The sequence below is a fragment of the Haemorhous mexicanus genome, chromosome 3 (assembly GCF_027477595.1).
Source record: "Haemorhous mexicanus isolate bHaeMex1 chromosome 3, bHaeMex1.pri, whole genome shotgun sequence".
Classification (NCBI taxonomy): domain Eukaryota; kingdom Metazoa; phylum Chordata; class Aves; order Passeriformes; family Fringillidae; genus Haemorhous; species Haemorhous mexicanus.
This window is the reverse complement of record NC_082343.1, coordinates 86729723-86851618: the sequence shown is the minus strand read 5'-3', so window position 1 is coordinate 86851618 and position 121896 is coordinate 86729723. Positions and strand designations below refer to the sequence as shown.

At 37.7% G+C, this 121896-nt stretch overlaps 1 protein-coding gene across 1 annotated transcript; it reads right to left on the bottom strand.

Annotated features, from left to right (window-relative positions):
• Window positions 1-263: 263 nt before the first annotated feature.
• Window positions 264-56430, bottom strand: IMPG1 (interphotoreceptor matrix proteoglycan 1). The gene is made up of 19 exons (XM_059843392.1): window positions 56364-56430; window positions 42630-42863; window positions 37862-38028; window positions 37632-37660; window positions 35196-35263; window positions 34092-34177; window positions 32886-33032; window positions 31560-31618; window positions 29826-29846; window positions 28152-28405; window positions 26657-26733; window positions 25345-25837; window positions 9507-10072; window positions 8511-8730; window positions 5050-5260; window positions 3169-3345; window positions 2891-3069; window positions 2500-2583; window positions 264-351 (listed from the first exon to the last, which is right to left on the bottom strand). The coding sequence occupies exons 1-18, from the start codon at window positions 56428-56430 to the stop codon at window positions 2552-2554; spliced, it is 3087 nt and encodes a 1028-aa protein (XP_059699375.1). The 3' UTR covers window positions 264-351; window positions 2500-2551.
• Between the last annotated feature and the right edge of the window lie 65466 nt (window positions 56431-121896).

Below are 121896 nucleotides of genomic sequence, written 5' to 3'. Positions count from 1 at the left end.
AAGCTCCATTAACATTTTTACCAAAATGGTTGTAACATACAATATTGAAAAATGTCACATTTCAGCAAAATCTGTTTCTAGCACTCAGCTCTTAAATAAAACAGTTAAGATGTGTAAGCACCAGAAGCTTAATGCATGCATGTTAAAAGTGGGAACTTCCTACCAGGCATCTTAGACATGCTCAAAAGCTGCTCAGCTTGGTCATTTGTTTTCCTTCAGTAAAACTATTTTTTTTTAATGTGCACTGCATTTTAGAGCCAAAATACTGTATCTTTAGGAATCCTTTATTTTTTTTTTCATACTCATCCTGAAGTCCAGTCTTGAATAATGCAGACCTTCTTTCTTGAATACCTATAAGACAAAGTCCTATAAGACATTTGAAAAGCATTGTTGAATTTGAAGGTGTACTATTAATCCAATAGCTAATAGGCAAGGTCCCACTAAAATCTGATAATTGTAGTTCATCATAAGAATCGAGCTTCGAGAAAAGACTTCAGGGAGACCTTCTAGTGGCCTGCAGTACCTAAAGGGGGCCCGAGAAGGAGGGAGAGAGACTTTTTGCAAGGGCAGGGACTAGAGGGAATGGCTTTAATGTGAAAGAGATTTACATTAGATGTAAGGAAGGAATTCTTAACTGTGAGGGTGGTGAGGCACTGGAAGAGATTGCCCAAAGAAGTAGTGGATGCACCATCCCTGGAGATGTTAAAGGTTGTTAGTTCCTGAAGGGTAAAACTCCACCCAATTAAAATTCCCTCTGAAAAGTAAGTTTTGCAATAATTTTCCATACAGTGATTGGAGAACTGAACTGGAGACATTTTTCATATTTGGGAAGAATTTGAAGGTTATTTTAGTTTTTACTGGAACTTTACACCTATTTTCATAGATGCCTTTATAAATACAGAGCTGTACTTACTCTAGATAATATGTCCTAAAAAGCTGTCACTGCTGTCATTACATATTGCAAACCAGAATTTAAATACTGAATTCTCAATTTGGCTACAAGCTCTAGATAGCCACATCCTGAAAATTTAGTTCAAGTGCTATATTCTATTTAAAAAATTTTAGCCCTGAAGGAGTTTTCTAGAGTGTGAAATCAAAGAGCTCCTCTTAGTTTCAGCTAATGAAAGGTGTTCTACTTTCATTTTCTTCTGCCATTGACTTTTTTTCAAATCATTAAAAACATGTTGAATCTAAGGGTGATGTAAACATTCACTGTGAACTTAGGTAGCAGTGAAAAATAGCCACCCAGTTTTTTGAAAACCCATTTCAATTTTGTGGTTGCTGGATTTCTCACTAAATGAATTTACTTAACTAGGTTCTGAGAAGAGCTTTGTCAATGTACTTTTGGCAATTCAAATATGGTCTAGATGACACAGACCGGGTTTTCTTTCACAGATGTGCCATTTTATTACTTTAATAAAATATTAATTCTTTTCCATGTAGAAATTTTAAGTAGTTTAGCTATTATGAAAGCTTATTGGTCTACAATTGCCCACAGGCACATTTCTTTTAAGGTGGGTGTAAAATACTAATTGCAAACATCTGTGCTTGTGCTTTTATGGCCAGTGAAGCGAGTTCATTCTTGAGTTTTCCAAACTTCTATTCCCTGCTGCTTTGTCCATCTCTACCTTTGACCATCTCTATCTTTGCATTCCAGTTACCCCATTTTCAGCTCAATCTGTAAATGTACTTGAAGAGACCAGATCTGGGAATGATGAAGATCAGTGACAATAAATATTTTCTTTATGGTATCTTTGCTTGTTCCTTTATTTGCATAACAACAAACATGTTAGGAGCCCAAGATTCATGTAGTTGATATCCTGTCTTCCAAAATGTCCAGCTAGTGCCAAGGGCACTCCTGTACTGGTATTCCCCACAAGAACAATGGGTGCTAACAGCTACAGCAAAATCTTTTTATTCCTAATCGGGCTGTAATTCAGAAAAATGAAAAATGGCAAAGTAAAAACTTTATTTTGTACCTATCAAGAGGACATACTCTGATACATCAGAAACAGTCTGCCAGTTTCAGAGGAAGTTTTGACTCAGCTTTTCTCCTTTCTGTCTTTTTCTCCCCCCCAAGGATACAAGGGGTTTCAAGTAGCAAAACTTAAAATAATACTCGAGATATGAGCAGTATTCTGCTCAAATTAGAATTCCTACATGTCAAACTCTATGTAGCTTAACCAGACAGAGTGGTCTGAGATTTTAAGTGAGCTAGTGCTGCTATTTAAACCTCTCCTTTGGATTGCATTTTGTGTTAATTTGTCATTTCAGGTATTTCTTCTTCTTTCACATGATCCAGTGACTGCCACATTACCACATGGTTGTACAAAATATAACTTTGTTGCATAAAAACATTTAAGAAAAAAATGTAGTTGTCATATCAAACATCAAAAAATCTGAGCTTTTCTTTGTATGCAATTACTACAAAGAGGCTCTCTGGTGACATTAACAATGGGACACAACAGATTTTTAAGGTTCTTGAAAATAGTCACAAACCTTGGTTTTGTCTGGCTGATGCTGGAAACGAAGAATTCCAGAGACTAACTTGTCAGTCTTGGTTTTGTAAACTCATCTGGTGACCTACAAGAGTAAAAAAAACAGACCATTAATTATTTCTCTAAATGTCTAAAAGCACTCAGCTAGGATAGACTGCCAGAGCCATGCAAGAGAGCTGTAAGAAAAGCAGTTCTACAGTCCTGTTATGAAAACTACTCTGCAGTAAGTGTGGAAAGCAATGAATGCATTAGTACTTTCAGTTCTGAAATTGCCAAGCAAGAGTGTAGCTTCAAGTTTGATTTAGTTGTGGAGTTAATACATGAAGGTGGACCTGTTATTTCAGGGGGGGCTGTTTGCTGGGGGATGAGAAAGGGATTTCCATGCAGTTTACCTCCAGGCTGAATTGTGTTTTCAAGTTCATGCAATGCTTCGTGATTAAGGATCTCTGAGGAACTGAGACAAGCACTTACACTGCAAGCCGAGTGACAAAATCTAGATAGGGATTCATCATGTTCAAAAGCAGGATTAATCCTTACAGCATTTTCTGGATTGCTGCTGAGAGCAGGACGTCTACAATGCAGAACATTTTTGTTTAGGTAAGATTTTAAATTGCAAAAGAAACAAAAGGAATATTTTGAAATGTGAAGGAAAAGATTGTGAGCAGCTTACTGCAAATTAGAGTTTCTTTTGCATTTTCTTCTTATCTTAATAATTAAAATGATGAAAAGAAAACCAAGGCTTCCTAAGCCAAGAATGAGAGGTTTAAAAATGAAGGGTTGTGTGGGTTCTGGAACAAATTTTGCACAGCGCTGTCCTTGGTAAAGCTGGTGTCTACGTACAGGGCATCTAAAATAAGGAAAGGAAGAGAAAAAATGTACAGAACTTCAAGGCAAAAAATAATGAGTATCCTAAACAAAAAGAAAGGAAAATCTGCAATGTAATGTGAACTCATTATTTCCACTACAAATAATTATGTGTCTGCATGAAAATAATGTGATTGATGATAGAGAAAGATAATATTTTTACATTTGAGAGTGAGTTTTAAATAAAAAGACACTGACATATACCTTGCTGACCTACAAATTTCGAGGAAATAATGCATTTTAAATATTTCTGACAAATTTCTGACCCCACCGGTAACATTTGTAGTTTAGAACTTTAGAAGTTCAAGTATGTTTTAAGGTAATGTCTGAACACAACTTTGAAGCTCATATTCTGTTTACTGGTGATTTCACTCTGGGGAGCAAGGTCTGAAATAAAAGTTCTACTACAAATAGCAGGACTCTACTCCTCTTTTAAGACAAGGGGAAAGTGAATTTGCAGGAGCATGAAGGCTAGTTGTAGGCCATAATCTTCTCTCTGACAGTACAAGTTTGCACAAGCTGTCAGTCCGACACTGGTGGGAATTCGTGACTTGCTCTAATTCACAAAAAAAATTCATGTATTACTTTTAGTACTTTTATCATTCCTCATGGTGGTTTGGTTATACCCGTACAGTCAGGGTTTTTCTGGATGGGGAAAGGGCTATTTTCCTTAGTGCATCAGTCTTGGAGGAGTAGGTCAGACCCCTTGCTACCTCAGCGAAGTCTTGAAGAGGACCTTTCTAGGTCACAGGCTGATTTCCAGTACTAAATGCTGCAGCTGCTGTACTGTGACTCTGAAAGTCAGGCAGTAACTGTGGTGAATTCAATATAATTCCTGTGATGCCCATTGAAGAAAATTAATTTTGGTAGTTGGGTTGTTACAGTGAATAATTTGAATAATTTCTCCAGTTAATTTTTGACGTTAATCCTAAGTAAGGTAAAAGATGTATTGTTAATCTAGTCAAAGTATTGAGAGAAAATAAACAAATGCAAGAATTGTAACTTGATTCTTGGTTCTGTACATGGCTGGTCAGCTACTGTGTTCCAGTCTAGTATACAGTTTCACATAATGCTCTGAATTGTTGAGTCTTACAACAAGAAGAAACTTGATACTTTGAAAAAGAGAGTAAATATGTTCAAGTACTGTGTAGTTCTCAGTATTGACTTAAAATAATTCCATTTAAAAATCCTTAAGAAATATATTTGCAGTAAGGAAGAGCTGCTAATCTTCAAGTCTTTCCCAGAAATCCCTGAAAGAAGCTTCAGCCTTCATGTGCTTTATTGGGTAGACTGGAATCACAGTCTGTATGAATAAAGATTTCCTTCTTAATATATCTTACAAAAAATGTAACTTCTTAAAGTGCTACAATGTAATCAGTAGCAAAACTGTGAATGTGTTATTTCATTTTTCCAAAATGTGTTTGGAAATCTGAAATGAATGCATGCCTTTGTGTGTGTCATCACTGCCAATGATGCTGAACTTCTAATAAATTTCTGAAGCATCTTTAAAAAGAACTAGATCATAATGTTCTGTGTACACTAACAGGCAGAAATTGATTTATCCATGGTGAGTCTATTTATACTTCAGAAGGGTATTTACAGCGTGACTTACAGCATCCGAACGAAGAGCTTTTGGCTTATTAGCATGGTTTATGGGGCTGTTAACAGAATTCATCAATCTCTTTACCTGCAGACAGCTCCCCTTCCTGGCACCAGCTCACACTTGCCGCCGTTGACGCAGAGGTGGGGCTGCAGCTCGCACAGGCTCCGGCAGGGCAGCCCGTCCTGGCTGGCATAGCCAGGCTTGCAAAGGCAGTCGGCCTCCCTTGTCCACTCGTTCAGCACGCACTCGGAAAACTTGTCACAAGCCATGAATTTGCATGGGTCCGCCTGATCAGCTGCAAAGGATGGGTAAATCATTAACTGGAGCGTTATCCCAAAGGGCCTTGGCAGGGCTTGTGGCAGCCAGAGAAAACAGCTCGTGTTTACTGGCCTGCCACTTGGCTGGGCTGATAGGAGGGTGTTGTCCAGCATGGAGGGACACACAGGACACAGCCAGTTCATGTTGACATCTGCACTGATTTACCCCATCTCTGTTAAGCAGTGAGTTTGTTTTCATCTCACTGACAAGGATTTTCACATTTGGATGATTTTACCCTGGTTTTGCTGTGCATACTCACATACATGCATACTCATGGATCCTGTACTACAGCCTTAAGTGAGAGAAACAATTTCAACTCTAATGATGTGTTCTTAAACACATAATTTAGGACATGACAGAGGAATGGAATTTAATTATTGAACATTGCACAATACTAAGACCTGCAATGTACAAATACAATCATATTCCAAAGAATATGCTTACAGGCTTTGTAGTGTTGGGTTTTTTGTGTGTGGGTGGGTTTTTTTTTTTGTTTATTTGGGATTTTTTTGTTTGTGCTGTTGTTGCTGTTGTTGTTGTTATTTTGGAGTTTGTTTGTTTGTTGGGAGTTTCTGTTTTGGTTTTTTTGGTGTAAGTTTTTTTGTGTGGTGGTATGTTAACATTGGGAAAGCCTGCTTAGTTTTATGTTTTGTTTTTTAAATATTAGTAAGGGATGCCTCTGTGAGATTATGGGAAAAGGACTCTGCTGATGTTCATGGGAAGGCCCAAATCAGAAACAGCTCTTACACAAGTCTGCTTCTCCTTTCCCATTCTCTGCCAACCCAAATTGTACTGATGGGGTGATGAGGAGGAGGGCTGCATCCACCTGTCCTGTCTCATGGAGTCTGTTTCCTGGGTACCATGGGGCAAAAAACCTTAGAAGGCAAAAGGTGAGAAGCAGATCAGGGGACACAAATCCCATTCCTGTCATCAAACAGCCCCAGTGAAATGTATGAATCCAGAAAGGAAAACAAACAAACAAAAAAAAGGTGGACAAAACTAGGAAGAGAGAGCAGAGAAGGAAATGGGAGCAGGAATACAGGTATGAGCTGGGCTCTGTGGCCCTTTATAATGATGTAGTTTAAAGGGAAGGTTTGTACTGGATATTGCAGCTTGTAACTGGGATGAGTTTGCTTCTGCAGCCATTCATGCTCTGTACACCAGATGCTCACTAATACTAATTTAAATGAAAAATGAAGATTGCATTTGTTATAGGAGTACTGGAAATCTCAGACACACACTGGGATATGCTTCAGGGGTAGAAATGAATCCATCAGAGCTGGTCACTTATAATCCCTTGACAATTTTATGGCTAATTCCTGGTTTTTATTTTTGACTAGTGGGTTTTAGTGTGCACCATTTCCCTTTGCTATATTCAGTGTGCATGTTGGCTTGATATGTGCTTTGCTCCTGGATTGGGAATGTCAGCACAGGTAAACTCCAACAACAAGCAGGGCTTGGCTCGAGCATTTGGGTGGGCTGAGCTCTTGTGATAATATTTCATCTTCCTTATGCACACACGTTCATATTTTGTTATATTTTCTGTTTCCACAGAAATTAATTATTAATGATTTTTTAAAAAATCAATTATAAAAAATAATTATTAGTTATTAATTATTAAGTACTAATGAAATATTTTGTGCAGGTATTTTGAAAAGTCCTTCTTTACAGTACTATTTATGACCAGTGCAGTCAGCCCTTTGCAGCTGCTGACTCTTGGTACAGATTTTGGACTGTCAGTTCCCATCCATGTTTCACTTTGGTAGAACATCGTTACCACTAGATGGCTCTCAGTTTCACATAAAGAGGAATTTGCTTCTATTACCTTAACTTGATACACAGGTTGGGGTTTATTTTTTTGGTATGTTTTCTGAAATTAAAACGCATCTGGCTTTGACACACCTGTACTGGAATATACTGGCTTTGTAAACACAATTTCTTCTATTTTGACTCTATAGGCTACTTTATAAACTATATATACTACTATATATTACTTCATAAGCTTATAAGCCTCGAAAAAACAGCTCTTTCCACAACCTCTCTGTAATGAATTCTCTGTTTTCTTGATATAATGTTGAAATACCGTATCAATAAAGCATATCAGATGAAGATGAAAGACTAAAATTTTTTTCTGAATTTTCATTTTAGGATCTTTCTTATTTTAATTTTTATTTAATGAAAATTAATTACTAAAGCAGGGAACATATGGCAGCCCAAAGTCCACTGTTTATAATTAATTAATTTGATACTTTATTCATCGAATATCAGTTTATCATGGTTTATTTGATGGGTAGAATACTGTGATTTTGTTAGCTTTCTTTACCACTAGCTACCTATGCTTTTAGTGGCCACAAAGACATATGTATAATGAAAACTGGTTAGAAACTGAATTGTAAATGGATTTTTGTTCCAGAATTGTCATAGATCTGATAAAAAAGACAGCTTGAGGGATCTGCATACCTTTGCTATTGTACTTCTCCATGACAATGAAATTAAATTCAACTCTGAAATAATTACCAGAGCCTGAAAACAGATTCAGGCTTCAAATTTATAAAATAGTGTAGTTTTTGAAAACACTAAGTTTTTGGTGTAAGAATAGTATCCAGATAGGTAGTTATTGACTCCCTACTGTTTAGCAAAGACTACAAACTTATTTGAAAGATAAAAAAAAGTTACTTGAAAGATAAAATAGAGGGATTCTAGAATTACAAATCTTTGGAGTACTACATATAGTCATGCCCAATTAGTGAGTGTCTGTAGAATCCAATTGTTCCTACACACTGTCTCCTTTTGTTTTGAATGCTGTATCCCTTTAAAAAAAGATCTAATGATGCTCTAAACCATGATTTGCTTACAACACTGCAATAACAATCAGAAATTGTTTCCATACTCCAGTGCAAGACCTGCATGTCAAACCTGCCAACTGCACATGAGCATTTCTTATACCTGTCTTCACCCAGTACTTATTCTCGAGATCACTCTGTCTCTGAAAGGCAGCTGGTGAACATGCACAGCCCAACAGCTCCACCCAGCTTTTCATTACAGTAAGAAAATACATCTGCAGAGAATTTGCAACATCCTTTTATATCTTATTACCCCCTATCACTGGGAGGATATTGCTAATGTGGTTCTTTTCAACACAGTCACACTTCTGAAGCTGTAACAGTCTGAAAAAAGATTGTCTGGTTAGTTTTGATTTAGCACATACATTAGTAATGCAATCTTACCTGGCTCAATATCCAGGGAATAGCTGTCAATCTCCAAATTGAGATGCTGGGCTGCAGCATCACAGAAATCTTCCAAAACACAGTGTACTGCTTCTGTGATATTGTATGGCACTGTCTTGGCAAATTTCATTTTGCTGTTCACGATCACACTTCCGTTCCTGAAGTTGAGAATTTCCAAGTGCTTAAAACCTGTAAGGTTGGACTGAAGGTATGGAAGTAACTGCAAAACAGAAATTTGCCTTTATTTTAACTTACTGTCAGTGTCTACCTGCTATTCATTTCTCTTTTAGTCATTTTTCATTATCAAGTACACACATCACTGATTTATTTCCCTGAGTTTAATACAATTGTTAAGCTCCATGAACAAATTAACTTTTCTGTTTAGCAGTATCTTCTGGATTTCTGCTCTTTTCTCAATAATGTATTGAGATGGATGGGCAGCAATTTCCCCTGTAATGAAATGCATAGCAGCTGGGAAGTTTATTCATCTGGAAGAGAAAAAAATTACCTCACTCAAAAGCCAACTTTAATTATATTCAAACATTCAATCCAGGCAGGTTAGGGCACAGTATAATAGGCATGTTAAAGCTGAGCTGACCTGTGCCCTATTGTACCAGCAGAGAAAATCCATATCTAATCACAGTCCATGCTATGATATATTTTTAAAAGCCTATTTTTAAATGCAGCAAGCAGACACAAGTCTCAGATATAATCAGCACTGCTGTACTGTTGACGTGGATCTAAGAAAAAGCCAAATAAATTACATGTTAGGCATATATCGGGGTTCTCTTGATCAAGCAAAATCTTTCATCACTGACTTTATAAACTCTGTCTTGAGGCTCTAAGAGCATTCCAGGCTTATGGATCCCTTAAGATACAGCTTATCAGACTGAACTGTAGTGGGGTTTAGCATTGTTAAAATACTGTGCATTTCAGTGTGTGCCTTTAAACTGCACCCAGCTCCCACACATGCTGTTCAAGTTGATTTTCACCCACCAACTGCATGAACTGTTGTTCCAGTGCCTTGTACTCTGTGGAGCTCCTGTTGAAGAGGTCATCAGAGAAGTGCATGTTGGTTACCCTCAGGCTGAAGAAAACCACGAGCTCTTTGCCTTTGGCCGCAGTGGTCATGGAGCTGGTGGTGACATACTTGAGCACGGGCGCTGGGGTGGTCTCTGCAGGCTCCGTGGTCAGCACTGGGATGTAGCCACTGCCCTGCTCGCCCTCGTCCAGCGCGGCCGTGCTCGCCGCGCCCACCCGGTCCAGCTCGGCGGCGATGTCCTGCACGCCCATCCTGGTGCCAGCCGCGGGAGCGCCCTCGGGGGCGCCCACTGAGGAACCCGGTAACTCAAGGGACTGCTCGATGATCTCAGAGGGGCTGTAGGAAGGGCTGGTGGCTGCAGGCAGCGGTGCTATTGGTGGCAGCACATCGGTAATGACAGCTCCAGGCTGCACGGTAGAGACGTCACTTGGAGCAGTAAAGAAAGGCAACCCTTCATAAGTGCTGGCTGCAGCAAAAATGTCATCACCTGATGATTCTGGTTCTTCCATGATCTTAACTGCTGCAGGAAAACACAATAAAACCAAGTTAGCTATGCTGAAAAGCAGCATAAAAAGCATCAAGCACGGAAAAAAATGTATATGGTATTTCCACTCAAACATTTTTAACAATAAGTTTAACTTTATCTAAATATGAAAAGGTTAACACCATCACCAAGAAGGTCTACTGGAACAAGATACCTTATACACGTGTTTGAGTGATGGGTTTTTGCAGGTTCTATGTTTAATAGTTACTCTTGGCAGGTCTTTCCTGAACCTTTAAAGCACATTCTTGTTCTGAAGGAACATAATCACACTGTCAGTTTGTATTGTCTGAAAGGGGAGATTGGAGCTTTGAGCTCTCTGCTTGGAACACTTGTATGCCAGAGTCATTCTGCTTCCCTCTGTGAAAAGTTAAAGCTATTATTTGCCAGTAATCATAAAATGTGATTACAAAAACAATACAGCCCTTCTAGATGCAAACTGTGCCAATTTATCCAAAAGCCAACAGCAGCAATGAAAAAATATTCAAACCTTAAGAAGCCATCTACTGCACTTGAAGCAGATTTTTTTTGATATTCCTGTTGGGGCTTGGCATGGATCTAGGATATGTGAGAACTGTAGTTGAAATCCAAACCTAAAGTGCCACGAATGTGACTCTGAATTCGGCTTGCAGCTACCTGGCCACAATGACTTCACAATAAATTATGTCCTCCACCAAGCCACCTGCCCAGACTGGTGCCTTTGTCCTTTTCCAGTGCTATACCATTCTTCATGTGGAACTTTTAGCAGCCTCCTCCAGGCATAAACACTTATCAGCAGTAAGGAAAGAAATTTTTCTCCCACTGATCAACTCTTCCTTTCCCACATCCTAATTTCCTCCCAGTGGCCAATGAAAATATGAAAGGAGAGCAAAGTTTTGCATTGGGAATATCCTTCCCTGAATGAGGAGGCAATTGTCCTGCCACCTCATTTCAATAAAAGCTCCAGATCCTCTTTTGCCATGTCCTCTTGTTTCTTGTATGATTAAGGATACGGACAGATTAGAAAAGCAAAGCCTAGTGATGTTCTCTGTTTACAAAGCTCTTGCTATTGCTTGTTATGCTGATAAGGAGTGAGTGTCACTTATCAGTTAAGAGATCTCAGAACAGCTTCACTAGCATTAGTGCCTGAGGCAGGATGATCTACTGATGGGATGAGCCTGCAGTTCCACAGACATCTCTCTCAGCACTAGAGCACACACTCCAGCACACACCATTGTGATGGCATTTGTTAGGCAGATTATATTTTAGGAAGAGAACTACAGGAGAAAGATGTACTGAAGTGGCTTTGAAATTGCAGCAAATTTGAAGCAGAAATACACAGCCATACATATATTGCATGCCTGGCATTCAGCTGTGTATATATATACATATGGTCTATACATAGACTATAAAGGTCTTCTGGCATCCTCTTATTACAAGCAAAGTAACTTAAAAGGCCTTGAGGGCATACCAAGATGATCTCTGAGCATCTATCACCTGTTTTCATAAGCTGCCAGTTCTTAGCAATCACTGTGTCTCGAGCTGAAAGAGACAGACAGCAAGTGAGTGACCCCACAGTTTGTGTTGGTTCCTGTCAGTAAATGGGCTCACATCAAGGGCTGCTGGGCACCTACTGTGGCACAGCACCAGTCCCAAACCCAGGGATCACTGGCCTGTTCTTTGTCTAACAGGTGTTGCGTTAGTGCTGCAAGACTTGCCTACACAAGTGGCATGTTGAAATCAGCTGTACAATGACTTGCAGCTGGTTTTACCAAGATTTTCCTCTATCTACACAAGGCTTCAATAAAATTAAATCCTAAGAAGTTAGGAACTATGGATGAAACAGAGAGGACCTAGACATTTCATAGAATCAAAGAATGGTTTGGGTTGGAAAGGAACCCAGAAATATCTAGTCCAGCCCCCCTGCCATGGGGAGGTACACCTTCCACTACACCAACTTGCTCAAGGCTACATCCCACCTGATCTTGAACTTCCGGGGATGCAGCATTCACAACTTGCCTGGGTAACTTGTTCCAGTGGCTCAACACCCTCACAGTATAGAATTTCTTCCTAATATCTAACCTAAATCTACACTCTTTCTCCCATTCTCCCTTGTCCTGTCTCTACATGGCTTTGTAAAAGATCCCTGTCCAACTTTCTTGTACACCTCCTTTAGGTAGTGGAATGAGTAAGGCTCTCCCCAGAACTTTCTTTTCTCTAGGCTCAACAAGCCCAGCTCTGTCATCCTGTCTCCATAGGAGAGGGGCTCCTGCCCTTTGACCATCTTCATGGCCCTCCTCTGGACTCCATGGTCTTTTTTGTGCTGGGGGAGCCAGAGCTGAACAGAGTACTCCAGGTGGGTTGTGACAAGAGTGGAATTCAGAACTGAATTACCTCCCTTGACCTGCTAGTCAGTGAAATGAAAATCAAAATCCCAACCCTTTGCATTTAAAATGTTGGGTTTATATATAACATCAATATATATTGATTTGCAGACTAGATGTAAAGAAAACACCTTTTTTATTATGAGATTGGTGAAACACTGGAACATGCTGCCCAGAGAGGTGGTGGATGCTGCATCCCTGGAAATGTTGAAGGTCAGATTGCATGGGACTCTGAGCAACCTAATCCAGCTGAAGATGGTCCTGTTTATTGTAAAGGGGTTGAACTAGATGGCCTTTAAAGGTCCCTCCCAATCAAACTGATTCTATGAATCTGTGAATCCATATGCACATAAAAATATGTATAAAATTTTGTAACAGAACACAAAATACACTTGCATTGTTCAACACAAGGGAATTATTTGTGAAAACTTCACCAATTTGCTTTTTAGATGAGATTTTCACATCAGAAGACAATTATGTTATGAAACCTCTACAAGTACAAACACAGAAGATTTAGACACTCAGTCTCAGCATATTTCAGCATAAAGTTTAGTCTACAGAACTATCATTCAGGTGTAGGGAATCCACAGAGTGCACAAAATAAGTCAATGAAATCAAGTATACTCCCAGAGTAACCACACTGAAGGTTAAACAATACAATGGAATTAAAAGCTGATGTCTGCAATAAAAACTGCAACTCAAATTTCAGCCACCTTTTATCCTCCCACAAAGTTGTTCACTGAACCCCCCCAGACTTTTTTTTTTGTACTGCATAGCCAAGGCAGGACAGTATTGTACCAAGAGTGTTATTACAAAAATTAAACATCTGTTGGCAAAGACATGAAAACACTAAATTAAGAGGCAAGTTCCTGTGCCCATGCTATATTAAGTCTTTGTAAAAGGAGTTGTCCATGTAGACATTTATTCCCTGCTGAGGAAATGAAATACATAGATTTGACTTATGAGAAAAAAAATCAACTGCCATTTCAACAACTTTATTTTAGGTATCTGATTAGTTGGTCCTCATATCTTTTTAAATGAGGGAAACCCTTCTAATTGACCATGAATAAGGAGCAATTGTTAGGGAAAGGTCAAATTGTCATGAGACATTTTCCTAGTGGGTTTGCATTAATGAGCAGGCCCAGGATGTTATACTTTAGGAGGTCCTGGCTTTTCCTTTCATTCATGAGCGTAATAAGCAATGTCATATTTTCCAGATCCACTGGTGAGAATTCTGTACATGTTCTGTATATGAAAGCTACAGTGCTACAATGTCTATGCATAGTTTGGCATATTTGCTGGCTGAAAGGAATAACCAAAGAAGAGAAAAGTGTGCAGTTAAGAGATTGGTTCATAATACAGAGTAAGAATCACCTTGTGTGCAAGCTCTGCTGATGCCAATACCAGATGGATACAGAAGGTAGCTGCATTCAAATTTACATATTTTGTTGGTGCCTGAAATGTCACTAAATCCCTGGACACAGGACTCCTGTGTAGAGACAAAGTGCTGAATTCATGTTTGAGACCTTTAATTTTTAAGTAGGGCCCAAGTCAAATGAGGATTAAGAGAAGAGGATCGTTAACCTAATGTGTCACAGCATCTCCCAACACATGATTACTGATTACATTCATCTTTCTAACTGCAAAGCCAAGCCAAAAGAGCTCTAATGATCTCAGACTGTCATTCTGTCTGTCTGGACCCTCCAGAAGCGAGGTTCAGTGTCCATTAAAGCCATAGAATTCTTTCCCCACTGACTCCAGAGAACCTGAGTTGTGGTGTGGGAATGCATACCACCTCTCCTCCATCCTCCAGTCCTAAAAACTCTTTTCTCTATTAACCTTTTTCCTTAGCATCCACACTGGAGCTCTTGACTAGTCTAACTTTTCATGGGACAGCCTGAGAGCACAGCTCTAGCTCTGCTCTCCATTACTGTGGTGTTCTGTGTAACTCATGGAAGCCTTCATCTTATTTTGAAAATTTGCACACCTTACAGCTTCATTATCAATGTTCTCAGCACCAAAGATAAATGTGTTATGACATTGCCCTCATCTCACTGGCATCTTTACCATGAATTCTTTTTGGGATGTCAACAGTATTATTTACTTCTGCAACGACTGAAGAAATAAAAAGCAAAGAACTATTCTCTTGTTCCATTGCATAAAGATTAAGAGCAAACCATTAAGAAAAAAGCCAAGACCTGACTGCTTTTATTGCTCTGCAACTTTTCCCTCACAGTAGCCAAGTCTGCCCGAGAGCAGCAGAATGATACAGCTCACTGAAGTCTCACTGTCCATAAACATTTCACTGGTGCAAGTCAGCCAGTCTTACTCAACTTACACTGAATTTTCAGTACAGCTAAAGAATTCTCTTTATGTAAGGCCTGAGGGTCAGTATTTTGATTGCTCCATCTGTCCTTGGGAATGGAAACTCCCCTAGACTTTATGGAAGTTTGTCTGTTGCAGAAGGGAGACACATCTGCCTTTAATAATTTCATATTTGGTCTCTGTAAAAGTACGAGCCCTCTGAAATACCAGTTTCTCGTGGGATTAAAAATTCATTCTTTCTTTGATTATCATTTTGACGTGCATTGGCCATAGCATGGCTGAAAATAGTAATTCAACTTGCTGTTTTATAAATATATTTATATAAATAATTAGCTGTTTTATAAAGGACTTCTGTTACTTCAATCAAAAGTTTTCTGAAAAAGACTTTCTGTAAAGCTTTGCAACAATGAAATCAATACAATTAATATTTTTTAAAACATTTTTTGACTTCAAGTTAATAAGTTAAGTACAACAGGTGAAGATACAACAGTTAACTATTAACTGAGCAATCTTACTTTATAGACCTGTGTCAAATTCACATGCTGAGAAACCTGATGTTGAACCTTAACGACTGTCTTTGGCATTCTCATGTTTCAGCAGTTTTAGAGGATTAAGCATTTCAGAAATACAGATATAATTTAAACAATACAGGAATAGCTGGTGTTTAAAGCATACCCAAAATTCTGAGTAGAATATAGGAATATTATACAGAAAGGTGAGGTGCATAATCAGATACCTCGTATGGACAGCAGGTCAGTGGTAGGTTATTTCCATAACATGACAAGTCACTTTCACCATTTACAGAACCTTTTACCTCTTCTGCTACTGAGATTGCCAGATAAAATTACATGCTAGTGCTCAAGCACTCTGAAAGTCAGTTTTTTGAGTAAAGTCTTTGCTGAAAATTATACAACCAAGAATAAAATGCTCTTGTGAAGTAAGGGGATTTGTAAGTACATTTACATAAAAACATGTCAAAAATGCCTGGGATACCATGGCTGTTTTGTATTGTAAAATATTTTGTATTGAAGTTCTGCACTATTTGCTACCAGAGTAATATCATATTAAAATATATATTAAACAAGAAAGGTACCATGCTAATCTTGGAAGCAAACTCCAGCAGCAGTGAATTTGCCAAGAGAAATGCACTTCTACAAAGGAATAGAATCCAAACCAAATAAGAAAAAACTTGATTCAAACAGTAGCTTCAGGAGGATTTAACATATCTTGTTCCTATTGTTGAATGTTCTCAAATTTGAAAAATTTCTTTCGTGAATTTAAAATATCTAGGAGATCAATGTGAAAACAGCCTGGGTCTTACAAACACCTGGAAATATAAAGAGACATTCATCTAAACATTGCTGCATGACACTGTAACAGTTCTAGAGCATCCCAAATGGAGAACCTGGAAAAATCTTTTTGATTTACTTTATTTAGGAATGTTTGGAAACAAAATCTGGCAAGTTACAATGCTTATCCTTCAGAACTTAAAGTGCTCTCCAAATTTCTGCCCATTTTCTCTATTTTTCTCAACTGTGCAACAGGAAAAATTCAGAGCAAATTTCTGTAGAGGATGGCACCATCAGACAGTTTTGTGGTATCAAAGTTTATTAGCTTACAAAACGGTAAAAACAAAAAAACCAAAATAGAAGTTGCACGATACAATTCAAGTAATGTGTTGACCAAGGACCTAAAACAGAAAAGAAAAAAATGAAATTAGAAAGTTAAAACCAGTGATTCTATTAAAATTTCATCGTCAGATGAGCACCTGACAAGAAAAGTGAAAACACTGAACATACTTTTTCCCATCCTTTTACTATGTAGTCACTTGTATGAGATAACAGTTCATGGAATGAAAGAGAATGAGGAGTGTTTTGGTCTTCTAAACTGTGCTTTGGATGTATGTAGTCTGATTTTTCTCAAAGTTTTGAATTGGATAATGTAACTCTGTGAGAGAGAGACAGAAGGAGATATTTAAGAGGGAAGATCCTTCTGGCTTTATGTTTCACTGTAGGAATACATTTCAGTCTTACTGATATTGGAAAGGACTTTGGGCCAGATGCCTTAGTGCAGATTTGGCTTGTTAAATGTGCCCATCATGCTTGGATTGTGGACCTGAGCAGCCCAGACCAGGCAGGGCACTCTTGTCAGGGGGCAGACAGGATGCTGAATGTTAAACCCACAGTGCAGTACAATTTTCCTTACAGCCATTGGCCCCAGGTGCAGAAGTCTTATGCCATGAGCTAGTCTTTAGAAAAACAACAGTTAAATTAATATTTGGGATTGTTCTCACATAAAATGACTGGATTAAGGTACGTGAGTTTCATTTAACTTTTCCGACTGTTGTTGAGTGGCAGTGACAATACAAAGATCAAACATTGTTACTCTAATTGCTCATAGAATTTACAAGTACATTGGGAAACTAAAAAAAGGAAAAAAATAACTAGTGAGATGTCCATAAAATACTCCATTCACTCCCCCTGAAAGAACTACTAAGTATTACTAACACTAACCTTCTTGGCATAGTTTTTAAAGGAATTGTTAATAAGAGGGCAAAACCTCCTTTTAACCAGCAGGGGAAAAAAGGAGAAATCATTATTTTTTGTAACTGTAGCTGATGCTGACTCCATTCTCTTCTCCCCTGCCTTGTATCACCATTAAAATCAACTGCCCTGATGCTTTCAGGCATGCATTCTCCTCAAGCCACACTACTTTTTGTTTTATTATTATTCAAGCTTTGCAGTATCATGTAGGCATATTGTGAGGTTCTTCAAGATTTATTCACCGTAATTTTGATTTTTATTGTTTCACTTTGAAGTGTCAGTGTCTGATTCTGAAATGGTGAAGAAGATACTGGGATAGCTAGGTGTAGGTATAGATGGTATGGAATAGGGATGAGAATGGATCTCTGAGCTTATTTTAATTATTTAAGACAAGTTTAACCAGGGCTTCAGCCACTGCTCTAGGCTACATATACATTTAAGAGAAAGGACTTAAATGTGTTAAAATATTTTCCCAACTTTATTTCTATCAATCTCTAGAAAGATAAATTAAAACTATGGCAATTGTTATGGGAAGATGGACCTTAGGAACTGAAATCCTCAGCTATGAAGATGCCATTCATGAATAATACTTTGTTTTTTCAGTCAGCCCCAGCAGGCTTTTCTGTGCCAGCAATTCCCTGCTCCAACTCTGCTTGAAAGCCCATTATTCCAAACTGCATGGCAATAAAGATGGTTATTAAGGAATGTTTGACCCTGTATAAAATTTTGGCTGTAAAACTCTGTTATTGGCACCACTATTCTACAAATATTGTATACTACAACAATTTAGTTTTAAAAAGTCTACCAACTGGGGAAGAATGAAAGAGAAGGCCAAACATGCAAATACAGTAAAATGAAGAAGAAATTAAATATTTTGCATCCAGGCTTGGTTTAATCATGTTCTTACTGATGCATGTAATGATCTTACTGTTGTACAGAATGAAAGTGAAATTTCTGTGTTCTAATTTACACCTGGATGTCACTGCTTGAAATTGAGTTCAGTTTTTTCCTCCACAAAACTTCATAGAAAGTTTAATTTAGCAAGAAATGTTAAGGACTTTTGGGAGAAAAATTGCATGTTATCTTCAATCTAAAGTCAGAAATCACTTACATTTGCAATTAAAACAAAAAAGTCTATGACACTCCTGACAGGAGTTTAAGTTGTAAATATTCATAAACACAAATCACATTAAATTTAATACAAGCATTATTGCAAATATGCCTCCATTTAAGATTTTTATGTATTTTTGTTTGTTAGTTTTAAACACTATAGTGTTTAAACACTAGCAGCTTAAATTGATACTAGCATCAGTGCTATCTATGTAAGGCATCTCAAGGTGGCTGAGAAGATCAAAGCTGGAAGGCCAAGCCCTGTCTATAGACAGAGATACAAAATTCCATTGAGATATGGAGCAGATGATGGAGCAGAAAGTATTCAGAGCACCCAAGTTACAACTTGTTTATAACAGTCCAATGCATGTGGCATGAGTTTTTCTCTAACAAGGAACAGACTAAAAAATTTCCAGCCTGAGGTCAAGTGGATTCTCCTATGCTGGAGAATATTGAATTCTCCAAAGAGAGGAGGTTAATAATTTAGAAAGTCAAAGTTTTAGTACCATTTGATCATAACACTTTTTTTTTTAAAACCCAGCATTTCTAACAAGACCAAGGATTTTTAATAAGCGAGGGAAATGCATTATTTAGGGCATGTTAGTCTCAGCAGTGCCACTTTGCCTAATATTTGTTCCAAATGGACTACATGACATGAAAACATCATTAGTTTCATTCATTTATGACATGACAAATATTAAACTGCCAGCACAGAAATCTCTATTATTTGTTTTAAAATATCCTTCTGATTATATTGCTGCAAAGACCAGGGGTTTTAAATTAATTTTATTCAGGACAATAACATATTTAAAATACACATTTTAAATTATTTGTGATACTGGCCCTTCAAATTCTGAACTTATTTCTGCCTTTTATATTCACCTTTATTCAACAATTAGACTTATTGCAGTCATGTTTAAAAACTGTAAACTGCCTCAAGTTTTTAGCCCGTTAGTGCTAAAGAAAATTAATTTTCTGGAACAAAGTGGAATTAAACCACATGCAGCAACACATATAAATCCCTCCTGGAGGGAGAGCTCCTTCATGCACTGTAACAAAGAGGAAGAATTATGGGTGGCTTGTAGGCTTGACTACAAAGTGTGACTGAACAAGTGGTGGAGCACCGAGGTCTATCTTCCTGCTATTTTCATAGGTGCACAACAGGGTGTCACATTTTTTCATTACTATACATTAGTACACATTTTTTCATTATACAAGAAGATTTGCATCTGGATAAGCAAATTTTCTTAGCAGCAATATAAATTGTTTTCAGTACTTCACACAGTCATTTCAATGAGTCATTGGAATTACCAATTGAGTTTAAAGAAAGTTATCACTTGTTTTGGTTCATTTGTGTTGTGTATTTGGGAGGTCATGCATTAGAAATAATATTTGAAGGAAGACAAGCTTAGCCTTAAAGTAAAACAGAAGTGGTTGGATAGCTTAATAATTTGAACAAGTCATGTGTTAAATTAGAAAAATAGAGAGTGCTCACTTTCTCTCAAACTTTTTCACTTGGATTAGTCATTTCATTTCAGCTTTTCTAAGTATGTTTTGAAAACGTGATGTAGATTTTGTTCTATTCCAATTTTTCCTGCTGTTCCCAGCACAGAGACAGCGGGGCAGAATTCTGTCATTAATTCTGACCAGATGCTAATACCTTATTTTAATATGTTTAGGATTCCTCAGGAATACTCTGAGTAGGCAGTTCTAACTGATCAAAACATTTCCTTCAATCCAACATATCCTAATATGGGCCTGCTTCTGTTCACCCTCATCTTCAATTTATAGACAACTTTCAGACTGCTGAATATTGTATAAGGTGCTTGAGAAAATGACATTGCTAGACCTACCTGTTAACTTCTCCAAATGTCAGACAACCTTCACAAAAAACACTCCTTGCACATCTGAAGCAGCAAGAGACAAGTAGAAGGGCACAGAGAGAAGCTGATGGGGAAAAATGTCAAGAAAATCCTGTCAGTTTATGATCCAAGAAAACATAAGGAAAATATAAAAAATATTCAAGGGAACAGAAGAGCTCTTACCCTCTATGTCCGCTGATGTGAAAAAAATGGTGAGCATTCCTGGCACAACGAATGGCTGAATTCCAGTCCTGGGAACTTCCAAAGAGGTTCTTGCAAGAAACAACGGGGTTTTCTTTTCTGTGACAATGCTGGTTGTGCCAAATAGAAAATTGTGCTAAGCAAAGACAGTGCTCAGGCTGAGGTTGAACCAGAGGCAGAAAAAATCCACAAACATGCAAAACCCTGAGATTTTTTCCTAGACATTACTTGGAAATAAGACTGAGTGAAGAGTGTGCCACCTAATTAACTGTTGGGTAGCAGGATAATATTAATGGCGACAACTCACAGCAGGTTTGTGTGAGCGTGAGATTAATTATGGCAATAATTAATGAGGCTTTTATCAGTTACCCATACAGAGATGTGACCATCATGTACTCCTTATCAGCGGTTTCTTACAGAAAAAACCCTGCAACAAACCCTGCAGAGTCTTTGTCTCTCAGAGTTCTTCTTGAAAGCCTGAGGATGACCCAGGCTCCTCAAACTGAGATGCAGAACATCTGAGTAGCTGAAGGATTTTACTGTAGCTTTGTTTTGCTTTGCAATAACTTCTCCAGAAATAATGCCTCCTCCATGACGGCCAGGATTTGGGGATAAACATTTACCCAGACTGTACAATTCGTTAGTGGCTACAATTAAAACAAATTCAAATTACATTTCTTACTGTTTAGGAAGTCAAATATTATTGTTTGCTTCACTGCTGAAATTTTCTTGGTTTTTGAAATAATATCTGTCTAATGTATTACACAAATTGCTTCCCTTTTGAATTGTCATACTGTTTTAGACAGTCACAAGAGGACTGCAAAGAGAAGAAATTTAACCATACAGAAGAAACGTTAATGACTTTTAGCTGCAGAAGGAGGCAAATATGAAGAAGAAAGAAGAATGACAGAGAAAAGTGATCAAGTATCATCTCAGACAGTAGGGGGAAAAAAAGCTTTTTTTTTTTGCACTGGTTCTAAATGAAAAATAGACAAGGTGCTACAGCAAAGAAAAACCTTTCTGAGGTGTCAGATGTTGACACATGTGACATCTGATGCAGGCATTTCAGAACTTTTCAATAAGTGCTCTGGAGAACTGTGTCACAGGCTTTCTTCTAATTCTATAGTGATACCTCAGAACAGCAGGGTTACTTTAAGGACAGCTTGGCATCTTCCTGCTGTTTCTGGACTAGTGCAAGGGGTGGAGCAGCTGCCATCCCCATGTGGCCAGCACTGTGCTCTAATCCCCACTGGCCTGCTGTCAGCTGCCCATGGACAACCTCACTGTACAGAGCTGCTCCTCCACAGCCCTGTCTGAAAGGGGCCCCACACCTGCTCCTGGCTCATCCCTCCCACTGTCAGGCTGCCCACACCTGACAAATCTCATTCTTCCATGGCTTCAAAGGACACCTTTCATGGACACTTCCTCTCTCACCTGTTTCTGCTCACCTTTCTCTCGGTGTTGTATGCAGAACTTTGCCTGTATTTATGTGTGTGAAGCTGAGGATGATTATCTTTTTGGGAGCTGTGAAAGAAATTTTTTTATTACTTGCTTTATTACTTCTTTATTACAGGCAGGCACAGGTAAAGTAGTTGGTGTAGGAATGTAGACAGTCAATATTAAGGAGTCTGTAGTGATGTCCAGCCTGCAGTGCACACATGTGACACCCAGTGCCATAAAGCCCATCTCTGAAACAGAGCTAATACCTAAAAGGACCTCAGACTATGTTATTTTTGGTAGCCAGTTTTTCTTTTCATGGTAAAGAAGAGTGAATTTAGATTTTTAAACATAAGATGAAGAAAATGTGCTCCATCTTCTGGACAGTAGGGTGGGGAAATGGCTGAAGACTAATACAGTAGAATTTCAGACAACTAAACAGTTGACTCTAATTCTCTCCCCAACCTTATACAGCACTGTCTGAGTAGTTCCTGCCATTTCACACCAAAAACAGTTTAAAAACTTCTTTTCTTCATTAATGTTACTAAGAAAAGCAGCTATGAAATGCAGCCAGGAACAAAGTGTGAAGTATTCTGTACCAGGTAGGTTTTGTTTGCCATATTAAAATTAATAGTACTAACACTGCTGACTTTAATAAAATCTGAATTTCCAGATTGAATTCCATCAGTTCCCATGAAATGCACAATATATCAGGAAATAAAAGACTGCAGGAAATACCGTACACATAGGAAAGTTTTAAAGAGTAAAGAGAATGCATTTTAAAAACTCAATAAACAGGTTTTCAACAGATCTCCTGACTGTTAGGCATGCAGTATACTTTGTATGTACTATAAGCTTTTAAGAAAATATAACAGCTACAGCTTTGAGTCACTGCTAACACAGCATCCCTACTTTTTAGACAGGGAACAATTATTTTTTTCTTCTGCTACTCAGCTGCAGAAATAATGATGGAATTCTTATACTCTGTTGGTTGTTTCAGACATAACTTTTGTTCAACAAGGTGAAACAAGATAGGATGCCTTATTTTGGGGTAGGCTTTTTTTACAGCTGTAGATTTTGTTCTGTTTTGCAGCTTGACAGGTTCGAACCTAAATATGTAGCAAAAATTTATTTAAGGGCTCAGTGAGTTAAAGATCCTCAGCTTCTTCCCTTCAGTCATTTGGAGCTCATAGGCAAGAGATGTTTAAGAAATTGGGAAATACATATGTGACTTTATGCAGTTTTTATGACATCAAGTTCCTAATGCAATGAGTGAATAGAATGAAAAATGCATGACTTTCCTTTCCCTGGAAATGTAGCACTTTTCCACAGTTATAATGAACGTTATTTGAAGGTATGCTATGCTTTTATCAGTAGCACTACAAGACTTCTCAGCATGCATTTGAAAATAGTTGCGTGTAAGACTTTTCATCATAAACATTATTTTCAGGAAGAGTTGACAGCTGATTCTTGTAAGAAGTGATTTTTCTAAACTTTAATTCACTCTGCTAATCATAAAGTATTTGTTTTTCTCTCACTTCCAAAATCTGTTTGTAAAGGCAAGATTATAGAATGGGATGTTTATATTCAGCGCATTAACTACCATGCAACAACATGACCATGAAATGTGCTGTGCTCTTCCCAGTCAGGAGATGATAGTTGTGTGCTCCCAGGTGGGGTTGTGCGCTCCCAAGTGGCACCTTTTACATCCTCTACTCTCTAAAACACTGATGCAGTGATTTGCTTGATCCAGACAAACAATTCTGCAGGCTGTGCGATGAATGGACATTCCCCACTCCCACAATTCTGCCAGGCAGGTCTGTTGTCAAGGATTGTGAAGGATGTTATCACCATGCAGGGTGTGTTTCCAGTCAGCTCTGCCTGGCCTATTTGCCTTACAGGAAGAGGCCAGGCAGCAGGGATGAAGGTCCCTTCCTGCTGGCTTTGGACATGCTGGATAAGGAAGAACATCTTGAAAGGAAGAGGAAGGTTCCCTCTTCTCACTTCAAAAGACTTCTGGAGTACAGGAGGGACATGAAAGGCCAAGGCCTGGGCAATGAGGGAGCTGGTTGAGCTGGGACACAGTAGAACCTCACCTCCTATGGGAACAGGGAACTTTCCTGCAGCAGGGAGCAAACTTCCAGGCTTTGAGCGTGACGTTCTTAGACATCCAGAAACACCGAGAGTGCCGAGTGTCGTTGTGCGAGCTAATGCATGTTGTTGGAACTTTGCCCTGAATTTGCCTTTTGTTCATTTTCCTCTGCAGATTTTTATTATTGCTTAGAGACTATGTGGGGACATCAAAGAATCCTGCTGACTCCCATGATGTGCTTACCTGCCCTTTGCTTTCCTTTTGAGAGAGTCAGTCAAAAATTTGAGACAAAGCACATATGAATATTCATCCAAGAACTGATTCCTCCCTTGTGCCTGTAATGACCTCTTGCATCCTACACAGGAAGCACAGGCTTTGAAGTGTAAATAAAATTTAAGTTTACTGATCTAACACTGAGATGGTAAGGCCAGGCCAGGGAGCAGGAGTGGAGAGGGAGCAGGCAAGAGCTGGGACAGATGGAGGAAAACTCCTCCAAATCATGGCTATTCCTGCTTTGCCAGTGGAGGCTCCTGCCCTGCATAATTCAGTTACCAGCACACAGCTTTTATGGCTTTGTAGCTGCTGGTGGAGGTGATGGAAGCAGTAAGCTTACAGATATGTTGCTGTTCTGGGTACAAACCTAATTCACCTGTGCCCTTAAGCTGACCCCACTATATTTGTCTGAAGTTCATTTAGTCTGCAGGGTCAGCTGTGGGAAATGTGTCTATGATGTATTTTTCATTTGAACGGCTGCATTATCCAGACTTTTCTCCACATATGTATATGTATTTTTTCTATTATTATGTGTTTTTCCTCACATAGAGAGATGCCTCCATGACTACTGCATGGATAAAATGGAATAAACAAATAGAGGAAACAGATATTTAAATTTTTTTTTGACATCAATCAGACCTGTAGATATGAAAGCTTTTCTGAGCCATGGTACTCTCTGCTTGGAAGACATTATGTCATGTTACTCTCTCCACTATCATCCACAACTGTCAGTAGAGCCCCAAGTAAATTACTTTCCATGTTCAAAGTATCAAATTTTTTATGTTAATCTAGAACTTCCTTATTTTTTTTTTCCTAACTTGTCAAGTGTTCCTCTTCCTTTGGCATCTGTTTGGTTTGACAACCTTGAATTAAGGTGCATTAGGATTTTGTTGAAGAGACCATCAGAAATGTGCATTTTTCACCTTTGGTTGTGAAGGAGAATTTTCTGTTACAACGGAAAGGAATGCTTACTGCTCTGACATGTAACTGCATGTGTCACAACAGCTGCACCTCTCCCACTCTCTCTTGCACAAAAATCTCTTACCTTGTCCAGACAGGCTGTCTTGGTCGACTTCCTTGAAAGGAGGCTCTGCTATGTCAGTCAGTTCTTGCTTCTCTTCAGCTTCCCTGTCCAGCTCTCCGGTGGGCAGCAGATGGGGTGTGGTGAAACTCCCCAGCTCCTCTGGAGACTCATAGCCACCCGTGAGCGAGTCCTTGCCAGCAGAGTCATCTGCTGGGGGAGGCAAAGAGGAATCCTCTGGTTCTGGAGGACTGCTGGTGCTGCCCAGAGCACTGAAAGGCACTGTGAAACTCGGGTGGTCGGTAGCAACAACTTGGGTGTATGGATATCTGTCCTGAAATGGTTCTCTGGAGGGTTTGGTAGGAAAATCAGGTTCAGATGTAATAAAATTATTAAATTCTTCAGGGATGCTGATTTCTTCACTTAGAGAAGGGCTTTCGGTTGTAAATTCATCAACAAATACATCTCCTCTTTGATCCACTGTTGCTGGACTGGGATAACCTAGTGGGAGCTCCTCCTAAAACAGTTTTTAAAAAGCACCTTTCATTATTATGTTTGAGTTTCATTGCTAAAAAGGAAATAATCTTCAGCCACATGAGCTAGCAAATAGCTAAGTCGACATGGAATCATATTATGGGTGGGGTTGGAAGGGGCCTTGGAGCTCATCTAGACACAACCCCCCCTGCCATGGTAAGTGACATCTTCCATTAGGTCACGCTGCTCAATGCCACATCCAACCTGTCCGGGAACACTTCCAGGGATGAGGCACCCTTAACCTCCACAGGCACCTTGTACCAGTGTCTCACCATCCTTACAGTAAAAAATATCTACTGCATATCTAACTTAAATTTCCCATCTTTCAGTTTGAGCCCATTTTCCTTGTCCTGTTAGAGTCCCTCTCCAGCTTCCCTGCAGGTCCCCTTCAGACACAGGAAGGCTGCTACGAAGTCGAAGCATGTGTAAAATGTTTGGCATGTGCATGTGATCCTGATCACAGTTCCTGTGAGTTAAAAAGTGGTCGAAGAAAGATGACCTTAACTAGCTCTGCAAACTGCTCTCCCTCTGTCATTAAGATGTACTACTGAACTGATGAGACACTGCTTACTTTGTGATTAAATCTGGAAAATGTAATCAAGCAGTAATATTCACCTGTAAATGCTCTAAACAGTATCCCTGTTGCAGTAAAACAACACAACATTCATCCTTACAGAATGTACAAAAGGCACATATGTTATTCTAGCATAAGAAACTTTTTGTATGTTTATGTACCTCTTACACTGTTTAATTTCTTTTCCCATGGAGAAATAAATAAACACGAAAAATGTTATTAACCTACCAAGTCAGGGCCTGCCAGAGGAATTGTGACCACGCCTTGGATATCATTGTCTAAATCACTAGGTGGTATAATAGTTTCTGCAAGGAAAATAAAAATTTGAAAGAGACAGAGAGAGAGAGACAGCACAGAATACTTCAGCACCAGCACACTGAAAAATGATCAAAACATGTAAACTCCATGAAAAAAGTACTAAAATGTTCTCCATCAAAAAATTGCTTTTAAAAATCCATGTTAAGACAAAAAAACTCATCAATTCCCATTCAAAAAGGCAATTATGAAGAAAACCAAACTTTATATGCACTATTCTTCATATGCTTTATTTAGCATTAATGGGATTGGTCTGCAGAGAGCTGAACCATGGAGGAATGCTTAAAATCACCTGAAGTGTGAACCCCTCAGTTAAATGCACATGGACTACAATGACTCATTATAGTGTGTTCATTAAGCCTCAAATCATTCCAGCTTTACCCTGAGCCCACACTGTTGTTAATGTTGTTGTTTTGGCTTTAGTGCTCAAGTTGCTCCTTTCCCCTCCCAGAGGAGATCTTAAAAGTACTTGCATCAAACTGTTTTTCTAAAATTGGTTATTAGAATTAGCTACTGGTAGAAAGTTGATTAAAATGTTTATTATTGAAGTGTACTATATAATTTTTTCTTGGGGCCTTTCCTCTACATTAAGATATGACACTTTACTCTTACAGAAAGTATTAGTTCAACTGAATAACTTTTTTTTTTGGTAGGAAAATGCAGCTGTTTGCAAATGAAACACTGTAGCTAAAATTGAGTATGGGTTTTGAGGTTGTTTCAGTAAATATGCATATGAAAAAATATTTCAAATTATTTTCTCCCTTTTTAACACATCTCTCAAAAAGTAGTTTGCTAGCTTTGCAAAAATCATTGATGAACTAGAAAGGGATATTTATTAGCTGGATTACTGAACAGGGTGCCAACCTTCAGCTTCTGCTGGAGGTTTTCACACCCAGCTTGTCTTCTACACACCCTTTGTGTTTCAGAGCGTGAGTGAAACACATCTTTACTGATTTTATCTTGGGATCAAATGCTGCTTAAGGTGTCAATCTCTCTGATGCTGCTGAGAGGTTAGATGGCCTGCTTACAACCAAGACAGAGCTTTCAGAAAGCTAATCTGATGTTAGAGGCAGATCTCATTTTTTCTTGTTAAAGAAAGAAGAGTGTCCATACTGGAAGTTAAAATGATACAGTGAATACTCTTAGTATTTATTTTATTTTTCTCCTCTTAATGATCTTAGCATGCAAAAAACCAAAAAAGTAAGAAAAATAATCTTCTAATATGGTTGCAAGTTAGGCTGTATAAAGACACATTTTACTATAAGACTTATTTCAACATCAAGGAGAATGAACTATGTCAGACGAAAATAATCTGTTAGAGAAGCAAAGGACACCTTACTGAAATTGCATCAGTTTGGGAAGGCAAGATTCAGGTTCACGCCTGGCACCTGCCACCTGCTTTACTGACCATCAGTAAACTGAAGTGTTCCAAGGTCCACTGGCAGGGACTGGTCTTCATGGAGTGCAGTGGCAACCAGCTGCTGAAGGTCTGTTACTGTCAGTTTGGTTGCTGATATTTCCCCCTCTTCAACTGGAGATATTGGTATTTTTTCACTTTCAACCTTATTAGATCCAATAGTTGAGATGTCATCTGCTGTGCCTTTGGTTTCTGAGCCATCTCTCTCAAAGTTCACCACGTATCGTGCTACTGTGCTGCTGGACCTGCAAGGGGGAAAGGTGACAATGACCAGAGCAGCAAAAGGAGTCACTGGCTGAGAAATTATTTTCCACACAAACAAATCTGCAGCCATAGCATATTCTGTTAGAGTAAGGCAAATTTACTTTCTAATTAGGCTGTCACCTTCAAATTACTTTTCCTTCACCTAACTCCTTTTTTTTCCCCATGCATAACTTTTAATAAAAATTCCCACATTGAAGATAATTGCAAAAATCTTCTAACATAATCTGATTTAATCTGGCTACTCAGAAATCTGTAGATATGGTAATACAGTCTGAAGTCCTTGACTACTGATTCAAACAGCTATAAAGGCACGCCGGGGTTATTAGAACCCATAATCACACATTAATTATTCAGGAACCTATGAAAAGGGATTAGATAGTTCATAAAACTGCAGATAAGCAAAAATCTTATCACAAGAGACAATTTTTTCCTCTTTTTCAAAGAACAGCCAGCTAATGTGGCAAGCAAATCACTTTTTCACAGTGGGAGTTAGCTTTTCCCAGTCCAAATGGGTGTGTAGGTCTTCTCCCTAGAAATTCGTGTTTAACAGAAGTCTCAAATATTCACCACTTTTAACACATCATTTTTTAATATATGTTAAATTCACCTAATTAAATGGAAAATAGTGAGCACACTGAAAACATTTCTATTCCACTATGTTATTTTTTTTACAATGTCAAATAACAATAAAGAGAAGAATTTCATTTTATCTAGTGTGTGCAATATATTTGCATTTATATGACATTGCAAGAATTCAGCAAACTCATTAGAAAATTCTTCCTTTTAAAGCATGAGCAAAAGAGAAATTCTGGGAAACTGCTAGACAAATTATTCCCCAGTAGCACTTTTAAGCAGCAACAACAATACACTCTGTAGCTGTTTGTATTACCAGTGAAAATCTCCCTGCATTTTATCAAGATAGTAACTGGTCTCTTTGCTATTCTATCTGGCTTGATAATGGAGATAACAAATCATATTCTACATACTTATTGGAAATATTGTGTACATGGGAATACAGCTAGGAAACAGCAGATCAAAAATGAAAATTTGAATATAAAGTTTTCTACTTATTTTTCACTTTCAGTATACAGCTGGTATAAATTTTTAGCCATATAAATGTGAATTTTCTTAGGTTATTTTCTTAGGTCAAAACATTTTCTTTTCTTCAGAGACATCCTGACAAAATTTGTTTATGTGAAACATTCAGATTAAAGGTGTCCCTGACACTTTATATCACAGATTTTGTACTTAGGCAGATTTTGTACTTAGGACACAACCAATTCACTTTGTCACATCAAGATAAAGACATTTACTGTTTTATCTACGTACATAATACAATTATTAATAATCATAATTACTATAATTAGTCCATAAAACAATTATGAATGACAGAAAGATTACCCATCTTTCTCCTTCTTCTGTCTTCATTTCACCGCAGAATAAAGAATGTGAGAAAGGATTGCAAAAGAAAGAAAAACAAGGATTTACGTTTACTGGTAAATTGTTGTCACACACATCACAACCATCTTTTGACAATTTATCTTATCTTCTATGTGTCATCTACAGTTTTTATCTCTGTGTGAAAATGAGAGTCAGTTCACTTTTCCCCTTCCAAACAATGGGAAACACTGTGGTTTGCGCGGGGAAACAGGAATTTTACTTTACCATGGCAGTCTGAAATATCAGCTTTCCTATTTCCATTGTCAAATGGTGCAGTTTGAGCCCTGTCACTGCTAATCTCTGTGGTGGCAATGGGCACCTGTGGCAGTACTTGCTATGATCACAGTTACCACCCATGATGCTGACTCAGACTGTAGTCCAGGGGTAAATGGAACCATTAATTACCTCTATAAGACATGCCTATGTTGACCTTCTACATATAAAGCTCAGTTATTTTCCCTGGGGAATTCTCCAGAATACCTGTGATGTTGTCTTTCTTCATTGCCTTGTGGGAAATGCTGCTAAAATATGTAGTACTACGGCCAAGGGAGAATGGACAGTAACACCCATCTTTGCTGATCTGTAACTCCTAAAGCTAACTAAATTACTGGATAATAGGAATCAATCCAATTTTTCCACACTGATGAATGTTCCTTCATACCAGCTAAGCCCAAGATATGACACCAAAATGGATCCCAGACCTCCTGGAATCACAACTAAATGAGGTTGGGTACTGCAAGTTGTAACTATGAGATGCTACTACAGATTTTCTCTGCTTGTACTGCAGTAGGCAGCTTTTTGTTTTATTAATTTCAATATAAAAATACAAGGAACTAATTTTCAGACTATTTTGCTCATCTGTCTCCTTTTCCCAGGCAATTTTTGCAGAGAGAAATGCTAGGAAGAAGGATGTTCTTGTCTAAAATTGCATTGCAATATGAGTGTTCTTCAACATGTATTAAATATTGCTAGAAGTACTGAGTGTTCCTGATGCTGTGCCATAAAACCGCATAAATTTGTCTTTTTTCCCTGCTCTTTCTTTCCTTTTTGCAGTTTTTTACTATTATTATTTGTTTTTTGTTTGATTCTTTATGCAATGTCCTCCCCCTCCCCTATAGATTCTCGATTCTCTGAAAAAAGTAAACAAGAGTCTGTGTTAGTAGTAAACACACAAGGAAGCTAAAACTAAAAGAAATGGCAAGACAGAGCACAAAGTTACTGAAAAAGTGAAACTTTTTAAATTGTTTGAAAGGCCTGAGAAAGAACTACTGAAAAAGTTTTGTATGTGTGAACATGTACCCTCCTGCAACCCTCTTTTGCTGACGCACCTTCACTGCAAGGTATGAAGGGCAACAAAAAATTGTCACCTAACTAATCATGCTACTAACTCTCTTTATCTTGTAATTTTAAAAACTCCTTAATACAGGGTTGTTAACAAACAATTCAAAGAATTTATTGTGTCCTTCAAGCTTCAGGGGAATCAAAGCTACTTCTGCTACTTCAAAACCTCCTAGTCTCACTTGGGATGTGTCTGCACTTCCTGTCATATTGTCCCTGTGATATTCCCATAAAATTGCTTTCTGTTTACAGCAATACACAGCCCACTGTTCTACAGGTCTCTTCCTTTTTGAGGACAAGAAGGAAGAGGAGAACCCTAGGAGCCAACCAAAGTGAGAGCCCCATTTCCTTACTTACTTGAATCCTAACACACGGATTTCTTTGAATCCTGGAAGTTTCTCAAATATTTTTTTCATCTATAGAAAACCATTAAAAAAAAAAAAAAATCAGCATAAGATCAACGACTAAAAGGCAATCACAAGATGACTACCTAGACAATTATTTTTCATATTTCAGAAAGAGCTTTAGGAAACAGTCTCGACTGTGCTCTTTTGGGTATCATAATTGCTCAGCTTAAACACAATATTTACTTTGCATACACTTGTTGTATTACCTGCTAATATTGCTTTTCTTAGTAATGTAATTATGCAAACAAGTGATAATCTGTTTCACAACACAGCAAGTAAAACAACATTATTCAAATGGTTTTCTCATTTTCAGTAGTTTTGGTTCCTGAATAATTTTGTGATTCAAGTCACCTGTAAATTGTTAATTATTTAGAAATATTAAGCAACTGCAGATGGGTTTAGATTATCTGACAAATAATTTAGAAATGAAACAGTTTTAAGTGTCTTGTACAAACAGAATAGCAATACATTTTTAATTCTAATGTTAAAAATAGTACAATTACATGGTTTTGAATAGAAGAGGCATTACATGTGTACTACACAATGTCTGCAGGCATTTCTGTCTGAGGGTGATACTGAAAATCTTCTGAGAAACCATTTTTTGCCAGCTCTGCATCCTTTGCTGTTTTTTCTATGCATATTTGGAACTGAACCAGCAAAGTGAAATGGCTTCCACTAAGGAATGCTCATGAAACTGATGAGAGGCTTTAGTTAATTTTACTAAGAAAACCTTTTGGGAGACTCCAGTCATTAACAGCTATCAGTTAAACTGATAGCTGAACATTCAGTTAATATTATTAACTGCATGAAAATATGACAGATGTTCCAATTCTTACATAAACCATGGTAATGCACAAAGAGCGTGTGTCCTTTGAAGAATGGTTCAGACAACAGTAGCTAATTACTTTTAATGTTTATATTATGTTTCTCATTAGGTTTATTGTAGAAATTAAATTATGACAAAGTGCTGCCCATGAATTCCTGATTAAGTCTGAACAAAATTCCTAAAGTTATTCTGTTTATCCATTATCTGAGGCTTCTACTGATGTCAAAGATGTTGGCTTGTTAGCTTGCTGGCTGAATAGATGGCTTAAATGTGGGACTAAGCTGATGCTACACATGAAGGAAATGTGAAGGTCTGGAGAAAAAAGGAATGACCTGTTTAAAGTGAGGGCAGTACATACTAATTCTATTTCGTGGTGAAGATAATTTCATAGTATGAACCTCAGCCAAGGTACAAAGTCAACGATTTTTTGCATTCACTAAGCGTCCCTACCTGTAGCTGAAATTTGGCAGCTAGTTGTTGGTACTCTGGGGAGTTGGGGTCACTAAGTTCAGCTGTGTACTCCTGATCAGTGAGAGTCACACTGAATTCCACCATTTGCTCCACAGGCAGTTCAGGGACTGCATTTGTTCCCAGCTCCTGGAAAAGAAAAGGCAAGGACAAAAAGGGAAGAAATAAAACTAAGAAATATTTTTCCCCCTCCACAGTTCAGTATTTACTAGGTAGAAACATTCCCCTTTAAGCTCATCCCCAAAATAACTTTCTGAAATACATTCCAGAAAAGGTGAAAGTTCCTAGGTGTATCTGTGGGCTTATTTCTTCTGTCTTTGCAAACAAGTTTCTATTACTTAAGAGGTAACTTGAGAGTTGCCTCTGATATGCATAAATGAAGAAGAGAATCAAGCCTTTCTTGCACAGAAACTGTTACCAAGTTTTAGTTCCATCATCTAAAAGTCACACAGTTGTTTCGTGTTCAGAGGCTTGCATTTGTTTTTTTTGCTGATAATGAAATGGAATAATTCCTACCCATGATATACCTTTCTTATGCAGTTGACTTTGCTGCAATTAAAAGTTGTTGTATTTTGCATGCTGTTTCCCAACAGTATTTGCAGCTTTCCCCTCCACTGTGAGGCCAAACATCTATGCTGAGACCACAGCAGCCAGGACAGGGAAAACAACAGCCCTTCCCAGTACCACTCCCCTCTCTCATCCCCTCTCTCAGAGGTGTCTCTTCCTGCAGAGGGGCAGTCCCCAGTGCCCTGCTGCATGGCTGCTCTGAGGACACAGCAGTGGAGAACCCTCTGACAGCTGGCTGAGCAGGAAAAGGCAAGGAAGCCCCAGTCTTATCTCCTGTGTCATGGCAAGCCCAGCAAGTATCCTTTTTTGGGCATTATTTAATGATGAGCAATGTTACAAAATGGTGCAAAATAAGCAACAGGCCCATCCTTAAAAGAATGAAAACTGCCCCAAAAGCTGGTTGCCATGCTTTTGTACTTTCTGCTATATACCTAAAAACCATCATGTCCTACTCCAGTATATAACAGACGGTAATAAACCACTTCAGTCCTGCTAGCTGGAACAGGGAGGGGAGCACTCGTTTTAAAGCACTCTTTATAAGGTTTCTTCCTCTTTCCTGTTAGCTGAGCTCAAAAGGAAAAGGTGAGTGAAAAAGCGGGTAGGAACACAGGCTGCCCTCACCTTCACAGGTGTCTTTGTGTCATTGAAAATTTCATTGAGCAATGTGCCATTAGGTGCATAGGGAGAGAGGGGTGTGCCAGGAGAGCCTGCAGGGGAGAAAGAAAGAAAAGTCAGGAAAGAGCGGTTTGCACATCAAAAGCCTTCCCCTTTGTGTGCTGGTCAGGGGTCAGCTCACTGGAGCAGCTTTCCCTCAGGAAAAGCCTCTGCCAGTTGAAGGTGGCCATGACTTATGTGTGGGTAAGGCTGCTGCATTTTGTACAATAGACAACCTTTCCTCCAGGTCAAACATTAGTAGTGTGGCATGTGTGTGACTGAAGGCAAAAATGGCACTGACTGTGATCAATGAAATTGTATGAGTTAATAATATTTGGTCCTTTCCTGTCATGCCACATGTATCACCAAGTGTCTAGGCTTAATTTTGCCAATTGAGATCTTTGTCCCCATGACAGCCACTTTTCTTTAGGGCTCAATTTAAGGTAACAAGAGATGTTGACAGAGTTTTCCACCTGGAGGCCAAATTACCATGCTGGAAGTCCTTCCCAATAAGATTCTGTTATATTTCATAAGGATATATATTCAGGATGATTTCTCCTTGAACAAAAATGATCATATTTACAGATTTTTATTACTGCATGAATTAACATTACTTTATTAACATGCTAATATTATTTTAAAGAATTGAAGTACACAACAGCCCTAATTGTAATAAACTGATGAAATTATTGTCTTGGTGCCACTCTTTCTTCCTTGTCAGTCTTTATTTGCCTTATTTGCCTTGCTTGCTTATTTTGGTTAACAAAATGCAGCAGTTGACAATCTACATGGTATTTTTAACAGAAGAAAAATTAACACTGTATTATCCAGTTTGAAACTAGGTAAACACATACATTTGAAGACAAACTTTGAATGCAACATTTGAGCAGCAAACATTGTAAAGAGATAAAAAAAATTCCTCTCAAAAATTATTTTGCTTAAACATTTTCACTCCACTGAACTGTTGTAGAAGCATTCTACAACATTCATTAAATTATAGCCTTCTAAGAATAATTTGCCTTAGCAATTTTATTTAATAGGCAGACACAGAACAAGCAGATTTGATTTTACCTGTAGAAATGGAGGGAATGTCTTCCACCTTTTTGCCTCCTGTTTTCTCTGCTGGTATTTCATCTTTCCTATCAATCAAATAGAAATGAGTGATTCAATTATCTGCATATTGTACTGGCAATGACAAAAGTGTAAAAAACCAAAAACATTTAGAAATTATCCCTATATTAAGCATAGTTTAAATGAGAGAAGTTATCTCTAATAGAACAGTTTGTGACCTGATCAAACAGGCAGTGGAACAGCATAAGGACTACCAATCCTGTCATAAATCTCTCATGAGATTTCGTGACAGATTTTATCAGTGCCACCAGAGGGAGGGGATCACAGAGATTAAATCAGTGCACTGGGTCTGTTTTTCTTACTCTTGGAAATCATTGAAGGGTTGACCACTCTCTAAAATGGAAGCAACGCTTCTTGTACGTCACCTAAATCAGCCTTTGTCTTCTTTGCTATTTTTCATCCTATCAAGGTAGTTCAGTGAGGGCTTTGGGATTCTTCTAATTTTAGAGCCAATGGACATTTCTAGGTGTGTTTCATGTGGTGTGGTGTGAGAAAATAATGTGCGGGCTTATTTTTCAGTTGTCAGTCTGCATTATAATACCATTAGGATGCTTCCAAATAAATATAGCATCAAATCAGATTCCTGAATCCAGATTATTTTGAGGTGTAGGAATGTTAGTGTTTGCTTCTGGATGTAATATTCATAGGTTAATGCCTACCATGGTCCCCAAGGAGGACAGCTAAAAACTCAAGTAAGAATATGGTGGGTATGATGTATCACAGGATTTGGTTTTGTTGATAATTATTTTCTGGTTTAAGTTTTACAGTCATGTGGTGATGAATACATTTTTAATAGCTACTGTTAGCTTGCTTGAAAAACAGCAATAATAGCCATCTCCAAGTACATTTTAAAATAAATAGATGTATTAAAGATTCTTTTACTTGTAATAGAAATTGTTCTTTAGCCTTAAAACCAAATTGTTAATAATTTGTAGCTTTTGGGAAAATTAAGGTTCTTAGATAGGAATCTTCTAAAGGATATTTTGACATTTTGCTCTCCTGAAACTGGGGAGTAAAGTATAATTCCTCAAATTTTCTACAGTGCACACAAATGGAGTATTTGTGAAAACTGGTATGAGTGGAAGAAATAAGGGCACTGCAAATGTTTAGTGTGGTGTTAACTGAGACAGCATAAAGCTTCCAGCATAGACAGAAAAGGTGTCCTGAGCTACGGGAACATCAAAGATGTTTAATAACATAAATAAAGAACATGAATGAATGACAACTGGTTTACCAGGTCCTCTGGATATCTTGTGTGATGAGAGCTAAAGTATTATTTGTAATCTTTTCACAATGTTAACTAGTTATGTGTTGTATCTATTCATGGAGACTGATTACATGGCATCTACAGAAGATACAAAATATTTTCTGGGTCACACAGCAGTAAAGATGAAGTAAAACCATGCCTAATCATTGCTGTCTGTATTTCCAGCTAAAAACCAAGAAATTTCATGGAATTAAATTCACCTTCAGTATTGTGTCTAGGGAAAACAGTACTGTTCACAGAGAACCTAAGAAGTCTGAGATCAGTCACTTCACTTAATGCCTTGCTGCTGCTGCTTGCACTAGGATGAATGAAAAGGCCTCCCTTTGGATTCCAGGAGAGTTCAATTAGGCCCTACATTATTAAAAATATGTCAGATCTCCCATGTCAGAATGAATTAAGATACATAAGACCTCTGTGATCAGGAGACAGTGTAACCTATGAATGGAAAAGATTATTTGCCTGAAAATCTCTTGAAAATCAGAGAAAACTTGCAGGAAAAAAACATCAATCAGAAGTTGTGGACAATGATTTGTCTGGCTGCACTGTAGTATTTATATACAAAGAACCAGAGTTCAGTAGGGTAGCTTTAATCCTGCCACTCTCCAACTTCTGAGCATTGCCAGGAGCATACTTTTTCCAAAGAGTTTGCAGAATAAAGTATCACATCAATTAACACTGTCATGATGTATAAAAATACAGGAGAAACCTAAAGTGAAGGCACAGAGTTTTCATGTTATTGTTTAAAGTAGCCTCTCAGCTAAACTTTTATTAAGCTGACTTTCCTTTTGAGAATTACAGCAATTTTTTCACACTGCCAATCAACACTAGCCTAATGCAAAGCCTCTGTCAGGGTTTCATGCTCATATGAGTCTGAGTAAACATTCAGGGGTGTCTTGAAATGAACAGGTAACTCAGCCATTTGGCCACACCCATTATTTGTGATTCAATTACCGTGTCCTCTGATATATCCAGTATACACATCTCTCACAGCACACACCAAATACGCCACAGGGCTATCTGAATATCTGCTCACATCCACACACAGCTACACAAATCTTTACGAGGGAGGCAGTAACATCAAGTGGCAAGGTTCTACTTGTGCTACTTACCTTTCCTGGAAGGTTCTATGTTTTACTCGCTGCAAAAAGATTAAGAAAAACAGCATTTTACTAGTGGGTGTATCCAACCATTGAGCCTGTTAGCTCTTTTGTTTACTATACTTTTATGTTTTCCTTCTAAGACATGCCCCCTCCTTTTCCTGAACAATACTTTGCCCTTGAATAAGCAGGTGGGGAGGGGCTTGGAAGTCTCATTCTAAACAGATGTCAGTAATCCTTACCCGTTGAATTATTTCCAGGTGCTCTTGGGAATTGCTGAAGTTTTTCCCGATGTCGAATATGCAAAAGGTTTCTCTCTGGCAGGCAGTAACCCAGTTCTGATATTCAGAAGTATCAGGAATCCGATCCAGAAAAATACGAAAGGCTTCCCACACAGCTTCCTGGCAGACTGAGTAAGAAGAAAGGGGCTGGGGATAGATGCTTTGCACCAAATACTAAACTTGAAAGCCTTTTAACAGTGATTTGGCATTTACACATTATCACTCAAGATGAAGGAACACACTTCTTCAAAATATTGTTTAAAGATTCTTTTAGAGAAGGAGATTTTCAAACTTATCAGCAGAAACATTTTAAGCAAAACTTGCTGGTAATTTAAAAGCTGTTGCCTTTAGCCCTTTACTTTGCAAAGCTCATAACTGTGACACGGGACATTTGTTTTCAGTACTTGATACCTACTTTGGCTTAGAGTGAGTTCATTATCTGCATTATCTAAAATATGGGTGTCTCTGAAATTAGTGCAGTAAGTTTACTCTAAACTTGCTGTAGGGATGTACTCACCTAGCTGTGTTAGGGCCCCTCAATAATACCTCAGGAACGACCTGCCCTCCCAGTAGAGCAGCTGCATGTGGAGCAGATGTGGTCAGGTTATTAAAAAGGAACAGGCTATCTTTTGAAGAGATTTATTTATTATGAGCTAGCAATTAAAGCTACTTTCTATCTCCTTTTTCTTGCAACTCTCTGGTATTTGTTTTTCTGAGCAGTTAGTGCTGAATAAAGATATACCATCTGATGATAGGTAATCCAGTTACCAGATAAATGTGACACATGACCAGTTGAGGAGGCATTGTAGTGTGTTCTCCCAGTTTGCCCCACATAAGGGGCTGTCCTCATGGTGACCTAAGCTCTGATGTGTATCTTCAGAGTTGGTATAAGGTCACAGGAGGCTGAGGTATCCCACAGCAACTGTCTGAGCTCCTACATCTGAGCTGTTTTGTGTTGTGTGCTCATCCCTGGAAGCACGGAATACATATATATGGATAAAAGGATAAAATTGTCTACATTTTCTTGCAGAAAAATTCTCTAGATGACTGGTATGATCCACAGTGCTTTTTCACTTACAAATGTGCCATGGGACTTGAAGGGGGGGAGGCCATCTCCTAGGCTTTAGGCACATAAAAGAACATGAAAGTAAATATCTAAAACAAAATGAAGGTCAGATTGACCCACAGCAGGGTACAGGCTCTCAGGCTCCAGCATGGCTACCAGATTGCCTTTACAGGAAAGATTGTACTGTGGTTACAGATTCAAGGATGGTTCTTGTATCACCACTTTTTCAAGCGTAGCTCTTTTTTGTTCACATTTATAATTTTCGTCAGATAAATTATCATGCTCAGCTGGGAGGGCAGAAGTCTTTACCAGAAGTTCTGGTCTTTCCTTGAAGGAAAATTTTTTTGAGGTTTTGATGAAAGACATTGTAATGGAAAGTACACAATTGTTCAAGGGAGCAGAAACACCTTGTTATGAATGAGTGTACAAATGATTCAGTTGCAGAGTGTGTTTGGTTGCTTGTTTTTTGGGAAGTACTCCAGTTTCAGTTGATGAACTGGATGACACCGACTTAGAAAATTTTGTGAGTGTAGGACACTGCTGGGGAAAAGCAGTATTTAAGTTTGTCGTGGTTTGAGGGGAAATGAGTTTTTTTGAGATGGTGTAGTCACACTAATCAATGTCTAGATTTTAATATTATCTGTTTTCTGTGTGTTTTTCTCTGTAGCTTTAAGGTAATAAAGTTTTTTTTCCTTTCAATCGTAAGTTAGAACCTGCTCTGCTCTGTCTCTGATCACATCTCACAGTAGATACCAAGAAAAGAAGTATTCTCATAGAAGCACTGGCATTTTGCCAGGCTCAGACCATGACATTTTTTGGTTCCCTGACCAGGAATCGATTTTTGGGCGAGTGATAAGGTAAACTGTGAGATGTGATAAAGAAGAATAAGAGCAAAGCATGTATTAGGTTAAGATAGATTAGTAGAGGTTTTATTGTTTAAGTAGAAGTTTGTTTATTGTAATTTTGATAATATTTTTAGAAATATGTGTTCTCAGAGGCGAAAGGTAGAATGTCGTGGTTTGAGGGGAAATGAGTTTTTTTGAGATGGTGTAGTCACGCCAATCGGTGTCCAGATTTTAATATTAGCACCTGGTTTGTCCACTGAGGGCATGGATACGCCTCTGAGAACACAGGGGGTTAAAAGCTGTGAACTCCCACTGGAAGTTCCTTTTGAGTTCCAGTCTGGGACAAGAGCAGACCTTCCTCTGCCCAGCTCCGAGCTGGGTAGGGGTGGGGGAGGGGAGCCATGCGGCCGGAGGGAGGTAGGCCAGGCCTGGGCTGAAGGGTGGAGGAGCATTGCACTGTGAAGGCTTCGGGCAGCCATCCCCCATTCCACCCCCACCCCAGAGGAAGAGAGAGAGAGCAGACTGTGCTTGTGATAGCGCGGCTGGAGTGAAGGAGAAGGGGGGGGGGGTGCCCAGCAGGGCAGCCAGCCGTGGGAGTTCATGAACCAAACCAGCAGAACCTGGGACTTTTAACCCTTCTTGGGACGATGGAAACCTTGCAAATGCTGATTCCTCCTGGAGCTGGTGAGATTGAGAGAAGTTGAGAAGAATTCTAGGTGAGAGGAGATGATGGAGTGGCTTTTGGCTGGACTTTTCTTAGATAGCTATGGACAGAACCCTTGAGTTCCTGTGACACAGAGACTGCATCCTAGGGGGAGGCAAGGGCTCAGAGCCAAGAGAGTGCAGTGACATGAAAGTGTGTGAACAAAGACGACAAGTGAGAAAGGTGGTGGTAGCGCCCTCCGTCTTCGAAGAAGAAGAAGAGGAAGATAATCTCTGTTCAAGAGACCCCTCAGCCCCAGGGGGTGAAACATAGGGGGGACAAATGTCCCAAAAAGAGAGAGACTGTGCTCTTTTTTGGAAATGGACAAAGCATCCTTAAAAGGAAAAACCCTAGAAGCAGCTCTGGTCCATGTGCAGTGGTGAGAGCACTGGACATAGAAGAAAAAAGTCACGATGGCAAAATGTTCTCCGGGCGGTGCCACACGTGACATGGAAAAATGAGAAGTTTCGACTGTTTCCTGGGTGAAGTCTGTGGTGCAAGAGGGACTCCTCTCTTCTCAAAGAATTGAGAATTAATTATCCAAAGAGTGGTAACAGAATTAAGAAATTTAGTGGGTGGAGGAGGAAGAAATTTAGAAAGTTTTCATCCTGTGTTCTGTGTGTTTTTCCCTGTAGCTTTAAGTTAATAAAGTTTTTTTTCCTTTCAATCCTAAGTTAGAACCTGCTCTGCTCTGTCTCTGATCACATCTCACAGTAGATACCAAGAAAAGAAGTATTCTCATAGAAGCACTGGCATTTTGCCAGGCTCAGACCATGACAAAGTTTAAACCTTCTTGCACTACAAGATTTATAGAGTCCAGTATCCCAGCTGATGTGCTGCTCTCCAAAGAGCTGATAGTACTGCCATATTCAGTTTTTAAATGAAAGGGTCATAGTTATAGTTTTTTGAGTTCAGGTTAATGATACCTGTCTGTTTCAGGACAGCTTGTTTTCAGCCCAATCTGAGATGCAACCAAGGAGTTTCAGGGACTTTGAGGATTAATTTTGATTTAAGAAATGCTTTTTGGATCAGTCTCTGTGACACATTTCAGATCTCTAATGCCCATTGGATGCTACAATGGATATAAAATATTTTCGTATGTATAGGAATAGTTACAGACATTAGTGTAGTTCTCCCATGCTGCCTACAGCAAGTGGCTGCTGGAGTAAAATTTTTGAAGCTTTACCTCCAAATCTCATTTCAGAGGGAACAAGTTGGTTCCCCAAAGGAGAGCTGAGGAGCAGCCAGGTTACCCAGATGAATGTGAATGGATGGTGTCTGATAAAGAGGAAAAAAATAGATAGGGAAAGGTGATTTAGGGAGTAGATGTTGCCTTAGATACTTGTATCCCAGAAATGCTGACTGGGTTTTAGAATTAGCTTTGGACCATCCAGCTGAGCTGCAAACATGCATTTTTCAAATACAAAATAGAACAGCTACAGGATAAAAGACTGGGAGGGATAGATGAAAGAAGAGAGAAAAGTGGCAAAGACAGAAAATATGATAACTTGATAGGCTTTCTGTAGTCAAGGGAAGCAAAAAAAAAAAAGAGCTGGGAAGAAACTGACCTAGTTGAGCAAGTCTTATTTTTAAAACATCTCAAATATTTCTTCTTCCCTGAGCTTTTTTCGTGACTTGCTAGCAATTATCTCAGTGTTTATTGTATACCAACACTGCCATAGACTTAGTATAACTACAGATCCACCAACATGATTGTGCAATGACCATTTAATGATTCCAATACTTGTCCTAAACTGGTGCTATTGATTTTGCATAGCAATGATGGTACCTGCTCTTTCGAGAAAGGGGGTGCTTCTTTCAACACTAATGCAGGCACAATTTGTTCTTCATGCTCAGCCATGTTAGAACTCTGTGCAATTAGTCTGAGTTCATTAGTCCTTTGAGTGCATTATTTTATTTTCTTCTGGTAGCTGTCTATCTTGGACCCTGCTGATGCACATGTTACATCTGATTATCTACGTAAAAATAAAGCATAAAGTCAATAGCACATACACTGCCTAAAGGTGAAGAACAAGATTCTGGAAAATTACTGTGTTTCCTCAGTTAAAGGAAAGACTTTGAAGGAGGAAGTACATACTACAATAATCATCTTACCTCTTAATCTATAGTAAGCTTGGTGACTGGCTAAAATCTGCTTCACTGATTCTTGTGGGCAAACTTTCACACCAGTTGAGAAAAAGGATGACCTCTTTGTTCGGTGTTTTGCCATGTCAAATATCCGCCTGATGGTTGATATCCTGGACCGCTTTGTTGTTCTTTCTGTTTTGTCTGACCCCGAGGTGACTGCAAGATGTTTGGCTTCAGCACGGTTTATTTTATCAGGAATTTCTGTAAAAAAAACCAAAACAAGAACATACATAAACATGTATTCTAAGCAAGTTCATGTCTTGAAAATGGACATGGACTTGAGAATTCTTTTTGCCACATTATAGTGGAGTCCATGCACTGATTGAATAATTGTGCTGAGGTGAAGCAGCCTCTGACCACTCAGGGGAAATGCAGCTTAAGTGACTTGGTAACTAATTTCCTTGTATTTCAACACGTGACCCCAGGACACACAGGGTAAAAGTTTCAGAAGCTCTAAATCCTGTTTTCAAAAGTGACTTTGGATTAGATCCACAAAAGACACTTAAGTGCTTGAACTTTGTGCTACAGCATCTCATTTGTGAGCATATCGCCCTGCAGGGAAATTTACAGTACAGTGATAAGTAATGTCTACACTGCAGATAAGTAAAATGAGAAACAGTTGTACCTTAAGTCTTTAAAATCTTATCTTTCCTTGGGGCTTCAAGGAACATCTCCCTTCAAATCAGGTTCATAACCTTGAAGCTATACCAAGAACTAGACTCTGAAACTTGCACAAGTTGAACAGGAGTTTTATTGCCTTTGGGAAAAGAAAGACCTGTTTCCAGTCTCTTTTTTACTCCACAGTGCACTCCTCTTTCCTTCCCTCACATAAACTGAAGTATTAACCAGAAGAGACTTTGATTGTTTCTTTGCAACTGGATGATAGGTGTTGTGAATGCTCTGGCATCATATTTCAGTAAACCTTTAAATGTTCCTGACAAAGTGGAACAGTTACAGTAGAAAAAAGTGAAATCAGTGACCAGGAATTGAAAAGCTAGGATTAAATTTTACTTATGAAGCTATTCAGTTATGAAAAATGGAAAAGCTTCCAGGATGTCAAGATAACCTCAAGCATAGGAATGTCCATTACAAAAATTCAGGACTCATCTGGTTCCACTTCCTAAGTATTTGTGTTGCAGTATTACATGAATAGCAGCTAAATTTAATATGAAAAAGTCAATGCTAAAAATAGTGTATAAACTACAGAATTAAATGAACTGAAACACAGCCTTTTGCAGGAGCATGGGACAGGAGCAATGATAACTTATAGGTTATCTTCCAAAATTTTGTATACATGTTAATAAAGATATTAAAGCAAATTTGGAATACCTTTTTTTTGCTGTAATTGGATGCAGTAATAAAATAAAGAAAAATATAAGCAGAATAGAAGACAATTTGAAAGAATTAGAAAGCTTTAGGCAAGGTATGTGTTTTCCTGAATCCAGATGAATCAAGTGAAAAAATTACTTTGAAAACTGGTTTTGAAGCTTCTAATGGAGGAATAAGGGGAAATAATAGGGTTAAAAAGGAGTAAGTTCAGTAGGAGTAGCTCTAGCAAGAAAAATAAGAGTAAAAAATTATCAGTTTGTTGGAGAAAGAAGAAGTGTCATATAACAAATCCTAATTATCCTGTTCTTAGTCAAATCAAGAGAAAATAAGTAAGGTTAAAAACACATTATCTTGACACTTTGGAATGCTGTTAATTAAATGTTTAAAGAAAAGTGGGCAGATAAATGATGAGAGAAAAATAATTGAAACACATACTTTTATGAAAAGAGCGATATATGAAATGAAGCATAGGGAACGTTCTACTATGTGTGTCAGTAGACATATATATGTATTTCAATACATGCCTCAGTTCTGATTAACTTCCAAAGGAACATCCATTGTTTACTTGTAGAAATCATGGCAGTAATATCTATACTTTGAGATAGGTGCTCTCTGAAATGGAAAAAAGTCAATTGCTTGACTGTGATGAATAACTTCTGAAAGAAAAGAAGTTATAAAACAAAGGTAATAGGTCATTGTTACTACTTTTTAATGCATGCCAGGGACAGTGACCTACAGAACTAGAACTGCCTAATTGTTGCAAGGTAATTTAAAATGATGATGCAGTCATATAATGTTTGACATAAAATTAAATGGAAGTAATTTTTCCACATTAATGTCAGGTCACGAATCATAAACTGCATAAAAGGAATTTCCTCCGTGGAAACACGTTGTTGGGTTCAACAGAATCCCCAAGTGTCAAAAACACTGAGTCAGATGAGACACAGAGTTATTTAAATGCTATATTCAAATAACTGAAATTTTCTAGAAGACAGAATCAAAAATCCACATGGAAAGTAGGCAGTTGTAAGTCTATTACCTTTCACAAGGTGTATTAACTGAGATAGAGCAGCTGCCCAGGCAGCCTCACCAACTGGGGCAGAGGATTTTGTCACTAAGCTCTTTGATAGCTTTTGTATGGAGCAGAGGCCTTTCTTGAAGGATTTGCTTCTTCTCCAGGATTTACCTCTAAGTCTTTAACTTGAATTAAGAATTATACTATTCGTAAAACTGACAAAGGAGATTCTTCTCAAATGATTGTTGTAATGATTTCAAAGTGTCTGTGTTAGGGTCCCTATTTGGGCTTTTTATTCTGAGAAGTGACCAGTTGTTTTCTGCTTTCAGTTTGCACTGTTCTGCCACCCTATTTAGAGTGGTTATAAATTTTTAAAAGTATTTTTCTTTTCATTCTTTCGCTTTAATTTTTTTCTTTTTTTTTTTTCCTTTTTCAGGATCTGTTTCTAAAGTATATCTATTGCAGTAGGTTTAATTTACTTTATATCTTGCAGTTAGTAATTTTCTCTTACTAGAAAAACTTTTATTATCATAATTCTTTGAAATAACTTTTTTACTAAAACAAAATTTGAATTGGAAAAAGCATCAGCCTTTTTCTCCATGATTGTCCAGTATGAATTTCCTAATATTTGCTGATTGTGAATGGACGAAAACTTGCCTTCTGGCATAAACATTTCCCCATAATTCTTCAGATCTGTGCTTTCCACTGTGACTGGGGAAATTCTGAACTGAGAAATTTCTACCTATGTTGGTGTGAAGCTATATCCTGTCTCTCAGGTGTGTCAGCTTCTTCCTTCCCCTCCCCCTGCCCCCTTGCCTTCTTCCTAATTGCTGTCTGTCAAGTTCCACATTCCAGTAAGGGCATCGTGTGATTGGCAGAAGTCCAAAAGATGCTTCCCAGACCTGGGGTCATTGGCCTGTCCAGGTGTCATTGTCCCCTGAGACCCTCCCCCTCCCACCTGGTTGGTGGCTCACCTATCCTCTCCCTCCCTCCCACTGTGGGTTTAAAAGGCACTGGAACCATGTGGTCGGTATTCTGTTGGAGCTGTTACCGAGATTCAGAGCTCTGCCACCCTGGAATAAACTCTGGATTTAACCCTCCGTCAGAACCCGCTCTCTTTCTCTTCACCATCGCCTGAACATTTTCCACTAGAGTAAACTGAGTTTCTACTTTGCTTGGACTCATTCTGAGTGCCTAACTGCCAGCCAGCCAAAGGTGTCTCTGAGGTGAAACATCCACAGCTGCTACCTTTGAGCACTAGGGCTGGACGAGCCCAGGCACGCTCCACCCGGCAATATTGGGATCTTTATTCCAATATACCTAAGCCTCACACATGTTTCATCTATATACTTTACTAAAATGTGCCTCCATCTGTATCTTTTTAGGTGCTTTGATTTCAGTGTCCTGGGTTGAAAAAAAATCAAAAAGACACATGTTATTGCCAATATGAAATTGAATCCATAGATGTTAGCTAATCCCTTTTCTTTTTTACTATGCAACGTAGTAATTGAATACACTGGAGTGATGCACATTTTACAGGTACATCATTTGATCATCTAAATAATCCAAATACCACTAGGTTGATTAACTTTTATTAAAATAAATAGCATCTGTAATTTTTTTCTAATAATTTTTTATACAAGCACATACAATTAAAATATTCAGTGTTTACTGCAAATATACCCTGCCCAATTTGACTTTTTATTATTTAACCCTGTTGCTTCACAGAGTTGACTGTCTCAGTTTTACTTTTAAAAGGTGTGTTTAGGTTTTTTAGTTTTCTTCTATAGTTTTAGGGCAGAAGGACAGATAACTGTAGAAGTCTGATAATGCTTTACTCTGCTTCAACTAATCTCCAAGATGCCTTAAACAAAGGTTTAACTCTCCTTTATTCTCACATGAAAGAATCTACACCATGTCCAAATTTTCCAGGTGACATACTTGGAGAAAAATACTGAGGTAGTTTTACCAGGGTTATCTACAGAATCACTGTCAGCTGTTATTAAATTCTGGAGTTCCTGACATCTAGTCCTGAATTTAGACAAATAAAAACCAAGATCAAATCATCATAAAGCAATTTTCCAAATATGATACAGCAATCTAATTCATATGGGATCTAATCAAAGTGCTTTGATATCCATACCAATCTCTCATGTGCATAGTACTGCTCTTCAGGTTTTGGTTTCAGGCAGATAAATGGTATTCATTTCACATATTAAAAAATTGAAATTCTTGAAATTAGGCCAGGCCTCTTCTCTGTGTCTCTTGAGACCTGCATTATTGAATTTATACCCTAACTAAAACAACAAGGCAGGAGGAGCACTTTTCAAAAGTTCCTATATGTGTTTAATAATCTTCATGTCAAAAAGGGAAAAGTACATCACTATTGAAGTGGATTCTAGAGAAAAAGAGTTTAAAGTTATTCAGATAATTGGTCAGCTTTGGTTGTTTTTTTAAATTTGCTTTTATAAGCATAGGAGCAAGAGGGCCCTATTCATACCTTTTTGTGTAAATGGAGTGGGTTTTTTTCTACACAGCTTCATTAATTTCTCTCTGTTGATGGTGCTAGGTTTGGAAGGCCTCAAATTTTGGAGTTGGTTGTTGGAGTTGAAAAATTGCAGATGATCTCTGGGTATGAACATTTATATACAGCATTATTTTTCAAGTAAACATTTATTTTTATTTGACCTGAGAAAATTTAGATGCCATTGAATACAAAGAGAAGAATTAAAAATGTCGTAGCTAAAGATTTGCCAGAAAGATTCAAGGTGACAAAATTGTTGAAGTCTGAATAATTCATCATAAAAATCATCAAAAAGTTTGAAAAGTGTGAAGAAGCAGATTAGTCTGAAAAATCAGTGGATCTTAGGATAGAGAAGAATGCTTGATTGATAAATGAGACATATTGCCTGCACAATAAAATAATAATTAAAAGACCAGGCTTATGTAAAGGGAGATGTCGAAATGGGGAAAGCTTATCAGGAAGGTTAATTCCAAAGATCTATAAACACGTTAAGGTTAAATTTACAGTGGGGCTGACATTTTGTTGATAATTGAGCCAGTAACAAAAGCACAGCTAGTGCTTTTCACACCTAGTCCTGAAAAGTTGATCTTGAGATTTCTGAGTGAGCTGATCAATGTAAACACCAGATGGAGCATAGAAAGCACACAGAGGTAATACCTGGACTCTTCACCTAGAGGCACTCTCCTCATGGCACCAGTGAGGATCCCACATTCTAATGACACTTGCCAGTGACAGACAGTGTGCCCATGACACATCCTCTCCTCATATTCCTTTTAAAATCTTTTTTTCTATGGCTTTTTTCCTCAGGTCTGTTGCATGGGAGAGTCTAAACGGATTTGAAGGTGCCTAGAAGAGCAGGGACACACTAAAATATGGCAAGGCTTTATCTACAAATGCTGCCTGCATCCTTTGTGCAGCAATCTCTATCTTCCCATGCAGATGTGAAAGTGGAGCATGTACTCCTGCTGATGTTCAGGGCTGCTTTGCCAGTGCTTGGTCAGATAACTGCTACTTTGACTGTGTTTGCTTTGCATTTCCAAGTGTGTTTTCACAACCAAAATGACTCACAGTTTGGAAAAGTTTAGGGTATGGATTTCCATACTAGAAAAATTAATGCTAGCATTTAATCTGTTCATGTCTTGTCTGAGAGCTCAATGCCCTTAAACCCAAGGTTATATGGCTTGCTTGAACTTATCTTCATGTCCAATATGTTATTGGACTGTTTATAATGCACACAGGGAGAGAACTTTGAAAGGAATTCCTGAGAATTGTGGCCGAGAATGCCTCCATTTCCAAAAAAGGAATGTGGACCAAGACATATATATTAAAAGTAAGTAATTTTAATTTCTCAGAATGAATATGGACAACGATGAGCTTGGTAATTCCTGTTTGTATGCTGGCTTTGTAAATTCCATCCATAAGTGTGACTAAACAGTAGCATTGCCTGTAGAATGAGGCCTGTTTCTCTAATTTTGGCAATTCTGTATCTATGGGGACAGGTCCAGGCCTCCAGTTTGGAAGATCCTGTGTCTAGCTGGCTAAAATTCACTTGTGAACTTCCTCTACAAGAACCACAAAGATGATGGCTACACACTCAGCACTGCAGAACCCTTCCTGTACCTACTAATATCTCGTATTGTGCAAGATTCAGTATCACCTTTACACGTCAGGGAGGTGCCAGGCTCTGCCTGTGCAGTGGAGACTTTATCCAAAAGAAAAAAATATGCCTGATCCCTGTATCTCTTGCTTGGGTTCAGCATGGCAAAACATCACCTTCACATATTCAGAAGTTGCACTCAAGCTGTCTGTGACACAGGAGAGGAGTTCCAGGCTTCTGCTTAAAAAGTCAGTTCTAGAAGTTTCAACCTTTTAAAGGCTGTGTTAATTTTTAAAATTAGATCTAGAAGGTCTTTCCTTCTCAAGAATCCAGGAAAATGGTGGGTTTTCATACATCCTGCTTCTTGTCAGAAACACATAATAATTCTTCTTTAAATGTCTATGAAAGGTGAAGAATCTGGTATTCTTGACATAATGCTCTAATAAGGTAAGTCTCCCATGAATCTTTGTGATACATTCCTATTGTAATCCTTATGTTAAAAATACTAAGTTTTTGATTGTAATGAAACAACCTACACCTCAGAACATGTATGGAAATAAATCTGAAGAAGAATGTGATAAATTATTCTGAAATATATGATATAAACAATGCCATTAGTAAATGTTCAAATTTTAATAAAAACTCCAAAAGTTTTTGTTTTAATGGTTTTATGTTCAAAGCTAGGAGATGGCATTAGATAATGGTTTTTTTTCAGAACCCTTCAAATTAACCTGGATTTACATTTTGGTATCAAAGATCATGCCTGTCATCAGCTGATGTGCTCTTGGACTTCAGTAAGTGTGGAAAATTTAATTTCTGCAAGTCAGTAGCACTGGGAAGCTAAAATAGAGATCAGAATTCCTCAGCTGTCGCCCTCTTCCTCTGCTCACACATATCTGTGTAGTTTTCTATGCTGAGTGGAGAAATACAGTTGAAAACCAACTTCAGGAAGAAACAAAGAATTTGGAACAATTTTTATGAAATTTATGCATGGGCCTTATAACAGACAAACAGTTTTGCCTCTCTCTAGAGCAGATGATTTAGTAACTTCTTTGAATTATACTAATTATACAATTAATGGGAAAATAATTATAGCAAATTATCTACCTATTATAGATGAGAATAGAAAGCACCACATGCAACTGGTAAGATTTTCCTGCTTTTGTGAATATAGTTGTCATATACTAATGATGAAGCCACATTCACAATAAATGCTGTCTGTTCATACCACAAATATTGAACATGCTGAAATCTTTGAGTCACCATATGATTTTGACACATTTTCTTGCAACCTGGCAAAAACATAGTAAGAAACTCATGTATTCATAGATGTAATATCTCTCATTAAAGATAGAAATGTTTACATTCTCTTTTAGACAGAAAGGTGAAAATTTTTATTCATCAGCTGTGCTCACCTCTGCTGCTGGAATTTATAAAAAATATCAAAGGCCATCTATGCTTTCATTGCCAGATTGTGAATCTTGCAACAGTCTGTTTAAAGTCCAGAACCTGGGCTAGAAACAGCATTGAAGAGTGACTGGTTTTAATGATCATGTATGAAACATGTATCTATTTAGATTTCTTTGGCCAGCTTAGAAGCATTTGACCTTAAAGGCTGTTCTATTAATTGATATGGATATGATATCACAGGATGCAAGAAAATGCCTTAAATGTTTGAGTAGTTCCTGGAGGGATGCATCCAATTGGCAGTGATAAAACACTCAACTGAGCACCTCTGCTCTTAATTTTCTGATTAGTCATTCTCAAGAGGTACAATCTTCTCAGAGAAAGTCAATGAGCCTAAGTCTTGGGGCCTCTGGCTGGTCAGAGTGACCCTGAGAAATGTTAAAAAGCCTCTTTTCCCAGCCAGGTGCTCAAAGGAGTCAGAACTCTTCAGTTCTCGGTCTCAAGGTTGTTTATTGCATCTTATCTATAAAATATTTTCTCTTGTCCAGCTGAGGTCCACTCAGCAAGACAGTCAGAGGCACTCTGCCTGCCCCAGGGCAGTGTTATGTCTTTATACTAAAAACTATGTGTGCAATGTTTACAATTACTTTCCAATACCTATCACCTATGTTAGACAGCGAGCTTCTACTCTAAACCAATCTAAAAGTGCCAACACCACAGCAGAAGATGGAGGCCAAGGAGAAGGAGAAAGGCAGGACACGCCCAGATTCCTCCATCTTGCCCCCTGAACACCCATTCTAAAAACCCCAAAAATTTATTTTTCACCTCGTGATAAACACTATCATTCTACTTAAACTGTCGTGGCTTGCAGATTTCCATCTAAGGTTGGTAATTTGCTCCACGGTTCATAATCAAAACCACAGGCATCTTGGGCTCTGTGCCAGGGTCTCTGAGTACCCTGGCAAGGGTCTTGGTAGTCCAGGACAGCCAGAGGGATGTCCTGGGTTCCAGCACCTAAGTTCAGGTTCCAGTGATGCTTTGCCATGGATGTCCACATTTCAACAGTTTTGATGGTAGGAGTCAAAGAGTTGCAGTGCAGAATGGGTTTATTGAGGTAACTGTATTCACAGATGATAATTAGGATGTCTGGTGCATGAAAAGGTGCCAGAAGCCCCAGTGTCATCTCTTCACTTCAGCTTGTGTAATTGGACCTGGTTGATTTTCCTCACAGTTTGGGGTCACTCATTCTGCAGTACAATCTACAGTCTCTGGCTAATTGACTCTACCTCATTTTGACAGAGCATGACTTGCACTTAACCTTACTTAGTTATGTGTCAAGCTGCATAGACCAAGTTTGGTTTGGAGGACACCTAATCCAATTCTTGATCTAAGTGTGACAACTTACTCATCTAGTTTTGAGGGAGAAGAGGAAAGGGAAAAGAACTTGAATAGAAATGTCTTCATTTTGTGCCATCACCATGAGATCACAAAATTAAAGAGGAGAGCATTGCTATTTCCTGCCTGAAACTGCTGAGGTTTCTATGATCTGTGCTGAGTCATATGTATGAAAGGTATACCTTCAACATAGCCACTAAAACCAGTATTTCAGGTAAAAGGAGTACCAATATTGTCAGTATAAATTTGTGTAAAGTCTGAGGGGGGTATTGAAACATTTGAGTGGCCAAGAAGGAGGTAATTTTGGCTCTGCACAGAAGCAGCACTTTAGAAGCCAGTAGAACCTCGCCAATGGAAAGACAGGCATGGTGGCCTAAGTGCAATTAATTGTCTAGCTGTGAGCCTGAGTCCTACTGATTTGCAGATGTCTGTGTAACCAGAATCAGCCCAGCAATCTTTGCTGCTGTCCTGCTCTGTAACTGCAATGCCTCTTACAAGCCAGGACTTCAGTTTGTGTGTCACACCTCAGGCCCTCAGGCTTTTGTGAAATGAGAATGATAGTGTTACTGTCAGAGCAGGTGAGGGTGAAACTGCTGGTGTGCTTGCCTACAGTGATAAGGCATGCTACAATTATGTAAGGGGATATAAACACACCTACGCTGTGGCAGGTGTCAGGTGATTGCTAATCTTATGTTTTTCAGACAGGTTACTGTTCTGAAGTCACTGTCTAGTAAATAGCAGCTGATGGTGACTAAATGCCCACAGACGTGTATAGGAAAGCAGATAGATATTGCTTTTTTTTTAAGAAGGGTGTTATTCAATATCACACATTCTGAAGGGGAAGAAATTGAAACACAGTTGGGCTTACAAAGTACAAACCTCATGGAACGTACAAGATACTGCACCTAATTTCTGATTAACATGGAAGAATTATGTGACAGAGAATGGTCAGAAGACTAATTTTAATCCCAAAAGTACTAGGTTGGACAGAGATAAAAAAAGAATGAAAACATATTTAAAATATTTCAAGGCATCAAAATGCAGTAGAATTGATTTTGATTTCAAAAAAGGAAAAATTTTCAATTTTCCTTTGGGGAAGAAAAACTGTCTTCTGGAAAGGAAAACATGTTTGCTCTGTGATGGGTGTTGGCAATGTCACTTGGTGCACTGCTTAAACCACAAAGACTCCAAAATTAACTGAGAAATGAACATAAACAATCTGGATTTCTAGTAGGTTAAGACTCCCAATTATTGTATTGCGGCCTGTAACTTAATGTACTGTAGAAGGAGAAAACATTTGATCATTAATATTGACCATCTTGTCCACGGGTGTTTTCTGAGAAAAGGCTCACATATCTAGGTATTCATTCACATGCAGTTCACCAATCCCTATGGCACAGGTGTGACTATTCCTGGAATTAATCTTTAGGATTCAGTCACAATGGTCTAGTACTTTTATTACAGTTTGGCTTTTAGCCAGAAAACAGAAAAGATCAAATCCCATATATAGTGCAGTGTTATATTTGTTTGAGAAAGGAGAGAAAAAAGGAAAAGTCGTCCTTTTCATAAGTTTATAAGCCCATCCAGGAAAGCCAACTTTAACATGGTAATTCTTATTTTATGGATCAGTGTAGAAGATAATCCTAGTGCAAAAAGCAGATATATCTTGTTTTCTTTCTTTCTTTGTTTGAAGCTTTCTATTCTTTGGTTTTTCTTTTCCTTTGGCACAAATTTGCTTAAACCTTTTTTTTTTTTTTTTTTTTTTTTTTTTTTTGAAGGCAATTATAGTAATGAAGATCTGAAACATTTATTGTGGAATTAGAACAGCCTAGCGGGAAGGGGTGAGTCAGAATGAATTAAAATGATTTCATAGAGCACACACAAAGCCTTTGTGTCCTAAGGAATGGCTGAGTAAATAGCAGATATTTGCTTGCTGAATAAAAAAATGTCACAAAACAGCCTTGGACACACTCTGGCCCCCTACCTTCTCAGTATCAAGTGCTAGGATGTACCCAGCATCAAGGCATACTTCTGAGAGTTCAGAGCTCCTCTGCATTTTGGTATTTAGTCTGGCTGTTCAGGAGTTCACTATTCAGACTGTGTGCACAGACTTTTCACTCTCAAAAAGTTTTAATCCCTCTCACTTTCCCTTTTCACTGCTAGAGACAATTTTTGTCAGGACAGTGGCAAAATTATGGCCAAAGATAAGTACTGTAGCTCTTATTTTGCTCTCTACAGTTTCCTGTTTGTTCACTGTGGAATTGGAGGTGCTCCTGGAGAGCCTCCAAATGGATGGGGGAAGGACTCTATGGGTTCTTAAATAGGGACAGGGAGGAAGGACCATAAAATGTTACTAAGCAAGCTCCATATTTGTTAACCCGCCCTTTTGTTAAATATAAATGTGAGAAAAAAATTTGCATTTTAGTTTTTCACAAGGAAAAAAGTCAACTGACTAATCCTTTAAATATTTAGAAATGATCTCTATTTTTTTTTTGTTTAAGATGGGGCTGGTTTATATCTAAGTCTCTTATTTTCTAGTCTGTCACAGTTTACATGTACTGCAAATTTGAGCGACTTTAAAGGTCTCAAAATACCCATGTTAGGAGCCCTAATGAGTGATTCATGCAAATGTTCAGACCACTGGGAGAGTCTGTATACTTTAAAAAAATATTTTCTGTAAGTATCTGACCCTAATGCTAAGTCATAAAATAACAGTTCTGGAAGCATCTCTGCTCTGAAGTTTCTTAACAGAAGCATTAAGTGTTTGGAGATCTGTGTGCATAATTTAAAAACATGATGTATGGCATGAGTAAATGTCAAAAAAAAAAGTTATTATTATGCATTTATGCATACCACCTGCACTTTATAGAACTGGTGGCAAGGAATAGTTCTAATTATTTAGTACTCCTCTCTGTCAAGATAATCCCCCATTATTTTGCTGGCTTTTTATGGAAAGTGTATTGTAGTATACAATCACAATTTGCAACTGGTGAAACTATGTGATCCACTTTCACCGCTATTGCTTTCTAAGTTGTAATTATAAATAGGGGCTGCAACAATGCCATCAAGCATGCATGAATTGCCTGAAATTCTTTCTGTCTTTTTCCATCACAGATATTCAACTTAAACAACACATCTTGATAAAACTTGTTTTCTTGTCAGACGTGAAATATCATAATTCTCTCATTTTTTGCCACATTTACAAAATATCATTACTGATTAAATGAAACTATTTCCATAGAATCTAAAAGTAAAATTAAAGAGCCGCAAAACATAATTCTAGTGCTGACTATATATTTTCCCAAGGATTTTTTTAGTTCTTTAATTGTCCATGAGAGAAGATTTACATAATTTAACTGAGATACACGAACGGTGGTCTGTATTTCTGTATTTCTTTAAGAAAAGCAGGAGTTTCTTTAAAAAATCCGAATGTGCAAATAAAATTTTACAATTAGTATTGACAGCAGGCTGTATTTCATATTGTCTCTCTAACAAATATTTAGATAACGTTGAGGAGACTTATCTTTTATAATTTTACATTCTTTGCATTTAATTAACAGGCCTGACATAAAAATAGAAGGTCATTGACTTGAGCACACATAGCAGTTGTAATGTTAGCTTTTAATTCAATTATGCAAATATCAAAGCATAGATAGAAAATTTAATGAGAAATCTCCTCTAAAATTAAATGCATTCCCCAAAGCTCTAAAGCTTGAATATGGGACTAACCAGGGAAAATCACATCAACCTCTTTTCTTTTTTGTTGTTGAAATAGCTTTATAAATATTGTGGACTTTAAAATGTTTTTAAATAGAGCAAGAGTTAGCTGGTGTACTAAGTACAGAGCGGTTCCCTGTATTTCTGTTTTCTTGAAAATAATTTTAGAGTTATTATTACATTAATCTATACTGGTATTGCCATTTATGTATATTTGCCAGTGTGGTGTATTCTTCCAGAATTTGTCCATCTAAAAGTTTTTGAAGTCCTTTTTAATAATCAGAATAAATATCTTCACTAGTAAAAGCAGATATATTTTGCTACTTTCTCTTCATTTCAGTGATGAAAGACCGTCTTTAACCACGTCAACACTGAGATGATCTTTCAGCCTTTTTTACCTTTCCACATATTTGTCTCACAGATAATATTTTTTCATAACAGAACCTGTTCAGATAAAATGAAGCTAAATTGCATCTCTTATAGATACTGTAAAACCTGCAAAAGATACGTAAGAAATAATGCCAATATTTCCTTTTTCAGTTTTATAGCAGAATCAGTAACCGTAGTGTCTCTAGTAGTATCAATGTGGTGTCACAACACCACATTCTAAACTAAAAATTCTGTAATATGAAAGCCCTTGATCTTGCAAATATGTTGTTTCTCAACATATGCAATGTAAAATTCATTGAAACCTTATACATCAATATATGAACTTACCTCTGCTTCCCTGAACTTGGAGAGCAAGGCAAATGATCAAAAATATTAATCCAGTTTTCAAATGCATGCTGTCTATTGATCATTCACAGTTTTCAAGACCAGTCATGCAGGAAACAAGAATATTTTGGTCAAATAGAAGAATTCTGTTTTCTTAGAGAATTCAGATCCCCAATTGTCTTTATTTTTCAGGTGTCTCCAGGCTTGGACTGCATGGAATTGCAACTGGGCAGAGTGCAACAGGTGCCAGAGTGCAAGAGCTGGGCGAACCCCTCTGACGCCCACACTTCTAGCCCGGGGAAGTGGAGTGGTAAGACAAGAGTGACGAAGTTTTAAAAAAAAGCAGTGTCTGTTTCTGGAATAATCTGTTTATCTGCTGCTCAGACATAATCCCTCTTACGGTCCAGCTGGAAGAGCTTTCTTCATCTTATTAACCTTCTGGAGCGGCATCTGTCAACCCCAGGAGACTTCAACAGCACCATGGTAAACAACAGAAGTCTCTTCTAGTTCCCATTGCCTTGGAGGGTTGATCCTTTGGGCACTCTGGAGGTATGGCATGTGAGCACGGGGACAGATAATGGTGCTGTTTCCAAACCAGGGACCACAAACCCCACCGAACTTCCTTAAGAAAGCTTTTTCCTGAAAGAATGCTCAATGCTCAGCTCTTCCACCTCCTATATCTTGCAATCCTCTCTCCCTTCCTGTACCACAGGGCTGCTGTTGCAATATTCCTGTTGGAGCAGTGATGATGATGTTCTGTGACAGGGCTGAAGTGATGACTCAGCAGTGAATTGCAGCAGTGTTCAGGGCTGGCACAATCTGATGCCAAACTGTGACTGGGGCAGGGAAAGTGCTGCATGGTGGGAGGAAAAGAGAAAGTGGTGGGAAATGCTGTTTCAAGCACACAGCCATAACTATGCCAAGAACTGGCAGCAGCTGAATACACTGTTCAAACAGCTCTGCTCCAGTTTCACAGATAACTATTTTGGTTACATATTGGCAAGTGTAAATGTTCCATACTTACCCTTCTATTTTCCAGTACCTTTTTTACTGTTGCATTACACCTGAAAATGCTACCAGGTGGGCATTTCTAGTGGTCTCTCCCCCTTAAAAATGTTTGTCCAAGTGCTTTAACATAAGAAGTATCTCGACTGGCAGCAAGAATCTGTAAGCACAAGTTACTTTAAGAACAACCTTTACTTGAACCCAATCAGTATTCTATTTTTACTTAGGATTTAAACAATGGCAACCTCCCTCCCTTTCCAAGATTGCCTGATTTTAACTACTCAGACCAGCAACTGTGCAGACTGGGCTGGGTCCACACAAGATTTGCCTTTTTTTTTAGTGTATAAACTTTCATGCACATTGTTTTATTTGTTTGTCCTACAAAACAAATTTAGAATACTTTGCTAGCAGCACAATGCAAAGCAACAGTGGAGATGATTAGGATTTCTACTGAAGAAAAATGTATTATTATATGAGGCTCATTCTTTAGCAGTACCAATATTTGTCTTTACATGTTTTATGTATAATAATCATATTGTATATAGTGAAATAATGGAAGCATTGCCTGTGTGAACCAGGTAATCTTTAGCAAACATTTATATCAGTATTATATTTGGAAGATGAAGCCCCTCCCATATGTTACCTTATTTTCAGTTGCTTCAACTTTCAATCTGCAACAATTGGAAGCAAAGAGAATTTTTCTCAGGGTGGTGGAATGTGCCATTTCTGGTGTCATCTGAGAATGTGGAATTGGTAAAAGGAAGATTATTTCCTCAGAGCCCTCTGGGTACCAAACTCCATATGGAATTTGGTAGGAATGTGATCCTTTAATTCCATTAGGAATCTAATTTGTCAGACTACATTTTGAAAATGTGCAATAAAGAGATTTACTTAATTACTCTAGAAACTGGTTAGTGAAGCCTGAGCCAGGAATCAGAAATCCTATATCAAAGCTTTCATATAAAAGTGTATTTTTGAGCCATTTACATGTTGGAGAAGGCAGACATTTAATAACATTCTTATCTTTCAGAGATAAAGGAACAAGAAAAGTCCTAAAATATGGCACTGCTTTTAGTGTCAAGACATGACTTAAGGAAAAGATTGAGCTCTATAGGCAAACTATGATTAAAAATTTGTAGGGCAGGAGTTTGCACACTTTGAGATTATGCTTAAATCATGAATATTTCAAGCTGTTTTCTGCTAAGACAGTACCTTCTATGTAGTTCCATTTAATTAAGAAATTTTGTAACTAACCTTGATAACTGCCACAGGGGGAGCAAACAAGAATGATAAACACTCATTAAAACTAAAACAATATTATCTAGGGACCACTCCATCTCTAAGTACTGCAGGGTTTAATTATAGGTCACTGTTAATTAATCTAGAAGTGTTTCTTCTAGTTGGTTTGCTGTCAACAATAATTATATATTGTTTAAAAGGTGATTAAAAAAATTCTACTGAAACTTAATGGTGCATTACAAATATACTACCAAGACATGGGAAGGGCAAAACTGGAAGCCAAAATATCCATTCACCCAGAACAAGAGCTTACAAATGGGTTAAATTCAACTTGTTACTGGTCATCTGAGTGCATTGCTGCACATACCTAGAATAATAGGTGTGTGCAGAAATGCTGTTTAAATACAACTAAAACTATTTCCTTTGGTTGCAAAAATGAGGAAACCTGGATTCTTCTGGTCACTTCTCTGCTGTTGAATTTGACCAAATCAAGCCTTGTCTCTCAGCCTCCTGATCTGCAGGGATAAAATGGAAAGAAAAACTTTAAAAAAAAAATGAAATGGTGTGTCATACTCTTGTCCTGCAATAGCAATATTGCCTAGTAAGACTAGAAATTTGAATGAGATGGTGGTGAAAGTTATCAGAAGAACGGAAGGATTTCCATAATAGGAAATATTACCAAGCCTTGAACTCTTTGGCCTGAAAGACAAAGGACATAAAGGTTGAGAGGATGATTACATGTCTCAGGTTTTCTTGTAAAATGGAAGAAGAGGAATATACCCAATTTCATTTTCAGGCATTTATTGCCTACTTTTTTCCTGAGCTTTTATATATTTTGTCTTGGCAGCTTGCTGAGACAAAATAATTTCCTACTTAATTATGACATCATAAAATTTTTCTTCCTTTAAGAATGAGAAGGAATTTGAGACATTTTTGGACAGTAAAACAATCTGGGAAGTTCTTCCAGTTGCAACAAAATTAGAACCTACAAAGTCAGTCAAATGCACTGAAGGCAAGCTGGGGATTGGGTCACTTTTGCTTTCCTGTTAATTATGTTATTTCTTTATCCATTTATTTGCCATAAACACTGATGAGATAGTAGATTAAATGACTCTTTGATCTCATCCATGACTACCTTTAGGCACTGAGCTGTAGTCCCTTACTCACACTAACTTTCCATTGAAGTCAAGCTTACTGCTCAGGCTGGAAACAAACTTCTCTATTTTCTGTGACCCCTCTCTCCTCCAAAACAAGGAGCCTGATGATCTGCTGCTCTGCAGTTGCAGAGACCGTGGTGGAATTCTAGTCTGAACACAAAACTGAAGCACATGATGCATGAATGCAGGTCTTCATCCCCTTTTATGGATATAACCCTAGACTACTTCTGCAATTGAAAAATATCTCTGGGTTTCTCTGGGCCTTCAAGAATCTCTACTGTTATGCTGTTGCTATCACATTTGTGATGTCCTAGAACCCCTTATCAGTTAGAACAGAAGAAAGTATCATGTGCCTACATTTACATGACAAGTTATCAGTCAATATATCTCTCAGGACTGCTTGACCCCATTACCTCTGCTTTCTTCTGAAACTTTTAGACTGTACACTCCTAAAAGGATTAATGTACTTAGGTACTGTTTAGTGTGACAAGGGAAATAAGGGTATGGAAAAAGTACAGCAGTAATTGAGAAATTCAGCATAATTATGAGGAGAATACCTCAGCCTGCTTTAAGATGATCACTGATAAAAAAAAATGATGCTCATGTTGATAGTGATACATTTAAATGGAACTAAATTTTTTTTTTTCCTGGTAAGCAATAAAACAGCAAGCTGACCACCTGTTTCCAGTCAATGGAGATAAAGACTACAGCACATCTGCCCAAAGAGATTATCATTCACCTGCTTGCATCCCAATACACAACCCTCTGTTACTCATGGGGCTGCCTTAAGCTTCTATCATGGGGAGTCATAAGGAGCTGAAACATGTTTCTTCCTATGCTTGGCACGTTGCTTTTCTCTTGATGCTGGGAAAGGATCTTTCTAGATTTAGCTGATAGAGTAACTGGAGATTTACTGATCACAAATCTGTCCTTAGCAGGGTAGCAAATTAAGCTGAACATTGTAGTTACCAGCTTTAAAAAAATGAAGCTATCCAAGATGTCTCTTTACATGAAGAAGGCCTGCAGAGATGGGATCTTTTGCCATATATTTTCTCTAAACGGAAGAAGAAAGCTGGTAGCTCAGCTTCTTTTCATGGTAATAAGAGATGTTTAGCAGTGAAAGAGAAGGCAAGGAGGGAGATGTCTAAAGTACCACATGTGCTTGTATCTTTATGCTAGCTTAGTTTTTCCCTCTTTGAGTGTAAGATAATAGTTCCTCTTTCTTGCTTAGCCTAGCAGTGTTCACTTTTTTTCTTTCACAGTTTGTAGCTATTGCTTGTCATCCGCAGCATTTGTATTTGTTCATCAGGGTTTTACTTTCTACATTTACCATGTGAGAGTGAAGTATGAAATTACTGTATTTCTTGTGTACAAGACTGATCTAGTAGGCAGGAGTTTCTGGAAAGGTCTTGCAAAAAACCCTAATGTGTGCTACAGGGCTCTGTGCCACTGAAGCTGTGGTTAGAGGGAGAGAAATGAAAAACCTACCTGGAGAGATAAAAATTTATGCAAATGTATGAAATTTATCTTTATTGTGGAAACAGTAAATATCTTTTACTTAAGAGTTTCTTACTCTTCTTTTCCAGGAGGTGATGGGGGTTGCTATTGTTTCCTGAAAGTGACAGTCAACAGGACCCCTAAGGACCTGACCTGAAACTTCCTGATCTATGTGTGGTGATAACTGTCATAACAAAGTTAGTGGCTGTCATAATTCATAGTCCAGCAAAAGTAAATATAAAAATTTAATTCCAATATGTTTTAACAAAATATAGGAAAGTAGGAAATAATGTGGAGGTTGCCTTTAATTAGACCTGGCAAGGCTTGGGAATTTTTAAATAATTTAAAGAGTACTATTATGTATATTGTTGGAGTTCTTGCTTCAGTTGCTTTTAATAATCTACTGTGTTTGAACTCACAGAAGTGCTGTGAAAAACCTCTTCTGACAGAGTTGCTTTGGGAAGCAGGTTGCCTGTCAACTGTACAAGCATTGACCTCTCGTCTGACAAGATTGTTTTGTGCTTTTGATGGAATCCTATCTCTGTGTGTCTGACAGTACCATGCTTATCATTGTTTGCATAATGGAGTCTGTGTATGAGCAGAAGTTGGTTTTCCCAGTACTGTTGCTGCTGATTCCCTCCATGGAATCTCAGAAAATTAATTTTGATGCTGTTCTTACCACCAATAAACTCCCTTATGGTTTACCTATTATAGCATTATAACATTAGAACAGTGTGACACTGCCATTACTCATATCGTGCTTTGTTCCTTGTATCCCATGTTACCTTATCTTGCTTTGTTAAGTGAATTTTTATTATGATGGTTATGATTATTTTTATTATAATTTTCCATTATTTCTGAACGGCTCTGAGCAAACAGGGCTTTACTTGCATCTTATAGATGCATTTTTGGAAATGTAGGTGATGCCAAATAAGGGTATGGAAACACTTTCTCTCTTTAAAACTGTGCTATATTTCTTGGTTTTATTGCTCAGTTGCTCTTCCTCATTTTGGTGTTGAAAAGCTTTAAGGGAAGTATCAATTAGATGAGTGCTTAGTTGGTATCCCTTTCAAACAGAAAAAATGTGAATATTTTTTGGCTATTTTATGTGAGGATGGGTGTATTTTTATTGTTTCCAAAAGCAGTTATTGTAAAGTTGTTCTCATACTTCAAAATTGCCTCTTCACTTTCATTAAGCAGCTTGAGAAGTTGTTATGTATAATTTAAAAAGGTTGTGACCTTGTTTTTCTATGAAGATGTCAGTTACCTCTCACTTCCAGGTTTTTTTCCCTTCTTGCAGATTTGTATGTCTGGAAGGGTTTGCAGTTTCAGTGTATTATTCTACAAGGCCAAATGCATTATACATGTATTACTCTGCATGCTGAATACTGCTGGGATTGTTTAGCCTTCAGAAGGGATGACTCAGGGGGGAATCTTAACAACATTTAAAAATACCTGACCAGAGGGAGTAAAGAGGCAGAACCAGATCCTCAGTGTTGCCAAGCGAAAGGACACGAGGCAATGGGTACAAACTGAAATATTAAAAAAATTCTATTTGAACAGACTTTTTTAAAATAAGAATGATTGAACACTAGGACAGTGGTCTCCAGAAAGGCTGTAATGTCTACATTCTTGGAAAAACAGCTGAGCAGCCTGTTCCAGCTGACCCTGGTCTTCCTGGGGGTTGGACAATGTGATCAGCTCAGGCCCCTTGCTCACTCAGCCATTCATGACACTCTCATCCTATGACTCTCTTTTCACATTACTGCAGGGCCTCTGTAAGACACATTCAGCTCCAAACAGTATTTTCAAAGGGATTCTTTGATGTGGCAAATGTATTCATACACAAAGATTTCAGAGTGTAATACACACAGAGCAGGAAGAATCATTACATGTACAATTAAAAGTCTAGGAAGCTGAATTACATTTCAAAGAAGGAAAAGTTTAGTCTGAATAGGAAGAAAAAAACTACAGAATTCGCTCATTTCTGGAACTGAATTCTGTGATGAGGCAAAAGTTTGTGTATTGTTAGAAATGGTGTTAATAACCAGTTCAGATTTTTATTGTCATCATTCTTTCTGTGATTCCTAGAATAGGCTTCAAATTTTCAAAAAACATTGTACATACAAATTCTCAATCAAAGATGACCCTTCCCCAGGAATGAATGCAAGAATTGATCAAAGTAATAAGATGGGAGTTTAAAAATGTTTTCTCAATATAGGATCAGTTGTGGTTAAATAACTTCCAGTGTAAAACCTGCATCCTGAGATGCACTGATGGGGCATATGGTTGGCAGGAAAAGAGGAGCTGAGAAGAAAATCTGTTGTACACAAATCCCATTTTCTTTCCCTTCCAGTCCAGAATAAACCCTAAATTCTCAGTCTTTGATTGATATTTTGTATCAATTTAAAAAAAAAAAATCACATTTTCCAACCAATTATTTTCCAAGTACCATTTTTTCATTCTTTCCCCTGGTCACCATCTGGCCTCTCGTCTGGTCCCTTTTCCCCATGTTGCCATCTGCTTTCTCTGCTTTCTGACCTTCCTATTTATTACCATCTCCTAATTTCATTCTGTTTCTTTCTGCAGTTTTCTCATCTCCTCTGTGTCTCAGCTTTCCAGCCCACTGTAGTATATATTATTTTGAAAGCTAAGAGTGGAATGAAGGATTGTTGTGTTTATTAGCTATCCCTGGTAGATAATGGCAAGGTAAGAATTGAGAAACAACTTCTTTTATCTTATACAATACCACCATCCGCTGGCAGTTCCTCCATCTTTCCCTCTGCATGTCACTGATGGCTACAGCAATATACAAGAAGCTCCTGTCTTCAAAATTTACCAGATAATTACAATTTAGAAGGCTAAAAAGCTTACTTTTCATTAGAAAAAAATAAGCAACTGCAGTGTGTCTTCTTTCTACCTCCCAGCAGAATGTGTTAATATGAGGGTTTATTTACCTCCTTTTCAGACATCTTTTAAATTTCAATTTCTCATTCACCATTGCTACCTTCAGGTTTCCACAATGGCCCCGGCTTCTTCATGCCTCAGTGCAATGAGGGCCATCCCTGGAGGATGCAGACTTGAGAAACCAGGCTCTGGTGTCAGCTAAGCTTGGTGCTCTGCTCAATGCTGATGGAAGAGGACGTGTATGTGGGTTCCTCTCACCTTACTCCTGAGATAACTGAGCAGTGAACTGGGATTCCTCATCATTCTGGTCTGAGACAGCAGAGAAGAGGCCTCCTCTGGCATCCAGCATCTTTTTGCATCACACTGATCAGCCAGACAAATGGTTTTGGAGGAGCCAGTTCAAGGCTGATTCTGGCACAGAAGAAGTTAAAACCAGCAACTTTTCTGTATAGCCTCATACCTATGGAGACACTCTGGCTGGCTGTGTGTCCTTATTACCAGTTCAGGGCTGCCTCTGTGCTGTGCACTTGTTAGAGACATGACAGGTCCCCATACAGCTCCCACATAGACATCTGACTGCTTTTTACAGTTCCAGGTATGAAGAGCGCTGCCCTGTGCCATGCAGCCACCTTCTGCAACCCCCTGAGCTTCATTTCTTACAGACTCCGAGCTCAGCCTCACTCCAGACTTTTTATGTGTGCCTCTGCTCCCTCCCTCTGGCCATCTTTAATATCTGTCCCATCCTCTGTCTTTTTGTCAAGTAATCCCTTACTAATTAAACTCTGCCCAAAGGACAAATACACAAAAGTAGGTGAGCTGACATGAAATTTGCCAGCTCTTACTCCTCTTGCCCTTTTTGTGTGCTTAATCCTCTCTCTAGCTTTTATCTGCCTGCCTATTTAGATAAGAAGCTGTTGTGGAATAGGGATGTTGTGTGTGTATTGTACAAGCCCCACTTTCATAAACACTCCAGTAACAAATAAATGCTACTATCACACTATATTTGAAGGTCATCGTGCCATGTCTCAAAGGTGTTAGTGGCAGCTGTTTTACTCTTTGAGATCTGTTTGGGATTCTGCTTCTGCAAAAAGGTATTTCTTGTGAAACTGCTCACATTCTCACCAGGCTGGAAGCTTTTTTTGGGCTCAAATGCTTTCCTGGATGCTAGATTCCATGGAAATGTTCCAGGAGAATTTTCTAGACCAGCACTTTAAAAGGAACAGGTCTCTTTACGCTACCTTCACACGTGAGGACTCGGCGTTAGCTCCAACTTATCCCCTCAAACAGCTTGAATAACTCGGGATGAAAGAAAACGATTGGTGTCTTTGGAGGGATGTCACTGCCCTCTGCTTCCTCCATTTACCACAGATGCCTCTGTTTTCAGTTTGAATGTGCATTTTTTAGAACTTCTGTAACTCGTGTAGCAGTTCCAAAAGTCCATCTGTGTTTACGTGCAGCTAGTGTTGAAGCTGTAGCAGCACACACTCAGCATTGCTCAGAGAAGAGAGACAAGGAAAAAAAAATTAAGCAGCCAGGAACTGCAAAGCTCCATATTAACTTTTTAGCAATGATTTAATGCATTAATTTTAAACATGCATGGTCATCCTTATTTGCTGCAGAGAACCCATGAAATCCCAGGTTAGCATCTCTCACAGGGAGCCCATGCAGGATTTTAGAAGCTGTCATGTCTTGCCCTAGAGTCTCCACATGAGTAAGTGTGGTCATGACATGTGAAGAAGCTCCTGCTTTCCTGGGACCTGAGTTTTCTCTGAAAATTATTTGTGGGCTCTACATGAGGCCCATTTGCTCAAATACCTTTAAGGCATTCATCAGTCAAATGGTCTTGCTTTGTAGGAATTCTTTTAATAGGATGTTGGCTTTATCTTATAGGAAAGTGATAAGCATACTATTGTCTAAACTTAAAAAAGCAAGGTGAAAACAGTATTCTGTCCTACCTTGACTATTAAATTAATATTATTCCTTTATTTCTTTCCAAATATTTTCCCCATTTTCTCCCTTTCATACATGAAAAAAATGTCTGCATATCTTAGTGCTGAAGTTGGCTCTCTGTTTTTGGCTGGAAGGTATTAACTATTTTGGGAACTCTTAGGAACACCTTAGGAACAATCCAAGAGAATACTTCACTAAGCTAAGATTCCTGAATGGGTATTGTTGTGTCTTAGTAGTCATGCAAGGTAGAGAGCTGACTTTAAAGCAGAACAGTACTTATTAAGCAACTTTTTTTGGTGTGCAGTAAGGGCTTTCATGAATGTTCTTGTGGGATATCTCTGGATGATCCAAATTCCAGGTCAGGGTTTCAGGTCAGATATATAGGGCAGGGTGCAATACAAATTGTTGATATTCAGACTTTCTAACTGAAAAGAGGGACAGTTTTCCATGCTGGTATTTCCAGAACTGTAGTTTCAGGATTTGTGCTGAATGTGGGGCATTTTTTATGCCAGAGAAAGAATTTAGGGGTGAGATGCTCTCTTTCACAGAAAATCTGACACTGTTAGTATATGAAGACATCACACTTTTCAGAAAAATTGCCTATTTTTTTTAAAACTCTGTGCTATAAAGTATAACTTATCTATCGATCAAATTTCCAAACAAATTGGGAGTCATGAAGGTCACAAAAGAGAAGTTAATTTACATAGATTAAAAGAATGAGTTCTTGGAGTTATGGAAATGACTAGAAAAAAACACCCTCTGATTAGCAAAAATCCCTCATGATGACCAGGTCTTCATTCAGAAACATAATATAAAAGCAAGTGTAAAAACCCCAACAAGCCTACAAAGTAAAAAGAATTTGGAATGGAGATATTGTGATGAAATAAAAAGGATCATAAGGAAGAAGTAGAGACAGAAGAAGTAGGAGGTCCTGTAGTAGCAAACACTTAATAGCAGCAACAAGAAAAATAGAAATGCTAGAAAGCAATGGAACATAATGTAATATATGACTCAAAAAACAGACATAATTTTTACCTAAAATATCCTAGAACTTTGCAAAGCCAGGAAAAAGGAATGCAGAGATGGACTGAGTTCAGTCTTACATAAACTTTACAAATCCATGAATAGAACCACTGTCACTATTCCTACATTGGCTGTGAAGGACAGCTAGTGTACTCCATGCTCTTCCATAATGTAATTCTTTGAATCTAGAAACTGGTCCTGTTCTGCTATAGTATGACAGTCTGATCAAATTTTTATCATATATAATAGCTTCTGATCAGCATTCCATTTTCTAATGAAGTAATAAAGTCTTATCACATATATGACAAGATTTCTGCTAACGAAGGTGAGATTAAGTACCACATTAAAAAATTTCAAATGCATTAGAATTCTCCCAGCAAGACTTTTGACATTGATTTCCTGCTGTAGCTTGGAAACAGTGCTTACCCAGCAAATTTCACAGCAAAACAAATAAATAAGGAAAACTGGTGAATAAAAACATTTCCCCACTGGATTTGTAGAAGCTGTATTGGAGCCATGTGTGCTGCACACCTCATGGGAGCAGACTGGATAAAAATGGAATTCACTGTGAGGAAGAACGCTGATTGCATATACCTAGACCTAAGTAAAAGTGATTTACCAGGCAGAAATAACACTTTAATGTAAGACAAAGTAATGGCTATCACCACGAGGATGATTGAGAAGCGTAAAGCAAAGATGCCGAGCTCCTTATTCAATATCATAGAGCCTGCAAAAAAAGTACAGAAATGTTTCTGTAATGCATCATCATTACTTCAAAACTGGGTCTTTATTCACCATGGAGGAAAAATGTTTTCAAGTTATATTTTGCTTTTCTCCAGGAAAGCAGTTAATGGCACATAAATTTAAATTGCTGTGAATTATGTTACATGCTTAATTTTACTGCATTCATTAAATTATATTACTTTCTACAAAGAACAGTGTGCTGTAGAATAGTTGTCAGTTTAAGTGTTTTGTAAAACTAACTGAAAAGTCCCACATGGGACTTAATAATTTTCTTCTATAGACCTCAGATATGAGTGCAGACAGTTCTTTTGAAAACTTGCAGAGACTGAAGACAGAGCTTCTGCTGAAAGGAAAGAAAGATTCTGCTTCCAGAAAATTGCACAGATCCAGCAAGAGCAGATAAGTATCTTATATTTGCATTACTGAGTCTTCTTGTAACCGTCTTAGTAGACTGGATTTGTGCTTTTTTAGTGAAAGTGCATTGCCTTTCAGCTCTTAAATTAGCTTTATTCTAATTCCCATTAACACACAACAGATGGAGAGCTGTAATCTGAAGGGTCCTGTAACTAAGTCTGCCAAGTGAACTCGTGTGCAAAGGACTTGATTCCATCATGCTTTTAGCTTGATTTCTACCAAATGGCATATCATCGACTTAAAGTAAAACGATCAGTTTCATAAAATCTACACAATCAACTTTTGAGCAGAGTGTAGCTTACATGTATGTGTTTGTCTGACTGAAGCCCTGGGTACATTCCTTTCTTACGTTTATAGTTTTCCACTTCAACATAATACATGTATAATATTTTTTAGATTGTCAGCTATGAGTTACAGAGGTACAAATCTTAGAATGATAAATAAGTGTCAAAGACATAGTATAAACAGAATGCTAAGACAAACAAGCAATTTGTTTGGGATTCACAATTTGTATTTGCTCTGGATTGTGACTGGATTGTAAAAGTAGGTTGTAGTTTCAGAGACACCTTAAATTTTTTTACTCAGGAATGAAAATGCATCTGACCTTTACAAAGGTTGGTGCAAATTTAGAATGAGAATGTATCTGACACTTACTCACTTTCTCAGAACCTCTTTTATAATATATAGTTTACTTATGTCATATTATACAGAATATAAAAATAGCGAAAAGAGCAGCAAAAGGTTCACTAAAAATCTTTTTGCTGAGGTGCTTGTTGAGGGTGGAGAAACCGACACAGTCCTACCTGTTCACAATACATAAAACAATACAAGTGAAAAAATAAAAATGCACATATTTGTAAATTGCAGAGATTAACTTCCCATCAAAGAGCCATAATTTATTTCAGTGCTATAGGAAAGCAATTAGAAAAGTTTGTACATTTGTTGCTTTTGTTAAATTTACAGGGAAAAAAATCTTTACTATCAGGGAATTCTGATCCTTCTGAGTAAATTTTCACTTCATAATAAGAAAGGACTTTGTGAAATAAAATGACAGCTACTGAAGCACTAGGGAGTATAAAAATATTGTACAGCACTCATTCATTTCACCACCTGATAGAGAAGAAAAGCAGCTTTTCACCCCTGTTTTTATGAGGCTTATTTCACATCCACAAATAAAGAATGGATACTTCGATATTGGTGGTCAATTCTGAAAGTTCCTCTTGAGTGCATTACAAAAATGCATTCCTTCTGTTGATAGACCAGATAATATCAGTTCTTTTGACATAATGCAAATGGGCCTGTTCTACTTTAACTATGCAATAAGTGCTCCTGTTGAAGTTATTTATAGTCTCAAGGGAATGAGGATGTAGTTTTTTACGCCTGAGTTTGTACTTTAAGATTTATTGCTTAATTTTTTTTAAGGCTTAACTAATTTGTAGTTAAATTTGAGAGGGGATTGGTTATAAAATTGCTGAGTCCAGAAATCCCATCTAATGAGAAACCACAGTTTATGAGAAAATCAAGAGGCATTCATCCCCACAGAATCTACTTAGGAGAAAACCAAAAGGTCTTCTTCCCCACAGAAATTAATTATTCTGGAGACTGCATATTGCATAAGGAGGATGAGTAGAGAGCAAATGCCAGAGCTGTACAAAGGCACAGACTCAAGTGAGAGGGATAGGGAAAGTACAAATATGGCACATGAACGAGCCAATTGTGTCTCTAATTTTCATTGGTAAAGATATTAGTCTAAACTGGACAAACTGCAAGAGCTAACTGAAAGGACAATCAACAGCATCTTGTCCTACTGAATAGAAGGAACAACGCTGTTTAACTGGGATTAGCTAGCTGATATTTCTGGAAATGTGAACAGCTGGATTACATCTTCAAAATGGTAAACAACAGGCCTTCTTAAAGAGGAGACCTGTTAACAGGATAGTTTCAAGCACAAATACAACAAGCAGACTTCCCAGAACTGAGCTAGTTCCGCTTTGTGTTGTTTACAGGGACTACACCTCCTGCAGAATCCTACCGAGCACGCAGGGACATCTAATGACCGAATCAGAGACTGCAGCTCAGCACACTTGGGCCACCTGAGCACTCAAGAAATAAGAGGTGTACACAGGAGAGGCTGGGGTGGGTGCAGGCGATGCAGGTGCTAAAAAAATTGCCTCACATGCGTGCAAATATCGCCTTATAAAACATAAAGAAAATTGTTATCTGAATAGGAATGCTAAGTGAGGTTTTAATTGAAATAATCTGGACCAATGCAACATTAAAGCTAATTGAAACAAAGTAAAACCAACCAGCTCCCATCCCTGGTACTTCTGCAAGTGAACGGTGTGTAAAGTGACAGGATCTATCTATGTGTAAAAAGTCAGAGTACTGCTTGTACAGGAAAATCATCTCAGCAACCTACTTAAGGCATAAGGATTTGGGGAAGTGTAATTAGACCAGTATTCTGGGGATTTAGAAAGCTGGTTTGAATTCTGTGTTCATCCACAGACAACTGTGTGACCTTCAGCAGAGTCCTTGGGTCAGATAGCCAAGGCTGCAGTGAGGGGGAGTTAGAGGCTTAAAAGCCTTTGATGATCTGGAGCTTTGTTGATCAGTCTAGCTCATTTCCATAAAACTTTCCTCTCTCAAGGCAGTACTGGGAGGATGAATGTGTTAAAACTGTGCTTTTATAGTCGTAGGAGAAGGACCACAAACAGTTCAAAACTGGAAGGCTGTTCTTGTGCACAGCTGCTAATCACACCTCTGCCTTCAAAAAGTGCAGGCTGGTGCTGGATTGAATCACTATGGTGAATATGGTATAGATTTTCTTTCTTGCAAGGGATAAGTACTTTCCTTGTGTTTTGTATGTTTTGTATTTTGTGGTGTTGTTTTTTTTTTTTTGTTTTTTTTTTTTTCCCTGGCTTTTTTTTTCTCTAGGAATCAGACAAGACAACTTGAAGTCTTGGTTAACGATCTGAATCAAAACACCAGCAAAAGAACTTTTAGCTGGTCAGTTCTGTTTTCATCATGAGATGATTCTGCAGTGTATGTGAATTGCTATAAAAAAATCATGGTACTCTGATGTAATTACCTGCTTAACTTAAATATTTTTCTAGTATTTAAAAAGCTCCTAGTTTCCACAAAAATAATAATAATAAAAAAATAAAGGAATCAATGACAGATTTTTTTCTGTGTTGGAAATGTGTCCCCTACAGTGGGCTCTGGGGACATCTTCTCTTACTGTATAAGCTTCTCTGCTGCTTTTTAGTCATTGATGTTTCTCCATGCAATCTTTCTTCTCTTAATAAAATCTATATGAACGTTTCACTCCTAAAGAATGAAAGCAAATTTCTACCTTTGAGGAGGCTCTCTGTATCCTTTTCTTATAAAATGGATTATCAGGAATAATCTTTATCATCTTTTCAGCAGTTCCAGAAGCATATGTGATAACTTATTTGTAGAAAAGATAAGGACTGTTTTAATTTTGTTTACATAAGACTAGAATAAGAATCTTACTTTTGGATTCAAAGAGATTGAATGATTTACCTGGGATTAATTGTCCACAGAATTTTCTGAACCTCCTAAATTATGTTTATGGGCTTCCACTTAAAAAAAAAAAACAAAAAACAAAAAAACCAAAAACACCAAAAAAACCCCAAACCAAATATCTAAGGCTTCTTTCACAGTAAGGCAAAGGATTCAGATTGACAGATCTGACACAGTGCCTCTGCTAGACCTATGAGCTCCTGAATCACTAGGTGGAGGCCAGACAGATAATTCTGGGTCATTTCAGACCTGAGACCTCAACCATGGTGTGGCAGAAGCATTCTGGAGACTTTGCTGTGTGAAGCTTTGCTGAAGTAAAATACGTTCAGAAGATGCCGTGGATGTTGTTGTTGCTACTTTAAAATGACTCTCCTTGAGTCTGATTGCCCTGGAGAACTTCAAGGTCTTATCCAAGGCCTGGCTTCCTTCCCTTCCTTAAGGGAGCACCAACAGTGCCATCTCCCTTCCACTGTTATCTTCTAGGTTGGTTTGTGGGCTAATTACCTCTCCTGAAACTGTCTGGGAAATAAATGCCTCAGTTCCATCTGTTTTTCTGGGGATTAGCGTTGATTTAATTAAATTTGTTTGCATTTCTAGCATTTCACAGGCCACATCCAGAGGGGAATTAAGACTTTGCTGCACTCTGGCTTCACTTGAGTTTCTCACAGAGATGTAACACTCTGGAACTACATTTCATCTGAATCACGTCGATGGCTATAAAAAATTACTGATTTTACTGTAGCAGGGGAGTAGTTCTAGAAGCACTAAGGCTTTGAAGAAGTGCTCAGACACTGGTCCAACTGGATTGCTTTGTTCCTGTAAAAGAAGGATTTAGTCTGAACTTTTGGAATGTTTAAGCAATAATACCGACTTGGAAGTAATTTCTCTGAGTGTGTTATGGTAAACCTCTCATCTGTTAGATCTATAAAAAGTCTGCATATTTTTCTTGTAATCAGAGACCCCCAATAACATATACACAGGTTATATAAATACATTAGCTACTATTTTCATGCCATTGAGGGAAAATTCATTAGGGAAATGTTTCTATTCTAGCATGGGTAGATGTGATTTCAACAATTTTTTGAGATAGTTTCAAGCCCTTGAAAAGTTTTTGGCTTCAGGCTATTTTCTTGCATTAAGCATTTCTTAGACATTCAAGGTAAGTGGAAACATTTGCACATTCTGGCAAAACTGAGAGTCGGGTGAAGTGCTTATCCACATTTTGTGGCTCCCAAACTGCATTTAATTATTTAATAATTTTACAGCAAAGGTTCTATGAGTAATATTTCTTTATGCAGTTGTACATGGAAAGTGTAGTTTTTGTTAATATAATTACTGTGATTAATCAAGAAAGTAAATTCTAACTCACTCTGATAAGGAAAAGAAACATGACTGGAATTTCCTTTTAATTTGAAAGAGAACACTTTGTTGAGGGTTTCATGTGAGATCTCTATGTTGGGGAAGAAGAAATTTGTCAACTCTAGTTCGTGTTTGTCTTATGTCTTTTTTACTTTATTTTCAGAGCCAACACTTCAAAATCCTCAGATATGTCATTGAGCACTGAAGTAGCACTGTCTAGGATTTCTTATGTTTGGGTGTTGTGAAAGTCTGAGGTGATGAGGCATTTCTCTATGTTGTAGCAAGGACTACTTCTATGAGATTCCAGATTGGTTGAGGTGATGATTTGGAAATTATTGTCCTTTTTCTGAACTTAAGTTTGTGAAATAAATGAAAGGGATGTAAAAACTGTGATGCATAAATGTGATAAAATTGTAGCAGTATGTATTTGCCTCAGAAAAAGAAACCATTTAGCCCAATGCCTACTTATTTTGTGCCACATTTGAAGTTGATTGCAGGTTTGCAGTTTTGGATGGCATAAAAATTATCTTTAAAGACACAGAGACACACCTTAGCACTTAATACATAAACTGGGAAAACGAATGATAGGCTGTAGAACTAAAATCTACTGTCCAATGTTTTTTCAGACATATGAGGTGTGTTTCTGAATGCTGACTCACACCTCTTAAAATTTACTTTAAATAACTAGCTTTTGTAGGCCTGTCAGCTGGCATTTTAAAGTGATGTCATTCACAGTGCAAAGTCAATTAAAGTTTTTCTTATGAAAGAAGGAACATTTAGATATTTTATAAAAAGATTCCTTTGACTGGTATTGGAAAGCCTTTATATTGGAGGTCATATACAAGACCAGCATTGAAAAACCTCCTCTGTGCCTTCTTTTCTTAGAGCTGTACAAGTCAATTTCTCTCAGTCATTTTTCATTGCCTCTTGCGTTCTGGCCCTTGACCACCCTGGTGGCTCTCACAGAACTTGCTGCAGTGTGTTAATGTTTTCCTTGTGCCCTGGGAGCCCATGAGAGGACAGAGGGTGCTGCAGGTGGTCACACAAGCCCTGCACACAAAGAGAAACTCCAGAGCACGTTGGTCCGTCCAGGGCAGTGCATCAGCCTAGAGGGGGACAGCTCCTGCACGTCCCACTTTGTATCCCATGGTTCTGAAATACTTAACCAGCATCCAGCCTAGGTCAGTAACTGCAGCAATCCCTACAAGTTTTGGAGAACATTCTTAACTTTATTAACTTTTTTTTTCCAGCCAAGTCACTGTCTAGTGAAAGGCTTTTTCTAAACTCAGTATTACAAAGTGATAGTGACAAAGTGATTTGCTATGGCCTGGACCTAGCCACTGCCTAACAAAGAAAAATAAAAGAAAAAGAAAATTGTAAAAGAAAATTGCAAATTTTATAAATTCAGACTAACCATCTTCTTTAGGAGTGGTGGTTGCATTTTTTTCACAAGGATCAATTTTATGTCTTCCTCTTCATAGAATAAGCCTAAGCTTTAATTTTATACTTGCTTAGCCCTATTGGCTTTCATTTTCTGGTTAGGACTAGCCACCATTTTTCTCAGTAATGTCAAATTTATTACTTTATGCCTTTTGATTGAGACTTGCTGTGGCCATCTTTTCAAAGCCATCAGAGAAATTATTTGCTGAGGAATTAGTTCTGGGATGTAGCTAAAGAAAGAAAGAAATGAGATAGGCCGTGTCTTACAATTTTTTCAGTTCTAGGACAATAACAGAATTCCTATTTCTCATTAGGACTCATGTTTTATTATTTGGTAATAAATTAATCTGTGTTAGATGTGAAGGAACTATTTTCAAATGGTTCTTTAATGACACAATTATAAAACATATTTGACTTTGAAGCAATCATGGGCATGTTAGAAGACATTAATATTGATATTCTGTGTGTTAAAGTGACAAAAGCCAAATTTCAGGTATTTGCATAATCGTGGAAGCTCATTAAAAAAGAGTAATGATTTTATTGATCACTTAGTGATCACAGAATCCTACTGTTATCCTCTCAAGATGGGAAAAAGCATAGTTTTATTTCTCTCCAACAGTTATTTTATCCAAAGATATTTATAAGTGTTAAGAGGGGAGGAGGTCCTCAGTGGTTTCTTGTGCTAGCATTGTGTCATTTTTTTTTTCAAGTCCTTGCACTCGGAATTATTTACCAGTTATGAGCTCTAGATAATAAGGATCAACCTGGAGGAGTTTCTGCCTTTCATGTGTGAACTGCTCTGTGTCAGGGTTTACAGCAAAAGCAGTGATGTTATTATCTGCTAGATACAAATGCATTCTGAACTTAACTGGACCTGCTTGAAAGTAATAGGAGATCACCATGGCATTTAATACAACATTGTTTGAAAGCTTTCTGTTGAATATGTTTAACTTTGTCCAGAAGACACAGAGGCCAATATCCCTCTCATCTCATAAAAAACCCAGACATCTTCCATTTAATTTATATCACTGCCTTGCTTTTGAAGTTTTTTTCAATTTGTTAATCTGCGAAGATATTTATTAACAGTTAATTTACACATTTGTATTGAAGGTCAAGTGATCACATGCTATTGAGGATTAACTGCCTCCCTTTCTTTCTTTTGGTGATTTTATACATTAAGGTGCTCCCACTTCAAGAAAAAGCTGCTGGAAAAAGAAATTGACTTTTTGTTGTGTTCCACTTGTGTTTATTGAAGAAATGTGTATTTGAATGAGGAATCTTTCCTCCTAGATACAACTTAATACTACTTGTCCTTCTGCTGTTGCTTGAAAGGCAGATTCTTATGCGTATAATATTACACTCTTCTACTGGGAAAAAATGTATCTTTTAATAACCTTGGATTGGCTAGGGACATAGCAGGATTAGTTAGAAAAAGATGCTGACTGAAAAATAAGGAAGCACAAAAAGACTTATTCTGAAATTAATAGTTAAAACAAGAACCTTTAAAATTATAAGCATATTTCTATAACTCGGGGGTTGGGAGGGAAGTGGATTTCCATGTCTATTATTTCATCATGAAGGTATTTCTCTGCCTTAAAATATGTTATTTATGAACTTTATGTGTGAAATTCATACTTAAGATCAGTTGTGAGGGGTACAATTAGGAAAATTGTTGCTTAGGAAAACGAATGAAAATGAATTTTGCTGTTTTGGGTTTGTTGTAACAGGGTATACTCCATCTGCAGGGGCTGAGTGAAGCTCTGCTCACCCCAGAAGTAAAAGAAAAGGAACAATGAGGGATAAAGAAACAGTCAGAAGTACAGGATTGTTGCTGTGAGAAAACACTAAACATGGTGATCTCGCAGCCTGTAAAAGCAATACCTTTCATGTGAGTGGGAAAAGATATCCAGTGAAACCATCAGACACCATGCTCAAAACAAACAGAAAGAGGAGCTGCCATTCAAACTTAATTAAACTTTGGTATCTACTGCACTGGGATGCTGTGGAGATCAAATACTTTACAGGTTTTAGTAACAGATGAATTTATGGAGTAACTGAAAAATAAGATCATCTATCTACAAGTTCTGACTGAAGCATCCCCTCAACATGCTCTTTCCAGGAAGCTGGAGAATCCTCTAAGGAAAGGATCAATCTTTAATCACCTTCTATTCCTTCCTTAAGCATAGTCACTGTCCATGGGCAGATAGAGCCTGTTGGGCTAAGGAGCTTTCCACTTAATTGTGTTCAAACATGGTTTTTACCTCGCCAGGAGTCTGTGTGGCTTTTCTGGCTGGCAGGACTGCTCCATATGGCTGCTTCTTTCAAATACTTCACTGCAGTAAACACAAACCTGAGCTTAAATATTGGTTAGAAAGACATAAGACCTAGAAAAAGTTATCGTGTAAAATATTAACATTGTTTTCTTATACTCTGCTGAAGTGTTTTTACAATTGCATTTAGCTGAGAAATTTCATATGGAAAGAGAAAGTACTGCAGAATATTTTAAACATATTTTTGGTTTCTTCTTCTTTCCTAATCTGTCCACCAACAATAGTTCAGTATTGTCCTTTAATTAGAATTTGGTCTAGTTTTCCTTTGCCTTGGAGGAGATGCTGAACACCTGTGATAGCAAAGACAAAAAGAAGCTGGAAGAAATTATAAAACTGGATGGATGTAAAAAAGGGGTCAGTGAAAAACATTACAGTTTGGAGGTTTTTCCTACAGAGAGAAACACAGGAACAGCTAATTGTACAGAAAAGGCAATGGCAAGAAATTGATTGTTACTTACATTCCCATCTTAATTGTTTTACCCAGGAATAGACAGACATAAAGGGAGTCTTCTTTTCTGTAATGCATTTGGATGACATGTCTGACTGCATGATTTTTCCTTCTTAGGTTCTATTCTCCTGCTCTGGACTAGGTTAGGAGGCATGAAGCCATTTCAAAAGACAGTAGTGTATGTGTATTATTTGCATTTACAGAAAAATACCTGTACCTCATACACCTGTATGTCTATTATCTATGTTTCTCTTTCCTTTCTTTAGCCTTTGCTGTCTACTAAAAGTTCTTAGTAAGGAAACTGAACACTTCTTGATTGAAGTAATGCTCTTTTCTGTAACATGCCTTGATAAACTAATTCATCAGGCATCTGCTATTTGGTTGCAAAAATAATTCAGTGGCAATTAAAAAAAAATTCTCTCTGTTTCCCCAGGCTTCTCACCTAGATATTAAGGACATTAAATACTTTCTTTTACTAAGATGGAAATTGAGTGGGGGGCAAAATCTACCTGCTTTATAATGATATAATAAGAGATGCTGTTTTTAGGGGCAACTGTTTCTTTTAAAAATGTCAACATCTCTCTTGACAGGTCATCAGGAAAAGTGTCATTATGGATATTTGGAGAGAACTGGACATTTTCATAAAATCTCATTCTCATTGATGCAGAATTATAAAAGAGTGAAGATGAGGGCAGGTGAATTAAACCTGTGTGTGCCTGTAGCTTTCATTAAAAATGTACATATTTATTTAAAGCATTTTTTTTGGCCTCATTTTCCTAGTATCTGATTGTTCCTTACCTAGTGATCACATATTAATACAATATTTTTTTGATAAAGTATCTAGAAAAAAACGAGCAATGACTAAAATTTGTTCTGCCTGCTGAAATTACTCCTAAATTTTGCAGTGCCTGAGCTAAGTTTTGAGACAGCAGCATCAACAGGTGGCTAGGTTCCCTACTTGACCAGTTAGGAAATTATGGTTATTTTAGGTCAATCTCAAAAAGCCAGAAACGGAGTGAGATGAATGCAAGCACTGCATATAAAACATACAAAAATTTAATATAAAAATACTAGGTTTGAGTTCTTTGAACCTCATGGTTTATCTTCTTTAAAAGCTTAAAAGTGAGTAGGAATCCTGGTGGAATATGATAACCATACCCTATGTCAATACTCTCTAACAGCATAGATGTGGTGCCTGTCTTGTTATAGACCTGCCTAATGGTTGGACTTCTCCAGACAACTGGAAATGAGACTCTGCTTCCTTTTCTGAGGAAGGCCCAGCATTTGTATGGGGACTTTGAAACATGGATCCAATATGCAGAATTTGGTGAGTCCATATTCAGCAGTGTTCAATTTTGTAATGATTTTTTTTTTATTTTTTAAATTATTTGGGTTGTGCTGAGTAATGTCAGTATTTTCTATTTGTATTATGAATGACCATAACATGCTCAATATATTAGACTACTGTGGTGGTTAGTTGCTTTATTTCCAGATATTGTGATTCATGTCACAGGCACTCCAGAACTGATCATGTGTCCAGACTGTGCAGATCATCTAGCTTCTTGACCACACTTGAGGATATCATGAGGTATCCTGGCTGTAACTTTAAAGTGAGACAGAAAAGAAAACTACCATCAATTTCTAAAATTTTTTTCCCCACTTGTGTAAGCTCCCTTTTAGCATTAAACCTATTTAAACTATATTCTGTGACTGAGGCCATACAGGGAACTATTTATATTACTGTGGAGAATGAATGTGGGTGATTTGGGATAAGCATTTGAAATGTTTTCCCCCCAGAATTTTGCCTTATATGTGTATAAAAAACCCCATATTTTTACATAAAGTATTCTTTTCTTTCTTTTTCTGGGAATCATACTCTTTTTCTGCCAATGTCTGATTAAGCAGAGGGATATAATATTCAGTGAAAAAAAGAATTATGTTTTTTAATATAGCAGTGTTTGAGGTTTAAATATACTCTAGCTGTTTGTCTAGATATTTTTTTCATGCCACCCTTTGAGAATTTTAGCAAATGTGACATGTATGGCTAAGGAGAAACACCAAGGAATGATGAAGTAAAGTAAGAGGCATATAGAGAAGGATTGAAGGATCAGAGGTCAGATAGTGGGAGCTACTGTTTATCAGATTTTCTTCTGGAATAATTTGAGATGGAAAGGAAAAAGTAGCCAGCATTTTTTATTATCTAGTAATTTCATTATTCAGATAGAACATCTCTGAGGAGCAAAAATTTCGACAGTGCTTCCACCCACTTTTTGTATCATACATTAATCACTTCTCAATCAGAAAGGGTTATCTCCAGCCCCTCGCCCTGGTACACTAAATCTCCTCTTTCAGCAAGTTCCTAATCAGAAAATATGCCTTAGTGAGTCCCCAAGGTTAAGATTTTCCTTCCTCCTTTACTATTTAACTTCTTGAAACAAGAGGGAAGAGATGCTTGTTGTTTTAAGTCAGGTTATCACGTGTGTACAACTTCTTTGCCCATGGTGTCTCTGACAGTACTCAGAGCTTACTCTTTAAAGTCCATTCTCTACTTACATGTGTCCTGCAGAGAATTACTGAGTTGTAACTAAACATAGACACTGTGACTCCAGAAAAAATTCTTGTGGTCTTTTTTCTGCAGATGATGAATAAAATCACGCACTTTTGCATCTCTTTCTTTTTAGAGACAAGCAGTCAGCTGGGAATTGATGCATTTGCTAATGATGCTATTGTGTTGCAGACAGGTAGAGAAATTATAAAAGAAAGGCCTCATAAAATTAGTCCTGCTCTGTTAAATCAGTAGCTAGCCTGCCATTTCTTCTAGTAGTATTAGTAGTACAGTAGAGATAGTACTTTGCAAGTTCCCATGCAAAAATGATCTTGGTATGAATAGTTCATTAACATACAACCAATTATTGGGTGAAAATTAAGTGTACCTACATAAACATTAGATCTGATCCATGAGAACCCACAAAAGAAAAAATGTAAACAACCTGAACCCTTGCATGTACACACAAATCACCTTCTGACCAATAAATGAAGCAGTAAGAAAACTACTAGCCAATAGATGTTGGACATGAGGTCTGTGAAAACTGTATTAAATAAGTTACGTGAATAAATAAAGATTTGGCTTTTCCCTCATGAAGAAAATGGAGTCTTACTGATTTATTCCAACGACATTGTGCTTATAAAATGTTAATAATAATGAAAATATATAAAAATATGATGATGGACAGCAGGTCAGTGTTGGCCAGAGAATTTCAATTGGTCTGGTTCCAATAATATTCACCACTGCAGAATCAGGACAAACTTCATCCTTAGATCTAAATAAGGCAGAATTTTTTCTGTTTTTCTGACTCAGTCTTGCAAGGTAATAATGCAGAATCAGTGTGTCCTTAGGTCTGCACATGGGTTGGGAGGTCACTAAGCGTGTTGCACAGAAGTACTCTGAAAATAAGTATGGGTGTCTTTGATCCCAGCAAAGAAGTGGTATCAATCTGTGCTGTGTAGCCCAGCAAAAAGAGCAGAGATATAAAAATTTCTTGCACTGTTCTGTTGTCAGTGCCCACTGTAGCTTTTCTGGCTGAAGTCTGGTAATAAAATTTTTGATAATCAGATTGTTCATGTGTGGGATTATACATCTTTCATTCCATTTCTCTCTGGAAATGTACAGGGTGATTGCCATGGATTAGGTAGAATGGAACCTGGCAATCTAAGCAGAATTTAAATTAATTTATTGATTATTTGCTGCAAAATTACACCTGCCTTTTCTGGGAGCAGAAGAGAATGCCCAGGATTAGACACAAAATATGACTGTGATTTAAAATGGATGTCTCAGAAATGCACCTGTTTGTGTCAGTTCTGGCTGAATTCAATAACAACAAGCACAGGGCAGTCTGTACCCAGAGTATTAAGTGCACTTCATTCCTGTGTACTTGCAACATTGAAGTTTTCTTCATGTAAGGTGTCGATTCAGTACCATTTGGCATAACTGAAATAAATTCCCTGCATAGAGACTGAAAAAAACTACAGAAAATGTGATAAAATCCTGACTTCCTTCTGTTGTGGGTCTTTATCCATGCATCTTTTTTCCTTGCAGACTTTTTGCAGTGGACACCCTGGGATGCTGCCTAGAGCACCACTGTCAGCTTCACAGTCACTTCCCTCCCTTTCCTACTGTGCGACAATCTTTCCTTGTCTTATCTTTGCTTGTGGTTTTTCTGTCCTTTTTGTTTGCTCTTTGTTCTCTGGTTTTGTTGATCCACAATGTAGCAAGTTCCCACACAGAGAAACAGTCCTGCCAACACCTACCATCCCCATTCCAGGAAAAGCACCAAAGTGATAATATGATAGTTTCCCCTGTAATTTATACCACTTCATTGTGCTTTTTGTAAGTATCAACTACTTAAGATCTGTTTATTCCGTTTTGTGAAATGGCCTGTGGGATAGGATCCCATACTAATATGGTTTCTAAAAAGGACCAAAATTTCATGTTACACTCTTGAGATACTTGTTAAGGCTTGTTCTTAGCTGCATGATTAATTATGTAAGGTAAATAACTAATTTATAAATTAAACATGTATGCAACTTTTTAATGGACGTGAGTAATTATTTAATTTGTTCATGTGTTCTTTTAGAATTTCCAGTTAAACTATTATAATTAATGCTATTTTAAGAGCAAATGAGTGTAAAATTGCAGATGTCTTTGAAGGAACAGACTTCACTTAGGCAGGAGGTGGTAATTGAAATAATTGAACTTCACATTGTAGTTAAATTTGCCTCCTGCTTCTTTCTTTTAACAATCACAAAAGAATGTGGAATTAAGCGCTTTAAACTCTCAGATGAGATTAATTTCACGTCAGTGTACTTGAGACAAAGATAAAAGAAAGAAGAGTGCTTCAAATGGGGCTTCCATGTTCTTCCTCCCGAAACAACTCCTGCTATAACCAATCTTTCTGACAGGACTTTCTCTCTGGATATATAAAATGCAAGGCTGTGTAGAGTCAGAAACTGGCAGGCCTCAGGACAGGTTTTTCCATACATTTTGAAATGCTTATGTGTCTGTAAGGCCCTTTCCTTGGAACGGGAGGCACAGAGCCCTGAGAGCCAGACACCCTTCCTGTGAATGCCCTGGACAAAGCTGAGGGGGCAGCTCTGTGTGCCCAGGCCCTCTCCAGCCACTGCTCCATCCCAGCCACTGCCCCATCCCTAATGTGCCTGCTTCACGCTCCAGAACAACACCCAGGCAAGCTAGATAGGTATTTCCATCTGTCTGGCAGCAAAAACAGCTGAGGGGGCTTTGTTCTTGCCTTTGATCCTGCTTCAATCCCATTCCCATGCCTTAACTCGGTCCCCATTGCTTTGTCACCTGTGCTGGAGTAATCTGGGATAAAGAAGTCTTCTGAAAGGGAGAGGTTTTCCACCCCTTCATACTGTGCCATGCAGACCATTGCTCCTTGCTGACACATCTTAAAATACTCCAGCAGCACTCTCTGCCAACGGGGAATAGTGGATTCAGTGGTTCAGGGTCCTGCTGAGGGCTTGTAGCATGTGGCTGACCTCTCCTGCCAACGAAGCAGAAATCACAAGCAATTGTGCAATCATATCTGAGAGCACATGGCTGAGCCTAAACGTGTCGAGGGAGGGGAGAGGGAGCAGAGGGTGGCTGTGGGTGAGCCAACAGGTTAGGAGAAGTTAGGTTTTGGAAAGAAGTGGGGAATATAGAGGTTACAGCAAAAGGAAATGAAAAATGAAGCCGTGGAATGTGCCACGGGATAGGAATGAGATCCAGCAGACTAACAGGCATTAAGCACTGTTGTGCTTATTGAATAAGTTCCCATTTGAATAAGTTTTCCTGTGGACAACACTGTTATCCATTTATCTTCTCTTTCTTCTACTGGATGAGGTCTTCTTCACTTTCTGACTATCTTAGGGTTACATAAACCGTGTTCATGTAATGCAAGTTTATACTGTGCCATTTTGTGTAACGCTTTGCTTGTCTAATTCATACAACACACAGTTCTTACAGTACATACAAGACCCTGACAAGTTCCCAAATGGATGGGTCCTCCTAAATTATTGATGTTTATGTGTGAAACAAGAAATGGTACCTTACAAAGAAAATAAACACAATATTTTCTGTTCTCTTTTGACCGAAAGGCTGATCCAAAGACAAAAGAAAATAATTTTTACTGAAATGAGATGAAAAAGAATGGTTATAGTAACTATGGTGACAGAGTTCAGAGTAAATTCCAGTCTGTGTTTACACACAGGAGTGTGCCTTATGACTGGTTTCATGGGGGATATCCAGCCACAACCCATTAGAATGTACATGGAATGTATTTGTAACCGCCCCCAATACTGAATATCGCCTTCTGCTCATAGCATCCTTCAGACTAGAGTCATGCCAACCTAGAACCATACCAAGAGACCTCTCTGCTTCTGAGACCCTTTTGTCAGAAAGCTTTTAAACAATACAGTTTGTACCATTCCATTTCACTCAGGCTTTGGTTGACTTCTATAAACCTATTCTCCCTAGTGGCGACAGATTTTCTTTTCTAGTTTGACAACTTAGGTGATCAGCCTTCACATAACTACATTTTGCCTATTTCCTAAAGGCAAGCAACATTTTGCCTACACTTCTGAAACCTTTAATTCAAATTTCTGGTTTAAAGTGTAGCTTTGTAGCTCATACTTAAAAATTATTTGAAAAGCTGGGCAATGTTTAGTAGAGAAACAGATTTGTCATCTGGGGGGTCCACAGCTGGATGAAGGACTCCAGGTGGGGGTCTCATGACCGTGAAGTCGTAGGATCACTTCTCTCAACCTGCTGGTCTCCCTTCTTGTGATGCAGCCCAGGCTATGGCTGGCTTTTGGGCTGCAAATGCTCATTGCCAGGTCATGTTAAGGCTCTCATTCATCCACAGCTCCAAGTCCCTCTTCTCGGGGCTGCTCTCAATCCCCTCTCCACCCAACCTGTACTTCTGCCTGAGATGGCCTGGACTCAGGTGCGGGACCTTGCACTTGGTCTTGTTTATCTTCATGAGGTTCACGTGGTCCCACCTTCCAAATCTTTCAAACCTTTGTGGCAGACAGAAATGTGCCAAAGAAATAAGACTCAGCTTGAGATCTGGATGAATCATTGATTTCTTTTTGCTGAACTGACCTTAGCTCTCTGAATCTGGAAGGTAGAAAACCTGCTCATGGAGAAAGAGCCTGAATCTTCTCCATATTTTTCATATTTTCTGAATACTGTTTTATAAAATTGCAGGTTTTGATATGGGATTTTTAATTATTTTATTTCATTCTATGCAAAAGCAGAAAGAACTCCCTGAAACCATATAGTGTGCTTTTCTTTGTTAGGTCTGTAGGGGTATACTTTAATGAGGTTCTGCATAGAAATAATGATCTGCTTGAAATTTAATGTATGCTAGAAAATTCAATACAGGAATTATACTCATTAAATCAAACAAACAACTCCCCAAACCATTTCATGCACACACAGGTCCCTTTACCCACACCAGACAAATAAGCAAAGAATAGCCCTTGCTCATCAGAAGAATTAATTTATATGCCTCATTTGGATAAGAGTTACTTGGCCTGAAGGCATTAAAACTACCACAATACATATGTTTACATCAAGTTCCTTCTTAAATTTTTAGAATTCAGCTATAAAAGGGACTTCTGGGAATCTAGAAATTGGTAACTTCTGCCTACCCCGTAAGAGTCTGCAAATTCCTCATGTCACACAATCCACACAGATTCTCTGCATCTAGCCCTGCATGCCCCCCACAAAAAGTAAAGCAAGCTTTCTCTTCCTGTAGTCTATCTGTTCAGCTAAGATAGTAATGAATTTACAGGCTACCTAGCTTATCCAGCTAATGTAACAGCTCCTGGCAATTCTTTCAATTGGTAATGAGCATCATCTCTAATTCACCTGCTGAGACCTCACGCTGTCTTGCCTCCCTTTCTCTTGTAGGCAAATATGAACCTTTATGCAAGCATTTGTAATTCAGCTTTAAAGCTCAGTAATATTGTTCCAGGATCCTGATTTGGACCTTGCTCTCTTCCCTTTGCAACATGAACTTCAAAAGGGTCACTCTTGGTTTGTACTATAGCTTCATAAACCTCATTGACAAGATGTTCCTACATAAGTGTCCTGGTTTGGGGCAGGAGTGCTTTTCTGGAGTGAGTGTCTCTGTTAGAGAGACCAGAGATCAATTAAATTCCTTCTGATAAAATCAATCCAGGAACTGATCTGCTCTAGTCCAACAGTCCATGGGACCAGAGTAGGGCTAGACTACAGTAAAATACCCAAAATATGTATATTTGTGTATTGCTACCAAGAGTAGATCCTCAGAACTGATTGTTTTACCTATAATACTGCTTCTATTGGCACCTTTACCTACTTCTATTGGCACCTTTACCTCTTGCTAATGGAAATGCAGCCTCAACAGCCCTCAGATGCTTTAATTTCTGTGCTATCTTTGGGCAACTTGTTGTAACTAAAATGGCTAGAGGCAAAATACTCAGTTTGATAAATTTAGCTGCAGTTAACATAAGCAGTTACTGCTTCTCTTTATATGTTGCTGATGTAAAAGGTATTTTTTAGGCTACTGATGATGTGAATGCCCATAATTGTAGTTCTAAGAGTGTGTAGGTGTAGGACTTGTAAAAAGGGTTATGTTAATCTGAGAAAATAGGTTTGAAAGAAAAGTTAGGAAAGCATGAATCCATCCTCTTGTCCCAAACCAAGAATGACTGCGGGCAAACCATTCCTGGTCAGTATTTGTGGAACCTAGAAAGACCTAGAGTTTCTTATTCTATAATTAAAATTGTAAACACAGTATGCAAAATGTTACAATTTTTTCCTAATAAATAATTTAATTTTCCCAGAAGCACAGGAGTTAAAAGATACATAAGCAGAGTTATATAAATCCTTTTGCATCATTTCCTTATAATAAGGGGCAATTGGAAACTCTTCTGAATAGGATGCCTTAATGGGTATGCAGCTTTTAAATTTTTGCATGTTTGAAATTTCTTTTGGACAATTTCAGCCGAAGTGATCCAGCAATTTTTTTTCAGTCATTTCCTTTCATCATTCTCTCTCCCTTGCTCCATCAGGGGAAAGATTTTTTTTTTTGCTCATGCTATAATGTTCTGAGATCATATCTTTAAAAGTCCCTAGTCTTCAAAGTTGTTTGAAAAGTTGTGGGATCTTTTATTCATTTACTTGGGTTTTTTTTTTTTTTTTTGGTTGGGTTTTTTTGTCATGGGTAACCTTTTTCAGTCTCGTTGAAAACTGAAACTGGTGAGTACTTGGTTGAGAATTTTTAAATTTCCGTAGTTAAAATGGCCAAAGAAATTCAAATGCCATTTTTCTTCAAGCTGGTTTTCCTTAGACAGATCCCAAAATTATGCTCAAACTACACCTGTCCCATCCCTATAGAATAATTGGATGTGGTTCTCATAGCTCAGAAATAACCATGCTGAATTACTGTTGCTGATACAAATTACTTGGGCATGCTTGAGCTCAGGGCTACAGAAGCTTCAGTAGCTTTCCCTTAATTTCTGGTGAGCCTGGTCTCTTGAAGAAGAACAATTAACCTTTTCTTGTTGTGGGGAGTAGAGTAAAAGCAGAAGGGGGAAATTGAATAAATTCAGTGTGATTAGACAGAGACTGGGTGAGAATCAGAAAACTGGAGAAGGACCTGGTGAAAGCATTTGGCAATGAATTAGAAAGAAAAGAAAGGAAAAAATACTGGATTTTGCTGTGACAGTTTGGTGAGGAACAATGGATTTTGATTGGAGTAGGGGGAATAAATGAGAAATTTGAAGTCAATTGTTCAAAAACAGAATGATGAGAGCAGAAGTTAGAATTGAAGAGTTAAAGAATGATATGGGTTGGTCATCAGTAACCTGTTTACAGAACAGGTTGGGCATCTCTTGAGTGAGACAGAATCCTAGGCCTGGGAATCGTGTGAGAAAAACTGATTTTAACATCTGCCTCAGATTCAGCCCTACACAGCTAATGCCATTGACCTTTATCACAGATGTGTTTTGGGAAGATGGCCCTTGAAGTCTTCAAAAATTCTATTGAGGAGCTCTCTAGAAAGAATTTTGAGAGAGTACTCATAATCATATACTGCCTATGTAAAAATGTTTTAAGAGTGTGCAGAGGAGAGGCAAGCCCCTTAACTGAGCCCAGTCCATTCTGCACATCAAATCAGACAGGCTGAAAAGAATGACGTGTGCCTCATGGTTTTTTCTGTCTCTGTTCTCAATCCAATAAATCTGGACACTATGACATGAAGTGGACCACAGTGGTGAATCACCAGGTGGCACATCACCTACCAGGTACAACTCCTATCCCAGTGCTTCATCTGTGGGCAGCACACAGACTGGCTGGCTGACTGACTCAGATCCACGTGCTCTGGGAGCCTGGTGTGAAGTCACAGGACAAGAGCAAGATCCCAGCTTGTGCTGAGAGGTGTATAGCTGCAGTGGGAGAGAATGGGATGTGAGCCCCTGGTGTACCTGTTACTCTGTCAGATTTGATCAGTCTGCCCTCGGAGTGTGATATGCAACAAACTGTTGTGGTTGTTTGTATATTTCTGGAGAGGATGGCAGGTGAATGATGATGTCTCTACAGACAGTTCTGTCATTTCCTAAGTCTGAATTCCAGCAGCTGAATGGCAGCTTTAATAATGCCCTTTTAACAAATTCTTCTGTGTATATTTAATTTGTAATTTTGCAGTCTAGCTGTAATTGGAGACACATATTTATTTATTTGCGTCCAGAGGATGGAACCTGCTTGCAATTCATGTGGTGTCTTTTGACTTCTTCATTCAGTGAGGAGTATAATTCCCCCCAATTCTTTGTTTCTCTCTCTGCACCCATTCCAATACATTTCTATCTTTCTAGATACTGTGATGTGAGAATTAATCCTGTAGGAAGTACTCCCCCCCCTTTTTCTCCAATCCCTCTCTCTTCCACAGCACGCTCTGACAATAGTGATAGCCAAAATAGCATATTCGTCTTTGTACAAGTACATCAAAGACTTGCAAGCAACACAGGTAGGAATATATCAGATTCCTTTCTTCTTCCTTATGTAACTTACTGTCTTTCCTTAAGGTAATAGCTCTTGGGTGTGGAGAGGGAAGAAATAAAAAATTTGGGTTGCACTCCATTTTGAGAAAAATGGAAATTCTCTTGAATTCAGAAATGTCTTTTTAAATTTTGTACACATGGAGATTGTGAAGAGCTGAAAATATAATACATAATGATGAAGTGATAAGTTGCTAGTTCGAGTCATTCCCAAAGGCATTGGAGATGGGAAGCCCAGAGTTTCAGGGTATGCTGAAGTTGGGAGGGAATTGTCTTAGTAGTGGTCCATGACAGTTTCCTTAGGGCCTAATTAAGCTGGTACTATCAGGAACACCAGCTATTCAAGAAAATTGTAATAATCTTTTGGTCCAATTAAATAGGATTTTTCTTTTATATTCTTCACCTCTTTGGATTTTTGTGCTGAAGAGTTTGAATTCTGTCCAGTGCTGCACACTGAAGTGCTTGGGAAGCTAAGTGCACATTCTCTGAATTGTCTTTATTAAACTTGGAGGAGTGCTTTTTAATTTGTTTTCTTTGAGCAAGGAGATTTTTAATAAAAGCTTTGAAGAAGAGGTGTTCACATCCAGTGTTTCAGTCAAGATGTTATGTAATGCTTTTTTTGAAGACATCATGGTTTAAGCTAACTTCCTTGGTACCTGATCATAGCCCATAAAAGAGAATCTGCATCAAAAAATATGTGGCCATTTGAATTTCATAACCTCGAGAGACAGGATAAGTATTTTACATTATTTCTATTTTTTTTCCCCCTAGTACACCTCCTAGAAATAAATGCCCAGTGAGCCACTGTAGTGATACACAGCAGCTGGTATAAAGAGGTTCATTTACTGTATAAAATTAACAATGTGCAAATATGCTATTTTTACCCTCGTAAAAGTTCATGCAGCTCATTGGCCATGAGTCAGTGCTGAGTCCAGGGATGTGATTTTAGAACAACATCCTTAGATCGTGAGTTATCATCTTTCCTTCATTCTCTTTCCTTCAAGCAGTGGTGGTGGCAAAAGCAAGGAATAATTTGGAATTCAGCTTGGGACACAGAGGAGAGCCTACATTTTCTCCAGACTCCTGACTTTGCACCTTCAAGCACCCATTCTCATACTGTCCCATAATGCTGTTTCAAGGCCAAGATCTGGTCCAGCCAGTGTTTCCTTTTGCATTTATAACCTGATCTGCTCCAGTGGGCTTCCATGACCAGTTCCTGAAGCCACTTCTGCAGAGCTCTGTGTGGATACTGTACAAGGCCTTTCTGTAGAACAAAGGGATTTGCTTTGAAGGTTCAAGTTTTTTCATGTACTGTATCCCTTGAAGTATTTGACACAGAGGTGGTCAACTAAGAGTCTGATCCCAGCGCGTTCTTGGAATATGGAATGTAACTTTGCCATTCAAGTACTGACTGCCCAATTTTGCCTCTTAATTTCTTCTTGATAAGTTTTCTGCCATAATCTCTATTTTTGAAAACAAAAGAGTGTTTTAGATAGTAATGGAGTTAGATATAAATATATGATTCTGTATGGAAAGTAGTATCATAAAAGCTACATCTGATCAGCTGGCAGCTGCTACAGTCTGGCTGTTGCTTTGGAAGCGCAGTGGGCTCACCAGCTGGCTGTCTTGATGAATTGCTGTGGGTTTTTTGGGCACTCTTGAATGATTCCCTAAAATCATTTCAACAGGTACTGCTTGCATTTTGGTTTTTTAATACTTGCTTCTGTTCTTTGGGAAGTGTTCTTTATTAAAAAGGGTGTGCATATCTTATGTGTTCCATCCAACATGTTACCATAGCAAAAATATTTGCTTTTAAGTCACACCCACCTAGGAAACAAGGGTGGGCTTTGGAAACTCCACTGAAGGTTGTGGGGAGCTGTGTCACTCAGCTCATCAGGGGTTGCCCATGTCAGACAGAGGAGTCCAGTAGAGACATCCCTGAACTCCAAAACATCCCAGGACTCTAACAAGTAAAAAACATCCCTGACTCCTTCCACCAAACTGGAGTTGGAGGCAATGCAGCAGAAATGAGCTAAGCACTGTTATTTTGCTAATGAAACACAGTCAATTCATTTAACCAAGTGTCACTGGGATAAACCTGTCCTTCTTTGGGACCACCAGCTGAAACCCTGCCACTGTGTCTGCCCTGTGCCATTTTTCCATACAGGGAGGCTTGGGGCTATTTTAGGGACTTCACTACCTCGGGTTATTCTGCCTTCACAGCCCTGCTTTGGCAGTTTGAAAACACTCTGACATCTGAGGTTTATCACGAGATTGAATTAGGGTTCACTTTGATAGTTAAAATATTGCCTGCTAATTCATGCTGGTTGAAATAGCAGCTCTTTCAACACTTCACCAGAAAAATAGAAGCGATTATTTTTGGTTGCCTGTGTGGTTATACAATTGAGCTGGAGGTGCACTGCAATCTTTTCCTAGTTTGGTATGTAGACCAAGGTTTGGGAATTTTTCTTGTTTTTGTTTTGTTTAATATGGGCCTACTAGGAAAAACAAACAAGAAAAAATTATAGCAGAATATAAGACAGACATCTGCAAACCCTTACAAGTTTTTTCAAGTGCAAAATTTAACTAAAACCCAGTGATATTTTCAGATATCAGAGGCAGCACTGAGACAACTCGCTATTTGAGGACAGTGAAACAGACATTTCTTAAAATCCAGCTTTGTAAGTGTTTTGCTCCAACTGTCAAAATATTTTTTTTTTCCATAAATGTCTGGGTGGCCTTTCAATACATGCTATAAATAGTTTAAGGCTATTTTGTTTATCTAAGATATTAAAAAAATATTTTAATGGAAAACTACTTGAATTTTGAACTGGATTTTCCCGATCGTTTAGAAGAAGAAATATTTCAGAAAAATTAGAAACAGACAGTGCCTTCCAGAACTTTTTAACCAAATATTCTTCTGTAGCCTATTTTGGACCAAATTTTCCATAGCCAAATTGTGAGCATGTCATCCCTGGTGGTCTGACCTATGATTTCGCTTGCAGAAAATGAATTGTAGGTGAGGCACAGACTAAAAATTGGGGTTTGCAGTAAAAAAAAAAAAAAAACCCAAACCAAGCCCCATTTGTTTCTACCAGCTATATAATAGTTACTACCCTCTCTCTAAGGCAGGGTATAAAACTCTCTATAAAAAGTATTGGTGTCAATTACAAGGAATGTGAAGAATTTACTGAGTAATACACAGAAACCTGCTAGTAAAGTTGCTATCCTTGGATATAATGTTTGAATACCATCAAAAAAGAGCAGATGTGGGTTTGAATATGAGTCTTTCAGGTGACTGAAGGCTCTACTTTTAAGCTGCTTGGAGGAAAAAAAAAGAAGAGCCCACACCTTCCCAATCCAATTCTATTATTTTCTCCTCAGTCTATTCCATAAATTGTAAATATTTAGGTACTCAAAAAAAAAAAAAAAAAACAGGAGAAGAGAGACCCTTAATTCATCCTTAAATAAAAAACCCTACTTTTTTTTACTTTGTTCAAAACCACAAAGATTTACATTTCTGATTTTTAATTGTCATTGAAATTAAAAATATTTTACTTGAATAGAGAGAATCATAGATTTCCAAGTTTGTATGGGAAATTAATTTCTCAATAGGAAAAACAGATAGCACAGCAGATAGCCCAGATTATGTCTGATTTCAGAATTAGCAGGAAGAAAAATATGGGAATGAAGCTTAAAAAGAGCCTTGATTCTTCCCACATTGAAATTTGCACTGTCCTTAGGATGGCCTGGGCAAAAAAAAATTTCCCATCACATCCAGCTATGTTAATATTTAAATAAATTTAATAAATTACATTTGCAACTCAGAAAGTTCCTTTATAACTGCATTAAAAAAACACATACCTCCAACCACAGTTACAAATAATGCGAGATTATTCAATTTCTAATTCTTGTTCTGAAGGATTAATAGCACTAAACCCCATCAAATAAATATGATTTAACCTGTTTAATACTGGAGATTTAATGAATTATTTATGAAAGTAATTTCATCTAGACTGTGCTAAGTAGCAGAATTGTGTTTTGCTTTTTGTTTGTTTACCACTTTTTCATCTCTTTTCATAGAACAGATTATGTAAAGTAGTTCTAGAGGAAGTTTTAAAAGCAGTCTTGACTTAGTGCCACCATCCACTGATGAAAAGAATGGATGTGAGTATAAATTACAGGATTTTGGCTTTAATACACTGGGAAAAGTTGGGTAAAGACAGATGTGATGTCAGGCACATTTGATATAATAAATTATCATTCTAGACATAAACTTAAGGTTTGGATGGTCTTGGTTCTCAAAACTTGGTCCTAAAACTTGTACCAGAACTGAATTAATAAGATGAAGAGCTCATGAGATATAATTTTGATTGTATATTCAGTATTTATTTGAAATGTATGCTAATATATTAATAATGTGGGGTGTTTTTTAGATTTTAACCGAGCTCAGAATGATTGCTTTTTGCCTACTCTTCCTAGATGACCATGGATAAAAAAGTTCCTCTGTTATTCTGTGTGTTGTGCTTTTGTAGCACTATCAAGTTAGTCAAATCCCATTTACAGTTATTTGCTGCAGAATGAAGGGTAGAGTGTTGTTTGTCCTTGAAATCTTCTGTATCCTTTCAGTTTATCTGAGAAGAACCTTCCTTCCTTGCAATAAGCCCCTCTTGCTGAATGTTCCTCGTGAACAAATTAACAGAGAGTCTAAAATGCCCTCTATTTTTGCAAAAGACTGATGTTAAATCACATTTTGTAACCATGCTTCATTAATGTACCTCTCCTATGCAGACTGCAGTTTCAAAATGGTGCTCATCAATATCAAATCTGGTTACATCAGATGTTAAAACACAGCATGGGTGTGCTGATCTTTGTGTTAGCATTTGTAGCAAAGTTCCTTGTGTAAGAAAGAACAAAAGACAAAAGAAAATGAGGAACTGAATACAAGAGTTAAAAGGAAGATAACCAACCAAGGCCTACTACCTTCAGAATATGGGCAGTCATACAGCTATTATACATTTTAAAAATTATTATTATTATTATTAAAATTATTATCTTAAAGAGCTAAAATTTTACTTACATGTATTTACAGAAGCTGTAAATATCTTAGCCTTCTAATTAATAAACTAATTAGAGCTTTTTAACACTTTTACAGATGGATTTTTCAGGTTACAAGTTATTTTGAAAACATTTTTAATCCCTTCTAACTTGCGACTTGGTAATTTTTGAAATTGTGTACTGCACAGCATGACATAATATTCCAGTAATGGCCTCACTAATGCTCTTTACAGAGATAAATACCAGCTCTTCAGTAATCTTAGTATTTGCTGGCTTAAGCATCCAGGAATCACAGTCATTTTCTTATCTATAGCACTTTGCTGAATGTTCATGCTTAATTAGCTCATTTACTATAGATGACCCCAGGATCTTTCTCAGTGTAAATATGTTTCAGAATGTGGCCGACACTTTCACAGAATTGTAAAATACTCTGGATGGAAGGAGCCTTAAAAAAGGGTTCCAAATTCCCCTTCCATGAGAGGAATACCTTCTACTAGACCAGGTTGCTTTTACATCCCATTTTGTCTTTAGACTGCGTTTTTGTCTTTGCAAATTTCATAGTTTTCAAAGCAAATTCAGTTGGAGCAATCAGATTTCTGTGCAGAGCATCTCTATACACTGTAACTTGGCACTCTCCTGATCTTCATGTTATTTCAGAGTGCATATTTATAGCATTTACCATTTGTTCATCTATTAGATATCTTCACTGTTTACAGCAGTAAGGGAGAATTTGTAGACATATATTGAGATATTAATGAAATGCAGACAAAACCAGATGGATTAAAGTTGCATGGCTGAGGCAGCTGATGCTTTCTGTTGTTTGTTCTGTAGCAGATCTTGCTGCAACAAATGGCAGGATGAATTGAAGCAAACATGAACCAGTTCCTGAGCTGAAGCACTTACAGTCAAGCACAATAAGGCGACTGAAAATGAGTATCAGGGTATATGACAATGCTTCAGTGGGTTTGGTGCTATTCTACCTTCCTGTCTAGCAACAGCAATCAAGGAGCATATGGTGAATATCTTTAGCTGCCAAGTTGGATATACCAACATCCACAAACCAAATCTGCAAAATATGGTAACGTAGTTACCATATTTTAGGAATGATAATCTGAGATGCATCCTTTGCTGCAAATGCTCTGTCTGGAAAGTTTGCAGGAGGGTAATGGTGCTTCATATGCTCTTGTTCTGGATTTTGCTGTTGAGTTGTGCTGCAGAAAGAAAACTGTTTCTGTGAGGAGATGGCTGGTGTACAGTGAGAGAACGAGAGCTAAGAGCATGGGATTATTTTTGAGCTCTGTGGATGAAAATAACACATTACTGTCAATGCACCTGCCTCGGAATGCTCCGTGTGTACAAAAAGACTTTTTTCTGTCTCATTTGAGGCAAAGAGTGTGCGTGCCTGAAAAATAATGCATTCTCTACCAGGTGAAAATTTAGGATTTTGCTGCTTGAATGTGTTGTCATTCAGGTGCTAATGGACTGGGCCCGAAGGTTTTGTTCATTAAAGAGTGTTTAATTGCTAGGATGTAACATGGAGTTGCATAAGAAAATCATGGCCTTGGAATGCTGGCCAGTAAAGCTACGTGATTGTGTGTGTCTGCATACAAATGCTTCCCACAGCCCCTGTGACCTATAGGCTGCATTTTTTTAAACTCTGTGCACCAGCACTTGGAAGATTAAATAGTGAACTTCAAAATAAGTAAATGAAGATTTTCTACTCACAAATAATATTTTGAAACAGTGCAGCTGGATGAAGTCCAATTAAGAACTCTGGTGACCAACAGTGGTGATAACCAATTGCAAATATATACATAAAAATATTAGAATCAGAATAAATGTGCCATTTAAAACTGCATGCCCTCAGTGAATTCTGGTTAATTTACTCATATACCCGTGTATATTACGATTCCATTACATAATAAAGGTGTCTCTTTAAAACAACAACTGAATAATGTCTAACATTATTACACGTGGAGGACACTAGTTAATTTGCAAAACATTTTAAAAGTTCTTTTTAATGCAACACCCATCTGATGTAGTACTGATGTAGTACTGATGTGGCAGTTTGTTTACAGCTGTTTTTATAAGAACTGAGTTTAAACCAAAATATTTTTGTTTGCACTAGTAAATAAATTATCAACATCTTGTCTGGGGATTCTTGGTAAACAGGCTAAGGTTTTCTTTTTTTCAATCCCATTTGGTTTTTGGTAATAAAATGTAAACAGTTAAAAAAGTTATTTATGAAAAAGCAATTTCAATAATAAAAGGCTAAATAAAAGAAGATGCTGAAAAGATGCTAGGGAAACATTTTGTTGGTTTGCTAGTTATTTTAATGAGACATTCTAGCAGTATACAGACTTTCATGGGTCTTCCATCTCTTTCTGATGTGTTGCATCAACTTTAGGAAAAATCACTTTTTACCAAACTACTGTTATCTGCTATAGCATCTACTTGCCTTACCCACTGATACAGCTTTTTTCCCCTGACTATTAAAATGGATCAATTAGAATGCTGACATCTACACATTCTTCCCAGAAGAAAAACCTTCACATTCCCTTATTTAGGAATGAGCTTTTAAAACTCATTCAATCTGTAAATGACCTATCTCAAACTAAATGGAAAACAATATCCTTCCTGGACTAGTACACTTGAGTTTTCAAGGATAAATTTATCTTGTGTTTTCTCATGTAGTACTTTATTGTCCTATTTGCCAGATATTTTCATGCTGACTATTGTGTGATCTCAGTGGCTCAGCAGTGGAAAGAGCTGAGAGTCCTTTCTCTGGAGAATGTCTTGTGGCATCCTTTGTTTAAAAGCACAGCAGTTGTGGTGACAAATACAAATTTTCATTCTGAATAAGTACAAGGCTTTGACCCACCATCTTCCTTATGTGGGAGAATTGACTATGCTCTGCAAGAGAAGAGAAGAAGGTCCTGAATATGTGAAGTGCCATGCAATGCAAAACATTTTGTCCTGGGTTTATGAATACTTCATATGGCGTTGGCTGTGAAGTGAAATTATTGAACATGGTATTACATTTTCTTTTATGAACTGAAAGAGACAAGCAACAGTATGTGAGAGGCCAAATAACAGAAGGAGGCATATTTTCAAACTAATCTGCGAATCTGGAGGTTGGGAAAGCTAAATAGTTGAAAACTCTCCGTGGAAGAAGGAAAAGGGAAGTTTCTCACACACCCTTGCAGAGACTTGATGCAGTTGGGAATGATGGTAAGGAGCTGCAGGAGCTTGTACACCTTGAAGAATTAAAAATGCATATAGGCTGCATAGTCTGTGAATTTTTTTAAATTAAAAGTTATGGTTCTTAACATAATGTTTAGCTTTAAGAAGGCCTTCATGGAAATTTGTTGTTTGCTCTTCGCCCAGACAAATGCCTCTTAAAGTGGTGCGACAGCCTTGTGCTTGCTGTCAGGATGCTAACAGCTTTCATTCCACTCTTGCATGGCATGAGACAAGGAGGGTTGCCTTGTGCAGAACATACACTGGAAAAAGTTGTTGGCCCATAAATAACATCATTTCTGTAGCAAGGGCATATTTCAAGTGAGCTGTGTTACTGTGTTACTGCCTGTGTTCCTGTTAAAAAAGAAATGTTAAATATAAATCTGTGTAGAGAAATGCAGGGTAAATATCAATTGATGTTGTGCATCAGCTGGAACTCTGCATATAGACATAAAGCAAGTAAAAAAAATAAAATAATCTCAACAAACCTAAGGTTGAATTTTGCCACACTATTCAAAAGACATTAGCTTTTTTTTAGGGTTCCTGCAGTACCACAATAGGGGTCAGGGGAGGAAAATGGAGCTCTTAGAAAGAAACTGAAATTCAAGCTCAGTTCCTGCCAACAGAATGCTTATTTTTTATGTTTTCATGTGCCAACTGCCCTAAGTGCATAGCCTCTATTTTCTGCTCTAACAGGTTGTAGCTGGCCTTTCTTTTCCCCAGCTGACTCCTGTCCACTCTCTTCACTGCCTTATTTCTAGCAGCTTTTTTAGCACTATGAGAGGCATCTCTTCTGCTGCTCTTTTTCCAATGCTGCCCTGTTTTTCATCTTAACTGATATCTTATAAGGCAAAAATGGGCATAGGTCTATGGGAATAGATTTTTGGAGTACTTCAGAATTACAGAATTAAGCTTACTCTATTTAAATTAATAATATACAAGAAGATGGAGGTAAGTTTGAAGGCAATTTTGAAGAGCCTTTCACCATGGTGTTGTTTTTCTTTGTTTTTTTTCTCTTTTTTTTTCCATTTTAGTTATGTTTTGCTGTATCCTAACTTCTCTTTCAAATGCTCTGTTCATTCCCTTTTTAGTCTCCTGATCAGCATTTCCAACAATGAATATGTCATCAGCTAAGATTCTGGGGGTTGCCTGGTCTTTATTTCAGCAGGAGAAATGAGACTCAGTGTGTGTATTGGATTTTTGTGGCACATTTTTGGTAGTGGGACACTACAGGGGTAGTGTCCTGTAGTGTCCTGTAGTGGGACACTACAGGATTCTTCTCCTGTGTGGAGAAGAATCTGCCAGAAGCTTTCCCCATGCTTGGTGGAGCCAGTGCCAGCTGGCTCCAAGACAAGCTGCTGGCCAAGGTGGGAGAGCCTCTGGTATAATGGATTCAAGAAGGAGAGGAGGAGTGAGACCATGTGAGTGGAACAGCCTGTGGACACCAAAGTCAGTGCAGAAGGAAGGGAAGGAGCTGCTCCAGGTGCCAGAGCAGATATCCCCTGGCAGCCCATGGAGGAGATGGTGGTGAGGCAGCTGTGCCCCTCCAGCCCACAGACATCCAAAGGGGCTGCAGGTGGAGCAGAGATCCACCTGCAGCCCCTGGAGCTGGATGCCCAAAAGATGTTGTGACCATGCGGGAAGCACTGGAGCAGGCTCTTGGCAGGACCCGTGGACTCATGGAAAGAGGAGCCCACACTGGAGCAGGTTTGCTGGCAGGACTTGTGACCCCACTGAGGACCGAACCTGGAGAAGTTTGTTCCTCAAGGATTGCACCCTGTGGAAGGAATCCACAGGGGAGCAGGAGAAGAGTGTGAGGAGCAGAAGAGACAACCTGATAAATTGACCACAGCCCCTATTCCTCATGTTTCCTTCTTTCCCCAGGGAAGAGGTAGAAAAAATTCAGGAGTGAAGTTGAGGTTGGGAAGAAGGGAGGGGTGGGGAGATGGTGTTTTGAGGTTTGCTTTTATTTCCCATTATCCCACTCTGATTTTATTGGTAATAAATTAATTTTTCCACAAGTCCAGTCTGTTTTGCCTGTGGCAGTAACTGGAGTGATCTCTCCCTGTCCTTATTTCAATCCCCAAGCATTTTGGTGTATTTTCTCTCCTCTGATCAGCTGAGGACAGGAAGGATAGTGGGGTTTGGTTTTGGTGGGCACCCAGCAACCAGTGAGGGTTAGCAGGTGTTCTTTTAAAAACTACAAATAGGAATATCAGCTATCCAGATTGACTTTTCCTGTGTTCTTTTTACACTTGTCAGACTGTCTTCGTTACATTGTGGTTCAACCTCATTTTTGGTGTTTTCATCTTAAGACTGTTCATTAAAATTATTCCTGAACACAGATTAACAACTTGTTATGTTTTTGGCCTGATCTTCTGTCTCTACAGATACAGTGAATATTGGCAAAGTAATAAATATATAATAAGTTCCAGGATCAGATAATTAATTGCAATTTTTATGCCTCTAATATGTTATCTACTTCATCACTCTTCTGTCTACAAACCTAAGAACCTTGGCTAGAAAAAATTTAATGCTCCAAGCTCTAAGCTTTAAACATCTGCCTATATAAATTCTTTAAATACCTGCCTTATCTTTATAAAATGAAACTAGATTGCTCCTCAGCTAAGGAATTTTACCTCCAAAACAAGCTGGTCTTAGTACAGGGGGACATTGTTCAGTCATGCACAAGGGATGGCTTAAAACCTATTTATTAGCACTGCAGAGTAAAAAATGTGGACTTCATATCTCTTGACAATATAATGTCCTGGATGTCCACCAGGGCCATGCAACTCAGCTTCTTAATCTTTAACTGTCTGAAAGATGGAAAAGTAAACAGTGTTGGTTTTGATAGGAAAAATACCAGTTTGGTTCCTTTTTTTTTTTTTTTTTTGATAAGAAAAATGTGAAATACATCTTCTGTAATTTTCTTTTCCTCAAACCTCCTTCTGGTTAGAAAAGCTTAATAATTTTGATAAACCATTTTGTCTCCAAAATATTCCAGCATTTGAGCATGGGTTTACCTCCCCTCCCCACCAAAACATGTAAAATACTGCAGTACCAGAATTTTTAATGCTTTCTGGGACCATCTGCAGAATTCCCAAGCAGGTAATGCTCCTCTCAAAAAATTATAGTGATGAGGTATTTAATCAAAACCCCCTACTTTTCTACCTTAAGGATGTATCTGTATGTGTATTACGAAGTACATTTTATATATATATATATATATATATATATATACATACACACAAAACAGGCTGGAACTACGACCGGAGACACATTTCCATATGTTTGAATTTGCATATTGATAATGCAAATGCAGATATATTATTTATTCAATGCTAATGAAACTCAGAAAAAAAAATCATTTTTCTCAGTGCCTTTATGGTTTGTCATATACAATCTGAGTGTTTCACGAGTATTTTGCATTGACACCTCTCCAGAAAGTGAAAACATCTATTTTATAGGAAAATGACGTGATCCAAAAGGATATAGTACATTAAATTTTTCTCCAGCTTTGTGGTTCCTAGGACTTGAATTTTGGTGGTTTAGGTAAAATTAAACTTCTTTTCACAGTGAATTCAGATGTTGCTGTGAGTCATAAAAATTTTAAAAAAATCTGTGCTGAAGATCAATGCAAGTCAGAAACATTTCCAAATTACTGTTGTTTATCTTGCTTCTTTCCCTGGATGCTGTTCATAGGTACATGGATTGAAGCAGGACTGCTGTGGTAAAAAACTGAAACCCCCATAAGCAGGACATAAGAAAGTAGAAGATGATGAACGATGGGAGAAGTATTGCAAAGGGAAATTTTTCATGGTGTTGGAAGTGGAGTTCAGAGCAATGCCTCTTATTTCAATAAAAAAATAAAAACCATTCAAATTCAGGCACAGTTGGAGGTGGGGATCAGGTAGGTAGAAGAGACAATAGGAATAAGGTTGAGCTGTTCTAGAGCTGAAAACCTTGAAATTCTTCAAACAGATTTGTCTTGATACTGAAAGGTGAGTAAACATGTCAGATCAAAGATTCAATATATTTTGAGGGTGTTGAACTGAAGAAAATAATAGAAAATCTCTGAACATTTCACTACTAGCTTACATATTCTATATTAATAGAATATATATTCTATTCTATATTCTATATTTCCCTTTGCAAACCTAGTATTCAAAAAATGAGAGTTCAGTTTAAATGTGAAATCACCTTTTTTTTTTAACTTTAAAAGGAGTCTTTTGTTTGAGATGTCACTGCAGTATAATTTACCCTGCATTTATTATAATGTGCATTCAGTCACATTTCATTTTTTTACTTCCGAGAGTTAATTAGTGTTTTAAAGTCTTTTGTATACTTACTCCCCCGTGGCTTCATAATTACAGTTTATAAAGAATAATCTCTGAGTTTTGATTGGCTACTCTGGCTTTCATAGTTTAACATATGAACCTGAAAATAGAAAGCACACTATTCCCACACTGTTTAGGAAAAAAAAAAATTGTTTCACCTAGTTTAGCCATCTGAGAGGTAAGTGTCTTATCTACTCTTCTTGACAAGGCACCCCCTGTGACTGAGGAAATTTAGGGAATGGATGGAACAGTTTGCCTCCATCACCATCACCTAAATCAGAGCATCACAGGAGAGAAGACCCTGCTGTCTACTGGAGAAAGATCAGTAGTCTTCAATATCAAAATCATATCATTATCATATCATTTTAGCCACTAGTCATGAAGAGGACCTTTAGCTTCTTCAGATTAGATCTTGACTACAGCTCCAGGAATTCTCTGAAAATACTGGAACCTTTAGTTGTACACATTTTGAGCAAGTAGTTAAATGCTTGCTAGAATATCTCCCTAAAATAAGGACATTCAAGCATGTATTTAAGTGTGGGGTTTTTCTGGTTTAAGGTCCAGAGTGGAAGTGGTGTGTTTTTTTTGCAGAACTGCTTCTCAGAACTAGAGAACAGTTTAATTCTTGCCTGAAGAAAGGAAGCCTGATTGAGGGAGTGTCTCAAGAGGCAGCCATGCAGGGTGCAGTGCTCTGTGCAGTTCTGCACTGGGAGGTGCTGTGCTAGAAGTTATATATGGTTCCAGTCTGTGTGAGGTAGGTGTAGCTCCTGGCATGAGACTGGACAAGGCTTTTAGTTGCCTTGTGCTCTCACCAGAGCAGTGGTAGATGGACTGTGATCTGTCTGTCTGGAAATGGGGTTGTTTATATTAAAAGTACTTCAAGGAGAATTTATAAATAGGTTTAGGCAAACCAACAGCAGTTTTTCTTCAATATTATTGCTTTTATTCACGTGAAAGCTACAGGTCTCATTGAGAACTGTTATTGCCTTTGTGTGATCCATGGAACCTATTGAAAATATTGCTAGCTGAAAATTACTTAAATGAGTGGGCTGAGATGGGAATTTGCAATTTTCATTTGTTTCATTGTGAAAGCATTTTATCGTTGTTAAAATGTTAAGTATATATTTACTTTTTGATGGAATTGCTTAGGCATTTATTTTAATTTTTTCCTAGAGAAAAACAGATTAATAATGTAATTTAATTTAAAATTAAATTAAATTCTTTAATTAAAACAGTTTATCTTTAAAATTTTTATAGGAGGTTTAAAAAACAAAAATGAGTATTTAGAATTAAAATGTTTTTTAAAAGGTTTACAAATCTGAGTGCTACCCTTATCTTAAACAAAATGTATCACCATGCAAAGAGAACCAACTACTTCAGCTTTCATTTTGGAGTTGTTTTGTGTTCGTAGAGCTGTGGAGAAGTCCAGCTTATTTCACATCACAGTTTATGCTCTAGAGGGACTATGAAATTTTACATTTAGTTGCTTCACCTATTTTTTCCTTCTTTTAAAAACTGTTTTAGCAGATGATTCTTCGGCAAAAGAACTAATTAAAAGGCAATATATTGATAATACTGCTAATCAAAGTTTTATATTTTACTTTTTAGTAGTAAACTGTGAAGAAATTTAAAAAGGACTGTATTGTGAGTTTTGGGTTTTTTTAATTACTGACAGCCACACACTCAACTGACAGCTGTAATGTGATGAAGACCCTAAGGAGGGATTGTGAGGCTGAAAGATCCTTACTTTTAAAAAATATGTCAGTTTGTGTCATAAAAAAAATTAATTCCACTTCCAAACCTTGTTTGTATTTAAACTTGTATCACCATAGATACAAAAATGTTACATGGCAGAATTGTTTACACATAAAAGGGATAAAACTAAATAAAGAAAAAAAATGAATCAGTGTGGAGATCTCTGCCTCTGTTGTAGCCAAACATCAAATTGCTCAAAACAGGAAGGAGAGGATCCTCTGTTTCCAGTGCTTCATCAAGTGTCCTTCAAGCATTGCAAGTCCACACTGATTTTCAAGCGGGAACTGGAAAAAATGTTCATGTTCACAAAAGTACTGCACTGCGAAAAACAAGGTCTTGACAGAATTGACTCCTAGAATAATATGGCAGATTATCCTCAAAGATAGTGCAAGTGTTTCTTCCATACACATTTATTTTCTTTAGATGAGAATGGACTAATTTTACCTTCTTAAAATTTCACCCTCTTATTTTATTACTTTCAAACACCAATTATATACATAGTTCCTGTATAGAAAATTTCTGACATGACTTTTACCCGTGGTACACCAGAGCTTTTCCACTTGCTGAAGCTTATTCTCTTTGCATAATGAAAAACAATTGCAGTCTTTTTAAAATAATGATCTCTTGTACTGAAGAAAATGTAATGAATACAGTTCTGATGTATTCTAAATCAAAAGCTATTTTAAGCTATTTCAAACTTACGTCTCTAAAACTTTAGTATTTGGTCAAAAAGATACCCATGCAAAATTACCATTTTTTATTACCTATTATCTGGCACATAATTTTTCAAGTTTATTGATTCTTAATCCACTTTAAAAATGTTATAGCTTCCATAACATTTCCATCCCTGCTATTTTATTGGGAAAAAACCAGTTTTCTTTGTATCTAAACCCACTTATGGAACTTTTTTATCAATTAAATTTTGAATAATGCTTATTGTATTTGCATAATACAATACAGTCTGCTTTCTGTCTTGAATAGAGAGAGCGTGGGGATCTTCTGAGGAGATCTGAGGGCATACTCACTGTTCCAGAGAAAATAAAGTGTTAAGTATCATGAACAAAGTAAAATGTTTTAAAAAGGGCATTTTTAGTGTGATGCTCTCCTGCCACAGTAATTACCAGCAAAAGCCTCACACATATGACAGTGTCTCTGGAAAGAGCCTCAGCACTCTGAGCCAATTCATCTGAATATTAACATATACATGTATATTAACATATACATTCACATCTGACACACGGTGGGACTGGGACCTCCTTGCCAAAACAGACAATCAGAAGTTGGTCCAAAGTGGGTTCCTCACACCCCAGTGAGTACAGTAACCAAGGATGACCCCATGAAGATGCAGTGCTGGCTCTGCAAAGAGCAGTGCTGTTATTTTGTATTTTAAGAGGTTGTCTGCTTCTTGCTGGAAGGACTAGAAATCCATGTGAGAAAGATTCTGCTTTTCATTTTGTTCATGGTTTCAACACAGAGGGCTTTATTACCTTTCTGCAAGCTTTGCCATGAGGCTGCTAAAAGTTCTAGTCAGAATTGCACAGGAGTGGCCCAATGCTTTTCTGCTGCTGCTTCAGAAAGACTGCAATGGAAACTTCCTATGTAAAATCAGCTCTAACATTGAAATCAAGAGCTGACATATGAAAATCCTGTTACTTTTTTGCTCATTGCAGGGAGATTAGACTAGACAACCTTTAAAGGTCACGTCTAAATCAAATTAGTCTATGATTCTATGATTTTAGGATTTTATGTGCTGAGTGAGGTATTTTGGATTTTTTTTGGCTTTTAATTTTGTTAAATAATTAATGGTCTTTAATTTTTTTCCATAGGGGTAGAAGGACAGAAAGAGCTGCTTATTCTTTTTATGTTTAAACAATAGGAATGGTATTCATTATTTCTGAGCTTTTGTTTATCTTTTACTAGTCCAGCCCATCTGAGCACCTGCTGGATTACAATCTTAAAATAATTGCTAAGATTCTTGAGAAATGTTGTGTTCCAAAGCAAATTATAGAAAGCTATTATATCAAAGCCAAACAAATAATTAAATGAATCATTACTTCCCACCTAGCACTCATTGCAGTGTTATTGCATAATAAAACCATCTGAGTGGAAGGAGAAAGAATAAATCCGGAGAGAAATCAAGTCTATGTGCTTGAAATTGCTAGAATTCATTTGAATAGAAACAAAAGCAAGAAGGAATGATGGTGGTGATCAATATCAGCCTAGAAAATGTCTTTTATTACACCTATCCTTGCTGCTGGATTGCCTTTGCACAGCAATTTGTGATTTGAGCACGCACAAATCCAGTCGCTGGACTCCTCCAGCAGATCATTTCCTTCTGCTGCTGCTACTGAAATCTCTGCCTTTAGCCTCGAGATCAGAAAGAAATAAGAGAGTATTACCATGCAAAAGAGGCATGAGATGGGGAGATATAGCAGCTGAACTCTGAATCCTTCTTCCTACCATGCTTGCTCTTAAAACCAACTTTTATTTTGCCCATCTGTACTAACAAGGCCATCTGAGGGGTGGTAGGGTAATGGTCACAGCTCTTCATGACTTGGTAGGACTAGGGGTGCTTGATGTCTTCCAAACCAAGTTCACAGATGCTGGAATTTCAGGCCCCTGAGCACAAGAAGAGAAAAATTCCTGATGCTGCAGGCTCTCTGAATTCCTGGTCATGGAGCAGGATGAGGGCATAGTTCCAGTTCCTCAACTTCAGCCTTGTGGCTGTAAAGCAATGCAGCAGGAGGCTTACAAATGCTGCTTTGGTAGCAGATGTTGGAAAACTGTCACTTTGTCTCTGACCTGCACTGACCCTATCACAGCCTCTTTATTTCCCATCACCTGATCAACCATCTCCTCCAGGAGAGGCAGGGCTGGGCCTTGCAGGAGGAGAACAGGCAGTTCCAGCAGCACCTGGTGGGGGGGAGGGAGAAGTGAAGAGTCACCAGGGCAAACAGCAAAGGACTAGACAGGATCTGAAAGTAACTTGTGGCATGAATCTCTGCGATGGAAGTGAGAGTTCTCTTGCTTTGCATCCAGCTGATAAATAGGAGTTTGCAGTTGGCTATCCCTCAGTTCATAGTGGAGGGAGATACATTGAGACTAAACAGAGCTGAAATTAAAAATTAGGTACTTGAACATCTAATAATGGCAAGTAGGTTTCTAGGTATCTGAAATTATGCTTTGTGTTTGTAAAGTATCTTACCAAATCCAAGCATTTCTTTCCCAGAATGGAAACCTGAACTACTGCAGCCATGCAACAGCCATAATTTCCATACAAATAACTGCCATGAGCAGTGCTTCCAATGAGACAAAATCAAGGCATGTATGGTTGAGGTTTGCACAAGGTCAAGCAAAAGCTGATTACCTAAGTTTTCAATGGTTTCATTTTAACAGAACGGTGCAAAATGACATGTCAAAACACATAACATTATGTGCTCTATTGAGTTATAAGTGGTATTTCTTAGCCCTGTAGCTGTCACAATCATTCCCATAGCCCCAAGCTACAGACATATTAACTTAGAGTTCCAAGAGTGGATAAGACACGTTGTACAGCTCCAACATGATTTGTGGAATATAAGCACCACAGTGATAGCACATATGTTGTCATAATACTTATCTATAAGAGGAAACATTTGTCCATTTTGACAGAGGTGACTGGAAAGACATGGGAATAAACAGTATGTGGCAGGAGATAAAGAGTAGATGCACTCTGAAATGAATTAGCAACATAATTATTTTGATCACCCATTAAACTGGAAACATATATAAGAAAAAAAGATTATACACATCCAAGCCTTAATTTTTGGCTGCTGTAATTTTACACAGTAAATATCTGTATAATAAGAAGTACTGTAATATTCTGGATATATCAATTGCAAAGTAAGAACCATTTCATAATATCAATAATGGAATATAATTTTAATAATAGAAAAATTCAGAAATATGAATAAAGAAGAAGCTTGCCACATTATTGCCAGTGACTACCAGTGAAGTACAGAAAACACATGCATGTAGAAACAAAGTGAACAATTTCCACAATATTTCTGTTCTGGATAATGTCACATTTGCCTGAATAAGTTATTATTAGGCTCCCTCTGGTTTGAAAAATGTGTTTCAGCTGTCACATTGTGTCTAAAGACAGCCATTCAATTCTTTGTTTTTAGCCCCAAATTACACTTGACATTTATTGTTAAACTCAAGGTGCCTCCTTACAAAACAGATTCAGTCTTTGTAATTGTGCATTTTCTACTAACTAATCAATAGATAAGCAGTTTACATGGCCTTTGGCTTCTAGTTCAGTCACTAGCTTTTAACAAAAATCACTGCCTTGGAAGCAACAAAGACCTTTAAAGGGATTGAAACAGTCATACATAATTAAGCTTTTCTGCCTGTATATTTATGCTTTGATACCAGCACATAGAGAAAAATAAAATCTGCAGGGATTTTGCCTCTTTCATTTAAAAAAAACCAACCCTGTTCTCAGTTTCTGTATTTTCTTTACTCATGGACAAAGAGTTTCTATGCTATTTGGCAAAAAAGAGCTACAAAAAAGACAGAAATCAGTGGAACACTTGTAGAAAATGTAGTAGTGGTAACACCTCTTTGTAAATCTCTAGACATTTTGGAATTTAACCCTTGCTGAAAATAAATGAGGTTTGTAAAGGGAGGTTGGCTAGGATCCATTGGCTGCAGATGCAGAGTTGGTGACCACTTCCTACCTCTTGTTTGTGGACCCTAGGAAATTGCTGTGTGAGAGTGCATCAAAATCCTAAAGATATGTCTTTGATAAGAGTGGAGGAAAAGAGAGAAAAATTATTCACACTCTCATGTTTTGTATTTACAATTGCTGACAAAAGACCAAAGAAATTTGTCTTTCATACTCAGTGAAGTCTGCAGAACACTGTACTGCTGGTAAGTTGTACTATGTCATGTACTATGTACATTCATGATATTTTCAAATAAATATATTATTTCTCACACACTGAAGTTAGGTGAGATGTCCACCTACAATGTATTTGATATCTGTCAGAATTACTGACTTTAAGAGAGCCTTCTGCATGAATTATGGAGGAGCAGCATTTGCTAATATCCTTAGTGTGAGGGTGGAAATAGTTTCTGTGAGTCAACAAATAATGATTAATACACCCTTCAGAAAGACAAAATGCTTGACAATATCTGCTTGATATCAGTAGAAAGCTGAAGCTTTCATACACATGAGTTGAATAAAAGCAGGTAGGTAAAGGGAGACATTGAATTAAAGAGCTGACTCATTTGTGAAGAGGACACTTAGATGTCCTGTTTCAGGTCTGGGAAGCCTCAGGTATCTACTGCCTGGAGAGATCCAGGGTTAGTGCAACATACCCTTTAAGTTTCAGTCTCTGTGGCTCCCTTGCCGTGACAAAATTTAGAGTGCATCTTCATCACACCTGCAGATTCGTCTGCAAAGGCAGAATGCTGTAAGTTGGACATTGGAGCAGTGCACACAAAAGTTCTTTCTGTGTGCTCTTTCTGCTCTTTCTTTCCCCATTGCTTTGCAGTGTGGTCCAAGCTCACTCATTCAGTGGTCCAATTTAGGAACTTTTTTCCTTTTTATTAAAATCTTCAAAGATTTCCTGCCTTGCAGTCTGTACCCTTGACACATTAGACATAATATAAGGATCTCTTGGAGACCAAAGGCTCTCATGCTCCATAAATCCTTTTGAGACTTGTTACCATCTGTCAATCATGAGCCTGATAAATCTTCCTACTTAAGGCAGTTTAGAACTTTTCAGTAGGTCACTGGAGCTTGCAGCATCTTTTAAAAAAATTGCCTGAGAGGAAAAAAGGCTGATGAAAAGCAGAAGACAAATAACTTTCATTCCAGTGGGTGTTTTTTAAGTAGTTTTTTTCTGTCCCAGTGTCTGTCTTGAAGCCACTAGGCATATGCTTCTTAATAACTAATGCAGATACTGTTTTCCACTGTCTTGTTTTTCAAGCTGCCAAATTCTGCACTCAGCGTGGTCTAACAAAGAAGGCAAATGCTGATTTAAGATGGTTCAACAAACCAGAATGTCTCCATGAGTGGATTTTACATTATTTAAAGGAAGTATCAAGTCTCCACCCTATTAAGTTAAGGAAAAGCTAAGTAATGTAAAATAAGAAACTAAGGGTAATTGATATCACTTGGTAAAGTATTTTTATCCTTGTTCCAGCCAGATGTTGAAGGTGACAGGTAATTGTGCACATAATTATTAGTGGTGAAAACTGAGTACATGGAGATTTATGTGTCTGCAAGATATATTTCATCTTTAACCATCAAAGCTTTCGACAAATATGTAACTGGTTTTCTGTCTGTTAATTGTATAAAACTTTGAACATGTATTGAGAAAGAGTAAAACCTGATATCTCTGAATTACAAAAGCAGAAACAAACACTTTCACATTTGACTTGCTCAGAGTACTGCAGAAATTATACCAGTAAAATACATTTGAAAACCTGGAATCACTGAGAACAGATAGTGAATAATTTCTGTCTGAAGTGATTTCAGGTGATGACCCTGCTAAAACAAGGGCCTGACAGAGCACATCGTGCTGTAGTGTCACAAAAAACCCAAAAATGTCTGCAGTGGAAGCAATCATCATCTCATAAAGACAATGTGATAAATTTTATGTAGAAAAAATGTGTATAAAAGCTCAGGGTTATTATTAACAAAATGACTGACACGTACTTGTTATCTTTTCTTCCCTCCTGGAACTACAGTCCTGCTGTGTCATTGGTTAGAGGTGGAAACCAAATGGCTAGAGCAAAGTATCAAGGAAACATAAATACTTTTGGCTACTTCTGTCATTCAAATAAACCCTGACTAATTACACAGCCAAATGATTCAGTTGTATATCCACAAGAAAATACAGACCCTTTTATCTGGGAGGTGGTTGAGAGTGTGCACAGCATTACATCAGAGTACCTCTGGGGTTTCCCCATAATGGCTTGCAAGTTAGCAAGCATCCTTTCTGAGCTCAAGAAATCCTAGAAACTAATCAAAATCCTCTTGCTTTGAGGTAAAAAAATGTATCTGTATTTCTTTTTTCTAAGTATTTCGGTAATTAATTTTAAGAAAATCTAACCTGCAACAATAATTCATTTGTATTTCAGGAATATTTTAGGTAGTTGCAATGATTCAGAGTGAATCTTTTGCTCTGCAAAACAATTAGATATGATGATGATTTGTTTCGCCTTAGAAATGTAAATTGTGCAGAAATATGTTGACATGTTTCGCATTGTAACAATGTGTGTCCTAGTTTTGATTTGTAAAATTATTTGAGCAATGAAAAAAACCAGAAATTGGCATACAGAGCAACAAGAGCTGAAAATTATATTAGTTTTGTTAAAGGGACAAAATAAGCCTCCTGTAGCTTTTACATCATTCTGAGCCTTGAGTGTGGGGTTTTTTGTAATACTTAAGCAAATATTCATCTGCAAATAGGAATTTCATTACACTGTTTCCTACTAAGAAATGGAAATGGGTTTAGGAGTTATGAGCTCCCCTAAAAGTTGGGATAATGTAGTACATATGGGTGAAAGAGTGGGGGATTTAGGCCAGATATCCATTAAATGTTGCATCCCTGTGGTTCCTAGAGAAGGAGTTGTGCTATCTTTTCTTTCCATCTTGTCTCTGTTCAGATGGCTAATTCTTTTTTGTACAAGTGCTGCTTGCTCTTGTATCTTTTCCTTCCTTACAAACTCTCAGCTTACCTGCAAGACTGGCTGGACAGAGCTTTTTCAGTGGTTTTGGACTGTGGCAGCTAATCTTCCAGCCATGGGGATGGGAGAGTGCCACTTGCTTCCTAGGGTTGAGTCTCTGCCAGCTCACAGCTGTGGCATATACCCCTCACCTAAAGGGCTTGGAATTGACTTTTGGATTCACAGTAGCAGGTATTGCCACGAGCAGCAGCCTTGTTTGTCAGCAGGGTGGTGTCTGTGGTCTGGTGTGCTGTTGTTGCTGATGACTGGGATTCTTTGACTTGTGATTTTCTCGGAAAAAACAGCATTAATTAGGTAAAGAAACCATCAAAGGTTTTTGCTGATGAAGGTGAGGCATTGTGGCGTGCATTTAGCCCGCTGCATTAGAGGACACACATCATTCACCTTCATTAAGACTCTCCCAGCATTTGCTAAGAGTGAGTAAAAGCGCTAAAGCCTGGTCCTTCTCTGGCTGCATGCTGACATTAAATGTTGTCAAGACAAGCTCAAAGGTTAGACAACATTTCTGCCTACTGTGATGTATTGATCTTGTTCTTATGCTGTTAAAGTAATTAAAATTATGTCTGTGACAGTTTGTAAAGTCTCTCAGTTATAAAAATGAACTGCCTTTAGAGAAATGAACAGTCCTGTAGGAAGGAGAAGCAGTCAAAAAGAACATGAGCCAGGAATAAAATTATATTCATTTTCACAAATTTAATTATCTGAAATAACTGCTAACAATTATACACAGCTATTCTTCATTCCAAATGGCAGCAAAGGTACTGAGGTAAATTAACATACTTGTGCTCTTTTGGATGACTATTTGAAATACTCATAAATAAAAGACATTTCACATGCTGGATTATGATATCTTGCAGTGCCCAGAAACTCACCAGTGGAAGGGGAGGAGGGGCAGGTTAATTGCAGGAGCTGGAGGAACTGAAAAGCTGCACTGCTGGGATGGACAAGATGATTTAGCGCATATTTTCTCAAATGGCTGCCCAATAACTTGAGTATTTACTATTATCCTTCAAAACTACCATACAATTTTACTGGACTTTTAGAATATCCAAGTCATGCTTCCAGATATTTTTCTGCTCAAAAAATAAATTTAGATGGGAGCAAAATCTCTGTTTGTATAAATTGCAAATGCAAATAGTACCATGCTTGTTGGGTTATATGTCAGGTGACTGCTAGAGTTATCTCACGCAGTTACTGGACTTGTTCATCAAACCTAGTAGATAAATTTCTGCATTACCATATAGCAATGGGCTGTTCAGATAGCAAAATCAAAGAAATACAAATAAAAAAAATTCTACCCTGTTTTTTAAATGAGTTTGAATGCTTTACATACATACAGTATTTTTCAATCTTGCATTCTGTGATTATCAAAAATGTATATTACAATTTTTTTCAAGCACAGTATGTTCCTCAATACAGAGACATGGAGCTCCTGGGGAGGGTCCAGTGGAGAGCTTTGAAGATGATTGTATTGAGTCTGGGGAGCTGAAGTTAATTTTCTCTTTGCAGCTCTCCCTGTGCTGAGCTCTGCATTGATAACTGGAAAGGTGTTGATAACCCAACAGTGTCTGGGCTACTGCTGAGCAGTGCTGGCACAGCATCAGGGCTCTTTCTCCAACTTTCCTTCCCCCCCATCAAGGGGTTGGGGTGGGCAAGATCCTGGGAGGGGACACAACCAGGCCAGCTGACCAAAACTGTCCAAAGCACTATTCCTTACCATATGACCTCAACTGGGATGTAGAAGATAAGAAAAGGAGGAAGAAGGGGAAGCATTTTTTATTCACAACATTTGCCTTCTGGAGAAACTGCTACATGTACTGAGGCCCTGCTTCCTGGGAAGCAGCCAGACATCACTTACCAATGGGAGGTTTTACAAAAGGAGAGAATTTTGTCATTCTACCAGCAAAGTAAAAATTCTATTAAAAAAAACCTCCCCACCCCAGGAGGGGTAGAGGGAGTGCAAATGTTCTGATTAAGAAATAGGATCCTAAGAAGCAAAACCAATTAGCAGGTACTCCCAGGTGCTACAAGAAGCTTCCTTTTCAATGTCTGTTCTTACTGCCTTACAAAAATTAAACTTGCATTATCAAATGAGCAAACTAGAAGCAAAATTTATGACTGCCTGATTGCTCTTCCTACAAATATTTTTATTCCAGGAGAAAAGTAAATCAACATATTAAATACAGCTATAGGAAATAATAAATATCTGGTAACATTGTGGAAGAAAAATGCTACATCAGATCAAAAGGAAGACAGATATCTGACTGTCATTAGAAACAGAAAAGACATCTCAGGGGCAAGGACACATCCAGAAGTATTCATGCGCAGCAAAAATCATCAGTGAAAGGTGAAAAAGTTTTCAAATGTTCATGATTATGAAAAATATTTGATCTTTAAAAGCAATGAATATGATGACTGCAATGAGAAAATCTGACAATTCTTCTTCTGACATAAAATCCTTAGTCAAGAAAGTTTTCCTGGTAAAGAACCTTTTGATGGTCTTGTTTCACTTTTCAGCTCCAAGATACTCTTAAAAATAGTGTGTCTCACTATAACTAATGATCACACTTTCTCAGTCCATGATAGTTATGCATTACCTTCTTATTGCAGCTAAAAAGTAATAATAAAAGAAAGGTAGATCACTGTTATTTTCAACATTACTTGCTATTTCCTGTTCCTGGGAGAATTCCTCCCTATTGCCTGTCCCATTCTATCATATGTCTCAGTTTCTTTTCTTTACTTGAGTGTCACAATTTGTTTTCTTCATGAAGCTTCTTTATCTTATTAATGGCTTCCCTGTTTATAGAAGAGTACAGCTAAGCCACAAAATGCAGCCTCTCCTGAAGAGGACAGGGCTTTACCAATTGATCCAGGCTTTCAGGGTATGGAGGGTACAACCTCCAGAAGCCAGGGAGTATGCTGAACGTGAGCCTGCATTGAAGAGCTGACAAGGTAGGGGAAACTCAGACCCAGGATAGTCACCTCATAAGCATCTGGATTCACAAGACATTCTGCCTGTGTATCATTTAAATGAAGCCTCAATCTTTGGATCTCTAAGTAAATTGAATTATGTCTTTCAATTATGTCTTGCTAATAATGTCTTTCAAAAGGATAGACTGTATGGAGGAGAAAAACAAACAAAAAAAATCTTTATCATCTTCATCCTATGTTCATTGCACATTGTTGGGAAAGATGTGAAAATGCCTTTCTGAAAACAAGAGAGATTTCCTGCCATGACACTTAGTGATGAGTTGAAGTCTTTAATACAAGCAATAGTAGTTTAAATTAATATGTAATGCAGTGTTAGGAAAGCTGTTGTTATAATTATAAGATTTTTCTTCTCTGCAGATCAGCATTCTACTAAAACCCGCTAGTTTCAATTTTGTGGCTGGAAGACTTTGTTTATTATCAGATGGCCAGAACCATTGAGTATTCAAAGAAACTCTTCCACATGTCTTTATTCCTCTCTGTAGTGTCGTTTTATTTTACTTTGAGCCTCTTTCCATTACTGTAAAACAACATCTCATTTAACAGACCAGCAATTGTTGCTGCTGCATTGCAAGCTGTCTGTCAGGCGATTCTGCAGCTGCATTGTGGTTCACCTTGGCGACCACAGATAAACAATGCTTCTGGAATCCAAAACCAGTGACACTGCTGCAGAGAAGGAATACCAATTTGATTATTTTCATTGTACTCTTGTTTTTAATATTATAATTGCCTGGACCCGATTATGACAGACTAGATTTTTTTTAATCAAATTTAGCTCACCCTTGCTTCTGTCTGTGCTTATGATATGCATACAAATGCCTCTCCATTTAGGATGAAAAAATTTACTTTATTCTTTTCAGGTTCTTGTTTGACACTAGTGCATTCACTGGAATATACCCACCTAGTGAAGGGGAAAATTAAACCTATGGATAAGCAGTTGAAAACAATTATTAACACAAAACTAAACAGCTTTACTCTAGTACTTGCATTACATTAGGAGCAAGTGTAAGGAAGAAAGAAGATTCTGCCAGTGAATAGCTTAATGGCACATGACATGAATTTTAGGATTTTATGAAGTTATTCTCTATGTCCTATGAGTGCTAGAGAATAAAATCAGGATGTCACAGGAAAGCCAAAATTTTGATGGTCCAGAAGGGAAGACATTTTTTATTTCCTTGCTTACAAATATTAAAAAACTTAATCATTAAACAGCGTGGGAGTTAATATTTTGTTAGCATAAAAGGGTAAAATGGATTCTATTAACTATCACTAAATGGTTGAACATTGCTTGAATATAACTTGAAATTTCTAAAATTTTTCTGATAAGGAATTCATAGACAGACAAGAGAGAAGACAGAAGAGGCATTTAAGGTCAAAACAGCATTTTCTTTTTCAGAGTTGCAGGCAACTCTAAAGCAAATAATCTCTAAAGCAAATAATCAGAAGTTCATAGATCAATATGTTAATAGATTAAGCACAAACTGGAAAACAGAAAGATTAATCATTTAAATACCCACCTACAAGAAGCAGGAAAAAATTACTGGTACTAGGGAGGACATTCATCTGGCCTGCATATTCAGGAGGCTTTATGCTGTCAGTATTCAAGAGTTTTCTAGAAAGTAAAACAAAGAAAAAAAATTTAAAAGACATGTTCTACAGGCAAGAATTTGGCCCTCAATTTCTGTTCAGATGAAAATAATAATTTTCACAGAACTAATAATACGTGATAATTTAAGTGAAAATGATCAAGACTTGATTAAATTTATTTTAAAAAATTACAAACAAGCAATGTTCATGCTCAGAGTTTTAAAGGTCAAACTTCACAGAGCAGAAAGCAATATGCTGAATCATTTGGAAAAAGAATTCAAACAGAAAAATGGGAAATAAATTAGTTGTAGCTATTTTTTTGCATTGTCTTCCAAGATAATTTCAACTCCATGTATCATTTGCATGTGCTGACAACCTACTTGACATATGCTTTCATGAAGGAAGGCACAATTTCATCACACTGCTACATTGTTAGTAAAGAAATCTGCAGTAGGTTCAACATCTGATTATGGCAAACTTCTGTCCACAGTGTGACTGCTCAGATCCACAATTATTTTCCAATAAATCTTTGCCTTTTGCAAGTGTGAAGTTTACCTTTAATCCCTATTGAAGCAAATAAAAGTTTCAGCTAAGATGAACTCATAGGCTGAAAAAGTGTTTTCCTTCAGTATCAGTACTTTACTTAACAATCAAATCCTTTATATCTATTCTATCAATATTTGCTCCCTAATAACTGTCTCCTTTGATCAGTAGAAAAATGCTCCACATAGTAGTATGTGTATATTTAATTTTATCACAAGAACTAATCATTATTGCCTGAAATGATTTATCCATCATCATTTTACACAGTTTAAAAACACAGTTCAATTAATTTTTGCTTACTTATTGATGATTCAACTCAATAGTGTCTAAACTGTTATATTAAGAGAAAAAGATAAGTATAAAATATGATGCTTTGTCTTTAAATCTCTCTTGAAGGCTGGTGCTACTTTTGCCTTCCTAAAGTCTTCATGTGAGTTGCAGCTCTTCATTGGTTATATCATAACACAATAAGCACCATGGATTGCTGTTTAAGCAGTGGCCTCACAAAAACCTGTAAATACATGACGTGACTTAATTTGTACTACCAACTTTATTTTAGCTATTAAAATACCTCAGACTACACATAAATTTGAAAGCTTGTAATATGATCTACTGAAAACACAAAATTTATCCAAATACATATCCTAATAAAAGTGTAAATATGCCATTGTCAAGCACTCCTAGATAATCTCAAATGTGTTTCTCCCTGGAAGAACAGAGTTGTTCTTTTAGTTTATGGTGAAGTTTTAGGAGGAGTTTTGCAGGCTATGATGAGAAAAAAGAGAGAGGTTTTAGAAGAGGGCTAAAGCAGTGGGGTTTTTTACTTCCTGGGAATGCCCAATAGGACAATGGTCAAATTGTGTATATTCACATTTTTCAAGTTTTATCCAATTTTCTCATGTTTTGAAATTAATTTTACAATTATTTTGTTTCTTAGCAGTCTTTAACAGTTTTATTATGTTCTCTTGCTGGACTTCCAGTTTGGAAATTTACATCTGTAGGGGGTATGTTTACAAGGTAACTTCTGCACAGCTGTATATGAATTCCTTGGGGTAACATCAAAGCACTGTATCATAGATGATTCTCTGAAGCATGAAGGGTAAGAGGAGACAGTAGAAAAAAAATGAAATAAATGAGAAGTAAATATCTCAAATAAATAGCAGTGGATTTTGTCTACAACAGGTCAATATATATTTAAACGACATAATTTTTGTCTGCTCTCCATGGCATCCCTTTCCTTAAATGGCAAGAGACAAATTGCTAGAAAATCTCCAAGATCTTTATTACAGACATCAGAAAATAAAGAAAAGCACTTCCAAAATTGGTTTGAAAACATTTTTAACACTATATCAATGCTAACTGTGGATTGTGCCAGTTGTTTTAAGTGAGAGTAAAATTTGGTTTCTTTCCTTGAATATCTTATGAAGAAGAGTCATAGAAAAACAGACCAAAGCCTTTTAAGCTGATACTTCTGGCAGTTCCAAAGATAACATTTCTCAACAACTGTGTGAATGTTTGGAGACTAGTTAGAGGCAGATAAGAAAGCTAAAAATTACCTAGCCCATTGTGTGCTTTCTTTTCAAACAGACAAGACAGAATTTGTGAAAAAGGTGGTATAGCTGTATTTCACAATAAAATGTATGCTAGCATATAACTCACATTTTTCTTTATACAGCTGGAATGTCAAGACTGCAAGCTGTTTGCCCCACAAAAGCTGTAAAAGCTTTATTGGAAAAAAAAAAGTATAAACAATGTTTTTTAGACATTCATTAAAATCAATAAGGAACAAAAATATTTCTTAGAGATTTTTCATAGAGGCTAATGCTACTGGCAAAAAGCAGGAATCTATGGCAAATGTGTACACATGGATAGTGCTGGAGAATCAAGTGGTCTCACAGATACAGGGCAGATCACACAAGAGGCAGGCTGGAGCTAAAACCGTGCCTGCAGAGAACAGGCCTGCTTTCAGTCACACTGCAGTTGAACTTAGATAAGGGAATAAAGAAGCTTACCCAGCAGGGGACTGTGTTATCGCTCCCATGCAAAGTCTTTTTCCACTTTCTCTGCAATGCTCGTCCTTACTCCTGTGTCCTTGCACTCCTGATTTCAGTGGTCAAAGCTACTTGCTGCAATTGCCTAAAAATCAATCAGCAATTGCTGAAATTGCCTTTTACATAGGTGGAAAAACACTGTAAAACTCAATGACTTCAGAGGGATTTTTTCCCTGTACACCTGCCAGTGCCCACAAGGAAGCAGTACTTACTTATGTTGCCACCTCCAGGGAAAATCTACACCATGAAACGGGAAGTGGTACAGAGACATCTGCCTAGCAGAGACCTTTGCTGGGGAAATACTGCATGGAGTCATGTTTGTGCATGGAAAGGTTGTGCTAGGCTCTGCTACATGTGGGCTAACTGATCATAACTGATGTGCACTCTTGTAGTTATTTTTATTAAGCTCTTTGGGAAGGAGCCATGACACAGAGTAGAAAATTTTCTTGCTGGTTTTTTCATCTGGAAATTATTCCTGAGAATTCCTTTGGGAGTAATAAGTTTGGAAGGGCTTCCTGACACTAAGGCTTCACAAAACAGAGGTGAACAGAACCATATCTTGAAGCATCAAGACCAGTGTTGATTACCCAAGTTCCTCTTGTCATTTCAAGTACTTGTCTCATTGGGGAGTAGCTGCTGAGAGCTTCACCTGGTGCCTGATGGAGGAAGGCTGGCTCTTGCATTAGAAAAGAGACCACAGTATCAAAAATACAGACTATTCAGCAACCCAAATCCTTGCTGGTCATTTTTGCTTGTTTTTATACTAAGATTACGAGGTAGATATTAATTTTTCCATCCAGATGACATGTCAGCACGCTCCTTGGTTTGGGTTTGTCTTTTGCCTTCTAATATCTTCACAAAGGATATATAGGCATTTCTTGGGGAGTAGCATAGTGCTTTTAATTGTTCATGTAGATTAAACCACCGTGTGCTGGGCTGGAGAAAGGTTTAGTTGCAGGGTACCAACTCTGCTGTGCCAATTGGCCTCAGCATCAGAAGATGATCACCAGCTCATTTTACTTACTACTATGTGCTCGTGTTGCCATTGTGCAACCGTTATAGTATCACCTATAGCTGAGTAGGTTACCAGCATCTTTGCAACAAGACAGTTCTATAAATTATTTTGTTTTGTGGAAAAAACTTCTCCTATTTTACATTGGATAGATGTTTGCAAGTGTTCATCAAATACCTCTCCAGATATATTCAGCCATCCTAATTTATACAATAACACAGCAACTGAGCGTTTATTTTAAATCTTCCTCGCAAGCAAAACCTAAATAACATGGTGTCAGACTTTAGCCAGTGGTTTTCCTATTGCTCATGTTTCCCAGTAACCTTTAATAAGGATAATATATTACGCCTGGATCCCAAAGAAGGAACTGGAAAACTGTATTTGGCTCTTGTTTTCTCCACCCTCTACCCCTGCAGAAAGCAGACTTTGACAGCAGATGTATACTTTATAGTATTGGGGAATTTGGGAGTTTCTTTCTGTAAAAGTTGAAACAAAATATGCTCAGGTTTAGGAGCAGTGGCCACTGGAGACTGAGCTAAATTGGATTTGCACTCAAATCCCACAGCCTATGCCTTCTTAGGAGCAGCTGCTGCTTGGATGATCGTAGGATTTAAATATGTTTATTTATGATATGCTAGAAATCTACTTCTGTAAACAAAAGTATTTTCACTTGGAAAAGGAAAAAAGAGGATGCCAAGAAGAAAAGCTACAGGGACTGATGGTTGCTGCTGCACAGTATCCATATTTTCTAAATAAGTGTATTAATTTAATAGAGCTTCACAAAATTCTGACAGTATTGCAAGCTGATGTTCAGATTGTATGAATTGATTAAGCTGATGATCAGCAGCAACCTATTTTCTATATTTTCTAAATAGGTGTATTATTAATTTAATAGAGCTTCACAAAATTCTGATATATTTCAAGCTGATGTTCAGATTGTATGAATTGATTAAGCTGATGATCAATAGCAACCCATGTCTTTCCAACTAAATTAAAAATTCAGACTAGCTATCCTGAAGAAAATTGAACACCTAGGGGGAAGGGAAGTAGTGCTGAAGCAAAAGTTGTTACCTCTTTCCACTTCTGTTTGGCCAAAATTCATAGATTTTTTCTGTTTGGATGAAATGCTCTGTTTGGATGAGATGTTCCATCTCTCTTTGATGTGAATTTGTTGATTTACAAAGAAAGTGAAATGTGTTCTTTGTCTGAATGCAGAGGATCTAGTTTCTTTTAGCTCCAGGGATCTTTCAAGCACTCTTAGTTAAGACACATCTTCAGAAACTTTTGCTTTTAAACCTCAGAAATGTTGGCCAATTTCTATTGGACTTACTAAGCAAACCCTGACTTGGCAAAAGTATTGACTGAAGCCATGTGGGATGATTTTCAGCAGAGTGGCAAAAGGCATATTCTTGCTAAAAAAGTTCAGCCCTGAAAAATGCCATAGTCTTTTTGCAGAGTCAGAGGCCAATGCAACTTCTGTAAGAAAGGACAAAAGCTTTTAACATTTAAATATTTTTTTTCTGAATGCGTTCCTAGTTGAAATATTCTGGAATATGTCCATTAAAGTGTGATCCCAGGCAAACATCTGGACTGAAAAAATTCTGTTAATTTAGTTTTGCAAGCTTAAAAATATTAGTAAGCAAGGTGTTATAGCGGAAAGTCCCTGGCATCATTAGGAATGGGTGGTGTCAACCGAAGTGCAAAGGGTCAATAATAATTCTATAATGTATGCATACACAAATGAAGCTCAGTGGCAGACTCTCAAATGGAGTAATCACATGATTTTTAGGAACTCTTAAGCAAGCCTAGCTGGAAGCCTCTCTATTTGAATGAGTCAAATTGAGAGCTTTTACCACTATGTGCAATATTTACTGGTAAAGGGTTTCTCTGCAGCCTGCTGTCTGCACTGTGCCTATGGGGCTCTCTAAACCACTCATTCAATGCTGTTAAAATGACAGACTTCATATCCTGAAGGAGGAATTTTTTTTTTTTTTGCTCATGTTACTGGCCTTGGAGACATAAAACTATGTTAAGTAAAGCTATGGCAAAGAGTCACATCCTTTTCATGGTTCTTGGTTTGTTTTGGTAACATTGTCTATGTAACTGGTTCTCAGAACCAGAGAATCACAGAATATACTGAGTTGGAAGGGACACACAAGGATTATCATGCTCTTAGCCCTTCACAGGACATTCCCAAGACTCACACCATGTACCTGAGAGCATTGTCCAATGCTTCTTCAACTCTCTCAGGTTTAGTGCTGTGACCCCTTCCCTGGGGAGTCTGTTCCAGTGCCCAACCGCCTTTTACTAATGACCAACTTAAACCTTCCCTAACACAACTTCAGGCCATTCCCTTGGGAACTGTCACTGGTCACCACAGAGAAAAGATCAGTGCCTGCCCTTCCTCTTCCCCTCACAAGGAAGTTGTGACTCATTCTCCTCTTCTTCAGGATGAACATATTTCCAGTTCTCTCACAGTGTTTTCTCCTTCATTGTCAACGGGGCAATGAAACTGAACAAGTTCCACTTCATGACCAAACTTCAATTTATCACTTCATTTGAATCTAAACTTTGGTTTGAGAGTTGCAACAAGGGATTAGGAATAACTTCACCTCCTGTGCAACTTCTCTTGTCTGAAAGTAAGAGGTGAGATGAGAAAAGAAAAAAGAAGACTTTTACATTACTTCATCTAAATTGGTACTTGTCCTCTAGCTGTCTTGATCAAATGGTCTTGGTACAGTACATGGGACTCCCTTATTTGGGGCAATGGTAATTTTTTAGACTCCTGTCTTAAAAGCTGTTCAGGAAAGCTGGATACATAAAAATCCCTTCTAAATTTGCATGGGCCTGTTTATGGAAAATGACCAGATGCAACCAAGGTAAAGGCATTGCGATATATCTTCACCAGAAAACAACAAATTTAGGAACGATAACTTAATGAAATTCAGTTTAGACTGCATAATTTCCTTTGCTCAATATAAAAATTAAGCAATCACCTCTTAACAACAAAGTCCATTTCACAATATCAAAGTCTGATTTTGTGACATATTGTTGCCTGTAAAA

Coding starts and splice junctions, on each gene's coding strand:
- IMPG1 (XM_059843392.1), bottom strand. CDS start 56,430: ATGCATTTGAAAACTGGATTAATATTTTTGATCATTTGCCTTGCTCTC. Junction 10,073..25,344: donor AGACAGCCTGTCTGGACAAG/GTAAGAGATTTT, acceptor GTTTTCCTGCAG/CAGTTAAGATCATGGAAGAA. Junction 3,070..3,168: donor AAAAGAAACTCTAATTTGCA/GTAAGCTGCTCA, acceptor TCTGCATTGTAG/ACGTCCTGCTCTCAGCAGCA.